This window comes from Halichoerus grypus, chromosome 7, assembly GCF_964656455.1.
Source record: "Halichoerus grypus chromosome 7, mHalGry1.hap1.1, whole genome shotgun sequence".
Lineage (NCBI taxonomy): Eukaryota > Metazoa > Chordata > Mammalia > Carnivora > Phocidae > Halichoerus > Halichoerus grypus.
In genome coordinates, this window is record NC_135718.1 from 118,277,279 (window position 1) to 118,421,457 (window position 144,179).

Here is a 144,179-nt window from a genome sequence, read left to right on the forward strand (position 1 = left end):
GCACCCTTCAGCAACTCAGCTAGCACGTCATGTCCTCAGAGGCCTTAGCTGACTACCATATCTGAAGTAGAACTCTTTCGAGCAACTACTCATTACTAAGCAGGCAAAAATACAAGTCATGGAATATGTTCTACAGGTTCAATGAAGTCCTTGCCCTCACCCTGCTAGTCACGGACGAGCAGCATCTGCAATATCTGCAAGTTTTTTGAAATATGGGATCTTAGGTATAAGGGAGGAAAACTTTTCCTTCCTCCTTTATAGGTTCTTTGGCTGGTTAATAATTAAATTGACGTAAGACAGAGTAACAGGAGAAAGGCAAATTTAATTTCATAGGAGAGCTCACAAAAATATGAGACTCAAAGGAAGTGACCAAAGCAGAACTTGTATACCTTTCAGACAAAGAAACAAGAAAATTGTGAGGAACTGACAAGACAAGTCTGGGCTTGGGCTAGTAAACTGGTGAAGAAGAAACGAGTGTTTATACTAAGCCTCTCAGTGCTGAATTCCCTATCTCTGGTGATAAGGATGTCTCTTCACCTCCTGATTCCGGAGGGTACCTTTCACAGGGGAGATTTATTTCCTGCTTGCAGGAGGACAAAGGAGGCTCAGAGTGCCCTTCTTGCATTGCTGCTTCTTAAGTAACTTTGATTCAAAATAACCCAAATAATTAATATTGCAGAGTGGCATATTTGGGGGGGCCTGCCTTGGACCCCATCACAGGTTTCACCCCAGCTCTACTGAAATGGAACCTGTCTTTTAACAAGATCCTCAGTTGACTTACGTATAAAGTTTGAAAAGCACTGCAGTTTAAGGCACAACCACAAACACCTTTCTTGGAGTCACTCCATTTTCCAGCACATGGCTCTCAACTTTGGCTGCACTTCAGAAACATCTAGTGAGCTTTTCAAAAATTCATTTCCCTAGACCCCGATTCCAGCAATTCTCATTTAAATGATCTGGGTCGGACCAGACATATGGGAACTTTTTAAAAGCGCCCCTGGTAATACCGATGTGCAGCCAGGAGTGAGAACCACTGCTCTGGTTGGGACTGAGTGAGCCTTCCAGTTCAATTCAGGTGACTGGATCCTCTTTAAGGGGCTGAATTCCAGACCAGGAGACACCCTGGGCCTCAGGCATTATTCTGAAAAGTATAGGCCAGGGGTCAGCAAACCATTTTCTGTAAAAGGCTAAAGGTATTTTAGTTTTTACGTCCATGTGATCTCTGGTGCAAATAGTCAATTCTGTCACCGAAGAATGAACACAGACACAGGAAAACGAATGAGCATAACTGTGTCCCGATAAAACTTTATGGACACTGAAATCTGAATTTCATATAATTTTCACATATTGTGAAATATTATTATCCTTTTGATGTTTTTCCAGCCATTTAAAAATATATCTAACTCATGCAAGAATTATATATCTAGCTAATCAAATATCTGAGCTTTACTCATTCCACCAATGAAAAGTTTTCTCTATTTTTTTTTTTTTTAAAGATTTTTATTTATTTATTTATTTGACAAAGAGAGACACAGCGAGAGAGGGAACACAAGCAGGGGGAGTGGGAGAGGGAGAAGCAGGCTTCCCGCGGAGCAGGGAGCCCGATCCGGGGCTCGATCCCAGGACCCTGGGATCATGACCTGAGCTGAAGGCAGATGCTTAACGACTGAACCACCCAGGTGCCCCTTCTCTCTATTTTTAAAAATTTTGGATACTTCAATGACAGTTCCAGACTCCTTAACTTCTATTAACAATAAATCCTTCCAGTTGGGCCCAAGATCAGAAAGTTAGAAGAAGCAGATAAAAATGGATTTACATACAGATTTCTTCCATTAGGGAGCTACTGATTGCAGAAGGTGCCTGTTAAAATGGACTTTAGGGGCGCCTGGGTGGCTCAGTCGTTAAGCGTCTGCCTTTGGCTCAGGTCACGATCCCAGGGTCCTGGGATCAAGCCCCGCATCGGGCTCCCTGCTCTGCGGGAAGCCTGCTTCTCCCTCTCCCACTCCCCCTGCTTGTGTTCCCTCTCGCTGTGTCTCTCTCTGTCAAATAAATAAATAAAATCTTAAAAAAAATAAAATAAAATAAAATGGACTTCAAATTTGTTTGGTGAAAGTATTGCACTGACGAACTTTGTTGTGGTGGTGTGGACAGCAACGTGAGACACGCCCTGGGTGGAGTTTTGTGGACTGACTATTACAGCAGTCAGAGTTCTTAGTTTCAAGAAACAGAAACCAACTTGGAATAATTTAAGCAGACAAGGAATTTATTAAATATATTGGGTAGCTCACACAAGCTCCGAGAAGGCCAGTGGACCAGGTTTGTAGGTCACAGAGCTAGAAACAAGGCCCAAATCGGGCCACAAAGTGCAGGAAGACTCACTGCCTTCGGACGCTCCATACTCCAGTACACTCAAGGCCAGCAGCGCCTCCCAGCTGGGTGCAGGTGCCACCTCCCGCCCCAGCATGCTGTCCACACAGCCGGTTTCTTTATCTTTACATCCCTGGCTTCAGATTCCAAGACTGGGTTGGGTGCAGTATTGGTGGAACTTAGGTCATGTAACTGTGATAGTTGGTAAGAAAATTTGGGAAAGCAAGTATTTGGCATCTTCAGCTTCTAGAGTGGAAGACGGGCTGTGCCTCGTAAGCTAAGGGATTCTACAAATACAGGAAAAGTGGAGAAAAAGAATGAAATTGTTCAATGCAGTGTAGCCTTTGCGTTATCCCCAAATCAACATGTATCCTTCTTGCTCTAAGAATGTCTTTTTGAGATGCTTTCACGAGACAAATCAGCATCTGCCACGGACTGCCAGTGCTTCCTCCCTGAACAGTAACGGGACACGTGCTGCCCGAACGCTCTACAGGCTCTATAAGGAGTCCCATTGTTCCTTCTCTCCCTTCCTCCTTTCCCTCACTTCCCCAAGCGTTTCTTTCTTTTTTTTTTTTTTAAGATTTTATTTATTTATTTGACAGAGAGACACGGCGAGAGAGGGAACACAAGCAGGGGGAGTGGGAGAGGGAGAAGCAGGCTTCCCGCGGAGCAGGGAGCCCGATGCGGGGCTCGATCCCAGGACCCCGGGACCATGACCTGAGCCGAAGGCAGACGCTTAACGACTGAGCCACCCAGGCGCCCCTCCCCAAGGGTTTCTTGGTGACAACTACTTTAGGGTATCGATCTTCTCACCAATCAGGATTCTTAAAGATATAAACAACAGAAACGAAATCTAGCTAATTTAAGGAAATGAACTTACTGAAGGATATTGGATAAAATCTCCAGGAGGGCTGAAAAACCAAATTGATGCCACTGAACTAGAAGCATAAAGACCACGGCCACAGCCACTGGGCCCAGACCCTGCAGTGCACACTGCCAACCTCGCCAAGCTGGACTCTAAACTCACTGCTCTACTGCCCACCTCACCAGAATGGAGTCGGTCAGTCCTGGCCTCTTCAAACCCCTCAGGTAATTCAGCCTCACGGGTGGGTCACGGTGTCAGCGCCTCGTTGCAAAGGCTGGAAAGTGACTACCTGGCATCTTCAACTTCTACAAGGTGAGAGATCCACTAAAGAACGCAATTTACATGTGTCATGGCCAAAAAAAAAAAAGATAGATGTCCATCCATATGAACCTCAAGACCCCTTCTCTCTCCTACTGCTTCCCTTAGTTACTGCCTATCTACTTAAATTCAGAGTTCTTGATTTGAAATACCCGAAGGATGGCTTTTGAAGGATGTTAAACTAATGCAAAGATCAAATTGGGATATTTGGAAAAAAGTGCTGGAATGGAAGTCAGGGGATTATAATTCTAAACATATCACACATAAACTGTGAGCATTTACACAATTTATTAAATTACTTGGGCTTCAGAAGCAATCCACAGAAAGGTCCCGTACAGAGGACATTAGACTTTTAATACTTTCTGCTTTTATATGCTATGCATGGTTCTCTATGTTTATTATATTAAACTATTAACTTGGGAAATGTTATTTGCACCAGTTTTAACATGCAAGGTATAAATAATACTCAGGTTGTTAACGAATTACAGAGATGTTCACCAAAGAGGTCATCTTTTTTAGAGATGTGCTTGCTTTGGAATTAGCCAAAAATAAGGAGGGTAAGGAGGGCGTACTAGGATGTTTTTGCTTGAAGCCTCATGTTTAAGCTTGTAACACTGATAATCCCTGCATTAACTAATTTCTTTCCACTCTATCTTTTGGACTGACTTTGTAATTATTAGCACAGACTCTGTCATAGTTTTAAAAGGGCCGTGAAAAAAATAAATAAAAAGGACAGTGAGATTTGCTTATGATTGAAAAGCTAAACTCTAAAAAGTACAAAACAGTTTCTGGAAACCCTTTGTAAGTTACCCAGATCCTGTAAATGAAATGTCAATTCAAATATGTTACTGTGAAGTATTCAATCAAAAGCATGAAAGGGGCAAGAAAGGGCAAATGAAAAAATTAAACTCTGAAGTATGAGTGTAGCTCAAGCATGCAAAAACAAGACTCTTCTTTATGTTCAGCTTAGAAGAAGGATCTGGGAGAGGGGAAGGAAACATGCAACAGCAAGAGGATGGTGGAGGATTATTAAAAGTAGTGGGCAGGAGATAGAAAAGCAGCAGCAAGGTGATCAAATGAACCCTTGGTTGCATAATAATGGAAGAAAAGAGTTGATATTAATTTTTCTTTTTTAATTTAAAGAATGATACATATTCATCTGATTCTTACCTTTTCTTACCAGAATAAAAAAAGACAAATGCTGGAATAAGAAATGTTTCCTTTAGTAAAGAAGGTCACCATATGCTGTCAGAGGGGAGGGGGGAAGAAAAGCCCTTCTAGCCTTTCACTTGGGGGAGGGTATTCCTACAGAACATTAAAGATTTGCTTTTCTGGACCATGAGAGTTTATTCCTATTTTTCAGAATGTTTAACATTAGGAAATCTTTGAATAACATTTAATACATTCATAGGCTGGAGATGAAAAATATGCACCTCAAAACAAAACAAAACAAAACAAAAGCCGAACCAGTTAAAAGGTACAGAGTATTAAATCTCCATTTCAAAGAGCAGATTGAAAGAGAACATATCTAACTTGTCAGCTGCAGTCAGTTGGACTTACTACCTCCATTCGCTTATTTTAAAAGATATGTAAGAGCATATGATATTGCAAACCTTGTTTCAGACCACAGAGAAGATGCAAAAAGAAAATAAAATTGGTTTGTTCTCAAATGGTCTGTAATTTCTAAAGACAAAAACATATACAAGGTAACCCTAGTAAAAAGGAATGTGTGTTAAATGTCATCTGACTGGTTTTGTAGAACCTCATTCCTCCTTTATTATAGTACTTCTCACATTGTTTTGAAATTATTTGTCCACTTTATTACATTTTGAACTGAAGGCAAGGACCATGTCTTATTCCTCTCTGTAGCCTATGGACCTAGATTAGTGGGAAACCTATTGGAGGGGCTCCATAACTGTTTGTGTGATAAATGAAACGAATAAATTGATGAGTAAATGAAGAAAGCTACACAATTCAGAGGCAGGGATTGTATGTGGCTGGAGTGATGGAGCCAGGGGAAGTCATTTAAGTTGGATCTTAAAGGATTTAAAGGTGAGAGTTTGACAGGGAGTGTGGGCAGAAAGGGTAGGAAATAGGCGGAAGAAATAGAGTTGAAAGAGAGCCAGAAGTCTGATTTTAATAGAATCTCCCACTACATGTAGGTAGGAATGTCATCTCTCGTGATGCTGATGGGTGGTCAAGTGCCTCATGAAGTACCCTCTTCTGTTTCTTAGCTAATCTAGTTTGGTTTGGACAGTCTGCCCTAGAACTAGTTTTGATTCCTCTATAAATAAATTAATTTCAAAATACTAAAGATTATATAAAATCACTTAGCTTTTCAGGAAATTAATTTTTTTCTATGATAGGTACTTTTCCCAGTATTTGCTGCTTGTATAATTTAGTAAAATTAAATATGCAGGCTTTGGTATGGGTCACAACGTTTAGTAAACTACATATGAGATTTTTAAAAATTGGGATAAAATAGACATAACATAAAATACCACTTTAATAACGACCAGGTGTGTAGGTTAGTGGCATTACATACATTCACATTATCGTGCTACTGTACCCACCATCCATCCACAGAACTCTTTGCAGCCAAGATTTTCAAAACTTAAAAATAGAAAATATCACTGTATGCAAAAATAGTCAGATACATTTTAATAAAGCTATGTACATTTTAAATGTGACAATATTCAGACTGGAACTTAAACTCGGTTTATTACCTAAACTTTGGGGCTTGGCACTTAATGGTGATTGCACAAACCACTGGCCTCATAAGTCAAAATCTATGATCAATATAAAAACCTATACATTTTTCTCTTAAAAAGAAGTAATTCAAAGTACTAACAATTCAATTTTACAAACCCAGAAAAGAGATCTCTGACAGTGTAAGAAACGAGATGATCTCCTTCCACTAGATAAATCCTGTGGTGGTGAAGGATCAAACGTTAGCTGTCCCAATACCGCTCATGTCTTACCTGGGGGAGCCTCCCTTGCCAGAAGAAATGGTTTCAGGTCATATGGTGGGTTCTAATTAATGGTGTAAGGTAAGAAGCAGTGGTGTTTCCCAATCTCTTGCTAGGACTCCATTAATTATAAAGAAGCACAAGGTAGAATCAGAATCCAGGGTTTCAGGACCCAAGCCCGGTTTTAGGAGAAATATTTCTCTAAAATCATAATCTTCTATATCCTTATATAATGGCCTCACACTTCAGTTCAGACTCCTACTCAGAACATTTCTTTCTCTCAAATGCTGTCCCCTATGTCATTTGGTTTTGAAGCTACTTCTGGAGCAGATGCTGAAGCTTAGGAAACAGCCTCAATGCATTCTGTGTTGTCACTTCTATAACTTCTTCTACTGAGATCCCCTTCACCTGGGCAATATATTCTGCTGAAATGGAAATGTTTTGGGGTTCATTTCGTACCTGAAACAGAACAAAGCAGAAAGTGAATCAGATATGACAGTCAAGGGAAGCAATCTTGGAGACCATAGATAAAACAGAACAAAGTGAGTTGGTAAAAACCAATGAGCTCTTTTTTTTTTTTTTAAGATTTTATTTATTTATTTGAGAGAGAGAGAAAGCATGAGAGGGGAGAGGGTCGGAGGGAGAAGCAGACTCCCTGCCAAGCAGGGAGCCCAATGTGGGACTCGATCCCGGGACTCCGGGATCATGACCTGAGCCGAAGGCAGTTGCTTAACCACTGAGCCACCCAGGTGCCCTTTTTTTTTTTTTTTTTTTTTTTTAATGGGCAGGTTAGGGGAGGCAAGGTGGCAAGGCTGGGGAGAAGGCCCTGAACTTAAGCTTAAGAGCTACAGCCACAAGGCTGGCCTGTATAACGTTGACTGTAAGTCAGTGTTGCTCTTTAAAAGAGCCCTGGCACCTAGCAGATGAAGCAGTCTGTAGGTGGTGAACACTTGGTGACCTGCCTGACCTGATGGATTAACTGTGCTTGGTTTGTTGCATAAGTGAGCGCTTGTAAAGGTCACTGCTCTGCGGCTTGGCCTCTTCACCTCACAGGTTATATTACAGTTGGATTCAAGAATTGCTACTGTGTGTTTGGAAGACTAAATAGATTATACACTGGTATTTCACTGATTCTAAGACACATTTCCTCCTATGTAACATCTCTGAAATTGACAGATGTTTTACTTACATTCAATGGCATGTCACAGCACGACTGGCAGTGTTTTTTTCTTTTTTAATGGTTACAAAACAGTGGTGTATCTATAATCAGTAGTATTTAGATTTTGTGAATTTCATTATTATTATTTTTTCCTACTCAGGATGATAATGATGTTCAGAGGAATAAGAGAACTGTTAAAGTTAAAAAAAAAAATGACCTTGATAATTAGCCTAAAAGAACAATGAAAAATGTGCACCAAGATTTTTGTACAAGGATGTTCATCATATTGTTTATGATACTGTGTTGGAAACAACATAAATGACAATATCAAGTTACATATATTATGGTCTGTTCACACACTGGAATATTATGCAGTTATTAAACATGATGAGGAAAAGTATATTTATTGACATATATATTTACTGCATAAAAGCAAGTCAAGAAATGTGTTCAAGCTAATCCTATTTTTATGAAAAATATATATGTACATATATGGATATTAAAAAGGCTGGAAGGACATAAAAACTTACATCTATTTAGTGCTTATTGTTGGCAAGGTTTTGTTGTCAGCTTTTCATGGAATTTCTCACTTATTCCTCAAAGTAACTCTGTGAGATAGGTACTATTGTTATCAGTTTTATTTGTGTACCGTTTTTTTGTTTTGATTTTTTTAAAGATTTAATTTATTTATTTGACAGAGAGAGACACAGCGAGAGAGGGAACACAAGCAGGGGGCGTGGGAGAGGGAGAAGCAGGCTTCCCGCGGAGCAGGGAGCCCGATGCGGGGCTCGATCCCAGGATCCAGGGATCATGACCTGAGCCGAAGGCAGACGCTTAATGATTGGGCCACCCAGGCGCCCCTTGTGTCCTGTTTTCATAGATAAGAAGGAATCCTACACAGCTAGTATATAGGCTGGCTGAGGTTTGAGCCTGAGCAATCTGGCATCAGTTTATGCTCTTAGCCACTGTACTCTAGTGGTAACCTCTCAGGGGTAGATGGTTCTATTTTCTTGTTTATGATTTTCTGTGTTTTCTAATTTTCTAAACAAAACACATTTTACTTAACAAAAAGCATATTCAAGCTACAAAATTCATTGATTCAATAAATACTTCTGAGTACCTGTTATGTGCAAGGCGCCATGCCAGAAACTCAGAATTCTTGTCAAATCAACTAGATGTAAATATAAACTGAGTTAGAATAGCATTTGAAATTCATTCCTGTTGGGGCACCTGGGTGGCTCAGTCGGTTAAGTGTCTGCCTTCAGCTCGGGTCATGGTCCCAGGGTCCCGGGATCGAGCCCCGCATCGGGCTCCCTGCTCCGCGGGAAGCCTGCTTCTCCCTCTCCTACTCCCCCTGCTTGTGTTCCCTCTCTCGCTGTGTCTCTCTCTGTCAAATAAATAAATAAAATCTTAAAAAAAAAAAAAGTGTCTGCCTTCGGTTCAGGTCATGATCCTGGAGCCCTGGGATCGAGTCCTGCATCGGGCTCCCTGCTCAGTGGCGAGTCTGCTTCTCCCTCTCTTTCTGCCCCTCCCCCAGCTTGTGCTCTCTCTCTCTCTCTCTCTCTCTCTCTCTCTCTCAAATAAATTAAAAAAAAAAATGAAATTCATTCCTGTTTAGGGAAAAAAAATGCTAGGTACTTTTCCTTCTAGTTTACACTAACCAGGAAAGCAATTCTGTACCATTTTGTCCTATACCCAAACAAATAACTGGAGTTGTGATTTTTCTGTCTTCTATATTCTTTTAAGAGCTGACTTACAAAAATATGTATCTAATTGGACATTAATTAGCAATATTCACATTGCAATCATAAACAATCACAGTGTATTAAAAATCACATCACAACTACTCCCAAACCTCTGAATCTTGAATGCCAGTCTTTTGAACCTGGCAGGCATGGAGACACAGATCTGATGGGCGGTCAAGGACACAAGTTAGCTACACACTGGTAGGTGAATATAATACGCACTAAGGCAAAAAGGGTAGATACTCTGGCTTCCTTTCAGTTATAATTTTAAAAGGTAGCAATATTTAAAGTATGATTCTTTGTGACCTATAATAACAAAATGTAGAGAAAGATCACATCAGTAAATCCATGACTATATCAATATTTGTACTGAAAGAAACAGCCTCATTATAACATGCCAATTAAAAGAAGAAAAAAAAATTTCTTGAGCATCTACTATATACCAGACACTGCTAGACATTTCATATACATTATTTCATTTAATCCACACTGTAATATTTTAATATTATTGTCATTTTGTAAACGAGGAAACAGGTTTTTTTTGTGTGTGTTTTTTTAAAGATTTTATTTATTTATATGAGAGGGAGAGTGAGCAAGAGAGAGAGCACGAGCAGGGGGAGGAGCAGAGGGACAGGGAGACAGGGGAAGCAGGGAGCCTGACGTGGGGATTGATCCCGGTACTCAGGGATCACAACCTGAGCCGAAGGCAGACGCTTAACCAACTGAGCCACCCAGGTGCCCTGAGGAAACAGATTCAAAGAGACTGAATAACTTGCCCAAAGTCACTCAGCTAGTGGGTAGCAGAGATAGGATTTGAATCCAGGTCTTTCTGACTCTAGACACTGAGTTTTTTTACTATACTGGTGCGGCTCTCATTATTATGTAAATTAAGACCTGGCCAATATCCAGTAATATTCGCTGGAGCACAACAGCTATAAAATTAATAAAACCTCTCAACCAAGCATTAAAACAGGATTCCAACGGGGCACCTGGATGGCTCAGTTGGTCAAGCGTCTGACTCTTGGTTTGGCTCAGGTCATGATCTTGTGGTCGTGGAATCAAGCCCTGTGTTGGGCCGTGTTCAGTGTGGAGTCTGCTCAGTGTGGGATTCTCTCTCCCTCTCATTCACTCTCTCTCTTTCAAATAAATAAATAAAATCTTAAAAAAAAAAAAAAAGGATTCCATTGTATTTACACTGTAATGAGAAACACAGCTAAGGTGAAAATAGCTCAAAAGAAAGACAATCTAAATAATGTAGGAATTAGATAATCACCTGTTTTTCTGGTCCTAGTGCAGGTGAATCTGTTTCTAAGCAAATTGAAGTTAAAGGCAACTGTTTCACAAGTTTCTGTTTCTTAGAGAAAAGAGAAAGCTAGTCAGTTTAAAACATGAGACATAAAGATAAAAAAAAACGGAGCATTAAACCCATATACCAATGCATCCTACTTTGCAGGAACCTAAAATTCATGCTTTCATATTCAATTAATTACTAAAACTTTCAACTGTTACTAAATGCTCACCACAATAAATGTAGTTACCATCTGTCACCATACAAGATTATCACAATACTATTGACTATATTCCCTATGGTGTACTTTTCAACACCATAACTTAGTTTGTAACTGAAAGTTTGTACCTCTTAACCCCCTTCACTTATTTTGCCCATTTCCCCACCCCCTTCCCTTCTGGCAACCACCAGTTTGTTCTCTTATGAGTCTGTTTGGTTTTCTTTGTTCATTTGTTTTGTTTTTTAGATTCCACATAAAAGTAAAATCATATGGTATTTGTCTTTTTCTGTCTGATTTATTTCACTTAGCATAATACCCTCTTGATCCATCCATTTTGTTGAAATGGCAAGATTTCATTCTTTTTTATGGCTGAATACTGAAGCACTGTTTATAACAGTGAAACACTAGAAATGACCTAATCTTAAGGTAATGATTAAATAAATTATGGTACATCCAAACTGTGAAGTATTATGCAATCACTTTAAAGATGAGGTAGATCCATATTTATAGACACAAGCAGATACCCACAAATTTTCCTAAGTATTTGGAAATTGAGCAACACACTTTGAAATAATCGATATGGTCAAAGAGGAAGTCACAAGGTAAATTACAAAATATTCCAAACTGAAAGAAAGTGAAAATACAGCATCTATCAAAATCTGGGATTGCAACTACAAGATCCAGTTAGTGCTAATGAAACTATCGCAGTAAAGGTTTACATGAGAAAATAAGAAAGATTACAAATAAATAATCTAAAGTTCTACCTTAAACTATAAAATGAAACTATAAAAAGGATAATATGCAGGCCCACCTTGTTTTATTGTGTTTCACAGATAGTGAGGTGTTTTTTTTGTTTGTTTTTTTACAGATTGAAAGTTTGTGGCAACCCTGCAAGTCTATATAGGTGCCATTTTTTCCAAAACCATTTTCTCATTTCATGTCATTCACATTTTGGTAATTCTTGCAATATTTCAACCGTTTTCATTGTTATTATATTTGTTATGCTGATCTGTGATCAGTGCTCTTTGATGTTGCTATTGTAATTGTTCTGCAGCACCATGAACGGCGCCCATACAAGATGGTAAGTTTAATTGATAAAAGTTGCTTGTGTTCTGACTGTTCCACCCACCAGCCATTCCCTTGTCTCTCTCCCTCTCCTTAGGCCTATTTCCTGAGACACACAATACTGAAATTAGGCCAACTAATAACACTACACTGGCCTCTAAGTGTTCAAGGGAAAGGAAGAGTCACACATTTCTCATTTTAAATCAAAAGCTAGAAATGATTAAGCCTGGTGAGAAAAGCCAGGATAGGCGGAAAGTGAGACGTCTTGGGCCAGTTCACTGAGTTGTGAATGCAAAGAAGTTCTTGGGGGAAATTAAAAGTGCTGCTCCAGGGAACACACAAATGATAAAGCAAAACAGCCTTATTACTGATATGGGGAAAGTCTGAGTGGTCTGGATAGAAGATCAAACCAGCCACAACCTTCCCTTAAGCCGAAGCCCCATTCAGAGCAAGGCCCTTCAGTCCTCTGCAGGCTGAGAGAGGTGAGGAAGCTGCAGAAGAGCCTGATGCCAGCAGAGGCTGGTTCATGAGGTTTACAGAAAGAAGCCGCTTCCATAACATCAAAGTGCAAAGTAAAGCAGCAAGTGCTAATGTAGAAGCTGTGAGTTACCCAGAAATCTAGCTAAGAGAATTTATGAAGGTGGCCATGCTAAAGGACAGATTTTCAGTGCAGACAGAACAGGCTTACACTGGAAGAAGATGCCATCTAGGACTTTTGTAGCTAGAGAGAAAAGTCTATGCCTGCCTTCAAAACTTCAAAGGACAGGCTAACTCTCATTAGGTGCTAATGCAGTTGGTTGACTTTAAGTTGAAGTCAATGTTTACTTACCATTCTAAAAATCCTAGGGCCCTTAGAAATAGTGCTAAATTTATTCTGCTTGTGCTTTATAAATGGAACAACAAAGCTTGGATGCAGGCACATCTGCTTACAACATGATTTAATAAAAATTAAGTCCACTGTTGAGACAAAAAAGATTCCTTCCAAAATATTACTGCTCATTGACAATGCACCTGGTCACCCAAGGGCTCTGCTGGAGATGTACAAGGAGAGTAATGTTTTCATGCCTGCTAACACAACAACCATTCTGCAGTCTGTGGACCAAGTAATAACTCTGACTTCCAAGTGTTACTATTTAAGAAATACATTTCATGAGGTTATAGTTAGTATCACATAGTGATTCCTCGGATGGATCTGGGCAAAGTAAACTGAAAACCTTCTGGGAAGGATTCACCATTCTACATGTCATTAAAAACATTTGTAAGTCATAGAAAGAGGTCCAAATATCAACATTAACAGAAGTTTGGGAGAAATTGATTCCAACCCTCATAAATGACTTTGAGGGGTTCAAGACTTCAGTGGAGAAAGTAACTACAGATGTGGTGGAAATAGTAAGAGAACTGGAATCAGAAGTGGAGCCTGAAGATGTGAATGAATTGTTGCAATTTCACAATAAAACTTGAATGAATGAGGAGTTGTTTCTTATGCGTGAGCAGAGAAAGTAGTTTCTTGGGATGGAATCTACTCCTGGTGAAGATGCTGTGAAGATTGCTGAAATAACAATAGATTTAGAATATTACATATATTTAGTTGATAAAGCAGTGGCAGGGTTTAAGAGGATTGACTCCAATTTTGAAAGAAGTTCTACTGTGGGCAAAACGCTATTAAATAGCATCATGTGCTATAGAAAAATCATTCTTGAAGGGAAGAGTCAATGGATGCAGCAAACTTCACTGTTGTCTTATTTTAAGAAATTGCCACAGCCACCCCAACCTTTAGCAACCATCACCCTGATCTGTCAGGAGCCACCAACATTGAGGCAAGACCCTCCACCAGCAAGGAGATTATGACCCCCTGAAAGCTCAGATGATGGTTAGCATTTTTTAACAATAAAATACTTCTATTTATTTTTAAAATTTTACTTATTTATTTGAGAGAGAGGAAGCGCACACCAGCTGGGAGGGGTAGAGCGGTAGAATCTGAAGCAGACTCTGCACTGAACGAGGAGCTGGACATAGGGCTGGATCCCATGACTGCGAGACCATGACCTGAGTTAAAACCAAGAGCTGGACACTTAACTGACCGAGCCATCCAGGTGCCCCACAATAAAACGCTTTTATATTAAGGTATGTACATTGTTTTTTTGGACACAGTGCTATTGCACACTTAATAGACTACAGTATAGTGTACACATAACTTTTATATGCACTGGGAAACCAAAAAATTCACTTGACTTGCTTTACTGTGATATTTGCTTTATTGCAGTAGTCTGGAACCGAACCTGCAACATCACTGAGGTATGCCTGGCTCATGACCAAGTAGAATTTATCCAAGGAATACAAGGTTGGTTCAACATTAGAAAATCAATCAATACAATTTACAGGCCAAGAAAAGAAGACCAGTATGATCATCTCAGTAGAGGCAGAACAAACATTTGACAAACAGAAAATGGAAATAAGGTTGATAGAAATAAAGTTTCTTTAAAAAGAAAAAAACATTTGACAAAATCCAACATGTCTTTTTTCTTTAAGATTTATTTATTTATTTGAGAGCGAGAGAGAGAGAGAGAAAGAGAGAGAGAAAGTGAGTGTGAGCGGGGAGGGGCAGAGGAAGGAGGAGGGAGGGAATCTCAAGCAGACTCCCCGCCAAGTGTGGAGCCTGATGCAGGGCTCAATCCCACAACCTGGAGATCACGACCTGAGCTCAAACCAAGAGTTGGACACTTAACTGACTGAGCCACCCAGGTGCCCCAGATTATTTGTCTTTCTACTTGGTGAGTTGTAATGGTATTTTATGTACTCTGAATACTAGATCCTTACCAGATATAGTTTGCAAACACCTTTCCTCCTTCTGTGGGTTATCTTTTCACTTTCTCAATAGTGTTTTTTGAAGCATAAAAGTTCAAAAACTGTTTTATTGTGGAAGTTTTAAATTTTGACGATGTCCAATTTATCTATTTTTTTCTTTGGTTGCTTGTGCTTTTGGTGTCATATGTAAGAAACCACTGCTTATTCCAAAGTTACAAAGATTTTGATTTGTTTTCTTCTAATAGTTTTATAAATTTAGGTCTTGGGTTTAGCTCTTTGATTCATTTTTGAGCTACTTTTCATATACATGTGAGGTAGGGACGACGATTACTTTTTGTAATGTAACTAGAATAGTATTACAAGTGTGTAATAAAAGCTCATGACTTAAAGGGTATTTTACAAAGCATAAAATGAGGCTTAGTTAAGGAACTTACCTGTCCACTTCTTATGATAGAAGGAGGAATTGAGAAGAAGTACCCAGCTCTTACTCCTTCCATCGCTACAGATGGCCGGCCATCAAATGCATGCAAGAGCACTTTGTCAGCACCTGTTAAAAATTAAAGATAATTTAGAGTTTCCTTTCATTTCCTTAACAAGAAGTTTTCCCACTAATCAAAGTGGGCAACACAGATTATAAATTTTAAGTAAACTTTGGTCACTATAATATAAAGATGAGGTTCTATGACTTTTTTTTTTCTTAAGTTTTATTTATTTAAGTAATCTCTACACCCCATATGGAGCTTGAACTCAAAACCTGAGATCAAGAATTGCATGCTCTTCCAACCAGGTGCTCCTATATGATTTCTAAAGGGTAAATGTACAGTGTTCAAACAGTAAAATAAAAAATAGAGAACATTCTTAATCTTCAGAATAAAATCGAAATACAATTTTTTTTTTTTTTTTTAAAGATTTTATTTATTTATTCATGAGAGACAGAGAGAGAGAGAGAGGCAGAGGGAGAAGCAGGCTCCCAAGGAGCAGGGAGCCCGATGCGGGACTCGATCCCAGGACACTGGGATCATGACCTGAGCCGAAGGCAGACGCTTAACCATCTGAGCCACCCAGGCGCCCCGAAATACAATTTTTTAAGGGCCCCCAGGTGGCTCAGTCAGTTAAGCATCCAGCTCTTGATTTCAGCTCAGGTCTTGATCTCAGGGTTGTGAGTTCAAGCCCCACGTTGGGCTCCACATGGGACGTGGAGCCTACATTAGAAAAAATATAAATTTTTAAATAAATATTTAAACTTCTTATACCATCAAACTTTTTCTAGAAGTTTGTAAACTGTCAAATTATTATTCCTGCTAGATTTTTAAGCAGTGAAATTATCCTTAACAAGAATGCTAGTGAAAGAAGAAACAGGGAGCTCAATGACTCAGAGACTCAATAGTTAGGACTGGCTTCACCAAATCACTTCCAGTTCTTAAAGGATGGCTGCTCAGCCTGCATAAAAATCATGCTCAGTATGAGTAATTCCAGTGATTCTCATCACTGAGAAATACAATGCTTTCTAGTTGCAGGCAATTACATTTACTTTACTATTTGATAGTTTTTTTCAAACAGTAGACATGATCATTAGTGGGTTACAATCATAAATGAATTATGGACTCAATTTAGTGGGTCTCGACTGACCAGCATATGCTTATGTGTATATGTGTGACTGCATATATGTATATGTACATATTTATGTATGCCTATCTGCACATACATATAGATGTACTGCTCCTTAAACTTTGGCCAGTTTTCTGTATATGTATATACTGAGTCTCAAAATAAAGTCTAAGTACCAAAAAAAGTACTCAAGTGTATTTCTTACTGCGGATGGTACTTTAAAGTCTGAAAAGTAATGCTATAAGATATATTTTTACTTTAGGAGCAACAGGTGAAGATAACAGTGCATTTCAGGTACGATGGCCACGACCTATATAATACCATTTTCTGAGGCAGCAGCCAGAAAACATGCAAGACAGGAACCCATCTTTGCTTTTTTTTTCCTCTCTCATTAATCAGCTACTTAAGCTGATTAAAAAATTAGAGCTGTTAATTTTTAAATTAAGGAATATAAATTACTTGATCCAATTTTTCATTTGCTCTATGCTGGCCTTCTAAATGTCATAATCACTCTTGAAAGTAGGCTGACTTGCAAAATCACCTTAGTTCATTTCCACCTCCACTCTTGCCCCACTCCCTTCCCTTTAAGAAATCAAATTAAAACACGGCTTATTCTATGCGCATGTGGACTGGAACTGTCAAACGTAAATATTAGGCACACTTCTCTCAGGAACCTAAATACCTTGCTCATTCAAGAGGCTGATGGTGGGTCTTCCAGCAGAGCGTGAGTGAACATTTCTGTTTAACAACAAAAAATTCCTTTTAGGTACTTAATCTGAAAGTATTATTTTTGTTCTATTAAAGTAATTCAGAGAAAAAGAAATACAGAGCTCCACTCAGGAGAATCATTATTTAATTTTCTCTATAGCTATTAATATAGAAAGATGATTAATTAACCTACAAAGGCAAATTTAATCTTTTGGCTAACTGGACCTGTCGGATTAGGACTTGTCGTTGCTCTTCTTTCTGCTCATCAGTGCCAGCAAATCTGGGGGAGAAATCTAGTCCCACCTGTAACAGAAAGATAAAACAGATTTACATGTTTACGGTTTAATGAATTCAAAAGACATACTGTGGAGCAGTGCTGTCCAAGAGAAATATGATGGGAGCCATACACGCAAGCCACATATATAACTTTACATTTTCTAGTAGCCACATTAAAAACACTAACAAGAGGGGTGCCTGGGTGGCTCAGTTGTTAAGCATCTGCCTTCCACTCGGGTCATGATCCCAGGGAGGCCTGCTTCTCCCTCCCCCACTCCCCCTGCCTGTGTTCCCTCTCTCGCTGTGTCTCTCTCTGTCAAATAAAGAAATAAAATCTTTAAAAAAACACAAAACACTAACAAGAATCAGGTGAAATTAATTTTAATGATACACTTTATTTAATCTGTATGTCCAAAACATCATTATTATTATATAGTAATATTATTATTTCAATACAAAATCAATATAAAAAAATCATTGCATTATTTTACATTCTTTTTTTGGGTACTAAGACTTTGAAATCCTGTGTGTTTTATATTTATAGCATATCTCAATTTGGACGAATCACATTTCAAGTGCTGTATGTGGTTACTACATTGGACAGTGAAGATTATAAATGACGGTTTCCCTTGATACTCTTTTGGCATACATTGCTGAAGTCTATATTCTAAATTTAAGTGTTACTCTTATCTTTTATCTTTGATTAGAAGTGGAGTTTATTACCAAGTGATAAAAATGCTTCACGACTGTAAATTATTTAATAAAAAATGTTCTTTAATTACAAACTCAAGCCTATTTTTAAATTTTTTAAAAAAATATTTTATTTATTTATTAAGTAAGTTCTATGTCCAATGTGGGGCTGGAACTTAGGACCCTGAGATCAAGAGTCACATGCTCCACCAACTGAGCCAGCCAGGCACCCCAACAAACTCTAGTCTATTTAAAGTATGTTTGTATATACTGTGTTAACTAACTATAGAGATGACGACCCTATTTAAGAAAAGGAAAAAAAAAGAACAAAGTACACAGAAATGCTAATAAAGTAGTTTTCTTTCATTAACATAAATCTATAGTGGGGCTTTCTACTGTCTTACCTCAGGCTCTTTTGCTTATTGAGGAAGTAGTGACAAATTATTATCCAGCTAAATGAAGTGAATATAATTATCTAAGTCAGTTATAGTCACCAATAGTGAACTAAAGATTATATTCATATATCATATGAAAGTCTGGATTAGCAGTCATTTGATCAGCTATTTGGTGTTACCTCTCCAATTGCCAACAACTGATCTTTATAATTCTCCATAATGGGCAAAGCTACATCCAAATCCTAGGAGAAAAAAAAGTAAATTTGTTTAAATAGAAGTGTAAGGGAACTGACACTTTAGAAAACACCTTTTATATACCAGGCACTACACTATACTGGGTCCTTTACATACATTCCATACCTTTAACCAGTTGAAGAAGTAGTGACAGTCATCCTTCTATAATGGTGAGTACTACTATTTGGAAATTTGAGTAGAAACATCCCACACCCAGTCAGGTTACAAGAACATGACTTTCAATGAAAAGTCTCACTTAAACACTTCCTAATATTTAGGAGGAATTTCCTGACATTTAGGACTGATTTGGATTTCCTCCTGGAATAGGTGACCAAGAGCCTTCTTTGGCAGTCACCTTTGTAACTGAGTTTTTGGGGAGTGCACTGTGCTATGTCCTCCTCTTAGGATGTTAATGGTTTTTGAGTTTTTTAATAGCAACAATCCCATACATCCTCTGCACTGTTTTCACTGATTTCTTTTGTCTTTATAATCCTGCTTAGCCTATTTTTGTCCTAAAGGTTCAACAGCATAAACACTAATTATCACACATATGCTTGTTTGTCAATTATTGAAGTAACTAAGTACTGTTAGTTTCCATGGTATTACTATTTCCATTTAAAGAGAATTTACTCTGTGAGGGTTCCCTTGTAAGACAAGGGAAAGACAAATATATGGAAAATTTGCTCCTAGATATCTTTTAAACTACTTTGAGGGTGTTAGTCTCAGGATATGTAAATTGCAAAGAACTTCTACTGAGGATAATTAGAACAAAGGAGAATTAAGAAAAGAGAGGTGGAACAGATGGTAGAGGAGCAGGAGATTTTACAATTATGCCTCTGGAGACAGATAACATGAGGGACAGAGTAGATCATGGCCTCAGAAATATATTCTAGTAGACTCGATAAAGAGGAATTAATAGTGTTGTGAGGAGCTAAGAGTACAAAACCCTACAGATCAGAGACGGTGTCTGACAATAGTTGAGGAGGTTAAACATCGTCAGCCAAAGCTTTTTCCATATCAAACATCCAAACTGCTCTGTCTCTGAAGTTCAGAGGGGCTGGAGAAGGTAGAGATTACCCAGGAAATGGTTGACACTTGGAAAGTCTTAGAAAGGAAGTGTACATTTGGATGAAGACCAGATAGAGGGAAAAATGAGCTTCTTGGAATATCTATTATCCGTGAAAAAAGCAAAACAAATTTACAATGAGACTGTTTCAACTTCTCATGAAATAATCTGGAAGTTTCTGGCAAGTCAAGCATAGTAAGTAGAAATTAATATAATTCATATTACTAATTTTATATGTGTGTATTCGTGTGTGTGGTCCCTATCGTTTTATTTCAATAGATGTAAACAGTTTTATAAAGACATTCCACAGGTCTATTTCTGACTTCATTTCTATTCCCACCTCTTGAATGATGTCTCAAGTTCTTTAATAGCCAATGGTTCTATTATGGGGTTTTTAAAGATCCTATACCTCTACACCTATGACCGGGACTACTACCATTGTATAATTATTCATGGTTTACAAATGAGGAAATTGAGACTTAGCAAAGTGAAGTGCCACAGATCAAAGAAGCCAGTAGGCCAGGTCTCTGTGACTTCAAAGCCTGTGCTGTTCCCATTATGCTGCTGAAAGACGAGAGAAGAAAGAAAGGAGGAGGAGAAAGGGGGACGGAGGGCAAAAGGGAAGGAGAGCAGATTGATTCTGAATGATTTTAAATAATTACAATAGTTTTTTTATTAAACAAAATGTTTAGTCTTCACAATCTTGAAAACAGGGTCAGGTGTGTAACACAAATGTGTGCAGCAGGCCAAGCACGGAGGGGAGCCAACTGCAGAGCACATGCCCTGCCTGCAGGGGGCAGTAGATCACACACAGTGAATTGTGGTTCCCTGAAATATCTCTGGGTCCCAAGCCCTGCCCGGTAGTAATATTTATTGAACGAATAAGTTCAGGAATATGCTGAAAGATTTGTGTGAGCTAGGCAATTTTAATTTTATTTACTAGAGCGAGGAAGGGCAAAGGGAGAGACAGAATCCCGAGCAGGCACCACACGTAGGGTGGAGCCCAACGTGGGGTTTGATCTCATGATCCTGGGATAGAAACCTGAAGTGAAATCAAGAGTCCCAGTGTTCAACTGACTGAGCCCCGAGGCGCCCCAGGAACTTTAATTTTATGAACCAAGTGAATTTACTAAACACTTACTACATACCAAGTATCAGGGGTTTATATTAGGGGTTTATAATCTAATCGTTATGAGAAAACTAAACTAGGGTACGGACTACAAGCACACTAAGAATAAAAGAGGAATAACTGCTTATCTTTGGTGTTTTCCAGAGGGCTATCCTGAGATTTTATGAGTTCATATCTGCTTTGAGAATCTGGAATTACCTATCTAATGTTGCTATTCTCATTAGTTTTGTAAGTTAAACAGTTCTATCAGTTCTACATTTATGCCAAAATATGTCAAATCCAGCCACTTCCCTCTCGCCTCTGCTGCTGGCACTCTGGTCCAGTCTGCCATCCTCTCTCCCAGGGACTACTGCAGTGGTCTTCTCACTCTTCTTGTCTTCCTTTTTTTGCACTCTTCAAAATTTGTTCTTCACACCATACCCAAGGGGATCTCTTCAAAACATAAATCCCATCTTGTCCCTCCTCACTTCGAATCCCCCCACTGATGCAAACTGAACTCCAGCAAGGCCCCGGACGCGGTGCTCCCTGCCCAGTCCCTCTGACCCCGCCACCGTTACTTCCCCTTCCCTCGGCCACAGCAGCTCTCTTTCTGTTTCTTGACCACGTCAAGCTCGTTCCCACCTTAGGACCTTTGTGCTGGGTTGTTTCATTTGCCTACAACACTCTGAGCCCTCTCTCTGCAGGGCCAACTCCTTGGCAGCATTCAGGTTGCAGTTCTCATATCACCATCTCAGAGAGGCCTTCCTTGACTACAATCCAAAAATCAGCATCCATAATCCCTATCACATAATCTTGTTTGATTGTCTTAAAGCACTGAGTGCTACCTAGGTTTTCCTGTCCATGTATCTAATTGTTGATTGTCTGTCTGCCCCCGACTAGAATCTAGCTTCCATGAGAGGGATTTCACGCTACAGTGCTTACAGCAGTGCTTGGAATGCAGTAGGTGCTCAGTAAACACTTGCTGACTGACTAACTAAATGAATGCCTAGTCATATAAATCTCTATATAAATGAAATAAATGCTGCCCTGCTATGATCCCCAACATTTTGGGAACCGTATCTCTCTGGCAATTTAACTAATTTTATCATCCCAGGAGAACAACTCAGGAGAACTACAGGACAAGTATTTATTTTTTCCTGAAGTGAATTAAAAACAATTGTGTTTCAAAATAAATAGAACTATCTGGGGTATCCTAATGTAGGAATACAGATTCACTACTATAAAAAATGAAAGACCTTGTATCTTAATTTATTCATAGGTAACAAAAAGTCTTTACTTCTTCAAAATGGGGGGTGCTATCACTCACATTTATGTAATAAAGCACTTAAGAAACTGGATCTCCCTGATGCCAAGTCAGGAGATGAGTCTGAAATATGAGACATATTGGCTATTGTCAGTCAATGAGATCTTGTGGGTAGGATTTGTTTTAGAGCCGGTCGGTATAAAAGCAGTACAGTTTTATAGGTCAAGAGCATTCCATTAGAGACAGTTTAACGTTCAAGATGATACTGTGTTCCCTTACGGTACTATATCTATGAATTTGTATCTTTCTTTTTCTGGATATTTTATCACTTTTTGGCCAAACAATATGACAACATGGTAAAAAATGTGAAAACTACCAGATCATCACAGCTAATGTCATTTCTGTGTTTTTCCCTCTAGTCTTTTCCTTATAGAATATATTTTCACATGAACGTCACAACTAGGGAATAACCATTTGGCATCCTGCTTTTCTCCCTATATTATATTGTAAACATTTTTCCTCATTGCTACATAAAATAAACCTTATCGTTCTCATCTTCCATGTATGCATTCCATACATACATACGTATATTTAACACTCTACAAGTTAATTTTTCCTTGATTTCTGAGCCTCTAGGTTGTTTCTGTTTTTTTTCTCTACTACAAATAATGCTGCAACAAACACCTTTGTGAAAGGTAGCATTTCCTTCTTCTGGATTATTGCCTTAGAATATAAATCAGAAAGAGGAGCATTACTGAATCAAAGGTATCATTTTTTATGGTTCTTGTTTTATATGACTTTTACCTTTAATGTGACACTTCTTTGATCTCCTGGTGAAACTCCTTGAACAGGGTGAACACCCAAGCATGGCAGGACAAACCCCTTATACCTAAAAATGTAAAACAAATTAAGAAAGTAGGAATATTAAACTAGTAGACAATGTTACACTAAAGAACAAGTATGAAAGAATTTTTTAGGGCTATGTTGATGGATTTTCTTCTTCTCATTCTCTTTAAAATTGGATGACCTTTGATAGTACAAATATGACATAACTGCATCCTTATTAGCAACTCTTTAAATTCTTATTTTTTTTTTAAGATTTTATTTATCTGTTTGAGGGAGAGAGCACAAGCAGGGGGGAGGGGCAGAGGGAGAGAGGGAGAAGTAGACTCTCCATCTAGCAGGGAGCCCAACACGGGGCTCGATCCCAGGACCCTGAAATCATGACCTGAGCTGAAGGCAGACACTCAACCCACTGAGCCATCCAAGCGCCCCAGCAACTCTTTAAATTCTTAATGAAAAGTAGCACCTTTCTGAAAGCTGCATAATCTTTTCAAATTCTCCTGAATGTTCAGCAACTACCACAAGAGCCATAACATTGGCCTGAAACAAAAATGAATAGAATAGTTAGAATCTCAAACAATATACATCTAACATAGCTGAAGAGAAATTTATAATCTTCTGTACTTTTAGTTATTCTTGCTCACTCATACTCCATCAATATAATCATGATGGCAATCACTGAGTACTTACTATGTTTCAGGCACTATGTTCAGTGAATATAAATATTACCTCATTTAATCTACACAGCCCTGTGAGGTAGGCATTGCTGTAATCCATCATATTGATCAGGAGTTCTGGATGGAGTCAAATAACTTGCTCAAGATCATTATGCCTGTGTAACTCCAGAGCCCATGCTCCTAATTAACCTGCCATATTGAATGATGGCTGTGTATGTAAAAATGTATTGGCAACCGTTTCTGACTATCACTTTAAGGGAAAGCTACAAAGAGGTAGTTACAATGAATTTCATAAAAACTTCCAAAAATTAGTATTTTTTTTCCTGAAACAAATCAAAATGTCTCAGAAAACTTTTATAATTTCTTCAAGATCTCCGGAATAATGTTAATTTTAGAACTGGGAGACGGACCAATCTGTTCCATATAACTGGTAAGCATGGTAGCTGTGGGAACATGTTTTGGATTCAGACTATCTTGTCTGTATCACTTTACTAGCAGTGTATCTTTGGATAAATTAATCTCTAGGTCTGAGTTTCCTCCTCTATCAAATGGGTAATGTTTGGCCCTAAAATAGCAGCTTCTTCATAAGGATGTTGTGAAACATTAAATGAGATAACGTACAGAAAGGACTAAGCTCCATGCCTGGCATATAGTAAACAGTAAATTAATGCTACTTATTAACAAAGCAACATAGGCATAGTAAATCTAAATTTCAAGCTGTTCTAGATTGAAATTAATAGGAAAACAAAGGGCAATTATAGATATTGACTTACTTTCTTGGCTTTCTCCAACACATCATCCAGATCCTAAAATAAGCATAAGTCATCACAATTATTTTAGATGAATAACTAACTGCTCTTTGGCTGTGTATATCAATGTAGTTGAGACAACAATGGCAAGGAACAGTGTGATAGAATGTGAAGAGCTACACTCCCCCACCTTCTGTTTACTCTTCCTTTCTCTCAGTAAAATCTGGCTTCTGTTCCTACTCCACTAAAACAGAAACTGTTATTGTCAAATATAAAGGACACTTCTCTGTCCTCCTCTTACTCTACCCCTCAGCAGCATTAAGAACTCCTCACTTGTCCATTTCTTCCTTCCTGAAATATTTCCCACTCTTGGCTTCTGCAATACCGCTCTCCTGCAAACACCACCCTCCACTAGCTGCTACTTTCAGTCTCCTTAGCTGGCTCTCTCCTCTATTGGATTTCAGCATAGGGATGCTTCTCTCTCTGTACACACCTCAGGTGATGGCATCCATAGGTTTTGATATCATCATTATGCTAACGAGTCCCCAGTTTTGAGCTCCAGCCTAGAATTCTCTCCTGAGCCCAAGACTGACATTTAAAATCGACTATATGACATTTCCACTTGGATGGATATTAGGCTTCAACATGTGCCAAACATAGCTCTCCTCTACAAACCTATTCCTTCTATCTGCCCTCCCCAACCTCAGTCTTCCCTCCTCTCAGTAAACAGCACCACCATCCTCCCTACAGCATCCTCACGTCCTCTCTTTCTCTCCCTCTCCATACCCAATTCCTCAGCATGTACCATAGATTCTGGCTCTAAAACACACACTGAATCCACCTGCTTTTCTCAAACTCCCCTGCAATCATCATCATCTGCTGTCTACATACAGTAAAAGCCTTCAAACTGGTTTTCTAACTTCCACACTTGCTCTCCATCAGCTAAATGGTTTTTAAAATGGAAATCAGATCTTGTCACTCTCCCTTAAAAAACAAAAACCAAAAAACCCAAACACCTTTACTGGATCTACCTTGTCCTTACTGACCTACCTCACCTATCCCCTGCAACCCTCTAGTCTTATTCCAGTGGCTCTCTCTAGCTCATCACCCTCCACCTAGCCTTTCTGTAGCTTGAACGCGTCAAATTCTATCCTGTCTGGAGCCTGCGACCTGCTTGCTTTCTACACCACCGTACACCCACCTCCTTGCTTGGCTGGCTCTTTGCCTTTCCAGTTCCAACTGAAGTGTCACCTCTTGAGAGGTTTTCCCCCTTAAGAGACTCTGCTCTTCCTTCTCATTTATCAGCCTCTGGTTTCCAATGTAGCTGCTAAAACACTTTGTAACTCGGATTTTGTGTGTGTTCTGTTCTTTCTGTTTGCTTCTCTCCCCCATTAGAACAGGAGCACACGGCGCGCGGGAAAGTGCCGAAAGCACACTTCTCCTGGGCAAAGTGGATGCTCGGCCAGGCCAGGAGCTGCGAGGCCGAGGCCGGTGGGGTAAACAGCCGGGCCAAGGGAAGGTAGGGGGGAAGCCCTCTCGTAAGCGGGAAGGGCAAATAAAAGCCACGTAGAGATAGAGAGCTTAACGCTATTCAGGGTCAGAAAGAAAAATCAGAATGACTGAAGTTAAATAGAGAGCCAGGGGCAAGTCACTCAGGGCCACGAACAGGAGCCTGGGAGGATCTGAGGCTTGGTCCTAAGGGAGGAGAGCAAAAATAACCTGAAAGGAAAGGACGGGAGGGCCTCCCCGCTCCCACGGGCCGGGCCTCGCCCATACATACGCTGTCAAAGTCCGGGGCCGAGAGGTGGCAGTGACAGTCCACCAACCCTACGCCCACCGCCCCCATCGCCACAGCCGCCGCTGCCCTCCACTCTCCCGCCGAGCCTCAGCCGGAACGCTGCCGCTGCACGGGTTCAGTTTCCGGCCGGACGCGTGCCTCTTCTCCCGGTGAGAGCCCGCCCTTCCGCTCCCAGCGTTCCCGCCCGCAGTTCAAACTGGAAAAATGGCGGCGGCTCCTGTGTTGGTGGTCCCTTCCCCTCCGCGGGACGTGGAGAGAGTGGCCGGGGCGGACGACGGGGCCTCGGTCGCCGGCACCTCCCGAGAGGACTTCCGGGTGCGCTGCACCTCGAAGCGGGCGGTGACGGAAATGCTAGAACTGTGCGGCCGCTTTGTGGAAAAGCTCGGGGACGCGCTGCCAGAGGAGATTCGGGAGCCTGCGATGCGAGATGTGCAGTGGGTACGGGCCCGGTAGCTATCTCTTATCACCCCCTTACCCTATACCCCTCTCAAGGCTCAGAAAGAGCCTACGACAGGCTTCCCAAAGTTAACGGTGCTGCCCGCTCCGGTAGAAGAAGCCCGAGAAACGCGAGGGGTCGAAATAGATGCCAGTGTCAGCTGGGTATTAATCGCTTAGACCAGCGCCTTCCAGTAGAAAAATACAAGGCGAGCTATGTACGTAACTTGAAATTAAAGGAAGAAAAAATAGGTGAAATTAATTTTAATGTTATGTTTTATTTAGCCCGCTCTATCCACGATACTGTTTTAACTTGTAATAGTAAAAAGGAAACGAACGAGATCTTTTCTATTCTTTTGTTCCTACTAAGCTTTTCAGATCTGGTGGCGTAAATTTGGAGCTCATCTCCTTTAAGGCTGTAGCCACATTTTAAGGCCTCAGTAACCACAGAGTGGCCAGTGGCTCCCCTATTGGACAGTGCAGACTGACTCTAGGAGGAATTCTCCAGGAAGGGGTAATCCTGGAAGTCAGCCAGTCACCACACTGGCCTTTGGTCTTTTCCTTTTGCCTGTTTTAGAACTTCATGTAAAGTCGTGAAAACATTTTCCCTCCAACTCTAAAGTAGATAAGGAAGCTGTCTTGATTAATAACTTCGCTGGCCCTCATAACATTTCCCCTTCCTTTCTCACATATTTTGCAAAGCCCTGAAGAAGCTAGTTTTTTGAGGAAAGACACAGCATTGAGGGATTGGTACCTGCCTTAAGGAAGCATACAATCTATCTCTAGAAAATAAGTTTAAAAGTTCATAATGCAGCACACTTGTGAGTTCGAATGACCACAGTGCAAACAATAAAAATAAACGTCAAATGGAAGAATAAAGAAACAGCACCTGGGTAGCGAGTCTGTGTTCCAGTTTTGTATACAGTAACGCTGTTACTACCTTCTTGCAAGGAAGGGAAGAATAGAGACATACCTCAGGACATTTTTAGTAGTTTTTGGGAGAAGACTGTTTTGTTGCATAATGATCTTAGAATTTGCCCCTTTCTAAGAAGTGCTAACATATTTAGAACATTTACTTTACAGAAAAAGAGGAGCTTGGCTTAACCTATTAAACCTTATTTAATGGATGATAAAGTGAATTAGAAGATAAAAGTTTGAAGACTTAAACTACCAACGAATTCACTTATGTTTTATATTAAAAGCAGATAAAAGGCAGAGGCTTTAATTATGTTGACGTATCTCTTTATCTAAAACCATGTAATATTGTAATGGGTATTCTAAAAAAAATCGCATTGATATGATTGTGCAATGAATATTACAGTTTGTATTCTGAGATAATCCTTGAATGCCCATATATAAAGTAAAGATTTTACTTTATAAAATCTTTAAAATGTAGAGTGTGTACGTTAACTCATAATTATCAGTCATTTGATTTATGCTTATTTTTACTTCTACAAAGTGTGTAAAATACATTCTCATTGTAAAAAGCAGCATAAAGCAAAAGTCTGAATTCCTCTCCCCCATCCCTCTTCCTTCCTGGAAATAACTTACTATTTTGGAGGGCCCATGGAGGGTGTAATCCTTCTATACATTTTTTTATGGCTTTACATCTCTCTGTTGTTTTAGATTTTTGTTTGTTTTTTTACATTAATAGTGTTAGGATGATGTATTTAGCAATTTAGCTTTATTTTTCCTCCACCAAATCTGTCTTCGACTATTATTTGTCAATGTTAGGTAGAGATATACTTTATTCTTTTTTAGTATTGCATGATATGGATATAGTATATTTAACCATTTTCCGAATTTGAATTTAGATTTTATTTTCCCCTCAGTATTTTATAATTTCAAATAGTGCTTTAACAAACATTACTAGTACATCCTTTTTATGTTTTTATGAGAACAGTTTTTTAGAATACATTGCTAGAAGTGAAATTGTTAGGTAATAGGGAATGTGCATTTAAAATTTTAATGGCACTACCAAATTCCTTTAGTCCCTTATTTTTTAATGTAGTATAAACATTTTTAACCTTACAAAAAACAGACTAGTACAGTGGACACCTGTATATCCATCACCAAAAATTTTTTTTTTAAGACTTTATTTATTTATTTGACAGACACAGCGAGAGAGGGAACACAAGCAGGGGGAGTGGGAGAGGGAGAAGCAGGCTTCCCACCAAGCAGGGAGCCCGATGCGGGACTTGATCCCAGGACCCTGGGATCATGACCTGAGCCTAAGGCAGACGCTTAACGACTGAGCCACCCAGGCGCCCCTGTCCATCACCAAATTTAACAGTTATCAAAAATTTGTTACACTTCCTATTTTATTTATTTATTTTTTAGGTAGGTTCCATGCCTAAGGTGGAGCTTGAACTCATAACCCTGAGATTAAGAGTCATGTGCTCTACTGACTAAGCCAGGTGTCCCTTTACACTTCCTATTTTATTTTATTTTATTTTATTTTTTTAATTTATTTTTATTTTTTAAAGATTTTATTCATTTATTTAATTGACACAGAGAGAGAGACAGCGAGAGAGGGAACACAAGCAGGGTGAGGGGCAGAGGGAGAAGCAGGCTTCCCGCCAAGCAGGGAGCCCGATGCGGGGCTCGATCCCAGGACCCTGGGATCATGACCTGAGCTGAAGGCAGTCGCTTAACCGACTGAGCCACCTAGGCGCCCCTACACTTCCTATTTTAAAGCAAACTTCAGATCTCATGTCATTTGATTTCTATGTACTTCAGTGTACATCTCTAAAAAAATATAGTCCTTTATGAAGTAGAAATTAATTTTACTTTGTTTTAAGCATTTTTTTCCTTGTTAACACTGATGCTTGTTCAGCAGCATATGTAGTACTTGTACCCTTGAGACTCAGCTGAGCTCAACTTTGTTAGCTTGTATTTTTTCTTCATTTAAGGAGTATGTAAATTTTTGCATCAAATTTTCTCAGATGTAGTGTAATGGTTATTATCAGAGCTAAAATGTAGGTAGAATCAATGATTGAAATGGAGTCTTCATTGAAAAGAATATAGTAATAAGCTAGTCTATTTTTCTTGATATCCCATATTACAAATCTGAAATTCTTATTTTGCCAAAATGTTTTAGTTCAATATTTAAAGTTATTTTTAGTGACTTGAGTATTGTGAATTTATTTCAGACTTTTGAATCAGCTGTGCAAGAGAATGTCAGCATTAATGGGCAAGCATGGCAGGAAGCTTCAGATAATTTTATGGGTATGTGATTTAACTTTCCTTCTGTCATTAATTTCTGAGTTATTTTTGTAGCTAATTTTATCTCGAATGCTAATTTTTAATCCCCATTTTCAGTCTCTCTTTTTTTTTTTAAGATTTATTTATTTATTTATTTGAGAGAGAGATAGCAGAGTGAGAGATAGCACCAGCGGAGTGGGGGGCGCAGAGGGAGAAGCAGGCTCCCCATTGAGCAGGGAGCCCCATGCAGGGCTCAATCCCAGGACTGAGCCACCCAGGCACCCCTCAGTGTCCCTCTTTTAAAAATTTTCCTTCACTGGGGGGAAAAGGGAAACATCTAGAAGACTACTGAGGCAAACTACACAGTAGGTACCTTGATTTTTTTATATATGCTATCTGGCATTCTCAACAAGATTTTCACCTCATTAGTCTTTGAAAGTACCCTTGTCAGTAGTTTACTGGAAAATACTGTACAACTATCTCCAGATGAAGAAACAGGCCCAGAGAATTTCTGTGAGTAATACCTTATAAATCAAGTTGTATTTTTACAAATGACCCTTATTGTAGATAGCGAAGTACCCTTAGAAGTATGAAGTTAAATTGTAAGAGTACCAACCATGTAAAGGATGAGGTAAATATATGGAGAAACCTCTTTAGAGACAGAATACTTCCTTTTTTTTTAAGATTTAATTAATTTATTTGACAGAGAGAGTAAGCGTGAGAGAGCACAAGCAGGGGGAGCTGCAGAGGGAGAGGGAGAAGCAGACTCCCTGCTGAGCAGGGAGCCTGATGAGGGGCTCGATCCCATGACCCCAGGATCATGACCTGAGCTGAAGGCAGATGCTTAACCAACTGAGCCACCAAGGCGCCCCAGAATACTTTCTTCAAAGCAGACTTGATTGTACCCTAACTAATGGTGTTGACATATCTAAAAAAAATCAAAGTTTTAATGGAAAGAAAATGGTCAGTGGTCAGTGTAAGAAGGAAAAAATTTAGTAGAAAAGGAAAGATTTGTGTGAGAAAAGAGTCAGAATTCTCCAGCAAAGTCTAGGAGAAGGGCTACCCTGACAAGAGGGTCAGAGTGTCTTGTCTTTCCCCATGGTGATATTACAGAGTCTGACCAGCATAACTTGGTATCACTGCTTGATATTACTTGCTATCCAGTTATACCCTTGAGCTGATTCCAAGCTCATTCTATCCACCCTCTGTGGTTATAATTTTTCTTCTCAACATTAAGATAATACTTTGCCCAGAAAACTTCACTGTCTAATCCTTGGGATTATTATAGTTATCTCTTCAAAGTCACCAAAATTTACTTTCTGGTTTATATATTGAGATGGTAAAAGCAATAACATTAGATTTCCCAAATTTTATCAGAATGATTGCCAATTAGTAGGGGAGAGGGAGTGTATCACAATCACCTAAAGTATTTTTAAACTATACAGGCTTTCCTGTGTATTTGACTCTTGTTCTCTGAAGTCACTTTGGAGTTGCTTTATTGTTTGCTCCAGGCTGCCTTTAGCAATATGATTCATCAATTTATAGATTAAGATATATATTTTCTGATAGGTTGGCAGCCTGGGTAGAGTGTGGTTATTCTTTGTCCCTTTTCCTTCCTATAATCATGAGGGGAAATAGTTGAGAATACTACAATTTTACCTTCTTTCATGGGCACTTGATAATGCCAAGCACCATACCAAATTCTAGGATGTAGATGAAAACACATGGTCTTACTATTTAGGAACTCATTGTTAATGGAAGGAAATGGACAAGGAATTACTATACTGTTTAGGAAGGGGGATAAGACCCAACAGAGTAGATTGTTGTTAAATTAAATGCATTTAATGAATGACAGCATGCTAGATAAAAAGGAGGAAGGATATTTGAAGCAGAGAGAACAGCATGTACAAAGGCACAATGGAGTGATATGTTTGGAAAATGTCAAAAATGAATTGGGAAAACTAAAATGGCAGGTGTGGCCAGAGAGATAAGTTGGGGCCAGATCACAAAGAACCTTGAGGGTTTGCTAAGGAATTTGTACTTTATCCTGTAGGCAATGGGGAACCAGTGGAGATTTTTAAAATAGAATTTACATGAAAAGCTTTGTGTTTTAGAACACTAACTGCTGGCTGTGTAGGGGTGGATTAGAGAGGGGTGAAATTCAAGGCAGGCTGATCTTAGGGAAGTTATTGAAATAGTACAGTAAAAGATGGTGAAGACTTGCCCTAAGATGGTAGGAAAGGAGAGAAAAAGGTTCAGCAGATAGGATTAAAAGCATTTGTATCTGATCTAATACATAGAAGCAATAAGTAAGCTTCGCAAGGGCAGAGGTTTTTTGTCTGTTTTGTTCACTGGGATCATTGTAAAAATGAGTGAACAAGTAAAAGGAAAAAAAGTGAATGAATATACAAGCGAAAACAACTTTCTCCCTTCCTCTGTAACTACCCTGAAAGGACTTGACTTCAGGCTTGACCAGGTACATTTAAGAATTAAGGTGTAAGTTCCTTGAGAGCAGGGGCTATATTTGTTTTTCAACACTTAGCTTGGCATATAGTAGGGACACAGTAAATACTTGTTAAATTGGTGACAAAATCTTCCCTGCTCAAATTGTTTATACATTTCAGTTTTGTAGCTTTATCATCAGGTGGCGCTGAAAAACCATTTTCCTGCTCCATAGAAGATTTAGCTGGGAGACTTTTTTTTTTTTAACTGTGAAATAGTACATTATTTCAGGCTAATGATTGAACTTTTTATATGGATAAATTAAAATTTAGGAAGGGCTGCTCATCTAAATGAGTGTTCAAAGTAAGCAGTGACTGTTTTTCTCATAATACTCTCAAAAGAATTTAGTTGGACTTAATATTTGTTACATGAATGAGAGATACCTGATGTACTTCATTCATCTTTACCCAATATGTATGTGTGTGTGTGTGTGTGTGTGTGTGTGTGTATATATATATATATATGCTGATATATATATATATATATATATATATATATATATATATATATATATGCTGATATATGTCGGCAATGTTTGAAAGTTTCCAAAAATAAATATCACTGTTTCGGACTTCTTAATGAAGCTTCTACTTAATAAAATAGATATATTTCTAGCATAGACTATGACGTAGCAGAACACGTGTGATGAGACCAGCTTAGCCAATGACCTAGCTCTTTAGTATTTTTTTTTAAAAGATTTATTTATTTGAGAGAGAGTGAGGGTTCGTGTGTGCACGTGAGCAATGATGGGGCAGAGGGAGAAGGTGAGAATCCTCAATTAGATTCCCCCCCCCCCGAGCACGGAGCCACTCTGGGCTGGATCCCAAGACCCTGAGATCATGACCTGAGCCGAAATTGAGAGTCAGACCCTTAATCAACTAAGCCACCCAGGCACCCCATTCTTTAGTGTTTTTAACTACTTATTTTTAAAGATGATTTTCAAAATAAGGTTGATGTACCACCTGCATTCATTTCATCTTCGGTGCTTAATTTTGGGGCCCCATTCCAGAAGCTTCTGTTGAATAAAAATTTCTGCACTTCTGACAAGTTCCCCATGTAATTTTTCCACTGGAGTTTGAGATTCACTGTTTTAAAACAGGAAAGCAACAGATAAATAGTTTTAGTTAAATCAAATAAATTATAAAGTCACTGTGTCTCTTACTTTTTCCTACTATTCCAGTTGTGTCTACTTCAGATTTAGCTATTCCATTCTGCTACTGTCACAGCTTTGGTGCAGCACATAATGAAGTCAAAACATGTTGGAAACTCTGACATTAAATGCCCTTTACAGTCTAGTTCTTTTATATTTTATCATCCTTTCCTTACACTTTATCCTGCAGCCACTTAGAACTTTTAGTTTTAGAACAAAGTTTCCGAAAACCTCTATGATCTTGCAAATACAGTTTCCTCTGCCTAAAATGCTTCTCCTTGTTATTTTTTGTCCCACCTTTTTTTAATCCAATGGATTTACATTTATATTTCAAGGCTTATTAGCTCAAATGTTGCTTTCTGTTCAAAGTCTTAAATTCCCTAGGCAGAGTTAGGGTTCCGTTGTTCTCTGTCCGAATAGCATTTTGTTCATACCTCAATTGCATTTATCAGTTGTTTCGCAGTTATGTTTCTTCCAGGAAACTGTGGACTCTTAGAGAGCAGGGATCATGTTATATTCATCTTTGTATTTTTCTAATTTCGGCCTGGCTTCCCATAGGTGCTCAGTAATTGATTTTTCAATGAGTAAATAAATGAATTAATCACCAAAGTGGGGGCATCCATTAACTTGCCATATTTGTTTTTCTTAATTATTTTGTATTTTCTAAATTTAGCTTGTTATATTTTTATATAGAATATAAGCAATGTGTTTTAAGAAATTTTTTGATATTGTTTTTCTCTTGAAATAGATTCTGATATCAAAGTACTTGAAGATCAGTTTGATGAAATCATAGTAGATATAGCCACAAAACGTAAGCAGTATCCCAGAAAGATCCTGGAATGTGTCATCAAAACCATAAAAGCAAAACAAGAAATTCTGGTAAGATGATTTATCTTTGAGATAATAAATTTTGTGTTATGTCTATTTTACTACAATTAAAAAAATTAAAGTATGAGATGATATCTATGTGGACACAGATGACATTTTGTTTTCTTTGTCTTTTCTTCCTCAATTACTACTGTTGATCTCTTGTAAGATTTTTTCCTGTTCTAAGTTATACTAGATTTTGAACACAGCTGATTTTTTTTTTTTTAAGATTTTTATTTATTTATTTGACAGAGAGACACAGTGAGAGAGGGAACACAAGCAGGGGGAGTGAGAGAGGGAGAAGCAGGCTTCCCGCGGAGCAGGGAGCCCGATGCAGGGCTCGATCCCAGGACCCTGGGACCATGACCTGAGCCAAAGGCAGACGCTTAACGACTGAGCCACCCAGGTGCCCCAAACACAGCTGATTTTAAAATAGAATTTGAGGGGGCGCCTGGGTGGCTCAGTTGGTTAAGCAACTGCCTTCGGCTCAGGTCATGATCCTGGAGTCCCTGGATCGAGTCCCGCATCGGGCTCCCTGCTCGGCAGGGAGCCTGCTTCTCCCTCTGACCCTCCCCCCTCTCATGTGCTCACTCGCTCTCATTCTCTCTCTCTCAAATAAATAAAATCTTTAAAAAAAAAAAAGTAGAATTTGAGGAAGGAAGACTAACTTTACAATTCTGAGACCAGGAAGGAAAAATAAATTTATCTTTTTTTTTTTAAAGATTTTAATTATTTGAGGGGGTGCAGAGGGAGAGAATCTTCAAGTAGACTCCCTGTTAAGCGTGGAACCTGACTTGGGGCTCCATCTCACAACCTCTGAGATAACGATCTGAGACAAAACCAAGAGTCGGTTGCTTAACTGAGCCACCCACGAGCCTCAGTAAATTTATCTTTTAGGCCTTTTCTTTCTGTGTGTCATTTGTGTTTGGCACATTATTTGTATATGTGTATATATTTTGGAAGACCCCTTTAGCTTAAAATTGATGATGACAGCTGAATACCTGTTCATGACACCAAAATTTGCTTTATGAATTGTGTATAATTTGTTTTGCTCCAGAAGTCATGATGGGGTAGGAGTAGGTTTGCTGGGAATGGCACTGCCTCTGGAGCTGGAAACACATGTTGCTTTAAATTATGTTATACTGTTTGTCATTAATTTTTCAAATTAGCATACTTTCACATTTAAATCTTCCAGTTGCTTTTTGTCAGGAATTTTTTTTTTTTTTTTTTTTTTTTAAGACTTTTATTTATTTATTTGTCAGAGAGAGAGCGGGCACAAGCAGGGGGAGCAGCAGAGGGAGAGGGAGAAGCAGACTTCCTGCTGAGCAGGGAGCCCGATGTGGGACTCGATCCCAGGACCCTGGGATCATGACCTGAGCCGAAGGCAGACGCTTAACGACTGAGCCACCCAGGCGTCCCAGGAATTTTTTTTTTAAAGATTTTATTTATTTGACAGAGACAAAGTGAGAGAAGGAGCACAAGCAGGGGGAGAGGGAGAGGAAGAAGCAGGCTCCCCGCCGAGGAGGGAGCCCGATGTGGGGCTCAATCCCAGGACCCTGGGATCATGACCTGAGCCGAAGGCAGACGCCTAATGACTGAGTCACCCAGGCGCCCCTGTCAGGAATTGTTTTAGACAGTAAAGACATTGTTCTATGAGAAAAAAATATAAGCAGAATTTTTCATTTTTTTTTTCTTCCAAAGCATTCTCAAAAAAATACCCTACTCTATCTCCCCCCTCCCAACCTTCCTTTTTAAAGTTTCTCCAGGAAAAACATTCAAAATGTATTTATTTTCTCTCTCCCTATTACTACCCCCTTCTTTCCTGGAAAGAGTCTAATTGGTAATCAGTATTGCATAAAAGAAAGAAAGTTGGCAGGCCTAGGTGGGTACTGCTGTGGAAGTTTAAAAATGGATGCAATATGGATGGATGGGGTGAGGATACTAAAGGCAGCTCTTTTAGAAAACATTTTTGGCTCCTGCTGGCTTTGGGCAGGAGTAAGGAGGAACATTTTACTCTTTTTGCTGAATTGTAGGTCTTACTCCATGTCAACCTTGCACAGGGGCCATGCTAACCTTCTCTGTATCATTTCAATTTTAGTGTATGTGCTCGCCGAAGTGAGCCCGTGGATCCTGTGCTATAGTTCTGCTCTCATAGTCCCAGCCTATCACAGGATGTATAGGCTTCAGTGTGCTGACATGGTAGCGGCCACTTTTTAAAACAGCTTCTGTGCAAATATGAGTTCTGAGTTCCAAACATTGTCTTAAAATGAACTTTTGAGGGGCGCCTGGGTGGCTCAGTCGTTAAGCGTCTGCCTTCGGCTCAGGTCATGATCCCAGAGTCCGGGGATCGAGCCCCGCATTGGGCTCCCTGCTCTGCAGGAAGCCTGCTTCTCCCTCTCCCACTCCCCCTGTTTGTGTTCCCTCTCTTGCTTTCTCCCTCTCTGCCAAATAAATAAATAAAATCTTTAAAAAAAAAAAAAAAGAAAATGAACTTTTGAAAAAACAGTCTATTCATAATTTGGAGACTACCTTGTACTTTAAACACAAAATTCAATCTCTGTGGCTTTAATTTGCTTGTTTGCTTTTTTTCAACTTTTTTTATGGTGCTATTTCTTAGTGTATGCGGTAGGTGGCAGTGCTATAAAAGGTATAATTCAGACTGAGTTTGATCTTTTGGCCTCCTTTCCTACAGATTTCAGGATCTTTTTTCTTTCTTTCTTTCAATTTTTCCTTTTTTCTTTTTTTCTTTCTTTTTTTAAAGATTTTATTTATTTGAGAGAGAGAGCGCACTAGTGATGGGTGGTGGTGAGGGGCAGAGGAAGAGGGAGAAGCAGACTCCCCGCTGAGCAGGGAGCTCAACGCTCAACAAGGGGCTCCATCTGAGGACCCTGAGATCACGACCTGAGGCGACCTGAGCCATAGACAGACGCTTAACTGACTGAGCTACCCCTGCGCCCCGCCCTTTTATTTTCTTTAAAAGAATGCTTCTACCAGCTAATAGTATATTTGCTTACATTAATTGAAGGAAATGTTTATATGAAGGATTAAGTGATTAAATCTGTTTGAATTTATATTGTGTTTAGAAGCAGTACTACCCTGTTGTACATCCATTGGACCTAAAATATGACCCTGATCCAGGTGAGTCAGTGCTCATTTGTGGTAAAAGTGAAGTATCAGCTTATAATTTTTATGAGTTCCTGATACTCTTTTAAAGGTGTCAGTGTGAAGGGTATCTTCCCTTCGATGCTCTAACTCACTACCAGTCATCTGTGTTTAGCTCTTCTCTAGGATTATAAAAACTTGCTCTAAATGTACTGACTCAGCAATCTCCAGGAGTAGGTCCTAGGAATCTGGACTTTTATAAAGCTCTCCCCTGATCTAGACTATTATATCTTCTCAATCTCTAACTTCTATTATAGTATCTTCCCATTTCTAACTGCTACTATACTGTCCATTCTTTGTATTACAGCCAAAGTTATACTGTTAAAGCATTCATGGTGTCACTCCCCAGTGTGATAACCGTCATTGGTTTTCTCATTGTTTACAAAATAAAATCCAATAAAAATATAATGTTGAACTTAAGAGATATGCATACTTGATATACCTTTGAACTCAGTTCTGTTTCCATTTAGATGCATCCTTTAAAACTCAGAGAAATAAAATTGATAAAAACTTAAGTAAACCCAGCAACAGAATTTGCATTGCTAAAAATGTGGATCATACATATTTTTAAATGGTTCTGTTCTCACATTTAAAAATTTGTAACAGTTTTCCTAAGAGACCTTTTGGTGTTTTCCTTTGGCACTCAAAAGTACCATTTCTTTCTTTCTTTCTTTCTTTTTTAAGATTGTATTTATTTATTAGAGAGAACGTGCGCGTGCACATGAGCCAGGGAGGAGCAGAGGGAGAGGGACAAGCAGACTCTGTGCTGAGCATGGAGCCTGATGCAGGGCTCAATCCCATGACCCCGAGATCATGACCTGAGCTGAAATCAAGAGTCAGATGCTCAACTGACTGAGCCACCCAGACGCACACCCCCTTTTTTTAAGTACCATTTCTGAACTATTAGAAAAACCGTTAAAACCTTGATTTATTTGTATGGGCTTCTTATACTTACGGTTTTGAGTACTTTATCTTTGTCAAATTGTGCACTACTTTCTAACATGTCTCCTGCCCCTCATAAATCTCCCAGTGCCAATGGGGATAAACCAAGAGGGGGATGTACAAGTATATAGATACTCAGAAATTTGTTAAAATCACAGCATTCACTCTGTTTGACAAATAAAAATTGACCTAGGCTCACTAAACAGGGAAAGTTGCCAAAATGCAGTAGTTGACATATACTTGTTTTGATTTTGAACAATATAAAGATAATAATTGAAACTTGTGGTATCATAATTACCCAAGTATTACTTTTCTTCTTTTTTTTTTTTTTTAATTCTACACCCAACATGGGGCTCGAACTCATGATCTGGAGATCAAGAGTCACATGCTCTACAATTGAGCCAGCGAGGCATCCCCCCAAGTATTACTTTTTAGATATAATTATCCTCTAAAGAAACTTGTAACCTTTTTATCTTAGGAGGGAAAACAAATTTACTTAAATGATCTTTAAAAGGTCTACATGATTTTTTTTCCCGTACCATTCCAGTTATGTAGTAATAGTGGAAAAATCCTCTATATCATATTATTCTTACTTCAAAAGTAAGCAAAAGAATAATTAAGAATCTATACTTTGGATAAATTTTGAGATTTTGTTGTTATACACTTTCATAATGTTTATGAACTTAGAATAGCATCAATTCTGTAAGCACAGCAAAGTTAACTTACAATTTTGTTAGCTGTGTATTTTGGGGCAAGTCCCTTGATTTCTTCAAACTTCAGTTGTTGTTTTTTTTTTTTTTTAAAGATTTATTCATTTGAGACACAGAGATAGAGAGAGAGAGAGAGCATGAGCAGGGAGAGAGGCAGAGGGAGAGGGAGAAGCAGGCTCCCTGCTGAGCCAGGAGCCCGATGTGGGGCTCGATCCCAGAACCCTGGGATCATGACCTGAGCCGAAGGCAGACGCTTAACCATCTGAGCCACCCAGGCGCCCCAGAACCTCAGTTTTTTTATGGTAAATTCTAGATTTGGAGCCTGATGCTTTAGGTATGAATGCCAGCTCTGTCAGTAAATATTACATTGTTCTTCCTACTTACCAAGGTTGGATTATGAATCACAAGAGATGAGGGGTTCAATAATCTATAACTAAAATACATAAGTACTAGTTTATAAAGAGATACTATGTAATAATAACCTTATTATAGGGACGCCTGGGTGGCTCAGTTGGTTAAGCATCTGCCTTTGGCTCAGTTCATGATCTCAAGATCCTGGGATTGAGCCCTGTGTCTGGCTCCCTGCTCAGCGGGGAGCCTTGTTCTCCCTCTCCCTCTGCCCCTTCCCCCCACTCATGCTTCCCCCCACGCTCTTTCAAATAAATAAAATAAAATAAAAAAACCTTACGATAAATCCTATCTCATTTACGCCATACCTTATACATAACTTATAATACATCTAACTGGTAAAATCATACAAAATTAATTAAAATGGCTTAGGAAAATAGAAAGCATAAATTTGTATAGAACCTAAAAATGAATAAGCTGCATGGGAAAATTTTTGTGGGAACTCCTTGAAAGTTTTTTCTTCTTGCTATTAGAATATTAAGTAATTTATTTATTTGAAAGCTGACATTTTTAAAGAAGGTTTTCTGGTTTTTAAAAAGCAATACTTAGCCAATGTGTATAACATTGATTTGGCAGTTATGTTAGGAACTTTGAGGGATACAGAGATAAAGTAGACAGATTCTCCCTTTAAAGAGCTTATGTTTGAGTGTAAAAGATGAACATAAAACAGAATTCGTTCATGCCCTTAACTGGTTCTTTTCCGAGTTTTCCCTGAGTAAATGGCACCTTAATCTACATTATTGCTTTAGTTAGAAGTCAGCCTTGATTCTTTCCTCCCCTGAACTCCTCATATCCAGTCCATCAATAAACTACAAATTATTCCTTTGAAATATAATCTCACCATTCATCTATTTCTCTCCATCCTGCTATTATCACTTCTAATCTAGATCACCCGTCACTTGTTTTCTAGAAGGTCTTTCTGTTTCACTCTTGTTTTTTCCCATTCCTTGGTGTGTATATATATATATATATATATATATATATATATATATATATATTGGACAGTTGATTTTTTTAAAAGTTCTTTGAAATATTTCAAACATATAGAAAATACGGAGTATAACATAATAAACATTTTTGTTGCTACCACCCATATTTAAGGGGTATTCACATTTTTGCCAGATTTGTTTCAGACCTTTTTAGGAACTAAAAGCTATGGATGCACCTGAAAGCTCTGTACTCCTTCACCATCCTATTTTATTCTCTCTTACTTCAGAAGTAATCACTATCTTCAAGCTGAGTGGATCCCTTATTGTCCATGTTATTTATGCTTTTACTCTATAGATATGTAACCATAAATAATATATGGCATTTGTTTTTAGATTTTTCTATAAATTGTATCATACTGATCATATTCTGCAACTTTTTCCCCCTTGACATTGTATATACAGAAAGCTTTCTATTCGTTGAGCTAATACACAGTATTCCGAATACACCACTGCTTATCCATTCCTCTATTGAGAGAGACTTAGATTATTATTATTTTTTTTGCTGTTATAAATAGTATTACAAGAACATTTATATAACTGTTTCCTTGTATAGTGTAAATATGCCACAGATTTTCTGGAGTAGATTTCTGGAAGCAGAATTTCTAGGTCATAAGGTTTGTTTCTATTCAGCTATTACATTTGAACTGTTACTATTCAGCCTAACCCTACAGTTTCTTCTAACCGTACAGTTTCTTCTGTGAGTTGCCTATTTATATTCTTTGCCTATTTTTCTGTTGGTTTGTTTGAACTTACTTCTAAGAGTTGTACATACAGGCATATATCCATACACACGTACACACACACATTTTGGATATTAATCCTTTGGCTATAAGCACTGTAAATAATTGATCTCAATTTTTGGCTTGTCTTTTAATAATGATCTTATATATAAATTTTAATATAGTTGGATTTACTAGTTTTTTTCCTTTATAATTTGTTCTTTCAGTGTCTTTAAGAAATCCTCTACCCAAGTGACATAAAGATCCTTTGATATTTATAGATTAATTTAGAAAGAAGTGCCATGTTTAACAGTGTACATCCTCCTATTTGTGAATATATTATATCTCATTTTGTTTTTTTTCAAAATGTCCTTCAATAGTGTTTTATAAACACATGTAATAAAGATGATTGTAAGAGCGGTGCCTGCTTGTTTCTTTGAGAACAGTGTTGTTTAAGGGAATGGATATGGTAGGCATTCTGTAATGATGTAGAGAAGTATTTAAAAATGTGTAATAAAGATAGTTATAAGAAAAAAAATAGCGTTTTATAAATTTCTCTATAGGTTTTGCACATCTTTTATTTGTTCCTAGATACCTTTTTGTAGCTATTGTAAATGGTAGCATTTTGCGATTACATAGTATAATTGTTTAAGAACACCATTGATTTTTATTTGCTGAATTCTTTTTAGTTCTAATGGTTTATCTAGTTTCAGTTAGATTTTTAAAAATGTAGATGATCATATCATTTGCAAGTAATGATGGGTTTTATCTTTTTTCTAACTTTATACATCTTTTTTTGTCTTATTACATTGATTAGAATCTTCAGTATAATGGTGACTAGTAGCAATGATAGTGGTCATAATATTTTAAAATGAGTAAGTGTCTAATTTTATCGAATACTTCTTTTGCACAAACTGAGATTATATATTTGTTAACCAACTTTATTGTGGAATAATTTACATATAATAAACTACATTCATTTTATGCATACAGTTTGAGTTTTGACAAATGTAGACAACTATGTAACCATCACCACAATTCAGATATGGAGCATTTTCTATAATTCATAAAGTTCCCTTGTGCCCTTAGATCATATGCTTTTTATCTCTAACTCCATTAATACGGTGAATAAACATTGACAGATTTTTCTGATGGTTATCTTTGCCTTCATAGAGAAACCCCACTTAATATATTTTTTTTCATGCACTGTGGAATTAAATTTACCTATACTTTATGCTTATACTTTGTTTAGTATATTTGCTTCTAGTATATTTCCTTCTGTAGTTACACACAAAAAACATACATGTGGTGTTTTAAAACATGCTGACCTTTTCTAATTTTGGCATCAAGGTTATACTGCCCTCATAAAACAGTTTGTAAATACAGAGGTTATTTGTTCATTGAAGAGTTGATAAGATTCATCTATAAAACTGACCCTAGTGGGTGGTTGGGGTGATATCTGACTTAGCCTTTAGCTAGCTATTCTAAAAACTAGTATACTTAATGCTTATTTATTTCTTCATTTTTTTTTTCTTTCTTGAATCAATTTTGGTAATATTTGTTTGGAAATTAGTCTGTTTCATCCATGTGCTCAGTATGTTGATATGAAATTATTTATAGTAATTGCTTATGTTTGAAAAATCTCTACTCCACATATTATTTTCTTTCTTAACATTGTTTGTTTAAGCTTTCTCTTTTTTGGTAGTATCTTGCTTTAGGTTTCTGTTTTTATAGTCTTTTCAAAAAGTCAGCTTTTAGTTTTTCTGAGTTTCTCTCTGAGTCTTTTTTTTTTTTTTTTTTTTTTTCCAGTTTTCTGGTTCCTTGAATTCTTATCTTTAGTTATGGTCTTCCTGCTTTCTTGAGTTTTCTCTGTAATTTATAGCTTCTTTAGTTGAATACATTGAGAGTTATTTTTTTTTAAAGATTTTATTTATTTATTTGACAGAGTGGGAGAGGGAATACAATTGGAGGGGGAGTGGGAGAGGAGAAGCAGGCTTCCCGCTGAACAGGGAGCCTGATGCGGGACTTGATCCCAGGACCCTGGGATCATGACCTGAGCTGAAGGCAGATGCCTAACGACTGAGCCACCCAGGCGCCCCTTGAGTTATTTTTTAATAAATGCATTGAAGGCTGCTACGTCCTGCTTTAGCCATATTTCCAAGTCTTGACATATAGAAGTTTCATAGCTCAGATCTGAGTAGTTTTTAGTTTGCAAATTTAGGAGTTTTCTTTTACCATTTTCCCTCTTTTTTTTGGCCTTCTATCATGTTGGTAGAATTTTCTTTATTTTTTTTTTCTGGTTTGGAAGCTATATGCTATGTTTCTTTTTTTTTTGAAATTATTATTTTTTTAAGATTTTATTTCAGAGAGAGAACAAGAGAGAGAGCACAAGCAGGGGGAGTGGCAGGCAGAGGGAGAGGGAGAAGCAGGCTTCCCGCGGAGCAGGGAGCCTGATGTGGGGCTCGATCCCAGGATCCTGGGATCATGATCTGAGCCGAAGGCAGACGCTTAACCGACTGAGCCACGCAGGCGCCCCTATGTTTCTTTTCTTTTAGTGTTACCTATCAAACTTTAGCTTAGCTAGAATGTGGCTTAGCTAGAATTCTAAAATTATCTGAAAGTCTGGAGTTGTTCAGTATTTCGAGTCCCCTCCTGAGCAAGACAAGGACCTTATTACACTTTACCCACTGAATAAGCACACCCCTTCCCTGGTTTTTTTTTTTCCTTTGTGTCTAGAATGTTAGTTTTTCTTTTGTTAAAAAAATACAGTTTACTCATTACTACTTTTTTGTACTCAATGATTACATTTATCAACAAAATTTTCCAAATTCTGTGATTACTGTTTCTTGAATCTCATGCCTTCCTTCTAGGTTCACTATTCTTGCTGATGTGCTTCTTTAGGTACTTTGAGTAAAAGTCTGTGGGTGGTAGTTTCTCTTAGTTTTTATTTCATCTTGCTCTTAAATTTTGTTTTATTTACCTTCATTTACCATAGGGAATATATTACATCATTATCTCCAGTACTCTTTTTTTAGATGACTTTATTGAGATATAATTCATACACCATACCAATTTACACATTCATTTAATTTTTAAAAGGATTTTATTTTATTTTATTTTTTATTTCTTTATTTTTTAAGATTTTATTTATTTATTTAACAGAGAGAGACATAGCGAGGGAGGGAACACAAGCAGGGGGAGTAGGAGAGGGAGAAGCAGGCTTCCCCGTGGAGCAGGGAGCCCGATGTGGGGCTCGATCCCAGGGTCCTGGGATCACGACCTGAGCCGAAGGCAGACGCTTAACAACTGAGCCACCCAGGCACCCCTAAAAGGATTTTATTTTTAAGCAAACTCTACACTCAACATGAGGCTCAAACTTACAACCCAGAAATCAAGAGTTGCATCCTTTAGTGACCAAGCCAGCCAGGCGCCCCCTCAGTTTACACATTTAAATTGTACAACTTGATGGCTTTCAGTATATTCACAGAGTTATACAACCATCACCAAAATAAATTTTTAAACATTTTCATCACTTCAGAAAGAAATCTCATACCCCTTAGCCATTCTCCCCCAGTCTCTTCTCTCTCTGTCCCCTGGCCCTAGGCAACCACTAATCTGCTTATTGTCTACAGATTTGACTGTTCTGGACATTTCATATAAATGGAATCATGCAATATGTAGTCCTTTAAGAATGAAACAAGACGAAACCAGAGAGGGAGACAAAGCATAAGACAAACCTCTTAATCTTAGGAAACAAACTGAGGGTTGCTGGAGGGGAGGGGTAACTGGGTGATGGACATTGGGGAGGGTATGTGCTGTAATGAGCACTGGGTATTACATAAGACTGATGAATCATAGACCTGTACCCCTGAAACAAATAATACATTATATGTTAATTAACTGAATTTAAATTTTAAAAAAAAGAATGAGTGGCTTTTTTTTTTTTAAGATTTTATTTATTTGACAGAGAGAGACACAGTGAGAGAGGGAACACAAGCAGGGGGAGTAGGAGAGGGAGAAGCAGGCTTTCCGCTGAGCAGGGAGCCCGATGCAGGGCTCGATTCCAGGACCCTGGGATCATGACCTGAGCCGAAGGCAGACGCTTAACGACTGAGCCACCCAGGCGCCCCGGAATGGCTTCTTTCAATTAGCGTAGTGTTTTTGAGGTCCATCCATGTTGTAGCATGTATCACTACTTCATTTCTTTTCATTGCCAAATAATATTCCCTTTTATATATATATACTTTTTATTTATCCATTCATCAGTGTAGAGATTTTTTTTTAAAGTAAGCTCTGAGCCTGGGGTGGGGCTTGAACTCACGACCCTGAGATTAAGAGTTGCATGCTCTACTGACTGAGCCAGCCAGGCACCCCCAGTGTAGACATTTCTGAGTTGTTTCCACTTTTGACTATTATGAATAATGCTACTCTGAACATTTGTGTACAAGTTTTGTGTGGACATATGTTTTCAATTCTCTTGAGTATATGTAACTAGGAATGGGATTACTGGATTATATGGTAACTCTAGCTTTTTTTTTTTTAAGATTGTTTGGCACTTGTGGCTCCCTTAAATTTCCATGTGAATTTTAGAATCAGTTTGTCAATTTCTGCAAAGAAGCTAGAGCTGGGATTTTGATAGGGATTGTGTTAAAATTGTAAATTAATCTGGGAGTAATGCTAACTTAGTATTAAGTTTTCCAATCCATGAACAACAGACGTCTTTACATTTATTTAGATCTTCTTTGATTTCTTCCAATGAGGTTTTCTAGTTTTTAGCACTTCTTTTTTACATCATTCCCAAGTGTTTTATTGTTTTGATGCTAATGTAATTGGAATTTTAAAAAATTTTATTTTCACTTTGTTCATTGCTATTGGTATAGGAATGGAATTGATTTTTATATATTGATCTTGCTGAACTCATTTATTAATTCTAATAGTTTTTTAGTGGACTCTTTAGAATTTTCTATATAAAAGATTGTATCATATCATCTGCAAATAGGATAGTTTTACTTCTCCCTTTCCAATCTGCATGCCTGACATTCATTGTTGATAAGTCTCCTGAGAGTCTATACTGCCATTCTTTTATAGATAGTCTGTTTTTTCTCTGATTTCATCTCTGACCTTGGTCTCTTATCATTCTCACCTTTTCCTTATTGTGCTGCAACCACACTAGCATTCTTGCAGTTTCCCCAAGGACATACCAAACACACAGTGGCCCTGTGGCTTTTGCACTTGCTGTTCCTTGGTTCCTATCTGAAACCACCTGCCTGACTCACTTCACTCAGCTCTCTGTTCAAAGTTACCTCATCAGAGAGGTCTTTCCTGACAACCTATGTCACATTCCCTTCTGACCCCCTTGCTCATACTCTGTCCCCTTAATCTGCTTTTGTTTTTTTCACCACTTAAATGACATATAATTTCTGCTTATTTTATCATCTGCATCCCTCCCCCCACTGTATTATAAACTCCCTGTGAACAAGGACTTTGTTTTGTACTTCTGTGTCGCCTGCTAACTCTCTAAGATCATTATCTGACATTGTACACTCAAGAAGTATCTATGAAAGAAATACATAATTTTATATAAATTGATAATATATATTTAAAAAAATACAGTATTCTATTTTTTACTTTTTGTTTTGACTTCCTCTCTCCCTTCCATTCACTACACCTTCAGATATCCAATCTTAACCTGGTACAAATCCATTTATCCATCTTTCTCCACTCATATAATCATACAGGAATATATATGCACTGAACATTTGTGGGATAATTTATTTTACAGAAAATTGAGTCATGTATTCAAACTATGTGCCATTTACTCTTTTAACCTACGTATATGGTAGAAATCCTCCAGTTCAACTGCCATAGATCTGTGTTTGTATTTTAAATTATGTTATATTTTTACACTTTTGTGCTCATAGTAAATGCAAGTTTAACATGAAATTTTAAATAACCAATGGTGTATATATAGTAGTAAATGAAAATCCTCCCAAGTCTGCCTGATTCCACACACCTTCAAATAGACAAGTACTTTGACAGTTTGATATGTCTGATTTTAGATCTTTATCAGTGTATTTGTAAGTGAGCAGACAGGCACAGGGGGTTTTAAGTTGTTTATTTTTTTATTTTTTTAAAGATTTAATTTATTTATTTGACAGAGAGAGACACAGCGAGAGAGGGAACACAAGCAGGGGGAGCGGGAGAGGGAGAAGCAGGCTTCCTGCTGAGCAGGGAGCCCGATGCGGGGCTCGATCCCAGGACCCTGGGATCATGACCTGAGCTGAAGGCAGACGCTTAACGACTGAGCCACTCAGGCACCCTAAGTTGTTTATTTTCTTATATCAGTATTACATAATACATTCTTGACTTTTTCACTCAACAGTTTAACAGTAGTTCAACTCTGCCTTTTATTGGTAATTTCTTTGTGCTTTGTACACACACAATTTTATTTAAATAGATTTATATACATTTCAGGGAGTGGGATTTTTATTTGTTTTGCTTGCATCCTCTTTCCTCCCATCTTCCACTCACATCTCCAAGTATACTTTCAATCAGAGGACTCCCATCTTCTAGAAAACCTTTAACCTAATCTTTCAACTTTGCTTCTTTATCAATTCTTCTATTTTTGTATTCTTGTTTTTATTTAATAATTTTTTTCTTTTGTACTGTCTATTATGATTTCCTTTAGCTATGAGAGGATCCTAAACTTTTAAAATTTAGATTGCTCTATTTTTAATGCCATCTGCAGTAAGTTTCTCACCTTGACATTAGTTATATTGGCTGTCATTCATGGTTGTGATTTCTTCATGTATTGTGGAATTTTGATTTGCAAACTCTTCTTCACTAAGGTAATTTATGTGCCTATTTTCTTGTCACTGCTTTCCCCCCTTCCTGTCTAGTAGTTTTGTGGTTGCCTTTCATCTGGCCCCTGAACAGTCTCAGCAAAGAGCCAATCTTGAGTTGGCAGCTTGGGGCCCCTGTTCCACTGTAATAGAGGAGATAGTGGATCTAGTCACTAAGTCAGCAGGCAGCTTGGTCCAAGCCCAGGCTTTGAGGCATTATCTGGCTCCCATCATTTCTAACGTACGCCTCAGCTCCTGGCCATGGTTAATGGCGGGTCTTTTTCAGCCTCCTTTTCAGGGTAGGAAAACTCTATCTCAGCCATTGGTTTCATACAGTGAAGCTGACTCTTCCCATTTCCTGCTCCTCTGGAGCACTTTGGGTGGGCCCCTTTTATGTTATAGGAAGCAAAGTCCTGGGTACCGACTGGCTACTTACCATCTGCTTACTGGTGAATCTGCAACTTTGGCCTGACTTACAGCATTTTCTCTTTTACTTTTTTATGGTTCATAGAAATGTTTATTTTGTATATGCTTTGGGATATCTTTTTAATTTTCTATATTTATGCGATGATGTTTTGGACAAAGGTGGGGAGTTTTGTGAATTTTCAAGACCAAGTTGACCAGAAGTCTACGATACTCTTAAAAACAAATCAGTTTTCATTCCTCTGCTTAAAATCCTAAAATCTTCCAATTAAAAATAATAATAATAACATTTCAAACTTCTTAACATTCCCTTCCATGATCTGGCCCCCACTTAACCTCTCCAAATTCATTTCAGGCACTTTCCTTTTTGCCGTAGCCCTATGGTCCACCTTTCAGTTCTTTGAAAGTGCCTCACTTTCACACATGCTTTTCCCTGGTGCTTCTAACGTTGGCATCTTCTCAATTTTTCTTTCTCATTTAAATGCTGCCTCCTCAGAGAGATCTTCCCTAACTACCGTAATGACAATAGCCTCTCCCCAGTACTCTGTCATAATACTTGTTTATTTCCTTAATAGCACTTGTTAAAATATATTTGTGTATTTCCTTGTTTATGGTCTCACAAAACTGAAAGCTCCATGAGCTTTTTTATTTTGCATTTGCATTATATGTGACCAGTATATAGCACCATGCTGAATAAATATTGAGTGACTATTATTCATCCATGCACTCATCATATTTATCAAGTGTCTACTATATGCCGGAACTGTTCTCACTGTAGAGGATATAATGGTGAGCAACACAAACAAGGTCCCTGTTCTATGGAAATTATGTTCTAGTTGGGAAAAGAAAAGTATAAACAGATATAAAAGTAAACAGTCAGTGGTAGGGTGATGTGTTTAGGTGATGGAAGACACTTTCTGGGGAAGTAACAAGAAGGAATTTATCTTATGACAAGAGGAAGAGCTTTTCAGTTAGGGAAGAGCTAGAACAAGGTTCCTAAGTCAAGAGTGAGCTTCAATATTTATGGAGTAAAAGACCACTGAGGCTCCAGTGGAGGGAATAGTGGGAAAGAACATTACAGGATAATGTTAGAGACTTGGCCCAGGCCAGCAAACACAGGCTAGGAGTTTGAAAATATATGGTACCTTAAAAGAGATACAACTCTTCAGTACAGAAGATGCTGGAGAGGTGCAGGTGGGCGTGGATATAGAGGATTATATATATCTGTGACCTAGTAGGTGTGTTCAACACCTCTGTTTAAGTTGTAGCAAAGGGTTACCTTCCAGAAGTCATAAATCACTGCTTAGATTTTTGTTTCATTTTCACCAAGGGTGCTACTTTTCAATTCATGGTTCTTATTCATGCCTTTAGTTATCCCTTTAGCAACCTGTATAAGCCAGACATCCTATGTAATGCATGCTTGCTTGCTCATTTATGCACATGAAATACACTGGGAATAGAAAGGAAGCCCTCAGTTAGTGATTTTTTGCTGAATGTCTACATTCGTGCAGGCTTTTAGAAGTTCATGTTTCCCAGTTTAGTCAGTGCAGTGACCTGAAAGCAAAACTAGGTTGATTACCCAATCTTTCATATCCACTTTTTCATTTCCCTATGTTTTAGAAAGCAAGTGCCTAGGGAAGGCAATGTCCTCAAGGGTGCCTACTTCCACATTTTTAAGAGCAAACTTTTTTTTTTAATATCCTTGCAGCAATCCTCTGATTAGTTGTCTAGCAGTAAGATGAGTTTTCATTTGTCAGTTATAACCTTTTGTGATCCTATTAGTAAAACTAATAATTGCTTCTATATTGTCTTCTTTTTTAAAAAAGTTCTTTGAAGTTAATTGAAGAGACTCCCTTTTCCCCCCTGTCCTTCACTAAACATGTACAGATGACAAGGAGCTATTTTAAGTTTCTCTACAGTAGACTTGATACTTCCAGTTCTTTTGCTGACCGTACAAGCAGAAGACTTAGAGACAGTTCCTCTTCTTTCCTAATAATGCCAACTTGCTTAAGCCACTGCCAGAATATTTACAGGTAGTTACCCACTTAAAAATGGTTGTTTCAAAAATTCTTATTCAATCTGAGCTTTGGAATTTGAAATGCATTTCCCCTCTGAAAAAATTTGCAAGTGGTATTATAAATGGGTAAGTTTCTAGGCTACCCTTTAAAGACCTATTTTTTCCTATAAATGTAGCTGAAATACTACCCATTTATGTTGAAAAATATTAGGAAAATCACCTTTCAGATGCACATTAGTTCCACTACAGATGCTTAAATAGGATTTGGAGGGAACAGTTTGGATCCCTAAACACCTTTGCAGTGAGAGGATAGTGGAGTCACAAAGATGTCCCCATGAAGGCTATGGAGAGAAAGCCATTGAGAACGCCTCTGAAGGAAGCCCATCTGCAATCTCCTACCTGGCAGGGACTAGCCATCTGCATGTGATACATTCTTCAGTCAGATGTTTGTATATCAGGACTACCTATATGCTCTTACCAGTTATAAGAAGTAGAAAATTCATTTAAAATAATCTTGAGTGAGGGACTGAAAGTTTATATATTTTGAAAATTTCTAAGCAGATATTAATGTTGGAAAATGCTTTTTTGATGCATTTATAGGCAATATATTCACATATTTAGTGATCATTTTTAATTGTGTGTTTGTTTTCCCCCCTCTTTAGTGCTTTTTAAAATCTTTGTGTGCTTGGTTTTATTCCTAAAATTATTGATGTTCCTTAGTTTTCAATGAAAGGAATTTAATTCACTTAACTTAAAAAAAAAAAAAAAGGATACTATAATGTTAATAGTTAAAACAGAGTTAACTCTAGAATTGTTCTATTTTCACAGTTTTTTTACCAGACATAATTTCTTTTTATTTCAAGAGATTTTTATTATGTTGGAGCTAACTTTTGACCATTTGTTAATTTATATTCTTATGAGTATACTATAATTCTGGACAAAGGGGTATTTTAGAAAGTTACATATAGAATATAAAACAGTGTATGCTTTGAATTCTAGGAAATGTGGGTTCTAATTCTATTCTAGATCAGTTCTCAGTTCTCACAGCTTTTGTTTTCTTATCTATTAAAGGAGGCTGATGAAACCTGCTTGCTTCACAGGGTTGTTAATGGTTATTACACAAGATTGATTGGCAATGGATGCCACCCCATACTACCATAGGAGTGGGCTGTCGGGATTAAGTAGAGACAGATGTCATGCCATTGTGTTTCTCATCTCTGTACTCCTGTTTTCTTTTCATAGTCAAGTTTCTCAAAGAAACTGCATTCACCAGCGTCACTTTTAATCTCTCATTTTTGTCAAAAAATCGGTAGTATTTAGTATTTATATTGTTATGACTATATAAATGTTCTTCATTATGAGTCAGGTAATCATTACTATGAGTATATTTTTCTTGAACAGCTTCTCATCCTTTGGAATGATAATTGCTTTATTTTTCTGTTTGTTTAGTTTGCCGTTGTGTCTATCACTAATTCTTTCCCAAACTCTTCAATAGAACTGTAAAATTACTCTCAATATGGTAAACACTTAAGGTTATCCATCAAATCCATTTTAAAACCTTTTCCTTTTTCTTGGAGATATTCCCCTGGGAGCCTTTTGTCTTCCTGTTCTAATCTGGACTGGTTGCTGTCTAGGCCTCTGCAAAGCTTTTGTCCCATCTGTTCTTTTCCTCATCATCCTAGGAATTTCCTGTACTTCTGTTTTGAATCATGTTTCCTGGTTCCTGTGTTTTCTTCTTTCTTGATTTATTCCCTTGTTTTGGTATAGCACATCCTCTACCACCAACCTCCTATTCCCACTCACCCCAGCCATCCAGCGCAGATCCTCTTCTATGGAGACTTTCTTATAACACCTGTGAAGCTTCTCCTCTTCTTTCAGTTCCCCTGTTGGATTGACCTCACCCTTCTTTGTGCCTCCACAGCACACTCTTGTCATAGCCTTGTTTCGTCGTACATATTGAGCACCTGCTCTACATGTCAGGCACTGTGTTCGACACTAGGGAGTCCAAGGTTAAGAGAATGAGGTTCTTGTTCCCAAGAAGTGCTAACAGATAAGAACACCATGGTTCTCACTGGAGACAGTACTGCCCCCTAGTGGCACTTTTGAAAAAGTGAGGGAAATTTTTGGTTACCACAGGAATGGAGAGGGTACAGCTGACATTTTGTAGTCAGGAGCCAGGAATACTAAACGTCTTATATGTCCAACACAACTTTAGAATATTCCACCAGAAATTCATGTGTAAAAATCTGTTTATAATTATCCAAACCTGGGACCTAACTCCATTTTACACATAAACTACTCTTCGCACTTTTACATAGTCATTGCTTGTGCAACAGATAACAGCTATTGTTGTCCATAAATATGGGTTTATAGACAGTTTTTTTTTCCCAAATAGCATGTGTTTATACAAAAATTAAGAATCCCGTGGATGATAGATTATTTTGTAAATCATGCAGTAATAATGAAGAATATAAATTAGCATACCCTATAAATGAAAGTAAGATAACTTTCTAGAGTAGATGTTAAAAAAGATTCTGTTCATTATTGTGTGGATGTGTGTATAAATTGAGGTATAACATACAGTGCATAGCTTGATGAATTCATATACAAGCATACTCATAAACACATGTAACTGCCACCTTGATCTAGATATGCTGAGTGTCTGCATGGTTGGGAAACATAGGACAAACTTCTTGGTAAACAGTATGTTATATTTTCAAATAATGTGCCCATTATGTTTTCATGTATACAATAAGTACAACTGAAAGTATCCAAAAAGTCTAGAAACAAGGAAAATAGTGTATTTATTATGTATTAACAATTGGATCTATTGCCTTAAATTTATAAATATTTTACCTGAAAAGGTAATTTTGAGTTTAAAGAAAAAGATATTGAGTATATTATCTGAAAATGTAACTAACACATATTTATCCTGCTTCCTGACTTTAGGGACAGTCTGTACTGTGTAATATTTCCAGTACCCAAAGCAGTTTCCTTACCTTCATTTCTGGTTAGTACTCCCTGGCCATCAGAGGTAACCACATTCTGACTTACATCATCATATTTCTTCAAGTATTCCTTCTCTGTCAACATGTGCAGGAAAGGGAAATAAAACTTTTAAAAAGAAACAAACTAAACAAAGGAATCTTTGCAACCAGTGCTACATTTTATCAGTCTATGAAATGTTTTAGGTTCAGTTACAACTTTCATACTCCTTTTTTTCAAAGGACAGTGAATTACTTAGCATTTCAAACAGCATTTTTAACTGAAAATGATTTTGGTACAGTATGTGGTTATTACAAAAGCAAAAAAGCTGATGGAAAATACGTTATAGAAGATTTGAGAGTCCTTTTAAATAGGATTAGAACTAAATGTTACTAAGTTAATGGAAACAAAATGTAGGAATCTCATTTTTTTTAATTAATAGAAATGATTTTTTCCTTCATTATTCTTTTTTTAGAGCGCATGTACGTGGGGGTGCAAGCAGGGGCGGGGGGCAGAGGGAGAGGGAGAGAGAGAAAATCTTAAGCGGGCTCCACGCTGGATTGGGGCTCAATCTCACAACCCTGAGATCATGACCTGAGCTGAAATCAAGAGTCACCTGCTTAACTGAGCCACCCAGGCGCCCAAGAAATGATTTTAAAATACTTCCTATTATTGCCACACTAAATTCTAAAAATTATATTTCTGTATAGTGATAAATTATGTGACTATTAAAATTTTAATATTAAAAAATCTGTTTAAAATTCTGATTATATTTTTAGATGCCTTATGTTTATTCTTATTCAGAATCTATCCCCAGAGATCTATCCACAATCCAGAATTGATCCACAGAGATCAACCACATATCTTTATAGTTTCTCATATTCTTGTTTTGGCCCAGTCTATCCTGTGTTCCTCATCGCCTTTTGATAGTATGATCACTGAAGTCTTTTTAAGTAAATGTATATACTAAATGTAGTCTGAATTATGGTGCAATTACAGAGTAGGATTTAATCTTACACCTTCCCATGTTACAAGGTAGGGAATGATTTTGACATGACATTTTTAATAAGGCCATTTCATTTGTAGAAATATTGCACCTTCTAATTTTCACCATTTCAACAGCCTATACTTTGTCTCAGTAGGTTATCCATACTCCATTATTTCCTCCTTATCATATTCAAATAGTATAGTCTGTTATTTCTCATAAAACACTAATTTTTCTATTTCTGTATATCTGATCTTTTGTTTTCTATGTAGAATGACTTCTGATATAAATTTTCTTAAATCCAAACTTAGTATAATAGGTACAGTTATTTGAGTACTTCATTATGTCTTCTGATATGGTTGGATATGAACATATTAAACGTATTAAGTAATATTTTATTATGATAAATGTCTATTTTTCCTTTGTATTTTTATTTATATGTACAAAAATATCATCTATGAATTTTTTTGGAATAGTAAGGGGAACTTTACGAAATATGTTCTAAAGGGGGAAGTTGGGTCTGATGGGGTTGAGAAACTGTTCTAAACAAATCAGTGCAGTGAAGTCTACCAGGTATTCTACTAGAACTGTCAGGACACAGTGGCAGTCTGTAGCCCAGGAATGCTCAGTTCAGGCAGAGGGTAGAATTCGTGGCAGGGATCATGGAAACGTGAGGCTGCACAGGAAAAGTTTGGTTTGTTTCTGTGTGTTTCTGTGTGTCTCTCTCTTCTAACCTGAAAGTTCCTTGAGGGCAGAGACCATTTTTCCTTACTCTTAGTCCCTAGTGCTGGGCCTAGTCCACGGAAAGTACATAGTAAATGTTGGAAGAATGGGCAACTCCCACACAGGTGTGTAAGTTTGAGGGAGAGAGCTGAAGGGTGGGCTTGGCCAGAAGCCAGACTGCTGCAAGGGTACCAAGACATGGATCATGTATTTGCATACTCAGAAGGAAATTTAATAATTGCCTAAGTACTTTGGGGAAATCTCCCTAAATCTTAAAAGAATTGAAATTAGCATATTAATCTAAGGCAAGGGTCCTTAGAATAAAGGGGGATTATGAATTTGGATAGAAAAAAATTACATTATTTTTACTAGCCTCAGACTGAAGTTTAACATTTCCTTCAATGTTGAATGTAGGTCCCAGTGATAGTATTAGCAGTACCTGTAATGTTTTTTGCTACTAAAAGCCATAGGTATTTTCAATTTCAATTGTTGCAGGTACCTCACAATATTGTTTATGCTCATTATTTTCATATTGTATTATTAGACCTGCCGCTTGATCTTGTTATTTAAACCATTAATAAAGAAGCACATGTATTACCTATCATAACTTTGTAATAATTGTATTTTTAAATTTTATTTTAAAACATTCTGAAATTCTAGAGTAAGCAAAAACAGTGTTATAATGATAGAAATCAGATGAGTGGTTGCTTCTTGTAGAGAAGGTTGATTGGGAAAGGGATACAAAAGAACTTTGTAGGGTGATGGAAGTGTCCTATGCATGGTATGCATGTATCACAGGTGACTGAATGTTAAAATTGAGATCTGCATTTCTCTGTATGTAAATTATACCTCAATTAAAAAACGAATACATTTAAAACTATTCTTAGAAGGTGTCTGTAGGCTTCATCAAATTGCCAAAGAAGTCTCTGGTAGGAAAGATGGTTAAGAGGCCTTTTTCTGAGGTCATCCTGTTGCCTTTGCCTTTCTCTTTCTTTGAGTACCCTGTTTCTCCCAGTTACTTTTGCTATTCATTTCCCCTTTTTTCTAAATGTGTTCTCACTTTTTTGACCTAAGGAAAGTCAGAAAAGAAAAATAGCTATGAAAGAAATTTTTTGCTTGGTTGTTTGCCCCTTTCTTGAAGCCAGTAAGGCTGTAGCTCTCCTAACATGGTTATGTATTTGCTTAGACTTGACGTAATTTCTAGTGACAACTACTCTTCTAAAAACTAGCTTGTAGGTGATTTCAAAATGGAATGATTTTTCTTATCCAGCTTTGCTTGGAGTTTTAGTAGGATTTTTATCCCTTTGTATCATTTAATATGCAGTTCTGTTGTAAAGTAGCCATGAACATTTATAACAAAGATTGGAGGAAATAAAATGTATTAGGAATCAGAAAAGCATCAAAGAAGGAAGGAAAGAAGAATTAATATTACAGTCTAATCCAGATTTTTCCCCCCAGAAATCCCATCTAGGTATCCTCAATGCAGTGTGATATTATATATTCCAAATTCAAATATGTTTTACTTATATAAAACTCAAAATAATACACATATCAAATATTAGCCTATATCTATTTTAAAATGTGGTGACAGGGCTTGAAGATTTAAAAAAAATTTTTAAGATTTTATTTATTTATTTGAGAGAGGTCAGGGGAGAGCATAGAAGGAGAAGTGGACTCCCTGCTGAGCAGAGAGCCCGATGTGGGGCTCGATCCCAGGACCCTGGAATCATGAGCTTAACCGACTGAGCCACCCAGATTTTCCTTTTTTTTTTTTAAAGATTATTTATTTATTTATTTGAGAGAGAGAGAGAGAGACAGCGAAAGCAGGGGGAGTGGGAGAGGGAGAAGCAGGCTTCCCGCTGAGCAGGGAGCCTGATGCAGGGCTCGATCCCAGGACCCTGGGATCGTGACCCGAGCCGAAGGCAGACGCTTAACGACTGAGCGACCCACGCGCCCCAGGCTTGAAGATGTTAAACACAGTGTAGATATGTATAGAACAAACATTGGACTCTTAGTGGCACCCAGTGCTATGACTACTCCTAGTATAACTCTTGTTGCCTATCATCTTATAACTGTTAGTTTTTCTCTACTGTTCTAACATTTCCACGGTCTTTTTATTTATCTAAATAAATTTAATAGGACACTTATTTTAATAGGTTACAAAGTATTCTAAGAAAGATTGAGCTAAGGTGGATAGTACTAACAGATTTTTGTCCAAATAGTATCTGTGTCTTTTATGACTTGGTATTAGATAAAAAACCTAAAATACTATTTGGCGGTTTCTTTGCAGCCTCTCGTGTGGAAAATTTGAAATGCAGAGGAGAAACAATAGCTAAGGAGATCAGTGAAGCCATGAAGGTAAAAGCTACATGCTAAAAAGTTATAAAATGAACAATATGTAGCTAGGTATTTGCTTTCAACATCCATATGTATTTTAGTCTATTGTAACAGGAATTCTCAGTATCTTTTAAGTAGATCTTTAATGAATTTATTAAAGTGACAGTAACATTGAGAATAACTAACATTTAGTAGGCACCAGTATGTGCCAGTATTATATCTGGCTTCTTTGAAGATTGATTATATTTTTGAATTCTGAGAGTTAGCAGTCTATCAAACAATTTTGGATAATAATACCACTTAACATTTAGTGAGCATTTATGGGTCAGGCACCATCTAACTGCTTTACATATATTATCTTATTTAATCCTTGCAATAATCCTATGAGGTAGATACTGCTAATTTCCCTATTTTATATTTGAGAAACTGAGGCACAGAGAGAGGCTATAGATTGCCCAAATAAATAAATGAGTCAGGACTTAAACCCTGGATATTTGGCTCTAGAGCCTATATATATATTCTTTTTTTTTTTTTTTTAAAGATTTTTATTTATTTGACAGAGAGAGACACAGCGAGAGAGGGAACACAAGCAGGGGGAGTGGGAGAGGGAGAAGCAGGCTTTCCGCGGAGCAGGGAGCCCGATGAGGGGCTCGATCCCAGGACCCTGGGATCATGACCTGAGCTGAAGGCAGACGCTTAACGACTGAGCCACCCAGGCGCCCCAAGAGCCTATATATATTCTTAACTGCTATATTATGCTGCATATCCAACTTGGATATCTTAATATTATTATAATAAAATTGTTTATATTCTTGACATTTATTTTATGCATACAGGGAAACATTTGGATTCCTAGTGTATGAAAATTACTTTAAAACTCCTCTAAATCTCCCATGTTCTGATAATTTTCTGGTTTGTATTGATTCCATGATTTTCTGGTACTCATAGCATTTTATCAGTAGTTGGCAAACTGGTGGGCAGGCAAAAACCCAGCCTTGCCACTTGTCTTTGTAAATAAAACTTCATTGGAACACAGCTATTTCCATTCATTTATTTATTGTCCGTGGCTTCTTTACATTACAATGGCAGAGTTGAGTAATTGTGACAGAGATGTAAGGCCCTTTACAGGAGAAATGTACTGATTCCTGTTCTTGATGATCAAGATTTCTAAAATACTTACTATCCTAAAATATGGAATTTCAGACATTAAATCCTTGGCTCTGAAATTCTGTTACTTCCTGCTGCCAAAGTTTTATTTTACTACCAGGCATTGTAGGAATAGAATGTATCTTTTAGTTTTAGTTTTTGGTTAAAATCCTCAACTAATATTGGTATTTTAAGTAAAGCCAATATCCATGACCCAAATAATTAGGTCTTAGAAAAAGCCTTGACCTGAAGAATTAGAATCGAGAGTGTTGTATCTGTCTCTGTGTGTTTGTGTTCCAACCTGAAATTAATGTTAAGTATTACTGTTGTTTGTTTAAGTCCTTGCCTGCATTAATTGAACAAGGAGATGGATTTTCCCAAGTCTTAAAGATGCAGCCTATTATCCAGCTCCAGAGAGTCCACCAAGAAGTCTTTTCTGGTTGTTGTAGGAAACCAGATGTTAAACCTGAGAGCTTTATAACACAAATAGAAACCACACCAACAGAGACTTCAACCAGGAAAGCCACTGACCTGGTCTTGAAAAGAAGGCGAACTAAAGACTGCCCCCAGAGAAAATGGTATCCGCTACGGCCAAAGAGAATTAATCTTGACACATAAGCTCTTGTTTGTCGTGAGAGTTGAAATTTGGCACTGTCAACATTTAGATTACAGCCTAATGCCTAGACAGGAAGAGACAAATAACTCTTCAACTAGTGATTCCTTTATACAGATATAGTAGCTCTGTGCTGGGATGTAATGTAATAATTGTATTTCCTTCTCATTTTGTCTTTAGTAGATGAAAAGCATATTTTTTGAATATTGGCACAAAGCCCATCAGTGGGCATTAAGAGTGCAAGCTTAAATGTCCTTAAATGTAATCAGCTCTTGGCTGCCTTACAGCTTTTGTGGAATATCACGAGTAACACATTCTATTGGATTTCTAGTATACATCTTTTAAAAAGAGCAGTATCACAGTTGTCTCTATTTAAGTGCTAAAAGTAATCATCAGTTCTGTTTAGGAGCTAGGAGCAGATAAAGTTTTTTTTTTCCCCCTCAGTGTAGTTTGATTTATCACATTGATATGCAGATAAGAAGACTGGCTTTGACTTTGTTACTCTAAGTTCAGCTAATTTGGATTTGTGGTATTATTTTTAGGATTTTTTTGTTTTTGTTTTGTAAGACAGATGACTTAATTATGTAAGACTTTTTCTTAGAAATAAAAATTGGCATGTAGCCAATGTTTCTTGTCCACACTTATTTTCTACAGGCTTTTCAACTTAAACATTTGATTTGGGACTAAGGGTTTCTTTTCAAGATTTCTCATTATATCTTTGTACATGATTGCAGTTCAAAAATATGTATTGGATTAAAAATTAACAAATTGTCATTGTGGAACAAATATAGATGCAATCATACTGAATTATTCTACGTTTAAGGATGTTTATTTATCAAGGATGTTATTGGTAGAAGGCTGAGGAAGCTATATCGCCTATAGCTCTAACATTTCACTATAGTTTCTTATAGCTCTTACTGTGTCTCTTCCTCACATTAATACAATGTAGGCAGGGCCATCCAACTTTTATCCTTTTCTCCTTTGATGACTGTATAACTTCATTCATTTGCAGAGGAATTTACTAATCATGACGTTGGGAAATCTGTACTTCTTATTTATTATGTCTTACCAATCAAATATCTAAATGTGACAGAAAGTGTGTCTCAGCGAAGAAAATTTACAAAGCCACTTTATTGCACTCTGTATTTTAATTTACAATTTTAGATCTGTATATCTGTAATAACAGTGTGTTTTTAATTAAAATACTGTACAAAGACTGAAATCTTGATACTGTGTATTTTTTTAGTTGTAGACATCTTGAACTTAGCTTTAGTTGAATGGTAGGTAAGCATCCTGCCTTTCAGAACATAATAAATTTCCCCTTAAAATTGTTTTGAAGCTATAGAATATTGTTATTCTAATACAGTGCTATGTTTTTTATAGTATAAAAATTCTGTATGAGTTGTTTCATTTCAATAGCCTGTAAACAAAACAATTATTGTTTTTTTTTAAAGATTTTATTTATTTATTTGACAGAGAGAGACAGCGAGAGAGGGAACACAAGCAGGGGGAGTGGGAGAGGGAGAAGCAGGCTTCCCGCCGAGCAGAGAGCCCGATGGGCTCGATCCCAGGACCCTGGGATCATGACCCGAGCCGAAGGCAGACGCTTAACGACTGAGCCACCCAGGCGCCCCAAGCAGCTGGTTTCTGAAAGAAGTGAAGGAAAATCTGTTTTCTAAACTTCAGCCATTGGAAACTATTAGTCTGATTGAGTTGTTATAACAAAATATTAGACTGGATGGCTTCAAAAACAAATTTAATTTCTTATATTTCTGGAGGCTTAAAGTCCATGACCAAGATGCTAACAAATTCAGTTTCTGGTGAGGTTTCTCTTCCTTTGTATATGCGTGGGGGTGGGGGTACTTCTTATAAGGACATTAATTCTGTTGGATCATGGTCCCACCCATATGACCTCATTTACCCTTAATTATTCCCTCAGAGGCCCCCCATCTCCGAATAGAGCCCACACTGGGGGTTAGGGCTTCAACCAGGGATCTTGAGGGGACACAAACATTCAGTCCATAACGGTAGACAACAGAAATCTTATCCTAGACCTTCTTCTCTGGGTCATTATGGCTTGGGCTGCATGAAGAACAAAGTCAATAAAGTCAGACTTTTTGTTTGCTTCAAAATATAGCTGTCTCTAAGACTGAATTTGTTTGACTTCTGTTGAAGGCCATGGTTTTTCCTTCTCTCCCTTCACAGTCATCCATTCAACAAATACATGTTAGGCACCTACTCAGTTCAAAAGTCAGAGGGGTTCAGAGCATAGTCTCAGAGCCAGATCATCTATTAGTTATTATTAGTTAATATTATTAAATAGTATTGGAGTATTAGAGTTACTTAACCCCTCTGTGCTGCTGTCTCCTCTAATGTAACATGGGGGTGATGATAATACCTATATCATAGGTTATTATATGAAGTAAATGTGTTCACAATATAAAGTCCTTAGGTTAGTACTTGGCACATAATTTACATAGTGAGCATTCTATAAGCACTATTACTACTTGGTTTGATGAAAGAAATGAAAACACTCATAGGATTAAACATTGTCTTCAAGAAGCCCATATTCTAATGAGAAGAATGAGCATGTAAACAATGACCATGCAAAGCAGCTAATGCTCTATAGATGTATATGTGGCAAACTTTGGGAAGAAGTCATGAAAGTCTTTGTGGAGGAGGTGACATTTCAGCGGTTTTGAGTATTTTAGGCAAATAATCAGGAAGATTCCTGGCAGTGTGAAGAGAATTTCCCAAGGCAGGTGGTTGGGAGAGAGCATGGGGTACTGAGGACCATCAGGTAAGGCTATATGAATAGGTCTTGTCTAAAAAGACTTGCTGTAGGTGAACTTGAAGAGAGGCAGGGTCAGCTCTTAAGAACTTTGTACTTTTTAGAATTGGCAATGAGGAGCCATTAACTTCAACAAAGGAGGGGAAAGGAAGGGGAAATTTGTTGAATCCATTTTTCTCCTTGTGTAGCATTTACCCCAAAATAGCAAGAATGAGAGAAACACACACTCATCTGATGATGAAACCAGGAGGTATGTCGCCCAGACCATAGCTTACGAAGAAGGAATGTGTATGGAGGAAACAGTAATGAATTAGCAGATCAGAAGAAGATCAAATCTAAGTGTCTGCAGAGAGAGACATTGGTAAGAGAAATTTGCCAATTTGCCCCCAGATTCTCTGGAGAACTGAAGAATGGAGGACACTGTAGAAGGCTGAGATGAGATGGAGGAGCCTGAAAATGAGATTGTGTCCACCACCCTTCCAACTCATTGTCAGTAATTGCCTTTGCCAGAGGAGCTTGTTTTCTGGAAAAAATTGAAATAAAGAGTCCCTGGAGAGCTGAAACCAAGAGTCAGATGCTCGATTGACTGAGCCACCCAGGTGCCCCTTGAGGGAAGGCTTTAAATGCAGAGACCAAAGACTATGAGTCCCACAAAGGAAAGAATCTTTGTTCTGATGTATCCCAAACACCTAGAAAAGTGCCTGGCATATAGTTTCTCAGTGCATATTGGTTAACCAAATGAATGAAAACAAGCACACAAAAACCAAAGAGAAAACAGGACCTCAAAAAACCTAGAGAGAAATACAAAACAAAGTTTCAGAATAATTACTATCCTCCCAGAGATAACAGACAATATTCCATTCATTAAAAAAAAAAAAGAAAGAAACAAGAAAGAGTTCTTGAAAATTATAGGTGTAAAAGTTGAAAGAAATTCAGTAGGAAGGCTGGAAGATAATATGAAATTTTCCCAAAAGTAAAACAAGAAGATTAAGAGATGGCAATTTAGAAAAGATAAGAATAAAGAAATAAATTCAGAGGGTCCAATATCTAATTGATATCCTTTCCAGAAAGTGCAGAAAAGAACCAAGGAGTCAAAATTATCAAATATAATGCAGTTATCATGTGACCCAGGAATTCCAACTCCAAAGTCTAAACCTAAAAGAATTGAAGACATGTCTACACAATACTTTGTACATGAATGTTTGTGGCAGCTACTCAAATGTCTATCAGTTGATAAATAGAAAGATAAAATATGGTATATCCAATTGATGGAATATTATTTGGCATTAAGTATAGTACATAATACAATGTGGATGAAACTTGAAAGCATGCTAAGTGACAGAAATCACTCACAAAAAACTTTTGTATGATTCCATTTATATGAAATCTCCAGAATTGGCAAATCTATAGAAACAGAAAATAGATTAGCAGTTGCCCAGGGATGCCCAGGGTAGGAGGAATGGGGAGTGACTGCTAATGGGTATAGGGTTTCCCTTGGGGGTGATGAACATGCTCTAAAATTGATAGTGGTGATGGTTGATTGGTGAATATACTAAAACCCATTGAATTGTACACTTTAAATGGGTGAATTATATGGGATGTGAAGTATATCTCAATTTAACAAGAATAAAGAAATATAATACAAGAAACATTCCGAGATACCAAGACTCCAGATGGATTCCAAAACTCCAGAAGGAAAAAGCCCACTGAATATTCAGCACAAGAAATGAAGACAAGAAACAAAAAACCAAAATCACCCCCACCAAGGCATATCACTGTATTAGATAAAGGGAAGTTCCTAAAAGCTTCCACTAGGGGAGAAAGATCATAAAGGAAGAGGAATTGGCATGGCATTAAACTACTAAACAGTAATTTTTTTTTTAAGATTTTATTTATTTACTTGAGAGAGTGAGAGAACATGAGCAGGAGAAGAGCAGAGGGAGAAGCAGTCTCCCCATCTGAGCAGGGAGCCTGACTCGGGGCTTAATCCCAGAACTCTGGGATCATAACCTGAGCTGAAGGCAGATGCTTAACCAACTAAGCCACCATGTGCCCCTAAACAGTCATTTTTAATTTAGAAGTCTCTGGAGCAATACAACCTAGAAATGTCCAGTATAAATGATTTGCAACCTAGAAATCTATACCCAGCCAAACTATCAGTCAAGTGAGAGGTTAACCTAAAGCCATTCCCAGACATGCAAAATCTAAATAAATACATACTTTAAAATATATACATTTTATCCCAAAACATGCTGTTTGGGACACTACTAGTGGATGTAAACAAAAAAGCAGCCGTGGGATCTAGCAAAGAGAAGCTACAAGATGGAGAGCAGCAAACTCAAGTCCACAGGACACTAGTCAGCAAATCTGGAGGAGAGTCCAATCAGACCAGGCTGGAATAGGAATATGTAGAACTCAAAAAGAGGTATTTTCAGGAGGAGGAAATATAACTGGCAAAATGAGTGATAGTTTTAACTACCTGGAAAACTGTACAAAGGAGATACTTTGTGGTATTCAGATGTTCAGAGAAACAAACCCAATAAGAGATCAGGCAATTATTCACTACAGTAAAGCAGAAAACTGTACAAGAAAAGAAATGTAGTCATAGTTACAAGTCAGCTTCACAGTGACCAGTGTTTATATAGATACAACAATGAACACCCTAAATCTGAATTCAATAAAAAATTGAAACTGTTATATTGGGAGGGTAAAAGGATTGGGAAGTAATCAGTACACGAAGGGCACCCAGCAGTCAGGGCGGGTAGTGGTCAAAGTGCTGGCGCTGGGTTCAGGGTTCCCCCTTAACTGCTGGGCTCTGGGGAAGTCCAGGGTGTCCCAGGACAGGAACTGGAGCAGCCAAGGTGACAGGGATTGGGCACGCAGGGAGCTGCTGGACCAGCCAGTACAGAAGTTCATTTTGTAATACTGAAACAACTCATGTGGTCGTAACTGTGTGACCACCTGAGTATCAGCCATGAAATGGGAATGTTGGGGAGTGAAATCTTCACCACAAGTAAAAGTCAGTGCATAATCCCTGAAATAGCTGAACCAAAAGACACCACAATGTGGATATTATTCAAATAAATACCAGAAAAAGCAAACAAACAGCTAAGAGAGTGGAAAGTGGATGAACCTAGGTGGGTGAAGCGGGCCAAGGAACTGATATTTTTCTGTTATAAGCCTTATAGATTTGATTCTTTATGTGCGTGTAATACTTGCATAAAAATAAATTTGACTTTTAAGTGATTTAAAAACTCACACAATATGCAAGTGAATTGAGTAATCTTTGATTCTATCTTTCATTATTCATGTCATTGAGAATTAAGAAACAAATTATCCCCCAGAGGCTTTTGCAGGGTTTCAGTTCCATTCTCTCAGTATATTTCAGATAAGACTTGTAGACTTTGTTTTTAGCTGAGAGTTTAGTTTTGGTTTCTTTAGAGGGTTTTTTTTTTTTTTTTTTTTTTACCTATTGCTTTGCAAATAGGGTTCTATTATGAAGCCCCTATATACAAAGATGATGAAAAAGTATCTTTCTAGAGAACCACTGAAGAGGTTGTAGTGATTTTATGAAAGGATTTGGGGGAAACTAATGTTATATTCATTTGAAACTTCAGGGCTATAAAGTCCTCCCATAATCATTGCTTATACCCTGTGGGCTATTCACTAATAATATTTGAATGAATGAATGATTTCATATTGCAAATTTCTGACTTGTCAGTTCCCTCTAGATCACAATCTCAGACATTAATGACTTGGCATTCACATTCATTATTAACTGAGTTTAGAAGATGGGCTTAGTACTGCAGGAGGTGGGGGGTGGGGCCATGGAAGAGGGTGGGATCTAAAGGACTGAGGGCAAATCCCGGCGAAACTTGCCTGAATTAAAACCCTAGAGTCTCTTGGCTGCTGAAGCTGAAGCCTACCCGCTAAGCCCCGAGGATATCAGAGCAGAGGATAGCATTCACACTCTCAAATTGACTCCATGGTGCCAACAGATACATTTTCCCTCTGGCCCTCATTTCCTTGGGTTGCATTCCTTTGACTTCTGTGTGGCCTGGTGTAGCCAGATAAGAAAACCTGGCCCCTCCGAGTCCCCTGCTCCGGCTGATCCCTGTGCCTGTGAAGGATCAGGCAGTCTGTATTTTCACCTTGACTAGCCTCATTCAGAGAATGGCTCCTGCTCAGAGATTTTAAGGCCTTCCTTGCTGCCCGTACGTGCGGCTCTGCAGCCCGCTTCTGCCATTGGTGGTACTGGAACTCTCCGTCCATCTCTGTCCCGGGTGTTACCTTGATGGGAATCCCCTCCGTGCCCTTCTTCACCAGGCCGTAAGTATACAAAAGAGCATTTCATTTTTTTTTTTGTTCGTTCAAACTCCCCTGAGGTTGTTTCCCCAGGAAGCAGCCAGAGGTCACCCTCCCCCTCAGAGTCCTTGCTGCCTGCATCACCCCAACCGCCTCTCGGTCCTCCCTCCCTGCTCCCTGGCTGCACTGATGGTTTCCTAGCTTTTTCCTTTGTTCCTGCATTTGAGCCTCCTTTTCTTTTGAGTCATTTTACAGCTGAGTATCTCCACCAGAAGAGTAGGCAGAAAAAGGAGAAGAGGGATGCTCTGACCTGCATATCTTGCTTCGTTTCCCTCCCTGATTAAAAAATATATATATATGGGAAAAATGTCAGAATAAGTGTGGGTATGAACTTCCGCTGATCTGTCATATTCTACATACATCACATCTGCCCACCTCTGATCCTGTGAGGGTGTAGAAATTAGGGGATGACAGTGGGAGCATAATAATATTTGGGCAACTTTGTAGGACCCCTCTGCTCCAGGTCCTGAAAACCCCAGCCTCAGAGCCTTGTGGTCTTTCCCACTCACATGCCATACAATATTTTAAAATCATTTTTCATACATGCCTTCTTTTATTCCACAAATACTCAATGAATCCAAATAGTGTGCTAAGGTGTGTATGGCTACGCGGATGTGAGCCGAGGCACAGGTCCTGCCCACAAGCACTCTACCCTCGGTCACTGGAGAATCCAATAGGGTGGTAAAGGGGAAGTGGAGGGAAAGACTTGGGAGCAGCGGGGGGTGGGGGACACACACCTTACTGTTGCTGAGGTTCCAGGTTCCCAGAAGGAAGATGAGACTGAAACCCAGAGGATTCTGAGACTTCTGAGGAATTAGCTGCTTACAAGAAGTTGGTTTGTCTAGTTTCAGCAACTATGATGGAGTACTAAGGAATTCCTGGCAAATTTTGATTTTTTTTTTTTTTACTGGCAAATTTTGATACTGCAATTTCTCTTTGTTAGAAGCCCAACCCAAGAATTTTTCTTTTAAAGGAAATTATCAGATTTGGCAAATGATTACTTCTCTAGAAATACTTCTTACTAAAATGAATAATTTCTTTTGTCCTTTACACTCAAAGGGAAGCACAGTTCAAGACCATAAGCCAACATTGCATTGTCTCTGTCTGGGTGATGGACTCCATGACCTCTATCTCCTGACCCCAGCACTCTCTGGCTGCTCTCCCTGGAACACTGCACTTCATTTGCTGGGGGTTCTGCCCGGACCCCCTTCACCCCATCCCCCAGCTGTTATGTGAGTCACAGAGAAAGGAAACAGAGGAGGGATACTCCGAGACGTGGGAACAAAGGCACCACGGTCAGGTTTACCCCCTATGTTGTCTGTGAAGTGGTACACTCTCTGGGGGGCTCGTCAGGTGGTATATGTAACGTGCAGAGAAACCTGTGGTTTCCTTCACTATATAATACATGGGATCAGTGCCTTAGAATGCTCAGAAACCATGTTTTTCCATAACAAACTCCTTTTCTCTTTCATATCTCCCCAGAAATCTGATTTGAAAAAAATTGTTTAAACAAACCCACAATGTCCGATTTGTTCCAGCAACATGAGGTCACAATATATTCGGCTCTTGGGAGATGAAGATCCAGATTGCCCAAAGAAAAGGAAGAGATTCAGTGAAACCACAACTGTAACCATGCCGCAAAACCGGGTGAAAGGCCATTAATAAATAGCGTGAATTGTAGCCCTGTGAAAAGGAGCATATTTTTTAAATAAGCATGTGAAGAGTCCACTATATGCCCAGAATTATACAAAAATATTTTCCTGTGAATGTTTAAATGTAGTCTTATAAACTGATTTGCTGAAGCTACTAGTAATAAAATACTAGTAGTTACCATGGGCAGAGTGCTTCCTATGTGTCAGGAACATGCTAAGAGGTTCACATGCATCATCTCATTAAATCTCAGAACAATCCATGAGGTAGAGGCGATCATCTCCATTCTCATGATGCAGAGACAGAAGTCAGAGAGAGTGCACACCCAGCCACTGTCCCAAGGGTCTGCAGACTACCACAGTGGGGCGAGGCTGGGTGACTACAAGCCCTGCCTGTGTCTCTCCCCATGGTCCACAGCAAAGGCCCCTTGCCCTGGGTCTCAGATACCCGTGCCATTACACGACAGCCACCTTGCTGGACCCCTCCTCCCCCTCTTCCTTCTCCTCCCCCTCCTCTTCTTCCTCTCCTCCTCCCCTCCTCCTTCTTCTTCCTTTTCCTCGTCCTCTTCTTCCTTCTTCTTTTCTTTTTCTCCTTCTCCCCTCCTTCTCCTTCTCCTCCACCTCCTTCTCCTCCTCCTTCATGACTTATGATAACATGTGTTAACAGCAAACATTTCTCAATTTTTCAGGAGTTAATGAATAGCTAACATTGCCAGATAATATCAACATTTAAGAAATTGCCCAAAGTGATTTAAAGCAGTTGATTATCTTCCAGAGATTCAATATAGTCGTCCCCCCCCCCCCCCAATCCATGGTTTTGCTTTCTTCCATTTCAATTATCCACAGACAACTGGATGAAGCAGGTGATCCTCCTTCTGGTGTATTGTCAGAAGGTCAACAGTTGACTAATGCTACATCACAATACCTGCCTTATTCACTTCACTTCATCTTATCACACAGGCATTTTATTATTCCATATCATCACAAGAAGAAAGCTAAGTACAGTAATATGTTGAGAGAGACCACATTCACATAACTTTTTAAACAGTATATTGTTATAATTGTTCTATTTTATTATTAGTTATTTGTTATTACTACTAATAATATTACTGTGCCTAATTTTTAAGCTAAACTTTATCACAGGTATGTATGTATAGAAAAAACAGTGTATATAGGATTCGGTACTATCCATGGTTTCAGGCATCCACTGCGGGCCTTGGAACGTATCCCCTGAGGAAAAGGGGGAACCACTGTATGTCCTTTTGCTGTCAATTTCTTATGGAAATATAAATCATCGATAGAGAACCATTCCTTCATTGTGGGAAGCTAACCATCATGTCTGTTCAGAATTACACTTATAAGGAATTCCAAACTGGCAAACTAAGAATTAATAAGGTTTTAAAGCAAATTCCAGACAGTTGAGTCATCAAGTCTTTTTGGGAATTATGTGCCACACATTTAATTCATTGCCCTATCTCTTTGGTGGCATGTTTGTGATATTTACTAAATTATAAAAGAAACAATTTTAGTTGATGGCTGCTCGAAATTGTATCTGTCTTCCAAATTTATGCACTGTCTGTTACAAGAATGATGTTTTGAAAACACTGACCTGACTTATTTTTGTTTTTCTAAGTTTACCCTTGTTCCCTCCTGGCCTTCCATGTCTAAGGCAGAGCACTGAGGCTTACTGCCCTTCAGTAATGAGGAGGGGGCCATGGGCCCTGCTTGCAAGAAGGGGCTGTGGGACACCTGGGCATCAAGGCAAGTCCTTGAAAGCCCTATTTTGTTTATAGAGAAAAGGATTTTCTAAATCCCATTAACCTCTGTGTCACACATTAGGAGTCCGATCTGGTAGACTAGTTTTTTTTGTTTTTTTTTTAAAGATTTTATTTATTTATTTGAGAGAGAGAGAGTGAGAGAGAGCATGAGAGGGGAGAGGGTCAGAGGGAGAAGCAGACGCCCACTGAGCGGGGAGCCCGATGCGGGACTCGATCCTGGGACTCCAGGATCATGACCTGAGCTGAAGGCAGTCGCTTAACCAACTGAGCCACCCAGGCGCCCTAATCTGGTAGACTAGTTATAAGCACAGTCTAGGAGAGGAAGGAGACCTTTGTCCCTCTGGCCCCTGTGAAGTGTGGGAAGATGAAAAGGATGAAGCCGGTAGACTCAGAGCCCCACTTCTCCCCTCTGGGGAGTGGTCTCAGACTAGAGGAGAATGAAGGGACTCTGACAGGACACAGCCTGGAAGCACATTGTCCCTGTGCCCCTCATCTAATCACGATCAGACAGGAGGGTAAAATCAATGCTGTGATGGTGCTCCCTAATTTAGCCCCTGAACCTGCCTTAGCTCTGTTGTTTCACGGAAGGCATTTGGAGATCCCTACATGCCACGCGGAAGATTGTGGGAGGAGCCAGTGGAGGTGGCTGGCAGCCTATCAGAGGGATGCTGGGAAGAGTGAATCATCCTACATTGGTCTGGACATTAAAGGAGAGTCACAGCCATCCTCGTGGGTAATGCAGTGTCAGTGGGAACTGAGGTGAGCTACATAGTCAGGGAGGGCCACAAGCCTGAACCAGATCCTATAAACCACAATGTCAGATGTGCCCAGAGACCAGGTGGACAGGGGCATCACCATGGAAACCAGAGGGGCCAAAGAAGGTACAAGGATCTGTCCAGAAGACTCTAGAAACCCTTCTTCCCCCCTACATCCACATGCAATCTTAATGAGGAACAAGGAAATCTAAAAGATACTAAATCATCCAGGAGAGCCAGAGTTACTTCCTATAAACTGTTTCAATAATTGGATTGAACTAGATTTTCAGAGTTGGACTAATGCTAGTGCTTTTTCTTTTCTCCTACCACTCAATAGAATAGTAGTTTATAGGGGAGATCTAATCCCTTTATTTTCTTTCAGATGGCTAATTACCTGTCCTGACACCATTTATTTAATAGTACCTCTTTTTTGATAGTAACCACTGATTTGAGATGCCACATTTTCCATTTAATAAAATCTAAAATCTATTTGGGGTCTGTTTCTATTCTGTTCTATTCAAACGCCCATACCAAATTGCTTTAATTTTTTATAGTTTTATGATATATTTATTTTCTCTTAAGACTATTTCTCCTCCATCCATTTGTTATCATTATTTTTCCAGAAAGTTCCTGGCTACTTTTGCTTATTTCCCCACATGAACTTTAGCATCAGATGCCCCCCCCCCCAAAAAAAATCCTGTTGGTAATTTTTGAGATTGCACTAATTTTATAGCTTATTTTTAAGGAAGATGGACATGTCAACTCTTATCCAAGAGTTTGGTATGGGCTAGTTTGTTTGTTTTTTAAGGCCTGTTGCTACCATGATTCTACTTGATTGTTAAACTTGGAAGCATTTAATCTATCAACATATCTTGAAGCCAATTTGGAAGACCATATATTCCCCTCCCCATTTTCAGGAATGATCAGTGTTTTTGTTTTTTATTTTGTTTTGCTTTGGTTATCAATTGCTCTATAACAAATCATCCCAAAAAAGTGGCTTAAAACAATAACCAAGTGGTTATTTGCTCATAGGTCTGCCATCTGAGCTGGGCTCAGCAGTGTGGTTCTTCTGCTGGTCTCGGTGGTGGTCACTCATGTGGCTGCACTCAGTTGGCAGGTTGGCTGAAGGCTGAGTTCAGCAGGGACTCAGGATGGCTGAGCTTCTCTCTCTTTCCTTGTAGTCTCAGGGCCTCTGCCTTTCCAAGTGACCTCTCCACATGATCTTGCCAGTAGAGTAGCTGGACTTCTCACATGGTAGCTCAGGGCTTCCCGAACCACAAAAACAGAAACTGGCAGGTCTTCTTGGGCTTAAGCCTGGAACTGGCACATTACTTCTACTCTCTATTATTTATTTATTTATTTTTATTTTTTACTTTTTTAAAGATTGTATTCATTTATTTGACAGAGAGAGACACAGCAAGAGAGGGAACACAAGCAGGGGGAGAGGGAGAAGCAGGCTTCCCGCGGAGCAGGGAGCCTGATGCGGGGCTCGATCCCAGGACCCTGGGATCATGACCTGAGCCGAAGGCAGACACTTAATGACTGAGCCACCCAGGTGCCCCTACTCTCTATTATTTAAAGCAGATCATAGATCCACTAAGATTGAAGAAGGGGTGGGTGTGGGGGCTACACAAAGGAATGAATACTGAGAGGCATGGTTCAATATGGGCCACCACATTTGTGGGCCACCATAGTAGTCTTAAAAACTTCCAGTAGGCACTATTTCTCCAGTATCTAAAACAATGCTGGCTGACAGTAGATTCTCAGCACACATCTGTTGAATGGCCACTATTGAAGCATCTGGCTAATAACGCTGCATAGATAAGCAGCACCACTAGAAATGTAGAAGTTCAGTTTCTGAAGGCAATGTCTGAGCAACTATCTGCAAAGTCATACCTATAGCAATGCTTGTTTACTGCTCTTATGTGTTGGGGTCATTTACACATCCGTTAGATACCATCCAACTTCTTGGAAGTCATCACCTATTATTATGCCTCAGGAAGGCATCCTTCCTGAGAATCTATTCAAAATACACATTCAACTAATAAATAAGTTGCAGCATTTATGTTCCGTGGAAACAAAGGGGAAGTTCTTTGAGGAGAGTGGTTAGTGGGGAGGGAGGCCAGGAGGTTTCATTGCTCTAATGAGTCAGGGAAGACTTCCTGGAAGAGGTGGTTTCAGAAACCCTTTGAATGATGGGAGAAGATAGAGATGATATTGGTGATATTCTGGGCAAGTAGTATGATCTAAAAAAAAAATATCCAAAACACAAGAGTAAGATCGGTGAAGGGGTTGGTGAATAACTGCAAAGAAAGGGGGGCCAATTTGGGAAGGTGTCTGACAGAATTGTCTAGGCACTTTCTGCAAAAGCTTTCCAGTGCCTGGAATGCTTTTGCAAAGGCGGACATTTATTGAGTCAGACTCTAGAAGAAGATCACTTTGGCATTGTCACTCCACTGCTTGCACTCCCACTCCCTTGGTCTTCCCATTCACTTCTGAAAGGGTTCAAATAGAGGCACAGGATGAACATGGCTATATCTCACAGGTACCAAAGTGCAGCAATGGACAGCCTCAATAACACCACGTTTAAAAGCGGCTTTCTTGAAAAGAAACAATGAAACCAGAAGGAGGCACCCAGGTGAGCCCCAACTACCCAGAGATCTGTTCCATGTTGAGTAAAGTTGCCCCTGGGAAGTCTGAGCTCCTTGAAGAAAATAATCTGCAAGGCATGTCCCCTGCCAAGGAGCACCATGCAAGGGGCAATGTGGGGTTCCTCAGATCATTCTTTTTGACCATCCATTTCACAATGAATGTGGGGAGAAGTGGCTGGGAAATGGGCAGGAGGCATGCATTGTCTTCCCAGCTTGATCCAACACTGCTGAGTAATCAGCAAACTCCTGGAACTGCCTTTACCATTTGTGGCTCTTATTAGGAACCACACTCTTGAGTCAGATAGCCAGGAAGGCTTACTAAATATTTGCCACATGTAGAATCCTCAGCTCAGGCACCATAAAAAGATGCGTGAAGTCACAAGTGAAAGTAAGCCCCCCAAATCATCTATCCAGTCTCCCTGCTCTCAGGAAAGAGAATGTGAAATAGCCAAGTCACTTAGTTGTTAGGAAAAATATGCCTTGCTCTCAGCCCTTAGAAGGTCCTGGGGATACTTCAAAGTGATAAAATAATTGGAAAATGAGACTCAAATGTCAAGGAGAAAGATGATTGATTCACCCTGGAGAAAAGCAGGTTGAAGGTGCAATAGTTTAATTCTGTGGAAGATTCTGAGGTGGAAGAGACAGGTCAACACTTCTCTGCCTCTGCTAGAGAGAGAACAAGAAGAAATGGGTCTGCAGAACAGCATGTGGAACTGAAAATAAACACGAAGCACTGCCAACCATCAGTGTTATTATGTCCTGGAACAGCAAGGGTAGGTATAGACTCTTCATTCAAAAAAAAAAATCTATCAGTAACAGTCTTGTCTAAACACCAACCAAAAAAGAACTAAACAACCTTTCCAAAGTCCTATGTTATCAATAGTAGTCGCTGAGTAAAGGGATTATGGTTGGTAACAATAATTAATTATTTCTTAATACCTAATAGTTTATTAATTATCAATAATAACTATTACCATTGTTATTTTCTAATTCTCTGTAATAAATGGGTTTCATTTTTATGGTAAGGTAAGAATTCCCCCCAAAATTTCTTCTGGTCTTCTGTGACTTAAAAAAATTATAGTTTGATTTTTAATAAAGACTGGAATTACCTGGTGTATGAAAATGTGAGATATGAAATTTCACAGCTACTTTTATGTAGATAAGTTGTATGAATATTTCCTAGAATTTCTTACTTTAAAAATAACAGAGGGTATTATCTAGACTTGCTTTTTTTAAGTCCTGTTATATTACACAGTCTACCAGTCTACTGAAACTATCATCTGGCTTAAAGAAACAAAAGTTCAAAACTCAGTGAAGTGTTGTCCATAAGACAAACTCAGATTTTTAAAAATATATTTTTCAGTTGTTTTGCTAGTACATGTCCCACATTCAACTGACATGTATATAGAAATCATTTCAGAGCATGAGTTTATCAGTATTCTAAATTATTTATTCTTCTAATCTGTTCTGCTCAACAAATTGGGGGTTTGCCTAATATACTACTTTTGGTAAATTTGGTCATTTGAGATAGAATTTTAATGATGCTTACCATGTGAGCTAGAATATTAATAAAGGAGAGGCACTTTGCCTGCAAGCCAAGAAACAGATGTACAGTAACAACAGCACAGTCCTGGTCTGAATCACTGAATGAAGCCACGCAATGGTTTACCAGATGTGTGCATTATGATACCGAGATATGCACCATTATAGGATAGATGTTATAGGACAATGGAAAGGGCAATCACTTCCAGCTGGAATGATCAAGAAAGTCTCTATAGAGACTTTTGAGTCACATTTAGAGGTAGGATTTTGATTGACCAAGAACATTCTAGGCAGAGGGAGTGGCGTGGGCAAAAGTGTGGAGGCAGGGGCCGACTTACTAGAGAACAGCAGGGCATCGACATAGCTGGATTAGTTAAATCAGAAGTACATCACATGGCTTTACATGCCAGGCTAAGGTTTAGGTCTGTATTTTTTACACTTGATCTTAGCCAAAAGGCCAAGAAGTGATAGGACTCTATTTTTTAGAAAATGGGGAGTCATTGAAGGTTCTTGACCTAAGTATGTGTCTAATTGTTGTGGCACTGTGCCAGATGGAGATTATCCAAAGACATATTCCTGACTTCTCTATTCAGATGCATCACCAGGGTCACTACATATGTAAGAATAAAAACAAGAACAAAAAACAGAAATAAGAGGAAAAAAAGTTTGAATAATTGGTAAGGAAAGTCTCGGGGTGCCTGGGATCGAACCTCGCATCAAGCTCCCTGCTCAGTGCGGAATCCACTTCTCCCTCTCCCTCTGCTCCTTACCCTGGCTTGTGCTCTCTCTCTCAAATAAACAAATAAAATCTTAAAAAAAAGTCTCAACTACATGTTTTAAAAAGTGCAATTAGGAAGGAAGGAAAGTATTTAATTTGATCCTCGATTTTAATAGAACTCAGAGAAATGCAAGTCAAGACCACGAAATAACGTTTTCCACCTACTAGACAGGCAAAAATTAAGACATCTGACAATGATTAACAGAACAATTAGACAAAAATCAGCAAAGACATAGAGGAACTCAACAACACCATCAGCCAACATGATCAAATAGATATTTGTGGAACACCCCCCCCAAAACAGCAGAAGCACATTCATTTCTAGTGCTCATGAAACCTAAAGCAAGATGGGCCATGAAACCAACCTCAACAAATTAAGAAAGAATTAGAATCATACAGAATGTATTTTCTGACCACATGGAATCAAACTAGAAATCAATAACAGAGAGAGAACAAAAAGTCCTCAAATAGGTGGACTAAACACTCTTCTAAACAACCCATGGGTCAAATAGGAAATTTCAAGGGAAGTTAAAACAGATACCCAAACCAAATGAAAATGAAAATAGAACATATCAAAATTTGCATGACACAGCTAATGCAGTGCTCAGAGGGAAATCTATAGCACAAAATCTCTCAAGGTTTCACCTTAAGAACCCAGAAAAAAAGAAGAGAAAAATAAAAGCAAGCAGAAAGAAGGAAATAATAAAAATCAATGAAATTAAAAACAGAAAACAATAGAGAAAACCATTGAAACAAAGAGCTGATTTTTTGAAGCTCAACAAGATTGACAAACCTCTAGCAAGACTGACAAAGAAAAAAAGAGAGAAGACACAGAGACTAATATCAGGAATGAAACAGGGAATATCACTAAAGAACCTTCAGACATCAAAAGAATAATAAGGGAATACCATGAGCAATTACACACACATAGACTTGACAACTGAGATGAAACGGGACCAATTCCTAGAAAAATATGAACTCACCCAATATGAAACAGACAATTTTAATAGCCTTTTAACTACTAAAGGAATTAACTGTAATTTTAAAGCGCCCCACAAAGAAATCTCCAGATCCCAATGGTTTCACTGGGGAATTCTAAACATTTAAAGCAGAATTAGCACAACTTTTATACAATCTCTTCCAGAAAATAGAAGAGGGGACATTTCCCATTTCATTTTGTGAAACTGGTATTATCCTGATACCAAAATCAGACAAAGTCAGTACTTCATGAATATAGAAAAAAAAAAACTTAACAAAATATTAGCAAACAGATTTTATCAATATATAAAAAGAATTATATACACCATGACCAAATAGAGTTGATTCCAGAGATACAAGTCAGTTTCAATATTTGACAATCAATCAGTATAATCCACTTCACAGACTAAAAGAGAAAAATCACACATATCAATTGATGTGGAAAAACTATTTGACAAAATTCAATAATGATTCATGATAAAAACTCCCAGAAAAATAGGAATAAAAGGGAACTTCCTCAATTTGATAAAGAACATCTACAAAAAAACCTACAGCTAACATTATACTTAATGGTGAGAGACTGAATGCATTCCCCTATAAGATCTGGAACAAGGTAATAAAGTTCGCTCTTATTCAACACAGTGCTGAATATTCTAGTCAGTGCAGTAGGCAAGAAAATAAAATAAAAAGTATACAGATCAAAAAGGAAGAAATGAAACTGTCCATATTTTCAGATGACATGATTGTTCACATAGAAAATCCCAAGGAATCTACAAAAAATTCCTAAAACTAATAGGTGAGTTCAACAAGTTCACAGGACACAGGATAAACCTACAAAAATCAAATGAACACATAGACACCAAAATTTAAAATACAATACTATTTATAATAACTAAAAAAAAGGAGAAATATTTAGGTGTTAATCTAACAAAACACATATAGGACTTGTATGCTAAAAGCTACAAAATGCTGATGAAAGAAATAAAAACTCTAAATAAATGGAGAGACATATTGTGCTTATGGATTGGAAGACTCAATCTAGTAAAGATGCCAAGTCTCTCCAAATTTATATATAGGCTTAATGCAATTCCTATAAAAATCCCGGATTTTGTAGATATACACAAGATTATTCTAAAATTTATATGGAAAGACAAACTAGAATAGCTGAAACAATCTTGAAAAAGAGGAAGAAACTGGCAGGAATCAGTCTATCAAATTTTAAGACATTTTATAGGTATAGTAATCAAGACTATGTGGTATTGGCAGAGAGACACATATATAAATAGAACAGAATAAAGAACCCAGAAATACAAATATGCTCATTTGATTTTTGTCAGTAATGCAAAACTGAGCACAAATATGCTCAGTTGATTTTTGACAGTGATGCAAAAGCAATTCAGTGGAGGAAAGACAGTATTTTCAATAAATGGAGTAGTTGGATATCCATAGCCCAAAAAAAACACAAAAAAAATGCCCTAACTAAGACTCATACCTTACAGAGACATTAACAGGGATCACATACTTAAATATAAAATGCAATGCAAAAACTGAAACATTTAGAAAAAGAATAAGAGAGAATCTTTAGGATCTAGGGCTAGTCAAAGAGTTCTTAGACTTTATATTAAAAACATGATCAATAAAAAGAAAAATTGGTAAGTTGGACTTCATCAAAATTTAAAATTTTATTCTACAAAAGACCCTGTTCAAAGGATGAAAAGACAAATTACAAAGTGGGAGAAAATATTTTCAAACCATACATCTGACAAGAGACTAGTAGCAAGAATATATAAAGACCTTGGGGCGCCTGGGTGGCTCAGTCATTAAGCATCTGCCTTCGGCTCAGGTCCTGGGAGCCCCACCTCGGGCTCCCTGCTCAGCGGGAAGCCTGCTTCTCCCTCTCCCACTCCCCCTGCTTGTGTTCCCTCTCTCGCTGTGTCTCTCTCTGTCAAATAAATAAAATCTTAAAAAAAAAAAAAGAATATATAAAGACCACAACTTAACAGCAAAACAAGAACAACAACCCAATTATAATATGGACAAAAGACATAAAGAGACATTTTACTGAAGCGCATAGACAGATGGCGAACATATGAAAAGATATTCAACATCATTCACCATTAGGGAAATGCGTATTTAAGCCACAATGAACTATTATTACTCATCTATCAAAATGGCTAAAATAAAAAATAGTAACAACATGAAATGCTGGAGAGCATGCTGAAAATGATATTCATACATTGTTGGTGGGAATTTAAAATGATTCAGCCTCTCTGGAAAGCACTTTGACAGTTTCCTGAAAAACTAAACATTCAATTACTCTATGACCCAGCAATTGCATGCCTTGGCATTTTCCCAGAGAAATGAAGGCTTACGTTCACACAAATTCTTTTTTTTTTTTTTAAAGATTTTATTTATTTATTTGAGAGAGAGAGAATGAGAGAGAGTGAGTACATGAGACGGGGGAGGGTCAGAGAGAGAAGCAGACTCCCTGCTGAGCAGGGAGCCCGATGCGGGACTCGATCCAGGGACTCCAGGATCATGACCTGAGCTGAAGGCAGTCGCTTAACCAACTGAGCCACCCAGGCGCCCACGTTCACACAAATTCTTATACGCAAATGCTTATAACAGCTTTATTCATAATAGCTAAGAACTGGAAACCACTCAGATGCCCTTCAGTGGGTGAATGGTTAAATGAACTGTGGTACATCCATACCATAGAATACTACTCACCAATAGCAACAACAAAAATGAACTACTGATACAGGCAACAGCCTGAATGAATCTCCAGAAAATCATGCTGAATGAAGAAAAGTCAATCTCAAAAGATTATATATTGTATGACTACATTTATACAACACTCTTGAAATGACAAAATTATAGAAATGCAGAACAGATCGGTGGTTGCCAGGGATTAAGGGTGGGGTGGACCAAGTGTGAGATAGCAGTGGTTGTGGCCATGGCAGGTATTGCCAACACTCATGATCTTTGTGGTGATGGAAATGTTCTATATCTTGACTGTATCAATGCTAGTCTCTGTTGTGATACTGTACCACAGTTTTGTAAGATTTTACCACAGGGGGAAACTGGGTAAAGGGCACATGGGATCTCACTGCAAGCAAATCTAAAATATCTCCAAATAAAAAATTTAAGTAAAAAACAAAACAAAACAACAAAATGGTAAACACAAAATTTAGGATAGTGAAGGGGGAAAGGGATGGAATAGGGAGGAACATAAAAGAGAATGAGAGAGATTGTCAGTGTACTGATTCTTGGATTAGGTGGTGGATTTTTTTTTTTAAGATTTTATTTATTTATTTGAGAGAGAGAGAGCGCATGCATGAGTGTGGGGTGGGGGAGGAGCACAGGGAGAGGGACAAGCAGACTCCCCACTGAGCGTGGAGCCCCACGCGCGGCTCAATCCCAGGACTCTGAGATCATGACCTGAGCCCAAGTCAGACGCTTAACTAACCGAGCCACCTAGGCACCCCAGGTGGTGGATTTAGAGATGCTTGTTATGTTATTAATAAATTTTAAAAAGTAATAAACAATTAAAAGAAATCCATTGATGAACCAATGATGACAGAGTAGAAGGGACCAAGAATAAAGGTTAATCCAATTTTGTGTACCTGACGTCTAGAAGGGAACTAGCCCAGCTTCTTTTGAGAAGCAGACTTTGGGCTGCTTTCTTACAGAAACCTAAGGCTCTTCAGCTGTAAACAAGCCAAGAGCATGGGTGATTGTTAAGAGAGAAAAAAGATTTCATCTTGAATGTCTCGGGGACTATCAAAGCTATTGTTCTCCATCTAGTGAAATCTACTGCATTGTCAGTGGAAGTCATTCATAGCTTATTCATTCAGCAGATGTATGACTAGTGCTCTGAACCTAGCTCTGTGTTAGACAAAATAAGAAAGAGCTGCCCCCAAGGAAATTACAAATTAGTTGTAGATAGTGGTAGGTTGTATAGGAAGTGAGTTAAATTATTTTAAAAAGTGAGTCACAAATGTCTTACTCATTGTTTTAAAGAGAATAATGAGCAACCTCTTCAGATACTAAACTATTATAATTCTCATGGTATGCTCTAACTTAGGGCTGCCCTAGATACTAGCATTGTATAACTAGTGAAAACTTTTACTAGATGTCTTTCCATAGGAAACAAAATTGGAGGGGAAAAAAAAAAGCAATCATTTAATTTTTTGTGAAATATGCTACCATGGTGCTTATGGTGGTCATTAAGCACACTCACATCTGCTTTGATGGTATGTGGTGGACCTTCTCTGGGGGCAACTCTTCTAATCCAAATGCTACTTGTCCCAATGTGGGTTTTCATTATATATTAATCAATTAAACCTTTAGTGAGTACATGTTCTAGTTGAGTTTGAATACCAACTCTACCACTTTTCTGGGCAAGTTCCTTAAGCTCTCTGCTTCAGTGCTTTCATTTCTAGTGCTGGCTATTCCTACATCCAAGCACTGGGCTGGGGAGTCAGGATAGAGTGATGAATAAGACATTGCCTTTGCCCTCCTGGGTTTTCTAATCTAGTAGGGGAAGAAAGATGTATAAATGAGGAATGGGGCATTAATACATATAAAAGCTGGAAAGACACACACCCAACTAATGACTGGCATTGGCGGTGGTGAACATTCAATTTACCCATAATGGTTGAGTCTCCCCTTTTTTACAATGAGAGTGTATTCATGTATTTGTTATGTAAATTAAAAAATTTGAACTTCATAAAGTAGTGGAGTAAAAAGATATGTTGCTAATTCTGATCATCAAGGAAAGTCTTTATGGAGGGAGAGATGCTTAAGCTACACCATGAAAGGGAGTAGATGTTCATCATGCCAACTGAGTTAGGGGTGGGAAGGGGATATGTTTGGAAAAAAGAAGATGGAAACAGAAAGACAAAAGCCACAGAGAGTGGAGAACACTCGGCATGGTCTGGAGGATCCCCAGCAGTCCTACTACATGAGCATAAAGGATGATATGGCCCAAGAAGCAAGAGAAGGTTGGAGAGGTGGAGGGAGCCACGGAAGCCAAGAAGAGTAGTTCTTCATCCTGGTGACAAAGGACACCTGGTAACAAGGAAAGGTTTTAAATATAAGAGTCATGTGGCAAACTTGCATTTTTAGATGGGCGGGAGGCTCAGGAGAGCAGGAGAAGGAAGGTCTATTATAGGGCTGTTCTATGGTCCAGGCAAAAGAGGATGTGGGGGGAGGAGGGAATGAAAGGAGGGAGGAATTACAGAGAAGTTTGGAGATAGAAGCAGAGATGGATTTACTCTGAAGCCAGTGAAGTGCGAGCCCATCACTTAGATCTTTCCAAGGCCCGAGAAGGGATCATAGCACTATGTTCACTCGGTTATATATTTTCATAAAATTAGCAAAGGAAAGATATTTTAACTGCAGTTAATTAAAACTGTGGTTTCTTTTCACTCCAACTTTCTCTCTGGCATATTTTCTTTCCTGTCAGGTGGCACTGGGATGACCATGTACATTGTTGAGAGACAGCGAAGGGGATTTGGGTTGGTATACATTTAGTTTGGGAGACTGGTGTAGGAATGGCTTCCAGGATACTCTTAACACCCACCATGCCAACTCACCTGCCATGTGAAGGTGCAGGGCAGAGGTTATTGTGATATGAATGTATCCCATGGTGTTGGCACCAAAAGTAAGCAGGCAGTGGAGGTTTGAAATATACTCAGTCAAAACTAGTTGTTGGCCAAGCCTTCCAATTATTAGCTATATAACAATGGAAGATTCGGTGCTCATGGATGCCTAGTCAAAAAGGAAGTCCTTGGGGCTCCTGGGCGGCTCAGTCAGTTAAGTGTCTGCCTTCAGCTGGGGTCATGATCTCAGGATCCTGGGATTGAGCCCCACCTCGGGCTCCCTACTCAATGGGGAGTCTGCTTCTCCCTCTCCTTCTGCCCCTTTTCATGCTCCCTCTCTCTCACTCTCTCTCTTTCTCAAGTAAATAAATAAAATCTTGAAAAAAAAAAGGGAGTCCTCACTGTTCAGGTCATACCTGATGATGCAGCTGACACAATTACATATACATAAACTTTTTTTTAGAGGGGGGAGAGACAGAGGAAGAGAGAGAGAGAATCTTAAGCAGTGGAGCCCGACATGGGCTCGATCTCACAACCCTGAGATCATAACCTGAGCTGAAATCAAGAGTCAGTCCTTTTTCAGTGCCAATTCTATACATAGGAGTAAGAGGGTAGTAGCCTAACACAGTGTGATTAAATCACATTCTCCAAATATCTTCCCACTGGTAGAGTTAGGGAGCCTACAATTCCACTATTTGATATTTGTCCTTTGTGTGAATGCATCATCAATACTTTTTCCTTTTGAAATGCAAATACCTTCAGTAGAGATACTATGAACACCCAGGTTTGACTTGCTGTCTTTGTCTTTCCTCTCTGAGAAGTGAGGGAGAGAAAAGCCTGAGGGGTGGGAAGTTTGGCTGGAAGAAATGCCGTGATGTGTTTCTGACTGGGCTGCAGAGTCCAGAGCTTCGCCTTGGGCTGCATGCCTCTTGGGGAATCCTAGGCACCAGGGAGACAGTTTCAGGGAGTGGATGTTTCTAGAAGGGGCCATGGAAGGGAAGTTGCTAAAAACAACCCTTGACAGGTTCTTTGGGGCAGGTCCTCATCTTATATTTATCTGTTCCTGTTTTTCTTTTTCTTCTTTACCAGGAGTCCAACAAGTGACCCGAGAAACAAGTTCAATCCTTCTGACCCTGAACAGTAGCTCACCTAAAAATGTTCCCTAATTAGCTAGTAGGATTTTCATACACTGCTGGAAGGACTATTAATTGTAAGGCCATTTTGCAATATAGGTCGAATACCTTGAAAGTAGGTATATTCCTTTTGATTAGCAATTCCATTCCTAGGAATTAAACCCAAGGCCATAATCAGAGAGGTGTGAAACTATGTGAGTACAATGATTGCTATGGACTGCATTGTGTCCCTCCCCAAATGCATATGTTGAAGCCTTAGTCCCAAATGTGACTATAGCTGGAGATTAGGTCTTTAAGAGGGTAGTTAAGGTTAAATGAGGTCATAAGGGTGGGGCACCCATCTAATAAGACCATGGCCTTCTAAGAAGAGGAGGAGAGAGACATCTCTCTTTCTCTCTCCCCACTATGGGAGGATACAGTGAGAAAGCAGCCATCTACAAGCCAGGAAGAGAGTCACCAGAAACTCAACTGATCAGCACCTGTTCTTGGACTTTCCAGCCTCTAGAACTGTGAGACATACATTTCTGTTGTTTCAATCACCCAGTCTGTGGTATTTTGTTATGGCAACCCGGGCTGACTAAGACAATGATATTTGTAACAACGTTGTTCACATATAAGGAAAAACTGAAAACAACAGAGTGAAGTAATAGATATGTAGATTAACTGTGGTAAAGTTCTATAGTGGGAGGTTATGCCTGTTTAAAATGATGATGTAGATGCATATTTATTGTCATGGAGAGAGGTTTATGATGTTCTCAAGGGAAAAAGCAAGTTGGAGTATGGTTTTATGCATGTAAACACATATATGTGTATATCCTTACATTAAAAAATGTGGGAAGGTAATATATGTGTATTTGTCAGTGCTCTCCAGAGAAACAGAACCAATAGGATATATATAGAGAGATATATAAGAGGGGATTTATTATAGGAATTGGTTCCGATGGCTATGGAGTCTGAGAAGTCCCATAATCTGCCATCTTCAAGCTGGAGAACCAGGAAAGCTGGTTGTATAATTAAGTCAGAGTCCAAAGGCCTAAGAACCAGGGGTTGGGGGTAGTGTGGGGAGCTGCTGGTGTAAGTAGTCCCAGAGTCGGAAGGACCAAAATTGAAGAGCTCAGGAGCTCTGAAGTCCAATGGCAGGAGAAGATGGATGGATGTCCCAGCTCAAAAAGAGAGAGGGAATTCACCCTTTTGTTCCATTTGGGTCCTCAATGGATTGGACAATCTCCATATTGGTGAAGCAGGATCTTCTTCACTCAGTCTACTGAATCAAATGCTAATCTCTTCCAGAAACACCCGGAAATAATGTTTTACCAGTTATCTGGGTGTCCCTTTGCCCAGTAAAGTTGACACATAAAATTGACTATCACAATATGCTAAAATATTAACAGAGTCATCTCTGTATGGGTGGGTGCATGGATAATGGGTAGTCTTTCTCTTTTGTATGCTTTCCAGTCAACTCTAGATTTTATTATCATGTATGACCAAGAATCATAAAAATATCAAAGGTTATAAAGTCAGCTAGCTGACTCTTAGCCAGCTACCTGCTTACCTTTACTACAATGTCATCGGCTATCACACAACAGGGCTGACATCAGGAAAGGAATTTTCTCATTCTAAAAAAATGTACAATAAATTACAAATTAAAAAAAACTGACAAATACCAAAAACAGCAGAAAAATACCTTATTTTTAATTACCTCCCTGACATACCTCTATAATACTTTTTTTCTTACAACTGTAAGCTGCATACTCTTTGTTCTCTTCTTCATAAGACAAGGCTTCTGTAATGTAGTGTTTCTTTTTTTTTTTTTTTTTTTAAAGATTTTTATTTAACAGAGATAGAGAGAGAGCACAAGTAGGCAGAGCGGCAGACAGAGGGAGAGGGAGAAGCAGTCTCCCTGCCAAGCAGGGAGCCCGATGTGCGGCTCGATCCCAGGACCCTGGGATCATGACCTGAGCCGAAGGCAGATGCTTAATGACTGAGCCACCCAGGCGCCCCTGTAATGTAGTGTTTCTATAATTGGAGTAGAAAGATAATCCAGTCTTTCCATGTGGCTGAAAATTTGACTTAAAAATATTCAGATAACTTCCTTCACAACACATTATTAGTAATGTCATTTTTTAGAATTGTCACATTTGGAAAAACCTCTTAAGTTTTTTAATGTGTGAGTTGTAATATTTCAGGGCATTTCCTTTTGTTTTCCACGAATTCATCCTAAATGTTCTTAGAACTGGTGACACCCATCAAGCAATCATTACTGACGTCCTCACTGTAGTGGCACATTATCCTCATCAATGTCGGTGTTTCAACACGAGAGCAGCAAAAATGGTAAATGTTTTTCCATTGTGTATATGGTCCACTCTACTTCATTATTGCATCATCAGACCATACACGAGCCTGTTCATTGCTTCCATCTGACACTTATCTTTTCTTCTGATGTCTTTGCTTATAGTATAATCTGAAATTTGTTTTTACAGATTGCTTTTTCATGTCAGAAAATTTTCCATTGATTTTAATTGCTTATCTTCAACCCTTTTTTACATCTCACTAATTTTATATATTTTTTCTCTCAGTTCTTTAATACATAAATAAGTTTAGAAATGGTAAAGGATGGTGCCATTCGTATATGAACAAATCAGGAGTCTGTATTTTCTAACTTTTATTGAAAATATTCCAGAACACATTTCCAAACAACAATTAAAATGTTATAATCAAGCTTTATAAAATATGCCACCTAGCAAAGTAAACACTCCTTATATATACTTATATATTTATATTTATTATATATATATATATATTTATATATATTTATATAAGTTGTATTGTTGATTTCATTCCTGGCAGGAGAGGATGCTGTTTTGACTAGACAAACACAAGAACTCAATCCCCTGCTTACAATTTTGCATGTGTGATGATCTGGAGAATTTTCATAGATTTGCTTCTGGGGCCATACATTTCAAACGTTTCTCCACCATCCACATTGGTTTGATGCTGTGTGAAAATGTTCATTTCTCAGTACAAAGAACCTTCTCAGGTGAGTTAGCATGGTGGGCAGTAGGGATATTCCTGGCAGCCATACAGCTTGCAATAATATGACTCTAGACAGAAGTGACTGCAAACCACATACATATATCCCAATACAGAAGTACAGCTCTGATGAGCCTTCCTTGGCAAAGTCCCCCAGATGCCCATAGCCAGTTCAACACCACCAGACGTGAAGGGAGGTTGGGGTGAAAAGAGACAGTGGTCTTAACCATTTGTAGTTAAAATATCCCACTTTTGCAAATTTATTACAGCCTATCACCATATGAACACATTGCTAGGCCCCCTCTGGGTCTTGAAAGGGGCCTGCCCAAGTGAAGAACTGTAAGCCTATGCACACTGACTTCCTGGCACATGTGTCTTGGCCCCCATTGCTCTCAGTATCTTCCAAGCCCTCATCCCCACTCTCCTGGATTATTGCCATCACCTCTTGTTTCTTCCTTACCCCTGTTGGGCTGTTTTAAACACCTAGCCCAAAGGGATCCTATACAAGGTTAGATCATGTCACACTCTGTTCAAAAGTCCAATATTTTCTCATCTCGCTTCGAGTAAAAGCCTGCCCCGTTGCCTTTCTGACCTCACCTCTTGGTATGCCCTTCCTTACTACACTCCAGTGTCCTAAAGTTTCTGGAATGGTCAGGCATGCTTCCTAGGGGCTCTGGCACTTGCTGTTCATGCAGCCTGGATCACCCCTACCCAGATATGCACATGGCCCCCTCTCTCACCTCCTTCAGGAGAACCTTGCTTGGTCTGCCTTCACTATTCCCTATTTTTCATCCCTCCTTTATATTTCTCCATAGATCATACCACCATCTAAATACTACATTTCCCCCCGCTAAATACTACATTTTGTTTATTGTTTATCTCCCTCCTCTAGAACGTGAGCTCCCTGAGGTGTGGATCTTGGCTTTATCCATTGCCTGACACAATGACTGATTTCTGGTAAGCACAGGGGTCTCTGCCTTAAACTTTCCTTTCTCGGGCGCCTGGGTGGCTCAGTTGGTTAAGCAACTGCCTTCGGCTCAGGTCATGCTCCTGGAGTCCCGGGATCGAGTCCCGCATCGGGATCCCTGCTCGGCAGGGAGTCTGCTTCTCCCTCTGACCCTCCTCCCTCTCATGCTCTCTGTCTCTCATTCTCTCTCTCTCAAATAAATAAATAAAAATAAATAAAAATAAAAATTAAAATTAAAAAAAAACAAAAACAAAAAAACTTTCCTTTCTCTAGCCCCACCAGAAGCCCACAGGATCACCTTCTGAGAAAGAGCAGGGAAAATATAGTTACTGGAAAGCCAGTTTCCCTAAAAGAGAGTGAGTAGTGACAGGGTTTCCTAGCATGTGAGCAACTTGTTTTTATAAAGAACTATTACCTTATGAAGTGAATCCCCAGAGGATTTGATCACTGAGCTATAAATCTCCTGCACCACCACCCCCTGTCCCTATAGATGTAATCCAGGGTCATTGTGGTAGTAATAGGAAATTGCCAAACCTTGTAATTTCTCTCCCCCAGTTCAAAGGAAAAACTACGGATAAAAAGGAAAGGCAGAAGAAGAAAAGGAGACATTTGAAATGTCTGTTCTTGTTTCTCTTTCCTTCATTTTCATTGTTTTTTCTCCTTCTGACCTAGAATAAAATGAACCAGAAAATATTACAGAAAAGCAAGAAAATAGGCTGTCAGTAGAGTATCCCACTTGGTCAAAGAGGTGTTGGCATTCTGGTGTGACAAATGAGCTTAGTATCAGGGAAAGCAATAGTTAGTGCTTGTAAATATAAAATGTTTTAAGATGTAAACATAATAAAATGTTCTCCAAAAAGTTAAAAAAAAAAAGGAAAAGGAAAATTACTTATAATCCCACCACCACAGCAGAAAAGCTACCACTTTGTTCTATTCTCTTCCAATTTTTTCTTATATGCATATACTTTGTCATTGTGGTAAAAAAAAAAACACAGCATAAAATTTACCATATTAACCATTTTTTAAGCATATAGTATAGTAGTGTTACACATTTTTTGTACGTGTTATACTTGCACTTTTTGTAACCCGATTTTTTTTCTCACTTTATCTTATATCCAATAAATCTTCCATGTGGCAAATCTGTCTGCATGCTTGTAATTTTAAAGATGCATACTGTTCTACTTCATGACTAAAACATATTTTAGTCAGCCATTCCCCTATAATTGGACATTTATGTTGCTTATAATTTTTTACTCTTAAAAATATGAGCTTTCAGTGCATATAGTATTTTTCTCTTTAGTATTTACAGTGATCTTCCTATGATGATTTTCTAGAACTTTTCTAAGGAAAATGAAGTCAAAAGCGATGATTATTTCATGGTTCTTAAAAATGACAATAAATTTGCTTTCCAATAAGTTTGTACCAATTTACAACAATGCCAATGAAATATGAAAGCAGCAATTTCACCACACTCTCACCAACATTTGATACTTTTTATTTTGCTAACTTAATATTTTTAAATGTTTCTCATGCTAATATATATTTTTTCCTGTATCTATTTTCCTTGATAATTTCCTCTGTTGGGAAATAACAGTTCATGTCCCTTGTGCAGTTTACTTTTGAGAGGCTGTCTCAATATTGTTCTTATTCCTTTTCATGGGCTATATATATAGCAGAGATTTTAACCCTTTATCATAGCTTATTGTGAATATTTTTTCCCCATCTCTTTGTAATTTCTGGGCATGCTCTCATCTAAAGCACATTAACATTCTTTTTTTTTTTTTTAAAGATTTTATTTATTTATTTGACAGAGAGAAACACAGTGAGAGAGGGAACACAAGCAGGGGGAGTGGGAGAGGGAGAAGCAGGCTTCCCGCTGAGCAGAGAGCCCAATGAGGGGCTTGATCCCAGGACCCTGGGATCATGACCTGAGCCAAAGGCAGATGCTTAACAACTGAGCCACCCAGGCACCCCAGGACTTGAACATTCTTGTACAGTTCAGATCTTTCCAATATGATATCTCCTGTCACATGTCTTAGAAAATTCTATGATGCCTTAATCCCAGGGCTTTAATAAAGAATTTAATTCTGTTTTATTTCCCTGATTTTATTCTCTGTATCTAATTATTTAATCCGTTCATTTTGATGTGTAATAGGTAGGTCAATTGACCTGTTCCTTAAATGCTTGCTAGTTAACCAAGACTCCTCCTTTATATTTTAAGAGACCTGTGAATGAAGTAAGAGAGTAGGCCTATGGCTATATGAAGAGTTCTCGTGTGCTGGGACTTGGATCCAGGCTCTGTGGGGAGCGAAGGAGAAGGTACAGCCCCAGAGGACTTAGGGGGTGGTGTGGCTCCGTGGGAACAGCAGAGTGGCGATACCCAGAATGCACGATGGGACTGCACCTAAATGTCCGCTGTGCTTTCACCTTACCCTTTCCCTTCCTAACCAGCACTGGAGAATGAAAGCACTTCTGAAAATTCAAGACCACTTGACCCAGAGATTTTCCTATCTTGCTAGAGTCCTTATGTTTCCAGGAATTGAGGGCTCTCAGTCGACCTACTGCAATGAATTTACTGCGCACGTGTGTGTGTGTGTGTGTGTGTGTAGCGCTGTACTAGGAACACCGTGTACCTGTGTGGTTTGCAAAAGTAATAGCTCCGGGGCAACCATGAGTGAGGTAGCATGATGACAAGGATAAACGAGAGATGACAAGATAAATCTAGGCGGATAACCTAATGTAGAGATGGCTCGGCTGTGTAGCCCTGATGGTCTAGGGGTATGGCACTGTCCCTAGAAAGAGGTGCTCCCACCCGCAGTCCTCCCTGCTGCCTGGCACCTCAGCCCCTCTGTTTGGTCGGTCGAAGCCCCTGATCCCACAGACAAGATCGTCCACTTATTTTCCTGCCCCCACGCCAGGCAATCAAGTTCACTCAAGCTGCGTCTCAAAGCTGTTGCCAGGGTCTTAAATCCTGGCGGAGAGCCACGTGCCCTGGACTGAGAGCCCGAAGTGCCCGCCCCCCATCCCCTGCCGCTGCCCACGAGCCTCAAGACTTAAGCGACCACAGTCGGAAGGCAAGTCTGACCTCCTGGTGCTGGTTCCCACCCGCCCATCTAGGTTCGCGGTTATCTTTCCTTCGGGGCTTGCAGTAAGTATGCGACCACAAACCCGAAACCGCTCGTTTTTTCTTTGCTGGGACCAAGTACGATACTGCTTGACTTTGTATCTTTTCACTGGCAGGCAGGTGGAGGGGAACGCTCCAATACCTCTACCCCGTCCCCAGTTTGGCATTAAGGCACGCAGAGCATCCACTTTAATCTTGAAAAAGAAAAAGCATCTGAGGTTCAGATCCTGTCAACAGTGACGTCCACCGTGGCAGATTCGCTCTCAGGACAACCTCCTCCTCCCCACCCCACACGGAGGGAATTCACCCTCGGGGCCGCCCCGCCTCGCTCTCTCCCACCGCCCTGCGGCGCCCGTGGGAAGAAGGACACATGTCCCCCGCAGAGAGGCCCTGGGGTGCCGCAGCTCTCAGGGTGCGCAGCGGGACCCGGCAAAGCTGGCCCTCCGGCCCCTGGCCTGCGCCTGGCGGGCAGGGGAGCCGCGGGTCGAGGAAGGAGTGAAGAGTGGCGCCTGGGTGACCGATCGCCCCGAAGAAAGTCCCGAGAAAGTGTGATCCCTGCGCTAGGGAGAGGCGAGGCGGGTGCGCAGGGAGATGCCGAAATGGGACCGGGAGACAACACCCCCTCGCCCCGCCCAAGCCACCCATTTGTGTCTCTCAGCCTGAGTTCCCCGAGAGCCGCCGAAGGACCCCAAAGGCTGCGCTGCGTCTCCTTGAACCCCTAACCGCCCCAGCGTCACCTCTCTTGGGGGGGCTTCGCGTTCCCTCCCGGGTTTCGGAGCCACCACGTGACTTCCACGAAGCGCAGGGGCCCAGCGGAAAGCCGCGGCAGGGGTGGGATTTGGGACCCCGAGGTGCGGCGAGAGGGCGGGGAGAGGAGGAAACGGGGCGGGAGTGAGAGAAGGAGGGGCGGGCAGACTCGGGGACGCGCAGGCCGGCGGGCCGCGGCCAGGGGTGGGGAAACCCGGGCAGTGCCGCGGCCGCACGCGCCGGGAGAGCGGGAAGCCCGAGGGGGCGGGGCGGAGGGCGGCGGCCGGCAGGTGCGGGGGCGCGAGGATGCGGGTGACCGGAGAGTGCCGGTAAGGCAGTGCCCCGCGTGCAGGGCGCGGCGGGCCGCGCGGCCGCTCCTCCGCGAGGCTGCGCGGCGGGGCGGGCCGGGCCGGAGGAGCGCCCGGCATGTCGCAAGTGCTCCCGGCGGCCGGCAGCGTCCTGCAGAGGAGCGTCGTGGCGCCCGGGAACCAACCGCAGCCGCAGGTAGTGGCCTAGAGGCTCAGGGAGGCCCGCGGGCATGCGGGTATGGGAACGCCGAGGGGCACGAGGAGGTGGGTCTGGGGCTCCGGGGTGGTGAACTCTGAGTGCTGGGGTGAAGGGAGCTGCGGGAGCCAGAGACCGGCAGGAGTGGGGGCGCGGGGTGGGTCCGGGGACCCCGCGGGCGCCTCTGCCCGGTGGTCCCCAGCTCACGCACAGTGCCCGCCGCGTCCGGAACGGTGACCCGGCTTCTGCGCCCCGGGAAGCGGAGAGACCGGAGGGCGCAGACGCCCAGGCACCGTCCACGCTTCCCCGCACGTGGGATCCGCGCTGTCCCGGTGTCGCCATCCTGGCGCTGGCGCCCGCTGCCACCCCATCGGCGGCACGCGTGACCCTTCCCGGGCGCCAGCGTGCGCAGAGGGGAAATTAGGCCCGAAGGAGCAGCTCGTATCCAGGCACTCCCAACGTCTACCGTCCGAATGGGGAACTCGGGACCCATCAGCCTAAGGGTGCGGGGTGGGGGCCCACAGTGGGAGGACTCCAACCCCGCTGCTGGTGGAAACCCCTCGGCCCGCATTCAGCCCTCCATGCTGTGCTCGGCAACATTTACAACTGCGTACTCAGGAAACTGAGATAAAGTTGCCCGCGGGGATGGCCATCAGAGAACTTCCCACTCTGCTGTTCTGTACAGTCTTCATCGTTATGCAGCCCCCCTTCCCAATTCGATGCCTGGCACGTAGTGTCATCAGGTGACGCTAGAGAGTCACACATTTCTGAGTTTGGACCTCGGTTTTACCACACAGGCTGAGTGGCCTTGGGCATTTTGCTTAACTACTGTGAGCCTCAATTTCCCCACCTGTAAAATGAATAATAACCTCTCGAGATTTTTATGAGGACTAATTAAGATATAGTTAATAACTTATGACTATCTTAACACTTTGCTTCCCTCTTTCTGTTTTGATTAAATGTTACTGCTGGGTTATCAGGTGTGATAGGTGATAAATCCAGTTTACAGGGTCTGCTCCCAGAGAGCAGGATGCAGGTTTTTTCCTTGGGCTCTATGACTTTTTGATTGTGAACAAAAAGGCATGATTTGGTGACAAGCACTATGGGAGACTCAAAAAATAGCAACCTCCACAGAGGTTACTAAGGGTATACCATGTGCTGGGAGCTTTAGGATAAAATCTCATTTTATCGGGGCACCTGGGTGGCGCAGTCGTTTGGCGTCTGCCTTCCGCTCAGGTCATGATCCCAGGGTCCTGGGATCGAGCCCCGCATCGGGCTCCCTGCTCTGCGGGAAGCCTGCTTCTCCCTCTCCCACTCCCCCTGCTTGTGTTCCCTCTCTCGCTGTGTCTCTCTCTGTCAAATAAATAAAATCTTTAAAAAAAAAAAAAATCTCATTTTATCATATGCTAGTCCCAAGCATTAGGCTGTTAGAATGATTTCTGCAGTGATTACGGATCAGTTGTTCAGGGCATGCATCTCCAGTGCCTAAAACAGTGCCTGGCACATGGCAGGTACTCAGTTAATACTTATTGAAAGAATGAATGACTCACACTTAACGATAAATGAGAAAATTGAACATTCAGAGAATTTAAGCCATTTCCCCTAGGCTATATTGACAGTAAGAGACAAAACCAGTGGCTATGTATTTCTAAAGCTAAAGTTCTGTCCTGTACACCACATTTTGCCCCTGTGGTGTTCTGTTTATGTTAACCAAGGCTTCTTTGCCTCTAAAAAACTACATTTTAACACCTTGTGCCTGTTCCCTTAAGCATTTCTTCCAGACCACATCAATTTGTTATATTATTTATATATATGTTATTCATCTGTCTCCTTCTATAGGCTTATATTCTTCCACATACTGAAAATTCTTTACCCACTGGAACTTGGGGAGAAGATAAGTGTCTCCCATATTTGGAATACAAGACCAGATAAAATTACTGAAATTACCCATTATTTTATATTATCAATATTTGTTTTCCATTAATGTTAATAATTGAGTAGCTTTCCTGTGTTTGTATCCTACTAACCTCTTGGCTTTTAAACTGTTTAAAAGTAGTATACCCCCTCCCCGCCCCTTTGGTACCTTCTCACAGGGTTCCGGAAAGCAAATACTCTCTACTTCTCCATGTTTTTTTCTATAATGGAAGTGTTTTTACCTTGGTAGGTACATTTTTTTTTTAGCCTGCCTGTTTCAGGATAACTCTTGAAGGATTCAACTAGGTTTGGTTAAATCTCATATAGAGCTGAGAGCTTTCAAGACACATCATCAGTTTGCTTTCTGATTCACTCCGACCTGTGAAACAAAATGTCCATCAAGCATTGTTCAAACGAGGTGGTGTTTAAGATCATCTGGTGTGTTGGTAGAGTTGTGTGGTTGCAATTAGTTACCAGTGTAAAATCTGCATTCAGTATCAAAAGTACCTGTTTGTGTGTGGTGGTGTAAGGCCTGCACACAGCCGGTTCCAGAGAGCACATGCCTTCTGCCTTCCCTGTTCGCAGATGGACTTTCACAGTGCACCTCTTCCAGGCACACACCCTGTGGGGTAGAGGTTTATGAACGTTTGTTTGGAGTCCAACAGACCTGAGTTCCACTTCCCATTTACCCACTTACTAGCTGTGATACCTGGAGCAAGTTCCTTACCCCCTCTGAGTTTCTTATCCTCATCTTTTAAATGGCAGTGACACCACACATTTCTCAGGGGGTCATGGGGATGAACAGCTAAACTCAGCCACGGCACATGGCTGAACAAGGGGCTACTGCTGTCCCACCCATGTAGCAACAAGCACTGCCGGGACTACAAATAAAATGGTGAAGCGATGCTGGGGAAAGAGACAGGACAGAGGAGGGTGAAGCAAGGCGCCCCGACAGCACACCTAACCAGACATTTCCCCCCAGAGCCCAGAGGATGATGACCGGAAGGTCCGAAGGAGAGAAAAAAACCGAGTTGCTGCTCAGAGAAGTCGGAAGAAGCAGACCCAGAAGGCTGACAAACTCCACGAGGTGAGCCTGTGGTTGGGACAGAGCCCCATTAGGGCCACGGAGAGGAGCCAGCCTCCACCCTCACACTGTGGTGGTGGCCCTAAGGTCATGTCCCGGTCACCACCAGTTTGGACACATACGTCTGATTTCACTGCGTCCTTCCAGCCCAGTATTCTGATTCTTCACTGACACCTTTCTCCCTCATCCGCTGGTTGTTCCTCACTCTCAAGTTCCTTTCAATATAAATCAAAACAAAATGAAACAAAACCTCCTCTTGATCCCATTTTCCTTTTCAAGCTACTGTCCCATTTATTTTCTTTCCTTCCTCCCTTCCCTGCTCCTTCCAGAGAGACCCTCTGTCTCCATGAGCTCAGTGCCATTTATTGCCCAGTCCTCCGTGCTAGCGTTTCTGCCACCCCTCCCCACCCAGCACGCACGCGCACGCACGCACACCACCCTACGCAGGCGCCCACGTGCGCGCGCGCGCACACACACAGCTTCCTACCGAAGCTGCTCCCACGGAGAGCCCTAGTGCCTTGGCACTGCCTGATCCAGGGGCTTCTTTCTAGACTCATCAACCGTGACCTTCCTGGAACATTTGACACCGTTGACCCTACCCCCTCTCTGAGACCTTCTTTCAAGGTCTTTAGCTTCTAAGAGACCGCATTTCCCACTTGACGCTCCTAACCACCTTTCTTCTCAGTTTCTTTGCTACCTTCTCTTCCTCTGTCAGTTCTCTTAAGTGTTGATGTTGACCACGCTTTCAGACCCTGCCCTTTTTCCTTCCCACCCTGGAAGATATGATCTGTTAATCTGTTCTCTCAGCATTAGCTCCCCACGTTGATTGCTCCAGGCAGGACCTCAGATCCAGACCCCCGAACCTGTATCTCCAGTGTCTGCTTAGATGTGTCCAGATGGGTCTGCTGCAGGCTGCTTGGATGCAACGTGACCGTGATATGTGTGTTTACCCTGAGACTCTCTCTTCTCACTGTCTTAAAGTTGAGTTAATGGACTTAACCACCTTTCTCATCACCCACATCAGGAACCTGGGGTTTATCCTGAACTCTTCCATTTTCCTCTACCCTTGTGCATAATCCCGCGTAATCTCACAGCCAGGACATGAGAATTGCCCTATCAGGCACTGGCCTCAAAGGCATCCAAGCATCTGTCCAAAGAATTGGTGACGGTTCTGAACTCTCACCTTTAGACAGGGTTGGTGTGAATAATTGAGGATTTTAATTTAGCCCTTCCCTGCCTGCTCTCTTGTCACAGCTTATCTTAGCAAGGTGAGTCTGGGGGCATTGACAGCATAGCAGATACCGAGGTGTTATGAGGGGGGAAAACGATCTCTGAAAACCTTTTCACAGTGAACTGAGAAGAGATTTAGGATGCATATACTCCAGGGAGAGGTGACCCACTGATAGAAATTCACAGTGGGCATAAATTACAAATATCAGACTCTTTCCTGGAAATAGGAAGGCCGGCCCCTAAAAAGAGATAGGATCCTCAGGTAAGAATCAGAGAAGGTCCTTCCCAGCCTGAATTGGTCCTGTAAACTTTCCAAAGAAGAGGTGGGATGTCCTTTGCCTCCTTTCTTCCTTCCCCCTTGCTCCTGAAGCAGTCCTGGTTCTAGCCTCATGTTACCAGATAACCCCAGAAGGCACTTGCGGCTCAATTAGCGCATGGCCCTGCGTTCAGACCCCGTGTGCCAGCTGGGCAACCAGGGCTCTTCCCCTCAAGAAGCTTCTCGTCCAAGCCAGGTGCATTAATATAAGAAAACACTAGGGGACACTCAGTTGTAAGTCCCAAGTGATTATGTCCGTGGTGGTGGCTAAATGACATCGACAAGACCTTCCATGGAGCAAGGGTGAGTAGATTCATTCCACAAATATTTGTTAGCACCACCATGGGCAAGTCCTTGCTGCTGGGTCACAGAGAGGAGTAAGATCTCATTCCTACTTTTGGAAGCATAAGAGTTTTCAAGGAAAGTGTATTCTTTTCCTATGGACTCTGTAATAAATTATGACAAATTTGGTGGCTTAAAACAACACAGATTTATTATCTTACAATTTTGGAAGTCAGGTGTCTGGAATGGGTCTCATGGGGCTAAAATTAACAAGAGGGCTGCATTCTTTCCGGAGGCCCCGGAGAAGAATCCATTTCCTTGCCTTTTCTGGCTTCTAGAGGCTTCTGTGTTCCCTGGCTTATGGTCCCCTTCCATCTTCAAAGCCAGCACTGGCTCGTTAAGTCTTTCTCATGCTGCGTTACTCTGACACTGTTGTGTTGTTACATCTCCTCTGACTCTTGACTTCTTCTTTCCTTAAGGACCCTTGTGATTACATTGGGTCCACCTGCATAATCCAGGATAATCTTCCCAACGTTCAGATTCTTAATCACATCTGCAAGGTCTTTTTTGCCCCATAAGGTAACATAGTCACAGATTCCAGAGGTTGGATGTAGACATCTTTGGGACATGTTTGGGAGGCCTTTATTCTGCCCACCTCAGAAGGTAACATAAATACTACAGTGTCAAAGAAGATGGGTTTCTTTCAGTATCTGTCATTGTTGGATTTGATACCCAAATGAGCCAGATGCCTGGGAAAGTTAGGGGTGGTACCACATTTACTCCTGCCCAATCCCTCTTAGAACCATGGTGGGGGGCCCTTCTGTAGGGTTCCTGGCTTCTTCTGCTGTCCATACACTGTGTCACATGACCAATTATGCCAGGTGCTCTTTTGGGAAATGGGACTAATTGATCTGAAACCCAGTCCCTCCATGGGAGAATACTCCCTTCTCTGACTCTGTGGAGCCAGAAGACTAGATCAGGTTTACCCACCACTGGCACATCACCTCATCAAGGCCAGTCTTGTTGAGAAACACAGTGTTCAGGAGGCCAGGACAGTGGCTCCATCCATATGCAGACCCCAAAGCTGTAGCCCACACCTTTACTGTCCCTAGCTACATACTAGTGTTATTGGTCACAAGGGGAGGTGGGGAAGCAGGTGGCTGGCTCAGGAAAATGGAAACACATCCCAATCCTAAGGTAGAAGGAATGTCATCTCTGGGCTGAAGGGTAGCACACGAATAATAGCTCTGCTGTTAATTCTTCACCTCCTTCCAGGGAGGGCATCCCAGTTATGGGGATCTATGTTCTGCGGGGCCAACATAGGAAAAAAAAAGGTAAATATAGTAAAAAAAATGAGTATTTTTTTTTTAACTTTGAAAAAAAATCTGCATATTGAGGGTGGGGTATCTGGTTTAAAAATGTGGTGAAGAATTGTTTTACTGTGCTCCAAGGAGTGAGTTGAGGGCAGAGCCCCTAGCACACTGCTCAGGGTCATGGCAGAAAAGCCCGTCAGGCCCCCTTGGGCTCCAGGCCACGTCAAGGATGGGGCAAGCGAGGACCAGACACAGTTCTCAGAAAACTGCTCCAACCTGGGATCAGGCCTGCTCTCTCAGAGACTCTAAAGGGTGCAGAAAGCTGCCACCTCATAGCCAGGGCCGCCGCCACTCCCTGGAGCTTAGCGCATGAGAAGGGCTATACTCAGTCCTTTCTCTATCCCATCCTGTGGCGTAGCATTGCTGCATATCTCAAAAGAATTCAAGATCTTTATTTGCCTATCTTGCATACCACGAAGGGGACTATTTAGAGCTTGTTTAGAGTTCCCACCTTTCTCTCCTGCCCACCTCATTCACTCACCTTGAGCCTCCCTTACCTCCAGCACCCTGAGAAACCTCCGCCAGTGTTAGCTCCTAGAAGCCTCTGGGCCACCTCCAGCTGCTCCCAGTTCTCCATGGGGGGGCGGGGACAGTCCGTCAGGGCGGGGCCTCCGTGGAGGGCAGGGCCCGGAGAGCCTGAGAGAGGCTGGGGTCACTCTTCAATCTGAGTTTTCCCCTCAGAGAGGTGGTTGCTGGAAGCCCGGGTGTGGTGCCGAGAAGCTGTTCCTCACGTGTGTCTTTGTACCTCAGCGCTCACTGTGGCTTTTCAAATCGTCCTGTCGAGGCGCTTACACCTCTCATGGGGATTTCAGCCCCTATTCATCTCTGAACATTAGGCACACGCCTGAGTCCACATCCACAAATAGGGACGCGCGTGAACAGTCCAGCTCCCTACAGCAGGCTGAAAGGTGTCTCAGAAGTGGGTCAGACTGGTTCGAGCCAGGCAGCCCAAGGTGTAAGACTGAGAAAGAACATTGAGTCAGAAAAGGAAGGCAGTGATGCCATCCTCAGGAACCCCAAATGTCAGCAACTGACAGATTTCTTGGGCAATTCGGTTGTGGTCTGCGTTGTCATGGCTTCTTCAGATGTTGCATGTTCTAAGAGAATGCTTCATGTCATCCCCCCTTAGTTCAGAAACTGATGATGACACCAATTTGTACAGCCCGTCCTGATGACACAATTTTTCTGCTGGGAAGGAGATCAGAGTAGTGCTTGGGAATAGGCTTTATTGTAAAATCCTGAGCGCTTACAGCCCTTTACTGCTGGTAAGCACTTCGGGGAAATTTGGGGCCAGGCCCTGCCAAGTGAAAGCAGAATTACTTCCTTGCTCAAGGGTTGCAGTTGACCTTGAAATCAGGTTCCAAGCCTGCACGACCTTGGAAAAGTCACTGCGCCTCTCAGAGTTTCACTTTCTTCGCTTGTGAAATGGGGTCTGTGTGTGGCTGTGCCCTCCTGATGGCCTTTTCCACCCCCTCATTTCCTTTCTTCCTTCGCTATCATCTCTGGTCCTGGGGACCCACATTAGCTCATTTGCCGGTTTTTCATCCTTGGACCCTGGATACCCCCAGACAGGCCCTCATTCCACAGTCAGCCTCTCTTAGATGCCCAGACTAGGGTTTCTTAACTTTGGCACTGTTGACATTTGGGGCCAGATAATTCCTTGTTTGGGGGGCACTGTGCTCTGTAGGATGTTTTTCACGTATGTCAAGTCCAGGTACCTTCTTCTCGGTGTGAAGGGGGTCTTATTCTTTTTTTTTTTTTTTTTTTTTTAAGATTTTATTTATTTATTTGACAGAGAGAGACGGCGAGAGAGGGAACACAAGCAGGGGGAGTGGGAAAGAGAGAAGCAGGCTTCCCGCCGAGCAGGGAACCCGATGCGGGGCTCGATCCCAGGACCCTGAGATCACGACCTGAGCCGAAGGCAGTCGCTTAACCAACTGAGCCACCCAGGCGCCCCAAGGGGGTCTTATTCTTTCCCCTTTCATCCCCGCGTCCTCTCACCTCCTCTCCACCTGTCCCAGCTACTCCTTTTATTTTTGTTGAGCTGGCCTCACCGGAAGATCTTGACTTCTTCTCTCCTTTTTATTCCCTCAGCTCCATGAAAGTCCCTTAGCAGGTTTATGAGTAAAAGTCAAATCCCAGAAGAGAAGGTCCCCACAGAGAAGGCAGACGAGGGGCCTGCTGGACTGGGGTTCGGGGGAAGCAGTGGTACCTCAGGAAGACGTTAGGCAGTGTGGCCCCTCATGGCTTTCAGAGATAAAGCTCAGAAGCTCACGGCATCCTGCCACAAAATTCGATAAATATAGAAGGGCAAACAAGCTAATATAGAAATAGAATATTCTGCCACAGCAAGAGACTTTCCTGTTTTTTGGAATCTAGTTAAAATGTTAGCTCATTGAAACCTATTGGTTGAGAGGACGCGGGGATGGACCATTGGAACATATATTCTCCATTTTACTGGGAGGTGAAGAGCATTTCTAGTTGCGGGGTGGAGTGCGCGCGTGTGCGTGCGTGTGTGTGTGTGTGTGTGTGCGTGCGTGCGTGTGTGTGTGTGTGTACACGCGCTCCACAGAGCTGCAGCCTGTCATCCCGCTGCTGCAGGCAGCCTTCCCACGATGACTGTCCCTGTCTTCCCATTCACACGCTCCCCTGGCCCACAGAGGGCTTGTTGCTGCGATGTAGGTGGAATTCGGGCTCCAGGACCAGAGCCTGTCAGAGGCCAGAGGACAGCGTGAGGAGTTGGGGTTGGCAGGAGGGCTGAAGGCGGAATGGAGCCCATGCGCTAGTGAAGTCAGCCTGACCTGGGACAGCCTGCGGGGTGGGGGGGCGGGGGGGGAAGGGTGCAGCTTGCTGCCTTGGAGAGTATTCCAGACCACCCTGAGGGCCTGCCTGGGGAGGGCTCAGATGGCCTCTGTGTGCAGCCCCTCTGGTGCCTAGAGGTGGGGAGGGAAGGAAGCGGGTGAGAGAAGGAGGCAGAGGAGTCACTGGGCAGTGGCCCATCAGGCACGGCTACAGGAGAGGGTAGAAGAGGCTCCTAGGTGCTATACATTTCTGATCTTTGGGGAGCGATCTTATTTAGTATAAGTAAGATTGAATAGGATACAAGATTGAATAGAACACATAATGAGGGATGTGGTTCCATTAGGTGCTGTGATCAGGGAAGCCTTCCTGGAGGTGGTGGGCTTGAGCTGGGCTCACACAGAAAAGGAGGAAGGTAGTCTAGTGGAAGAGAATAGCATTAGCAAAGGGGCAGAGTTGAGAATTTGCATGTGCTTTAGAGGCCTGCAAAAAGATCAGACTTTTTTAGTGATATTTTTAAAAATTTACTAGTCAGAGAAAAGATGTGTTGGATAATAATAAGGTTGGGTTGCCACCTCAGGAAATGCATGGTAAACAAAATTGCAGCAAGATTTAAATAAGATTGTCAGCTTTGAGATGGTCTCTATTGGCATGCCTTAGGGCTCTGCCATTGGCCAAGTGTTGTAGAACTTGTCAATGACTTGGAGGAAGAAAAGGAAGACCTACTTATCAAGTTAATGGACAGCTTACAGCTGTGTAGTATCATGATCCATGAACTGACACATTAAGATTCAGGAAGATTTTGCTAGGCTGGAAGATGCCCAAGTGAACAGAGTGAAAGTCAGGAGAAGTGGATGTAGAGCCCACACTTAATCTTCAGAACATCAGTCATCATCCAAATATAGACAGAGAAGCAGCAGAGGTGAACAAAACTTGCACTTCTCTGCAAGCTCAGGGAGACTCCCCAGGGTGAGGTGGCTGCAGGTGTGGGTCCAGCCCCAGGGCAGGCCACCTCCATACATCTCCCTTTGCATGGTCAGGCCGTCCCCAGAATCATGCACTGCCCTTTGGGAATGACACTTTTTCAGAGAGATCCCGGCAGATGAGAGTGTGTGTTGGGATGACCTCCAGGAGGGCAGAAGGACCAGAAGTCTTAAAACCCAAGGAACTCAGGATGCCTGAGACAGTTGAGCTCAGAGAATACCTAAGGGGAAGTGGTATGGGGCTGTCTCCTAATATTTCAAGAACTGCGATGTTGAAAAAGTATTGAATTTACTCTGTGTGGTTCCATAAGGTGGAACCAAGCCCAATAGGTGGGTTTGAAGGAGCAAGAGATTTTGTATCAGTGCAAAGAGGAGTTTTCTGATAGAGCAGCTCAGAAATGGCGGGGACTGTCCTTTGAAGAAGAGAGTGCCCAGCACACGTTGGATGTCTGTTTTCTGCAATGTGTGGGTTGGGCTGAGCCCCTCCAGGTGTAAGCCTCTGAAAACTTGGATATAGTGGGAACTTCACAGATGAGTGTTGGGACGAAGCCAAGGCAAGGGATACTTTCATTCATTTACTCATGCTGTCAGCAAACACGTATTATGTTCCAGGCGCTGTTCCAGGTGCTGGGGCCACAGCAGTGACCCCAACAGAGATCTTCAGAGAGCCGCTCAGCAGTTGGGGGAGGGGAGGTGGGCTGCACAGGGGCATGAGGGAACTTTTAGGAGTGACGGGAACGTTCTCTTGATCCACGTTGGTTGACATTTGCCAAAACTCACTGAATGAGACCCATAGAACTGGTGTATTTTACTTGATGTAAATCGTATCTCAGTCAGGTTGATTCAAAAAGCACAGCCCTGCCCTTGTGGACCTTTCATCCTGGTGGGAGGAGAGCAACACGAAGCAAGCAAAGTGGTGGAAGGGGGCGCGGTTAGGGAGGAAGCCCCCCACCCCCCCTGGGGGAGGGAATGTGGTTGCAGCAACCAGTTCACGCATTCTGCATCTCTGTCCAGGAGTACGAGTGCCTGGAGCAAGAGAACACTGTGCTGCGGAGAGAGATCGGGAAGCTGACGGAGGAGCTCAAGCATCTGAGCGAGGCACTGAAGGAGCACGAGAAGATGTGCCCGCTGCTGTGCCCCATGAACTTTGTGCCAGTGCCACGGCCGGACCCTGTGGCCGGCTGCCTGCCCCGATGAAGCCCGGGGATCGTCCTCCTCTGCCGACGGAGGAGCCTTGGTCTTTTTCACATCTGGGCCGAGGGTGGGGAGGAGGGTTCCCTCCACATCTGTGTCCAGGGGGACCGGGGGCCAGGTCACCTCCTCGGAGCTCCTGGCCATGTCCTCAGCGGATGGCTCTGCAGGACACTCCTGCGGGCGCCTCTCAGAGCCCTGAGCGGATCTGGGCAGGGAGGCCACCCTCAGGAGTCACTTCAATCCACTTTGGCAGCTAGTAGGTTCCCTGTTGTGTAGGATTATTACCTCTAGAATTTGAATAATAAAGATGGTTATGATCTCTCCTTTTGCCAAGTTCTTGGAATTTGGAAATACAATATGTTTCCTAGTCCTGGAGAGGTCGTCACCTTCTGTCTTCTCAGGCTGTTTTGTGGCTCCTGGGTCTTGCTTTCTCCTCCTGGTCATCATCCCCGAGGCCGTAACTGTGCTCGATGCAAGAGGCACCTTTGTGGGCCTGCAGAGCAAAGGCCAGTGGGACTTCTTGCCACCCCAGCTGGGTCACCAAGGGATAGTCATGCTGGGCATGACTCGTGCTTGTCTTCTGTTTTGGGTAGCCCTCCGTCTCAGTCAACACCCCCGCCCATGCTGGACTCTCATGGGAACTGTTCTATTCCAGGCTGGTTTTCCTGTCTGCTCTGTACACTCCTGGGCCACCTCCCCATTCCATAAGTAGGCATAGGATCAGAGGACAATTTCACTTTATGTTAGTATGAGTCACAATAGAATGGGGAAATCTGTCCCCTAGTTTAAAAAAACAAATATTTTGGCAGATGAGGAGAGCAATTTCCTTTCAAAAGTCCCGTCTAACAATTATTTCAGGAAAAGCAGAACCAAGACAAGTCAAAGGTGGCCCCAGTGAGAAAAGCAAAATGGCAGAGGACTCCCCATCCTCTTCCAATTCTCTTTTTCCCTGGACCAAGGGAGTTGTGGAAGGTGGAGCCATGCCATCGTAAAGGGCACAAGAAATGGGAACAGAAGGAAGATGCTTTGTTGTAAATGTGATGTTGAAAAAGAAGAAAGTAAGAAAAGAAAGAGGACCCAGCCCCTCCCAGGGGTGACCAACTTGCTGACTTCATACAAGTATTCATATTGGCTACTCCTCGCGAGCCTCCCTTTTCTTGGGGAAGTGTCCCCCGCACCCACCCCCCAGGCTTTTTGGAGGTCTGCGGGTCTCTTGTAACTCACACGGGCTGAAAGCTGCAAGGTTTCCCTGGTCAGAGGCATTGGAAGTCTGCCATTAGAGACCCAGGCTGCTGTAGAACCAGGCCGAAGCTTCCTGAATACAGCTGTTTCAGGGGAAAGGTGGCATTTCTTAATAAGAGAGACTTGATAAATCATCCAGCCTGATCATTCACTTTGCAGACAAGGGGCTCTGATGTGGTGGGGGAGAGGCCTTGCCCAAGGTCCCCCGTGAGCAAGGAGCAGAACCAGGTTGGAACCCCAGAGGGTCTGACATGACTCCTGACCCACCGAAGAGCTGATAGCTTCAGGCTGAAGCCATGTCGCAGGAGGTGACTTAGGACAGGACCTGGGGTCTATACGTGGCATGACCTTCTGTCAGAACCTCACAAGGCTGGCCAGGACCGCCACAGTCCAGGTGACCAGCCCATCCACGAGGGGCAGACTCAGAGCCAGGGTCCCAGGGGCTGATGTGGCTGTGAGTACGAACACATTGTGTGCCTTGTACCTGCAGGTGTTTTGAAGCTGCCGTCTTTCAACTCCAGCACCTTCTGTCCCTGTAGGGAGCACCTTCTGTTCTGGCTGGGTCTCAGCCTGATCCTGCAGTACTTCCGTCTGTCCTGGCTTGCACAGTCCTCGGCGGTACTGCCCGCTGATCTGCGGTGACCCCTTCTGGCACTCCCCTGTTCCACTGTTAACCCCAGGCTGTCTGTGCCTGCTGGCCTCCCTGGCCTGAGTCCCCTGGCTCCACATGATAATTCAAAGACTATCTCCTTCCATTTAGTTGCTCTGTGCCCCTAAGGCCTTGGGGTCCCCTGGTTCCTCTACTCTGGCCAGGAGACTCGGGACAAGGGGCCCAGGGACGATGGTGGGGAGCAGATCTATCTCAGAAGTGATAGTATACCATTTCCGCCCACAGTTTGTGGCCAGCCCTCAGTCACACGGCCTCGCTGAGCTATCAGGGACATTGGGGATTGAAATTCAGCCATGTGCTCAGTGGGGGACAAATCGGATTTGGGGACTATCTGTCAGTCTCTGCCAGAAGAAGATCCAGCTTTTGCTCCCACCCCCTCACTGAAACTGCCCACTTGCAGGTCCCCAGTAAGCTCTGGCTGCCAAATCTAATGGCCATATCTCAGGTCTTCTTTTCATCCCTCAAATTAAGACGCTAGCTTCTGCATTTCTTTCTGTCTCTCTACCTGCCGCTTCACAGTATAAAGGAACTCCTCCTCTTGGGGCCTCCATCTCCATCTATCCCTAAACTGATAATTCCCACATCCGTACCCAGAATGAGGGGAGCTATATTCAGCTGCCCTTCACATGCCTCCGAGGATGTCCCACAAACGTATCCCACTCAACACGTTCACAACTGTACTCATGATCTCATCGTCTTCCCTTCAAAGATGCTTCTCGTTCTGTTTTCACCTATTGAATAAAGGTCTCTGTCCCCCACCTGGCATCATAGTTTCATAGTTGGAAGCACTGTGTCCCCAGCATAATTCACCAAGCCCTTCAGTTGTGCCTCCTAAATAGCCCCAGATCCAGTCACTTTGCTCTGATGGGCTAATTGCTTTATCTGCTAACAAGGCTTTGATTCCAACTAGCTGCTAAACATGGGGGCCTTCCCCCCTGAGCTGTGTGTTCACTGAGGTGGGGCTGCCTCCACTTCTGATGTCAGAGCAGTAAATGTGGAGTCAAGGAACCCAAACTAGGGAAGCCCAGGGAAATGAGTCATGGCGCTGGGGTCCAAGTCCCCTCCAGGATAACTGGCAATTGTGAGAAGAGTTCTGAAAACCAAATGTTCACTGAGCTTGGCTGCTAAGAATGTCCTTATCAACTTCCCAGTACCATCAGGGGCATCTCAGCTCCCCAGTTCCTATGCCAAAGAAGCAAAAATTCTGTATAAACTTGAGGAACTATTGTATTATTCCAGGAGGGACAAGGGAAGTCAATAAGTTGCTGGGGTTTAGACTTACTTGGTTGTATTCACACTGCTGTTGTGTGCACGGTCCGGCACCCCACATCTGAACTGAGTCTCCGAGTGACTGTGTTGGGCTGGGGCAGGGGGAAGGGACGCAGGCTGAGAAAGGCCCCTTCAGCATAGAAAGTGTCAGAGGGAGGAAACCCTTCCTTCCCACCCACGCGGCCACACCACTTCCTGTCCACAATCCCTCCCTATGTTGCAGCAGCCCAGCCTTGAAGACTGGGGTTTCCATCACTGAATCAGGCCCCAGTTTGGGCCCCAAACCTTGCTTGAGAATGATGACACTAACAGACAGGAAAGCAAGAGACCCCAAAGCCCCTCTCTTCTTTCCCATCAACGCTAGAGTTTCCATAGTCCCGGGTGTACTTACCAGGGCTGCGGGGTTCTGTCCTAGCAGGAGCTAGAAGACAAGGGGTGGTGCTGAATCTCACGGACATGTCTTCCCTCCCACGATATCCAGGAAGTCCTGGCAAGGTCATCGGTGCCACAGCAAGAAGGCTTGTAAACGAAAGCCCGTGAGCAGAAAGAAAGGAGAATGGAGAGGAGAAAGGGGAGAGGAAGGAAGGGAAGGAGAAAAAGAGGGAGAGGGAAAGAAGGAAGGAGGATGGGGAGAGGGGGATGGGGATCCTGAACTCCGAACATAAAGCCTCCCTGCTCCTGGGCAAGTAATGCTGAATCCCCAGGGGGATGTGCCGCTGGAAGCCCCCTAATAATGACATGTAACTCGAGGAGGGGAGAGTGGAGCTGGCCAAGGCCAGAGTGTCTGCAGACCACTCCATGCTTGGAGTCAAGGGAACTTTCCTGCATTGCCCATTTGGAAACGGACCTCCTTGATGAGATTAACCCCCACTTATCTATTTGGGACCAAAGGAGATCAATGAGTTCGCTTCTCCCACCATGGGCATTATCACCTAACGTTAGCATGACCCACACTGAAAGTCTGTACTTAGCAGGTGCCGATGCTCTTGGTGTGGCATGCTTGAAGAACTCGTGTCCTAAATCTGGAGCCATGTTCAGGGCAGACTCTGGCCCTGGAGGCAGCTCACCTGCTCTTTTGGGTGTTCTAGCATGACCTTTTCGGGTCCAATATTCTTGAGAAGATCAGAAATGTCATCGAAGATCAGGCCAAAGGCCACTAGCCCAAAATTCCGACCACGATGCTGAGGAAAGTGCGAGGGACAGTCCAGTGTTTGCATTCTAAGACACCATCCTGAAAGGCCAGAGATGGAACTGGAACTTCCCTGATTTCCCTAAAAAACCTGCTATGTATCTATCCATCCATTATCAAGACCCTTCTTGAACCGGTTTAAGTTCTCAGTGGCCTTGTGCGGGGCATCAGCCTCTGTTCTGTCCTGAGACCACCTTCTGCTCTGTCTCAATCTCTGGTCCCTCATTCGTGGACAGAGCCAGGGTCCTTGCCCAGGGCCTGGAAAGTGGCACTGTTCCCGAGGATCCTGGCATTCATGGAGTTCCTTGCAATCTTTCCTCTAGACCAGCAGCAAGACAAAAAAGTACCTTCCCAAATGTCACAAACCCACAGAAGGCTCAATTTGCCAGGCAGTACTTTCTGAAATTGAGAAAGTAAGAGAGTTGGAGAAACACCAGTGGGGGCCAGCATCCTGAGGTAAAAGAATGGAAAGAACCAGTGAATGTACCTTGCAGTAGTTCTCGAACTATTGCAGTGAATTTGCTAATTATTAATATTATTAAACTTTATTAGTAATTAATTACTCCAATAATCGATTGATTGTACCCAACCAATACATTTATTTATAGAAGTAAATAATAAAATACTTATTTAAAAATAAAACTGTTAATGATTAGTCGTTACTAATTTATGAATTAGCTATTGTTTAAACGATCAGTAGTTAAGCGTCCATTGTGTGTATGTATGTGGGGGGGGAGACCAGGACCCGCAAAGGACAGACACCCCCCAACACATGCACATACCTTAGAGAATCACCTTTTCATATAACTTCTGAAATCTCACCTCCAGACTTTTTTCAGTTTGAGGAGGGGAGAGATAATGATGTTCTCCCTCTGGTCTGAACCGGGAACATTCCTACTTAGATTGTAAACAACTATAGGACAGGGATTGTGTTATTTATCCACACATCCCTGGTTGTTTAACATGGTGCCTAGCACATGGTAAGCACTAAAAATATCCATCTGAGTGATTGATGAAATGAAGGGCTACTCCTTCCCTAGTCCTCATGCCATGTAAGTCCTCACCCCCATTCCACACCCCCATCATTTAATATTACTTCATTTGTGATATGAATTTCTCAGTGTTATTTCCCCATTTAAGGGCATGGAGCTAACCTACTTCCTTTGTTCCTATAATTCTTCATCTGGGTCAGTTTGCCTGTTTTAAATTAGGGATTCCTGTAAGTCAGCAGTGAAGTTGTTTCATAAGGATCTTGTAACAATAATGTCGAAAGCACAATAGGTTGATGACGATGAAGGTGGAGGTGTGGGGCAGAAAACACACAGGAAACAAACCTCTTGGTTGTTTTCTTCAATTTTATTTAAATGTTGTAAATAGTTACTCTATTTTTATTTGTTCTACAACACTATTATTTAAGTCTTTAATATTTGCTTAGGGGTACTAGACTTGACAGGTGTACACAGAGGAGGTGGATGCATGAATCACCAGTGGCTCTGGCCTGGAGGGGAAAAAGAAAGAAATTGAACAGATCAGTCGTGGGGAAAACTATGTATTGTCTAAGAAGACATTCCTCAGGTTATCTAATTACAGACTTTCAATGTCTTTGAGCCATTTTACAACTCTGTAAATTATAGCTAGCTGGTATCAATGCAAAATGATTCTCATCTCTAGACATGCAAATTATGTCCTGTCCCTAGAAGTCAATATACTTTTCTCCCTCCCTCCTCCTTGAGAAACCAGTTTGCTTCCACTGGCACGTTCACTTCAATATTTTGAATCTATAAATATGGTGGCTCTGTGGATTCTCTTTTGAACTGGTTACATAACTGCTCAGCTTCCCCGTTGATTAATGACCTTTCATCTTTATGATCTTATTTAATCTTTAATAAGTAAAAATTTTAACACCTGTTCATTTCCTATCTGAACAAGGGCCATGACTTCGCCTTTTTTTGCACTTTATTTTTAAACAGGGCCAAACGACCCTAGTGTTGCTGGGCGAAGTTCTCCCCATGTGGACAGAGTCCGAGAAAGCAGGGCAGCGTATTGATTGCCATTGAGTGTTGTCTCCAAGGGGCAGAGTCTCTGGGACCATTTCTCCTGTTTTGCTGTCCTGGTCTCTATTAACCTGAATCCTCTGATTGGCTGTTCCTCCTCCTTATTGTTTACTCAAACTCCTGAGCATCCTTTTCGTCACCACTAAATGTGATTTTCTCCAGCAATCTTCTGTGATCCGACAAAGTTGATCAAGAGCTCTTACTAAGGTGCTTTCCTAGATTCTGGATGTGAGTCACAGCACACATCCCATCTGATTGTTACTGCTTGTTCTGTTACCTAACTTCAATGAGAAAACGTCTTGGTCCTAAAGAGAATCTTCGTGGAAACATTTTCCTGTCTTCTCTTGCGGTGGACACATCCCCTTGTTTTCTTTACTGTGTATTTTCACATGCGTGGGCACCTTACTAACACTTGTGGCACCTTTGCTTTTTTATATTGCTCTCTTTGTCTTTCTTTCTTTCCCCTCCTCTGTCCTCTTTGATAAATCACAGAGCCCACAAAACGCCCACACAACTGAACGTGTATTTGCAAATAAATGCTGGGAAGGCAGCAGGACCCCAGGACATTGCAGCTCAGGCTGTTCTCCAGTAGCCTGGGACATTTCATGGCGTAACAGAGGAGCAGGCGTCTCCCCGAAGCCACTCTTGGAGTGAACCTGAAGCCAGGGTGCACAGAACTTCCCACCTCCAAAAGAAAACGATGAGTCATCTGGTCCCCCGCAGGAAGCTAGGAAAGTAAAAGCATTAAAGGCACACTGGGCCCCAGATCAGGCTGAGCAAATCTGTGCACTTACCCAGACCGCTTCTTTAGGTGAATAAGGAGGAAGATGATGATGCATTTCACAAATACGCAGACCCTCTTTTCAAGCCTGGCTTCAGAAAGGCTCTGCAGCGCACTTCCATTTCACCCCCGAGCGGGGGTGGGGGGGGTGGGGGGCCGAACAAATGTGGTTGGTGGTCACTGAACGTTCTTGGCCTTCCAGCATATTGGGTGAGAAAATATGGAATCCTGTGTCTTTAAGAACTGAAACTGGGTAGAAACAGGATTTGATACCCTGTAGGAGACAGGAGACTTCCCTTTTGCTGTTCAAGTTTCATCTTCAGTTATCAGGAACTGGGGGGGGGGGGGTTGCGGCATAGGACCTGGAGCTCGGCGGCGCAGGTCTGTAAGCTGCTGCTTTTTGGAGATGAATACACTCTTCTTTCTTTTTGAATGTACCTCATCACAGTGAAAAATACGTTTAAGAAAGTCCCTGGTTGACTCTGCACGTCGCAGGGCTTCGCTGGAAGAGGGGAGCATGCTGTGTAGTTCCAGAGGACAGCCAGTCCCAGGATTCTCTGCCCCCCCCCTCCCGGCGCTGCCCTTGGTCAGGCTCAGGGCCCGGTGGGCTTGCGGTGCAGCCCGGGCAGTGGGGACCCCAGCGCCCAGCCCGGTCGGTCTGCCGGCCGAGGGAGCAAGCTGTCTGACAGCATCGACGAGGAACCCTATGTTGGAAGGCCTTGAAAGTCACGTGGTCCAACCCACTCTTTTCACAGCTAGGGCAGTCAAGGCCAGGATGCCAGTAGGGTGCCCCTGAGGACAGTCGGTGTGTGTGGGAGGGTCAGGCCTGTCAGGAATCCAAGTATCTTGACTTCCTGTGGTGTGGTTTTTCTGTTCTTCCACAGACTTACCAAGCCGCCGCTTCAGACAGCCTGTGTGTGTGTGTGTGGGGGGGGGGGTTGTGCTGGTGCATCTCGTTTACCCCCTCAGCCTATACACCTGATCCATTCTCCACCCTTCTCTGCCTTCTCTGTGTCTGCAGGCCGATCCCTGCATCCTTCGGCCCGGGCTCTCCCGATGGCGCTCACCCCCCGGGAGTGTGAAGGCAGGGAGAGGTTGGCTGGGCTCTTTCCTGCCTGTGCCTCCTACCGTGGAGCCTTCGTTCTGGCAGGGGCTGCTTCCTCTGTGACTATAGCTTCTCCTGCAGGGGCAGCTCATTTCCCCGGGGCCTCAGTAGTACCATTCTCTCCCTCTGCCCTGTCAGGCCCCGATGTGGTAACAGCTCCTGACTGTTGAAATCCCTTGGACGCCTCCACATCCCTTGTTGGTTCCCCCCTTTCCTGCCCACATCTCTGTAAACCGTCCCTGTAGTAAAGTCTCTTCGGAAGAGTCATCAGAGTGGAATCCTGGAACCTGACGGATATGCTGGTGAAATTTGTTCCAGCATATTCTAAACCAAGGGGTTAACGAAGTCCTTGCTAAATAACACGACCACCGCCACAGCAAAACCACGAGAAAGTTGCTTTGTACTTGCTCAGAGTCTAAGACTCAGCGTCTATCCAACTAACTAATGCCCAGAGAGCACCTTTCTGGCCAGCAGGGCCTGCTCCAGGGAGGCAAAGCTAAAGGGCTGGCGGGAGTCGGCCCATCTCTGGCCCTGCCTGCTGCAGTGGACTTCCTGGGCTCTCTGTGGGACATGCAGAAACAATTCTCTCAACCTCTCTCACCTCCAGTCCTGTATGTAAACCTAGTCTGCTCTTTGTTTCTCAAGGCCTGGAGAATGAAGTCGTCATCCACCCAGCTTCCTCAGCTAGAAACTGCAGAGTTCCCTGGACGCCTTCTTCCGCCAAGTCCAGTGGTCCCCAAATCCATCCCTGTCTTCCCTCTGTTCTCACTGAGTCCCTATAAATGCCACTTTGTCTGAACTAGTCGTTTTCAACCAGGATTAACTGGGGAGCTTTTGCAAAATGCAGGTGCTTTAACTCTCCTTCCCTCTGTTTCCTAAAGAGATAGAAAAATTTTCGACCAAGGTAGGATGTATCTTGCTACGACCCAAACCCCATATTCACTGAGTTTCATTGGTTTTGAGCTTCATTCTCTCTTACTTGCAATACTTTCTTCCCTGGCCTCCTGCCGCTCATCTCTTCCACACACCAATGGAATTATCTGCCCCAAAGCTAAATCTGATCAGTTCTTTCTCTTATTTAAAGAGTTTCAGTGGCTACAATCATAAAAACCAAACTGCCTGGGCAAACAAAGCCTTTTGCCATCTGTTTTTAACCTATCCTTCTAGCTTCATTCCTGGAGGTGTAGAGAGAATAAAGCAAAAGATAGGAGCCAAGAGAGGATGGACACAGACAGGCGACAACCTTAAAGATTTAGGGGCTCCGGCTGCTGAAGCCAGGAGAGGAGCCTGGGATCCAGGACTGCCCTCCAAGCTCAGAATCCATGAGGTGTCTCTAAGGATTTCTATGAGACTTTATCTTCTGGACAATTACTTCATTTAACTAAATGGGATGAATTTTAGTTCCTCACGATCAGGAAAACCTAAGTAAATCAATGCCTTTCATGAATGTCTCCACCTGATAAGTACTTAGTCACCTTTCAACTAGTAGTTCAAACAGTGTCTCCCTTGAGGAGCTTCTGAGTTACCTGATAGGAGCAATTCTTCCTTCCTCTCTACTGCCTCTGTTACAGCTTTGGTTTTGTCTTATTCTATTTTAGATTCATTGTTTGTTTTTTTTTCATTTCTTAGAAGCTTTTATTTATTTATTTGAGAGATAGAGAGCACAGGCAGGGGGAGGGGCAGGCAGAGGGAGAGGAGAAGCAGACTCCCCGCTGAGCAGGTAGCACAATGTGGGACTTGATCCCAGGACCCTGGGATCATGACCTGAGCTGAAGGCAGATGCTTAACTGACTGAGCCCCCAGGCACCCTGGATTCATTATATTTATCCTAAAAATTCCATATAAATTTACAACCGCCTCGTCAATGTCTGAAAACCACAGCTGTGTTCAAATAGGATTGCACTGCATCTACGGATCTATTTAGGGAAGATTTAACATCCTGATAATCTTGAGTATTCCAATCCGTGAAGGTGATATATTTATTCATTTGTTTAAGCATTCTTTAATTTCTCTCGGCTTATATATAATGCTTTTTTATACATTCCGTGTTTTATAATATTCGACAGAGAGGTCTTGCACACCTTTCATTAAATTTCCCCCTAAGTATTGTATGCTTTCTGATGTTTTTGTAAATGGGATTTATACGACTATAATTTCCCAGTTGTTTGTTGCTGGTGTACTGGTTTTTGTATATTGATCTTGTATTCTTTAACTTTGCTAAATTCACTTATTAATTCTAGTTGGATTGTTTGCTTTTTTTTTTTTAAGATTCTTTGGGATTTTCTATGTAGACGATCATGTTGCCTGTAAATAGAGAAAGTTTTGCTTTTTGCTTTCCAAATTTTGTGCCTTTTAATTCTTGTTTTATACATTGGCTAAGGACTCCAGCACAATATTTACTAGGTGTATTAAAAGCAGTCATCTTTTCATTGTTTCCTATGTTAGGGGAAAGCATTCAGTCTTTCACCATTAAGTATGTTGTTAGCTGTAGGGTTTTTTGTTTTTTGTCTTTTCAGAATTACCCTTTATCAAGTTGAGAAGTTCACTTCTATTTTTAGTTTGCTGAGAGTTTTTAGTCATAAGGGAATACTGATTTTTTTCAAATGTTTTTTTCTGCCTCTATTGAGATGATGGTTTGATTTTTAAAAATCTTTTATTCTGTTAATATGGTCAATTACATTGATTTATTTTTGAATGTCAAATCAAACTTTCATTCCTGGGATACACTCCATTTGGTCATGGTACATTACTCTTTTTGTATATTGCTGGATTCAATTTGCCAACATTTTGTTAAGAATTTTTGCAACTATGTTCATGAGAAATAGTGTTCTGTGGTGTTTTTCTTGAACTGTTTTTGTCAGATTTTGGCATAAAGGTTTATTTTTAAAATTAAAATTAGGGCGCCTGGGTGGCTCAGTCGTTAAGCGTCTGCCCTCGGCTCACGTCATGATCCCAGGGTCCTGGGATCAAGCCCCGCATCGGGCTCCCTGCTCCGCGGGAAGCCAGCTTTTCCCTCTCCCACTCCCCCTGCTTGTGTTCCCTCTCTCGCTGTGTCTCCCTCTGTCAAATAAATAAATAAAATCTTTAAAAAAATTAAAATTAAAAATTTAATCTAACATATGCATAATTTTTTAAAAAGTCAACTTGTGCTAGAAGGCTTATGGCACAATTAGAGTTAGTTTCAACTAAAAATTTAGCAGAAGAGCCCAAAATATTTGTGCCTAAACAAGATAGGTATTTTTTCCATGTCAAAGCTGCCTGAGGGGAAGGGAGTCAAGCTGGTATGGCAGGGCCATTGTGGCATCAAAGACCCAGGCTTCTTTTCTTTTTCTGCTTATCCTTAAGGTCACTTCATATTCCAAGATGGCTGCTGGAGCTCCATTCATCAGGTCCATATTCCAGGCCAACAGCAAAAGAAAGGAGAAGAAGAGAAAATGGGTATCTGTCTCTCACTTTTACAGAGACTTTCCAGAAGACCCTTTTAATTATGTTTCTTTGACCATAATTTTATCATATGGTCACATCTATTTTCAAGAAGCGTTAGGAGGCATAATCTTTTAGCTGGGTACATTGCTGAGGGTTTGGTTATTAAGGAAGAAGGGGAGGATGGATAAAAGCAATATGCTGAGCAAAAGAAAAGCCAGGATACAAGGAGTTCATACTATAGGATTCCATTTATATGAAACTCTAGAAAAGCCAAGTCTAATTTATTTATTTTTTTTATTTTTATGTTTTAAAGATTTTATTTATTTTTATTTGAGAGAGAGAGAATGAGAGAGAGCGAGTACATGAGAGGGGGGAGGGTCAGAGGGAGAAGCAGACTCCCTGCCGAGCAGGGAGCCCGATGCGGGACTCGATCCAGGGACTCCAGGATCATGACCTGAGCCGAAGGCAGTCGCTTAACCAACTGAGCCACCCAGGCACCCAAGCCAAGTCTAATTTATAGTGACAGAAAACACATCATTGACTGTGGGACTGATCCCAGGATTGAATGACATGGGGTACAAGGGACCTTTTTGGGATGATGGAAATGTTCTGTAACTCGATTGTAGTGATGGTTATATGGGTATATAAATTTGTCAAAATTAATCCAAATGTGCACTTATAAATTATATGTATTATATTGTATAGAAATTATACCTCCACTTTGTTGTTGATTTTTGTAAGTATGGAAAATTCCAGCACTATAATAAAACTGCTCTTAAATTTTGCTCATCTCCTTATCTTCATATGATTGAAATCAGAATGCACACAATGACTTTGAATCTTGCCCAGTTACCAAGTTAGAGAAGACATTCCAAAGGAATTGGTAGGCTGTATGTAAAATTTACCCCAGCGGTAGCTTAACGCTGGTGATATGACCCTTGAAACGTCTCAGCTATGCCAAGATATTAAAGGGGAGAGAGAGAGGAGATTGTGAAGGGCTTGGTGAGGGCTGCCTCGATCCCCTACAGTCAGGAAAGAGAAATTCAACAGGGAGCTCATAGCCCTCAGTATGCGTCCTGCGGTCTGAGGGGCTCAGGAAGCTTGGGTCTGCCTTCTGCCTGGGAGATGCTGAGGGGGGGAGGAATGCTGCTTTAGTAGGGGAGTGAAGGGTGTGGCAGTTGCCTGTGCTCATCTTATGGGCTCAGGGTTTGTCCCAAGAAGATTACACACGTTTGCCTGTGTAATGTTTGCAGCAGTTGGTGTGGGTGGTCTTAAGTCAGTGCCGGCCCTGATCTGCCCTTGTCTTTCTCTGCGCTGTCAGCTGGAGGCTCAGAAGCCCAGGCTTATCTCCCTGCTCATGGAACACAGCCCGTCTCTCTCATAATCTTAGTGCAAGTTAGGAGCAGACACTCCAAGAGTGATGAATTGGGCCTTGGCCCAGCTCTCTCTCAGCCTGGCTTTGCCTTTGACCCTTTCTTAGCTCCTAGCCTATCCCCCGCCTCCCTGTGGGCTGGGCTGAAGTAGAGACCTCCTGGATCACTGTGCTGATCCTGAAGGGGCTTTTCTCTTCCATTCCGACCACCTGCACCAAAGACAGATGCTTCCCGTCACAGGGTGCAGACCCCTTCCCCCTGCCGCCCACTGCCCCTGGGAAAATCTGCTTTCTGGGCTTCCTCCCCTCATTGCTCCTCCCCACCTACAGACCAGCTGCCAAGGTCATGGTGCAGATCCTGCCCCAGGAGACCGGAGGGCCGCAGAGCCTGCGTCTCTCACGAGCTCCCAGGTGGTGCCGATGCTGCTGGTCTGCGGACAAAACTGAGTGGCAAGGGCTTCACACATTCCAAAGCCCCGGTGATTTTTACAGAGTCATTCTTTAGGGTCATCTCGTTCATTCAGAATAATTGAGGTAGGGAGCAGAGTCTGAGTTTTTAGAAGATAAATTATTTAAATATTGTAAAGCACAATGGCTTTTGCCTCTTACAAACATGTATTTTCACTGAGTGGGGCGACAGACGGTTAAAGAAGAAGGTCCCATGGATCTGCTCCAACGAAGAGGGAAACATTGCGAGTCACAGGTCTGTTTTCCTGCTGAACTACGGGCCCCGATACGGCTTGGAAATTGCCTGATCGATTCTCTCTCATAGACAAAGACACCACAACCGATTATCTTACCCATTTTTTTCTTGGCACCAAGGACTATCTTTAGTTTTTTCCCCCGAGTCCTCACTGAGTGTGAGCCATATATGCTTTGAATACACAAACAAATGATAGAATTTCTTTGCTTTGAAATTCATCTGCTCATAGATGGCGGAAAAGGAAACTTTGGTGCTCCATTTTCACAATCTGTGCCCCATCCAGATGAATGCCACTTTCCTAAGACCGAGGCCAGGCCGAGCCCGCGTTGTCCCCCTTGTGCCCCTGCGTGCCCAGGGATAACTCAGAGGTAGGGGAGTGTGTTTTCCTGAAGCAGGCTGAGCGGGCATTTTCGCTGCCTGGCAGTGACAGCTGGTCACAGCCCATTTGTTATCACCTCTCCCTGCCTATGCCAGGTGCAGGGCGGGTGGTGCGGGAGGATTGGCAGGGCAGGGGAGAGGCTACTCTCAGAGGCTGCTGAGTGAATCGCTGCATGGTTTCTCCCTGAGTCATCAGGCCAGGGGTGAGCTTGGAGGAGTGAGGCTGGCCTGCCAGTATTTGAGTTCTCTCTGGGTGTGAGCAGACACAGACGCAGATGGCCTTGGCAGCCACCTCACCAGCTGCCACCTCATTTGCATGAGGATTTACGTGGCTGGGTCTTGGACACTCACCTGTAGGTACGTTTTGGGGGCGTTTGAGTAGGTACATGCTTCATGCGTGTCTAGGCAAGCGAGGAATTTCGGGGAGGGATAAAGGATCAGAAAACTAGATTTTAGGCTGGGTCCTTAATTCTGCATTTCTCCCAGAGAAGCCAGCTGCAAGCATAACCATGAAGTTGGAGCATCTAACTAGAGTTCACCTTACAAAGAGCTTCCTGTGGGGCCCTTGGCGTTGGAGAGGGGGGTACATAAAGAGAACTGGTAAATAGAGCCCTAGCTTTTGAGGAACTCACAGTGTGAAGCAAAGAAAGATCCTGAGAACACTCACGGAGAAACCTGTGCACAAATGGGTTTGGGGGGCACGGGGGTGGTAGCCACGTAGGGAACAGAGGTACTATGGCCCCCAGTTGAAGGCACGGGGTTGGGGGGATCTAGCTGTGCCCTCTGGGGAGTCAGCCAACCTGCCTGAGGGCTCAACGTCCCCTGGACAGTGAGACTCATAATACCTGCCCGCTCAGCTGTTTGAAGATTAAATGAGATCACGAGCGTGAAGGGTCGAGAACAGCACCTTGCTCTACCCGGCATTGGTCACAGTAACTGTGAGTGTTGGTAAAATACAACTGTGGATCAGCCATGACGCCGCCTCACACGCTCAGCTTGCCTACCGCTTTGTCCCCTGTGAGGAAGGCCTCTTCCGAGCTCCTGCCGGCCCTCAGACCTCGGGTTTTCTTTGGGATCTACATTCTCAATTAGCGCGGGCCAGAGCACAAGGTACCACTTGCAGCTGCCAAACGGGACGGCCCAGAAGGAGGCTGAGAGGCCCACCTGAGGGTAAAACTCGGGACCTGAGCCTCAGGAACATCCCCAGCCAGCAGGCCGGAACACGGCGGACCCAGAGGCCGCACGGGGTAATAGCACAGAGCCAAACTGGATTCAAATCTTGTGCTATCACCAGTCGTATGACCAGGGCGAGTTATCTGACCTCTCTGTACCTCTGTTTCTTGATCTGCCAAATGGGGGAAATAGCAGAACTCATCGAGTAGGATTGTTGTGAGAATCAAGGGAGCTAATGGGTATGAGGTGCTGGGAACAGGGCCTGGCACAGAGCGCACGCGGTGCAAATGGTAGCTATTCTCATTTAGTAGAGGTCCTTGGCTGTGAAACCCTGAGTTTTGTCACTTTCTGATAATTTTTGAGGGGGTGACTGGTGTGCCTAGGGTAGGACGGGGAGGGGTTCATGACCAGAGGACTAAGGACATCCAGGTGGGCGGGCAGAGCCCTGCGACAAGTCTGTGGGTCACCGGGGAAGGGGAGGATAAGGATGGTGGCCAAGAGAGAGGAGGGTAAGCCTGTCCAAGGTCAAACATTTCCTCTGACTCATTTTCTAGGAGCATCCACGGGGAGCTCAGGGCACTGCCCAGGATAATATCTCCCTGTTTTGCAGATCGAGAAAGGCTGTGTCTGCACGACCCTTCGGGGCACCACGTCCGCCAGCAGCAGCCCATCCTTCCTCACCCCTCAGCCAGCCCCTTACTGGGGCACTGGTGCCTGAACCTTCCCGTGGTGATATCTGACTTTTCCTACCATGATTTCCCTTCTTTCCATTTCCTTTTTTACTTAAAAAAAATCTTGCTGTGGGGCACCTGGGTGGCTCAGTCAGTTAGGCGTCTGACTCTTGATGTTGGCTCTGGTCATGATCTCAGGGTCGTGAGATCGATCCCTGAGTGGGGCTCCGTGCTGGGTGTGGAATCTGCTTAAGATTCTCTCTCTCCTTCCCCCTCTCTTCCCCCACCCCCAAAATCTTACTGTGTCATATCTATTTTTGTAAGTCACCTTAGGCTGTTCTTGGAATAGGCAGAGAATAAATAAACTAGTTCCTGGAGTTCTAATTTACCTTTATTCAAGTTTTTACAGTATATATCTCTATCTATCCATCTATCTATCTACCATCTATCTATCATCTATCTATCTATCTATTATCTATCTATTATCTATCATCTATCATCTATCATCTATCTACCTACCTACCTACCTATCTACCTATCTATCTAATATTTGGGTTAAAGCATGAAGAAAGACCCCAGGCCCCCAGTTCTGGGTATCTTTACCAAGCTCTACCTCTGAGAAGTCCTGTTTGTAAACCACCAGTCTGCTCCATGGAAACCTGCAAACTCAATATGTCACTATGATGCAAAAATAAGGAAGTGAGTTGGTTTCTTATGGCCTTTAGGACAATTTGCTAATTACTGGGGGACACTAACTGCTAAAGAATGAATATGAGTTAATATCTAACAGGAAAGAACTATGAACAAAAACAGAAGTCCTGTTTATCCTTCTATTATGTAAGATAATCATTTGTGAGTTTAAGTAACAATTAGGCCTTCAGTACCACTGATGGAGTTTAATAATTAAATAATGAGTCCTGGATGTGAAACGTATAAGAAAAACGTTCAAAAGTAGTTTTGGAACTGAATTTTAACTGATGATCAACACAACCTCTCAGCTGCCTCAGTTTCCCTGTACAAGTGAAGCCCCCGTTCTCCCAAATGCTTCCACTTTCCCATTTCTCTCCTTTCATGTTTAAGCCTCTTTCCTCAGAACTGAGCTCCTTCATGAAGCCCCTAGCGACCCACCCCGTGCAAACCTGGTAGCACTTGTCGAACTTAGGCTGCTGTGTCTTCGGATGCGCGCCTGGCTCCCCCAGTGAGGGGATAATGTGGTGTCTGAGTCACTTTGTACCCAGTGATCAGCCCACACTTGGGTAGTTCCACCACCAGCTGCTACTGTTGAGTTCTAATTCTGCTTGGTACCTAACTCAGCGGCTGCTTCTAAAATAATTACAACTTACATGGCTATGTTGGAATAAAGACACTTTTTAAAGATTATGTATTATTTATTTGAGAGAGAGAATGCATGATTGGGGGGGGAAGGGCAGAGGGAGAAAGAGAAGCAGGCTCCCCACTGAGCAATGAGCCTGACGCGGGACTCGATCCCAGGACCCTGAGGTCATGACCTGAGCCAAAGGCAGTGGCTTGTCCGACTGAGCCACCCAGGCACCCAAGACAAATATATTAATATGATGTATTAAAACATTATCTTCAGACCTAAAAATTCATTTTTTTCTTCTGAGTTTAAAAGAAATTAGAACATTTTTCTAAGTCCCCCAAAGGATCATCATGGGCCCTTGGTACTGTGCAGGTAGATCAGGTTACCACTTCCTGGTTCTATGGACTTGGGTGATTCACTTAACTCTTCTGGGTTTAGTTTTGTTATTTGTAGATTGGGGATGATAATAATAGGACCCAATCTGCAAGATTAAATGTTAGCTATTACTTATTTTGTATTGCGCAGTCAAAAATAGAGAAACAAAAGGATAATATCTAAATTTCTTCTTATGCTCTGATCCAACCTCAAATCTAGTTTTTCATTTTACTCTTGGCAAAAACGGACTTCCTATTTCGAAGGAAAAGCACTACAAAAACAAACGAAACCAAACCAAAAGCTCTTTCTGAAACATCCAAGAACTCTTGCCAAACACCAGCTTGATGAGTTCACAGTAATGAATCAGAGACACACGGTTTAGATTTCCCTCTCAAAGTCCCAAGAGGAAAACAGGAAGGCGAGGCCTTCAGAGAGCAGCTGGGCCGAGCCAGCCCCACTCTGCCAGCTGAGCGAGAGATCAGGACAGCGGAGAGCCCCTCAGACACCCCCTTCGCCACCAGGCTCGGCTCACATCTCTCCTGTGTCCTCCCCCAGGGAGTAGGTGCCAGCAAGCGGTCCTGTCCAGAAACCAGATTTCTATTACAGGGGTGCCCTAAACCTAGTATTTGGTTATTGCTTAATCCTTGATCCCTGATCCATTCCTTCCGAGCTGCAGGTAAGATTTCTAAGAGAGATTTGGGGGTGGAGGTGGTAGATCTGCTCTCTGTGGGTGGTTTTCTAGGAACCTCAGCTAGCTTCCTGAGACATGTCATGCACTGGAACCTTCCCAGTGGCCGGCAGGGGAACTCTGGAATGACTCAAGTGAGGACCTGAACCAGGAAAGGATGGGTTATGGCCTAAAACCACCCCCTTCTCTCATTTTGTCAAACTCTATCCGTTTTAATTACGGCTTCAACAGCACCACCCTCCACCACCACCACCCCAACTGGAAAGTCTTCCCAGATCAACCAGAAGCCCTTTCCACTCCCAGGTTACCAACCCCACTCCCCACCCCTCCAACACTCTCATTTGCATCTGCGGTTAGCTTTTTGTTGACATGGAGCGATCTTCGAATAGCTTCAGCAGGGCCCCCTGATGGAATCTAATGGGTCCAGTGGCAGCTTCTTGAAAGATCTGGGCTGAAGTCTCAGAGCCAGTTTGTGAGGCAGTCAGTCAACACACTGTGGAGTGCCTGGGCACTGCTAGCGAAGCCTTTCTTGTCAGGGACTGGTTTGTGCAAGACAGACCCAGCTCTCAGAAATGCAGAAGTCAGGAAAGACAGAAATAGAAACCCCAAAGAACTCCAGGCACAAACGTCTACAACTGACCTGTTCACATGGGTGACCGTGCATGGCAAGGTGAGAGTCGCACACCACCTTCATCTGCCCAAGGCTCTGGAGCCACGGTCCTCCCCCGGCCCTTGCAGGCCTTCCCACGGAACACAGGGTCTCTCCAGTACTGAGTGGAAATAAAACATGCGGTTGTGCTGCGCCCTACCCACTCGAGACATTCCCCCCAGCCCTGGGGGCAGAAGGGGCTGCCTGGCCTAGAGGAAAACAGAAGGCTATAGTTTCTGTCACTCAAAACTGGGCATCACTTGCCCCACAGCAGAGAAGAGGGGGGACACTCCGCAATTGCAATGGCAGGTCTCTGTGAGCACCCACCAGCCGGAGAAGACAAGATGGAGGAAGAATGGCAGCCGGAGGTTGTGGTCTGTGGGGACCACGATGACCCACTTTAGTTACCGTGTCTCACGGCAGGAGGAGCTGGGTCTTCTAAGCATAGAGATACATAAGACAGCCTCCCCACTCCCCCCGGCCATAAGATATCCCAAATGAAGTCAGTCCAAAACACAAGGCTGCCTGGACTGAATGCCAAGTGACTGGTGCGCATGACTAATAAGCACACGCCAGTAAGTCTCAGTGGAAAGGAAATCATCATGGTAACATTTATTGAGCACTTACTACATGTCAAAGTGCTATTCTCCATGGTTTATATGGATTTAATTTTTCCGACAATCCACTGGTGTTATTCCCACTTTTTTTTTTTTTTAAGATTTTATTTATTTATTTGAGAGAGAGATAGAGATAGCGAGAGAGGGAACACAGCAGGGGGAGTGGGAGAGGGAGAAGCAGGCTCCCCGCGGAGCAGGGAGCCCGATGTGGGGCTCGATCCCAGGACCCTGGGATCATGACCTGAGCCGAAGGCAGACCCTTAATGACTGAGCCACCCAGGCATCCCTATTATTCCCATTTCATCGGTGAGAAAAGTGAGCCTCGGGCGATTAAAGAACTCGCTAGGCGGTACACATTTTTTAATGGCAGACCAGGATTCAAGCTCAGAATTCTGCCTCATCGAGTGTGCATGTGCACAAACACACCTGTGCCTGTTTTTCTTAAGTGATGGGAAAAGACTGGGAAAGAAGGAACAGCAGGCACGGGACTCTGACTCCACTAGCTAAGCTAGCTCCATTAGCTAAGTTTTAAAGTTGGAGCGTACCTTAGGTGAAGAGATCATTTCACTGCAATTTAAAAACGTTCTTAATATTGAAGTATAGCTGACATCCGATGTTATATTAGTTTCAGGCGTACAGCCCAGCGACTCGACAAGCTCGTACATTACTCAGGGCTCACCGTGGTGAGTGTAGTCCCCATCTGTCACCATACAACGCTATTCCCACATTACTGACTTGCGAAAAGATCATTTTTGAGGCTGAGTTTTGCAATATTTAAAATCCTCAAATTGGGAGCGGGCTGAAATGACGCGTAACGTGGGAGGGCAGTGGGCTGGGCCCGGCCGGCCGGCGGGGAGGCGCTCGGGGACAGAGGAAGAGAGCGAGAAGCCGCGGGACTCCGGGGGTGCGGCCTGGGAGGCCCTGCGGAGTCCCTGTCCCGCGGGGTCCCGCCTACCCGATGCGGCCGGGAGCAGGAGGTAGCGGGGAGTCTCCTCCACAACCACTTTCCGCGACCTGGGGGTCCCCCTCGCGGGGCTGGCCTGACCCGGTGGGTCCTGGTCCTCGGTCGTAGTAGATGGTGTCAGGCGGGCCCCCGAGTCCCCTGAACCACAGCGCCATCTTGTGGCCGCGGGCAGCGCGCTCCTGGGCTCCCCTGGCTCCGGTGCCTGGCGCTCGGCCCACCTGCGCTGGGGGGCTCCAGCGGGCTTTCTCCTGGTGCAAGGAGCCCACAGGGGAAGGGGGCCTGGGCGCCAAGGCTAGGACCAGATTTGCCTTATGAGAAGGCAGCATAACGGGAGGAATGCTCCTTAGAGCCGGGCAGGCCAAACCCCTACCCGCTTGATTGTGAGCTTTTGTCCCTGAGCCTCTCTAGACCTCCACTTTCTCATCCTTTAAAGGGCGTAACAAGGCTGGGTGGAGATTAAATTACAAATCCTCTAGACTAGCAGCGTGAGTTCAATACGTCCTTAATGTGTTATCATCAACAGGTCTGCAACAGGTCTCCGTGCTGCTGAAACTCCTGATTGGCAGAAGGCAGGTGCTCTGGGCACACCGCAAACCAGCAGCGACGCCCTTGGAATGCCAGTTCAGTAGTAGGACGGCCCTAGCACTAAATATTTGCCTGTTTTCATTAAAGAACACTGTCCAGTTGGCCTGGCACACCATGTAAAAATATCCGGCTATCCTATTCATCAGCCCAGGAGAATGTTCCAGCTTCACCAGTGACTCCTGCCTCTCACACCCGCCCGTAGGACACCCTCTGGGAACAAAACTGTTCCGCTTCTGGGAGGCATTGTAGTAGTGAGCGCAAAGGGCAACAGCGTGGAACCTGGGGCAAGGCACCAACTTCACCGGAGCTCGTTTCTCATCTGTAAATCAGAGATATTAATTCCCACCTCCTAAGGCATTTTTGGAATTAAATGAGATATTAATGTAAAACATTTAGGACAGTGGATTTAGCATGCACTAGCATCAGCAGAGAACTTACCGAAATACTAGTCATTGGGCCCCACCCGGAGTTTCCGAATCAGTACATCTGGGGTGAGCCCAAAGAATTTGCATTTCTAATTTGCATCTTAGGAGTTGTTGGTACAATCTGTCCAGGGAACAAACTTTGAGAAGGACTAATCTAGCACATACTAGACCGTCAATTAACGTTCATTGTCATTCCCCAATCACTCAAGTACAAATTAAAAAAGAGAATGAGAAAATATGAGGGAATATTAACCCAAATCCAACTAAGTAAAAGCTGCACACTCAACATCTGGCTAGAAATAAGAACAGTTCCATTTAACAAACATTAATTGAATGTTTTGTCTCTGTTTCTTTCGTCTGCTTTGCTGGGCGGTGTTTCACTCGCGTTCGATGCCCATCAGAGTCTTCTGGAGTGTCTGATGATCACAGGGCAGGGCTGTCCCAGAGGTCCAGTGACTTGCGCAAGGGCACAGAGCTCTGGAAGGCAAGGCACAGACTCAGCTGGAGTTGGCTGACCGTGGTTGGGGCCCTTTCAAGCTGCCGCTCAGACACCCGAGCATGCTTGTAGGGGCTGCGTTGGCCCACGTGCTCACCCTGCTTTGGGACCAAGGGTTCCACGGTCTCCCCTTGCCAGGTTCTTTGGCTCTGCCTTTCTTCTCACCCATGGGACACTGGGTCCTTCCAGAGCGTGGGTGTGGCCTGACCTCTGGCTGTGTGCTGTGGGCCCCCAGGCCCCAGCAAGAGGAAGAGGCCCTCAAGGTTTGGGGGTAGAAACAGGAGGCCCACCCTTGGGATCCAGACCCTACCCAGGCCCTGTAGGTCTCCGAAGGAGTCGCCCCTCCCCCATCCTGGCATCTGAGAGGCCACAGAGACCCAGTTTCAGTGACACGTCGGTGAGCCACCTCAAGACCTAAAGGAGCTGCTGTCCTCCCCCACTCAGCCTGGGTGGGGAGAGGAGTGGAGCGCTAACTGCCTGGACTCTGGGACATCATGGCTCCCCGCTCCAGGGAGTTGAGTTTTTCGGGTTGCTAGAAGGAACATGACCTTTAGAACAGAAGACCTGATTTGAACCAACCCCAGCTCTCTGCTACCAAAAGAGCTTCAAGAAGTCTCCTAAGTTCTTTGCCCACGTTTATTTCCTCATCTGCCTCCCAGAACTGCCGTGTGGCCTGAATGACAGCTGTGTGGCCAATTTTTCCCCCTGCCATCCACCCACCACTTACAGCGAGCCTGTCCCTGAGGGTACACAGGTGGTGAGCCCAAGTCCCCGCCTTCTGGGAGCTTCCAGCCCACTCCCTTGCCCAAACAGGACAATGGCAGGAGGTTTGAGCCTGGACCCGGCTGGGGGCGCTGGGGACCGGAGGCAAGGCCACTGGTCCCAGGGATGGGCACCCGGCGTGTGACCTCTGCAGCAGGCAGACTAAAGCCCACTCCCCGGAAGCTGGGCTTGAGTCAGAGCTAATGGTTTTCAGAGCTTTGCCTTGGAAGTGTGGAGAGCCCCGTGACTCTCCGCTGCACCAGCCAGAGAGACTGGAGGCTCCTCCATCCAGCAGTTTCTGCCCTTGGCACCTTTGATTTCATGTTTGTTCACTCATTCATTTATCCCACAAACACTTGTCAAGAACTCCAGGTGTGCTGGGCTCTGGGAACTCAGACCTGGGTGAGGAAGACAGACTCGAAGCAGGAAGGACCGAGGTGGGGTACCTGCCATTCATGCCCACCTCTTCTCGCCAGGCCATGAATGAGGGTGAAGGTAGGCAAGTAGGAACTTTCCTCCAGGTTCCCAAGGTTCACCCCTTTTCTCATGGGGTCACAGGGAAGGCCCGACGAAGGAGAAGTTTCTGAGGCGAACTGGTCCACTCTTGGCTCCTGCAGAGATGTGGATGTGGAAGGAGAGGGCACTGAAGGCAGTCCCCGGGAGACAGAGCCATGGGATTGGCTTTGAGGGAAAAGGGATCAATTTAGTTTCAGTTCAAGTGTTTTCTTGAGTTTCTTTTCTTTTAGGAGATGAAAAGGGAGTCAAGAAGCCCAGGGTGGGGTTGTTAGTGGATAAAAGCGAGAATTGAGAGGGCGAATGCTTCTGTGGCTTCAGTGCCCTCAAGCCTTCTTTCCCTGTTTCTCTGTCTCCAACATCCCTTCTTCTCTGGCCATCCTCTTGGCTCTCTTGTCTCCTCAATGCCTCCCCATCCCAGACTGTCGCTGAAGCTCCCCAGGGAATAATTGAAAACTATACTGACCCCCAAAGCTGATCCCCACTCCTGCTGCATCTGCTGTCCAGATTCACAACTAGAAAAGAACTCCTGGTTAGAAAAAAAAAAATAGAAATTGGGGAATTGAGTTGGAAAGTGGAAGGAGCAAGGGGCCTCCTTTGAGTTCAGGTAAGGGCGACTCTGTGCTGTGGTTAGTAAGCTGTTGGTGGGACATTGACCCCAACTCCAGACCCCACTTTAATCCTGCTGAAAGGGGAAGTTGCTCCTAGAGGTCTGATTAAAGGCTCACTGACAGATGGTGATAGTTAAGTGACATGTCTAAGGGTATTCAATAAAGATTAGTTCTCCTGTCCATTTCCTCCTCCAAATTTCCTTGGAGGCCCCAGATAGTCCTAAGACCCCTCTTGTCATCCCTGTGGCCATCAACCAGCTTCTGACCTCTTGTCCAAGTGCAAGAACCTAGAGGTAGTTAGGAGCTTTGGAGCAAGAAAACTGGGTTCTTATTAGCTGTGGGAACTTGGCAAGTACTTAACTTCTCTAAGCCTTAGTTTCCTCATCTGTAAAATGGGGCTAATAATAGCATCAACCCATTGGGAGGCTGTGAGGACTAAATGGGATAATGCATGCAAAGGGCTTAACATGGTGCCTGGTAGAGACTATGTTCTCAATAATAATTGCAATAATATCTCCACTTAGATGACCTACCAGCAGCACCTTATACTCACTAGTTCTTCCCCACAAGCCAGCTCCCTGGCCTCACTTTTTAGTTTCCTTTCACGGAGTCAGCATTCCCCCATCATGTCCTTGGGGACCTGGCCACTTGGATTCTACTTTGTTCCTTTCTCATGATTTTTCTCCCAACCCCCCATGCCCACGCTCAGCCTTTCACTGTGCCTTCCCTAGAGTCCCTGACATCAGTCCCCTCATTCAGTCCCTCCCCCGCAGAGCCACCAGATTTAGTGTTTGGATTATGCCACTCTTTGCCTCAAGAACCTCTAGTGACTCTTAGTGGCCACTACTAATGTAACTGTTCACTCCTCACCCTGATGGCTTAGGTCCTCTACTGTGGCCTGACATACCTGCCACCCTCCTTCCTGACCTCTTCTTCCCCTGGCTTTTTTCCCCTTGGAAGGATGCAACTGTCCTCACTGCCCTCTTGGTCCCCTGTGTGTGCCCTGTCAGCGGGATAGACTTGCAGAGACTATCCTGTACAATGAAAGGAATCTTCTTTTTTTTTTTTTTTAAAGATTTTATTTATTAGTCAGAGAGAGAGAGCGTGTGAGCAAACACAAGCAGGGGGAGCAGCAGGCTCCCTGCTGAGCAAGGAGCCCGATGTGGGACTCGATCCCAGGACCCTGGGATCATGACCTGGGCCGAAGGCAGCCGCTTAACTGACTGAGCCACCCAGGTGTCCCACGAAAGGAATCTTCTGATGTTACCCTCGACCCACCAATATATCTGGTATATACCACTTGTATCAGTCAAGGTCTCCCAAGGAATGGATTTAATAGAATATATATATATATATATATATATATATATATATATATATATATATATATATATAATACACACACACACACACACACACACACACACACATGTTCCAGCCCAAAAACCATCTGTGGTAGAACCAGGAAGAGCTGATATTGCATATGAAGTCTGAAGGCAGTTGGCTGGAGAATTCTCTCTTGCTCAGGAGAAGTTGGTTTTTTTATTCTATTTAGGACTTCAACTGATTGGATGAGGCCACCCACATTATGAAGGGCAATCTGCTCTACTCAGTGTCCACCAATTTAAATGTCCATCTCATCCAAAAACATCTAGAACAATGTTTGACCAAATATCTGGGCACCGGGCAGTCCAGTCAAGTTGACACATGGAACTAACCATCACACTGCTCCCATCCCTCCTGATGTCTACCCTCCTGAAAGGATCATAAGAATTCATCCACCCTGAGAAGTGCTGTGGGGCATTTTGTGGAATATTTACACTGTATCTCTAATGGTGGAATTTTAGCACTGATTTCCCAGGCAAAGGAAGCATGATTTGGGGTGGCAGCTGGGGGAGAGGGGTCTTTCTGAAGCCTCTGAAGAAATCACAGCACGCGGGCATCTCTGCCAGCTAGCTGCTTTCCATGACCGCTATCCCCACTAGGTCTGCTTCACTCTTCTGCAGCTTTGCAGAGTACAGAAGTTAATTTTTAGCCTTTCCTCAAGCTATCTTTGGTCTAAGCACAGGGGCAAGAAAAATTGTGAAGTAGAGCAAAATACAGGGCATGAAACCAACCAAAACCACAAAAAGCATTCATCCATGAGAGGAAGAGGACCCTGGTGCCAGGCCAGTAGGGAAACAGGAGATCCCAGAAGCTCAAGAGGCTGGAAAGTGGAGCCCAGGGTGAAGGTGCATATGTGTGCGTATGTGTGTGTGGGGGGGGGTGGGGGTGGGTGTTTGCCTGTGTGTGTTGTGTGCATGAGCCCTGACAGAACGAGCTGGAAATACATCTCGCCCTTCCTCAGGCTCTGGTGTCTCAGGTGTCTCGGGACACAGACCTGTCCAAGCCCAGTCCACTCTGACCTTCTTTCCTGCCCCTTTGCCCACACCTTTCAGACACCAGGATTCAGGCTCTGTCCCTGTGGTTGCCCACCAGTGCCCCTGTGGTGGGTGCTCAGGCCTCAGGGTGTTGGGGAATCTGCCATGAGGTAGGACTAAGGAGCTCCGGGTTCTTCTGGTTCTGCCTACTCATCTGCTTCAGCTGCTTCTATTACAAAGTGGTTCAAAGCTAGCTGATCTCCCAGATGTCATCTAGCTCCAATAACGTGTGATTAATGATTTGGGAAAGCAGTGAAATTTAGTGAATCAGCATATATGAATGTTTCAGCTGCAAATAACACAACACTTGGAATAAAGAACTAAATGATGGGTTGATTCATTATAGCAAACCCATAGACCAGAGGGAGGTGGTTCTGGGATTGGTGTGGTGTCTCTAGGAGGTCATGAAGGACTCCGGCTCTTCTATCTTCTCTCTCTGCCTTCTTCACAGCTGCCGCTGTGTCCCCTCATCATGGCAAGATGGCTGCAGGGACTCCAAACTTTTCTTCCCCTGTAGCAGCTTCTCCAGCAGGAAGAATGAGGGAGGGGCACAATCGGTAAGGAAAATCTTTCCCAGAAGCTTTTATCTAGCAGCTTCCTCTTGGGTCTCTTTGGCCAGAACTGGCTCACAGGTCACTGGACAAGAGGATGGGACTGACCAATCATGATCCATCCACTTGGACCAGCTGGATGTACAACGAATGAAACCTTGGGGTTCTATTAGCAACAAAGGGGTGGAGCAGCTATTGGGTGGGTTACCGGTAGTGCCTGCCACAACCGAGGGAGTGATTTCAGGAACAAGAAACAGAAACAGTGTCTTGTTGTCGTAACCCGAAGGGGAATTTATTGGAAAGAGGTATGGGGTGAGTCTGCAGGAAAGAAGCAGGAAGCACAATAGATGCTTTTAGCCAGAATGGCCTGGTATGGACCCCTCATCACTGTGAAAGAATTCTAGTGCCTCTGTGCTTTGTGATACTTGTTCAACGTTGAAGTCTTGGCACATATATTGTATTGAGTCAGGCTGATGACCTGGACACCTGAGTATAGAGAGAAGGAGTACCTGGACTTTTTAGTCTCCAAAATAGTCACCTACCAAGACCTTACACGCTGGGAGATTCTCCCCCAATAGGAAAGAAATGTTGGTTGGTGTCCAGCCAACACAAAACCAGACAGTCCAGCTAATATCTAAGAATTGGAAAAGCCTCTATTAAGGCTGCAGCTTGAGAAGTATGGTACTTGGGAAGGCAGTAGTTGGGCTTATTGATGTCCACCAGGATTAATTACCAGGAAGCAAAGTAATGCCTATATGCCTCCTATCATTTTGCAAGTCTTATTGACTGTTGGGTAAGTTTAGTTTAATTACAACACTAACACTTGTTTGTGTCAGCCAAGTTTGTAGCGGGTTAGCTATTCACACCTTCAAGGAATTAGAAGAATATGGTTAAAAACAAACGACAAACACTGGAAGGAGCATTATCTGTGAGGAAGCTGAACTGGGGAGAAGAGTCATACCTGCAGCTGCTTCTCCCTTGGATCTTTTTTGGTGGACCACCCAGGGAGGATACCGATGGGAGCAGAGGCTCCATAGGGGAACCAGTTACATCTGGTTGAATTGGTTAGGCAGAGAGCAGCAGGTGGTCTGGGATTTTGCAAGTTCATTATACTGAGGCACAACTTCTGGTCATCCACATGACCTCCAATTAAAATGAGTCAAACACAAGCTCATGCAGCATCAGTCCCACCATCCCTAAACACAGGGACCCAGGTCTGGGATGGAGGGAAGGATGGGGCAAGAGAGCTCCTAGCCAGTGAGTGATGTGCATGTGCATACCCGCACATGGGTGTCACTGTTAAAGTCACAGGAGACAACCTGGGCCCCAGTGTACCCCAGGATGCCCTTGAGGGGCTCCTCCAATGCCTACTTCACCTCCCTCTTGATGTCATTGTATTTGGCAGCTTTCTCCAGGTGGCAGGCCAGATCCATGACTGACACATTGGAGGTGGGAACACGGAGGCCATGCCAGTGAGCTTCCCATTCAGCTCAGGGACGACCTTGCCCGCAGCTTTGGTGGCGCCAGTAGAAGCAGGGATGATGTTCTGGGCAGCCCCTTGGCCATCATGCCACAGCTTCCCAGAGGGGCCATCCACAGCCTTCTGGGTGGCAGTGATGGCACGGACTGTGTCATGAGTCCCTCCACGATGCTGAAGTTGTCATGAATGACCTTGGCCAGAGGGGCCCAGCAGTTGGTGGTGCGGGAGGTATTGCTGACAATCTAGAGGGAGTTGTCATATTTCTCATGGTTCATGCGCATCACAAACGTGGGGGCATCAGCAAAAGGGGCAGAGATGATGACCCTCTTGGCCCCACCCTTCAAGTAAGCCCCAGCCTTCTCCATGGTGGTGAAGACCCCAATGGACTCCAGAACATACTCAGCATCAGTGTCACCCCATTTGATGTTGGTGGGATTTTGTTCCAGGAAGATGGAGATGGGCTTTCCATTGATGACAAGTTTCCCGTTCTCAACCTTGCCTGTGCTGTCGAATTTGCTGTGGGTGGAATCATACTAGAACATGTAGACCATGTTGTGGAGGTCAATGAGGGGGTCCTTGATGGTGACAATATCTACTTTGCCAGAGTTAAAACCTGCCCTGGTGACCAGGTGCCCAATATGGCCAAATCTGTGTACTCTGATCTTCTCCATTGTGTCTCGGGGACATGGCTGGCCCTGCACCAGAAGATGGGGCTGTCTGTCGAATGGGGAGGAACAGAGAGCCCAGTTTTAATCATCTTTAAAACAACTTCTTCCCTCAGATTATCAGATCCATTAAATAGCGTCTGAAGGGACTGTCACAAAGTCTCCTACTAGGAGCCCTGGGAGAGGTGCTCAGATCACCCGGCCTGAGGCGGCTCTGGACCTTGGGCACAGCCAAGGAGGAGTGAGAGAAGGGGAGCCCCCCTCCTGCCATCTAGAGTCCCCTGTGACACAGTCTCCTTCGGCTGAGGCTCCCCCACTGCCCGTATACCTCACACTGAGTCCATTTGTCTGTGAGCACAGGCTTGCAAGCAATGAGCACTAAATCAAGGCAGTTTTCCTAAGTCAGGAAAATGATGAGCACATTCTGAACCTTGACAGGCTTTTCTTTCTTCGTCTCTGGAGAATTTAAAAATAGATCTGGAGATGAATTTTGCAGCTGAATTCCACAGGCATGATATCCCCTTTCCACAGTAGAGATGCAAGGAAAACAGCTGACTGGAAAGGCCTTTTCTTGATGTCATTAATTGTCCTCCAGGCCCAACGTCAGGATCTCAACTACTAAGTGACAGGCGGCATTGTTTGGGCAGGGCCAGCCCTGGGCAACAGCACAGAAGTCCCCTTCTCTCTCCCCCCTTCATTCCCTCAGCGTCCCCTCTCAACTTACCCTCTGGTCTTTCCCACTGCGAGCCACAGGGGAGCGTATCTCCGGTTTGGCTCAACTTCACCCACACCCGGGCTGTGTGAAAACACAGACTGTTGAGCCCTGCCCCTGGAGAGGGATTCAGAAGCCTGGGGTCAAGACCGGGAATCTGTATTTTTAACAATCCTTTGGTGATTCTGAGGAGCAACTCAGTTTAAGAAACACTGGTGTAGTGCAACCTGCAAGGACTTTGGAATCAGACAAGCTGAGTTCAAATCTAACTTCTGCCGCTGTGGCCAGGGACCATTACTAAGCTTCTCCGAGTCTCAATTTGCCCATCCATAAAACACGAAACTTGAGTAAAATAATGTACTTTAAATTAAAATTCTTTCAGATTGAACATTTCTATTCTTCTTCTTCCCAAATATAAAGTCAGACTCTCCCCAAACAACTCATTAAGCCGGGGGCGAATCAAGGATAAGAATCACAGTGCTAAAAAGAATAGGACCGGGGTGCCTGGGTGGCTCAGTCGGTTAAGCATCTGACTCTTGATTTCGGCTCAGGTCATGATCTCGGGGTCATGAGATTGAGCCCTGCGTCAGGCTCCACGCTCAGCTTGGAGCCTGCTTGTCCCTCTCCCTCCTCCAGCTTGCTCTCACTCTCTCTCTCTCAAATAAATAAATACAATCTTTAAAAAAAAAATGAAAAGAACAGGACCATAGCTGCCTGCCACCCTACCCTCCGTCTCCACCCTATCCCACCTGGGAGAGCAGAAGGCAGAGGCCATGACTTCAAGGCTCTCAAGCAGCTAGTGGAGGTCTGCTGCTGGGGTCCTATGTGAAGTAGGGCAGAGGGGGGTGGGGATGCTGGGTGGAGGAAGTCCCTGGCTGGCTGGGCAGGCAGCAGGATTCGGAGGTCTGTTCGTGCTTGTTGGTGGGGCACAGGTTCAGGGACTCCAGGTGTCCCCGGAGTGTTGGTCCACGTGAGTGTTGGTGCCAGGAACGACTGGCCATAGGAGGGTGCCTGCTCTTCCCGGGCTCACTGTTGCGGGCACCGTGCCCACATTATAGCAGGTACTCATGATTTTTAAGATCCTGGAACATAATGGGCACATGATAAGGACTCAATAAATATCAGTTCCCACCAAGTCCTGCATTACGATAAGATATAACTGACTAATAGGACAATTATGAGTTACTCTTCTAGAAAGATCATCATTTTAAGGGGGAGAGACAGAATGTTAAGACCAAGAACAAATTCCGTAATGTAGAGAATGTAGAGATGGAAATGTTCGGGGGAGGGGGCAGGAGAGGTCTTCTAGCCCCTATAAATTATACTTGCGGGATTTCCTATCTCAAAAGAAAATTTAAAAACCTTTTACTCCTTCCTTCTCCCTTCTTGTCAATAATCCTTTGCCTCCCTCTCTTTTAAGAATCACTTTGTGCTGGGCACCTGGGTGGCTCAGTCGATTGAGTGTCTGCCTTCGGTTCAGGTCATGGTCCCAGGGTCCTGGGATCGAGTCCCGCATCGGGCTCCCTGCTCCGCGGGGAGCCTGCTTCTCCTTCTCCCTCTACCCCTCCCCCTGCCTGTGTGCACGCATTCTCTCTCTCTCTCTCCCAAGTAAATAAATAAAATCTTTTTAAAAAAGGAATCAGATTGTGCTGATTCTATCATGCCCAAACTACTGGTCAATCTTAACTCATATTTAGTGGAAATATTTTGGAAAAATCTTTTCTTTTCTTGAAATCTTTAAGAAGAGGGCAGCTACTCCCTTTTGAAGTTATTCAGAACATCTCAGTTTAGGATCAGAAGAATGGGCTGTTACTTCTGGAGCCACATTCCTCTCCCCTGTCCTTTCTCAGAGTGGTCCTTTTCTCCCTCTGCCTGGAAATGAGATGCCTGAGTCTTCGTGCCTGGGTTGATCGAGACAAGAGCTATCCTCTGAGGTCCTCTTTATATGAACATCCAGACTTCCTAACCCCCCCTCCCCTGGCCAGGTTCCAGAATATTCTGTTCCCTTGACCAGCCACACCCAATGAGGAACAAGTAGAAGAAGGTCAATGTAGGACATGCAAGGGGAGAAGAGAATAGTGGAGTGTTGTCATGGGAAGTGGGATTTAAATAAAATGCCCATTTCCAAAGATGCCATAATGGCCTGGGTACTCTGCTCTCCAAGATGTACACTCTAGGGTGGTTTTGGCAGGGCATGGAGCTGAGCCAGAGTTCAGCGCCAAGAGAGGAGAAAGAGGGAAGGCTTGGTGGCCAGATGCTTTCTCTTCCTCTGACTTTTGCTGGGTCACTTAGAAACGACACAGAAACCCAGACTGTGTTCCTTCCTCTGAATGACTTCCAACTATGTCCCTCCCCAGCCCCCAACTGGGGGCCACTCTATTTTTAAATTTCTCTTGGGAAGTAGATTCCAAAATTTCTGTAAGTCTTCCCGTCAGGAGAGCCTCTGATTTCCAGTAAATTCAGGGTCGCATAGTTTTCTATATTCATTTGCATTCAGTTTGTATAAAATTAGCATGCTTTGGAGTCCCGGACTCTGAGTCAAAGCAACCCAGAGAATTAATGCAAATGGGCTCCAGCTTTTGTGTCCACCAATGTGGCAGAGCGAGGCAGCCTCAGCCTCAGAGAGTGCAGAGTGGCAGCCTGACTTCTAGGCAAGAGGTCTTGTCATCCCCTTGATCTGCAGATCCTCACGCTGGGCCCACTGAGATCTCTGTTGGGGGGTCTCTGTTTTCTGGACCCTGAAGCTTCATCCTTAATGTGGTGGAACCTAGGAGAGGGAATTCGAGTCATGACGCGGGCGTGGGGGGTGAGGCAGGACAGGAGCTGCGTGAGGAGGGACCTTCAGATCTAAGTAAAGTTGGGGGTGGAGATGGAAGGAAGGAGAATGGAGATCATTACTGGAGACTAAGAGAGCCTACAGGAGGGGAGCCCTCGGGTAGGAAAAGGAGAGAGGGGGAGAGGTAAGAGGGAGCAAGACTGGGAGGGTAAGCACTGCGTGGCTAGTTAGAATGGAGCGTGGACATTTGTTATCTAGGAGGTGAATGGTCAAAGTTAGCGAGTGCCTGGCCGGACAGATTCCCTGGGGGCCATTCCTTTCCTCTCTGTTAGGCGGGGCTTTCTTGTTGGCCCAGAATTTCATCGCTTGGGTCTGCCCAGGGATGGTCTGAGGTGTCACAGACTGAAAGTGCCAATGACAGATTTTACAGTGGTTCCAGGTAAGACAGAGGTCAGCAGGTTGGAACCAGAAGGAACAAACCACTCTGCCCACATATGCAGCTCATTCCTCCAGTGTGACCAAGACACCCTGGGCCTGAATGAAAGGCGCTGTCCATAGCAGAGGAGTGGAGGGAAAGGGAGTGACCCCCAGGGGCACCTGACATGGCACCCAGTGTTCCAAGCCATGGAGTTTATTATTATTTTTTAATTTTTTAAAAAGATTTTATTTATTTATTTGAGAGAGAGAATGAGAGAGAGAGAGCACATGAGAGGGGGGAGGGTCAGAGGGAGAAGCAGACTCCCTGTTCGGCAGGGAGCCCGATGCGGGACTCGATCCTGGGACTCCAGGACCATGACCTGAGCCGAAGGCAGTCGCTTAACCAACCGAGCCAGCCAGGGGCCCAGCCATGGAGTTTACTGACTGACTGCTGGCTGTGGGCTGGCCGCTCACCACGGGGCAGGGTCGGATACCTTCTAAGGCCACGCACTCCACAGAGTCAGCCCATGAGGGGGTCAGGAGGATGGAGACCTCTTGGGATTTAATCCTGGCTCCACCCCTGCCGGCCTTGGGTCAGTTATTTGAACTTGTCTGTGCCTCGGTTCCTTCATCCGTGAAATGGGAATAATTATGCCGACTTTGTCGAGCTGTGGAAAAAGAGCTAAACCCAATAGCCCCTGTGGAGTTTTTAGAACGTGGCTGCCGAGAGGGGAAGCGCTCAGTAGATACTACCGTTCTCATGCGTGGCAGCCCCAAGTAAGATGCACGGAAAAGCCTGCGGAGCTTGGAGGGAAGCATGGGGCGGGCTCCCAGTTTCTTGGCTCTGTGCCCGGTGTGGGGGCTCCTCGTGCACTTCCGGCCCCAGCGGATGCAGCCCCGGCAGCAGGCCGGGCGGATGAGGGCCGGGCGCGGGCTCTGGCCAACCACAGGCTGGGAAATGATACTGGTGATGATGTGGGTTCCTTTTTTCCCCTCTCTCCCCAGGAGGGGAGTATGAAGGAAAAGAAATTGCTCCTTTATTAGTTTGGCAAGAAGGCGCACATGAGCTGGAGGGAGGCACCCCGGCAAGAAGAAAGGCCCGGACCCCTGCCTGACTGGTTTGTACCACTCCCAGTGAAGGGTCTGCTGGTCTGGCCTCTGTGGGTAAGGGAGGGCTGAGCATCATTAGTGGTGTCTCTCTATGTCCAGGGCCCCCTGTCAGTCGGCTCACAGGGCTGCTGGATGGCGGGGAGGGAGGGCCATAGGGAAGGATGGAATGCCCTGGACGCACTGTGCCCAGACGCAGGGGTGACTGGTGGGCCCTTCCTTGTCAACAGAGCCCTCCACAGATGCCATTTCTCCCTGCCTCACACACACAGCCAGCCTCCGGGACTCTCCCTCTGGCAAACCCATGTCATAGTCTCAGCTTATCCTCCATTTGCACAGCTGTTACCAGTGGCCGAAAGCGCTGAGCTGGCGGGTTACAAAAAGTGCTGAGAGGCTTCATGCCCTTACCACTGAGATCCCAGAGCAGTGCGCCAACCCCCAGGGTTTTCTCCAGCCCTTGCTCCTCCCTAGAGATCCAGCCCCTGATGCTATGGACTGTCTGGTGGCCCAGCCTGGGATCCGCTCTCGGGGCCTCGCCTCCTCCCAAGTGGAGTTAGCAGACGAAACAGTCTCTCTTGCCCTAGGTCATGTCAGATTTAGCCTTAGCCTGACTTCCGTCATCATCAGCTTAAATTAAATTCACCATCCCTGGATGCCCAGAAGAGTCCTCAGACTGGTTGCTAGTTGCTCGTTGCTAGTCAAGTTTAGAGGATTCTCGGATTTCAGCATCAGAAAGGAGCGACTGTGTCTGGGTACAGTCAGTTGGTTGGAGGGGGACTGGTTGCCCTAATCCTGACTTGCTCCATCCACAAGACCCCCGTCCATCTCTGAAGGCTGGGTTCCGGGCCAGGGCTGGGGCAGGCCTCTCTGGGGACAGAGGCCCGCCACCATTGGTTTCGCTCCTTGACCAAGAGGCCAAAATGACATCATAATGTTAAGGCAGTGAATGTGAAACAGAAAACAAGTGGCTTCAGTTCCAGGAAGTCAGAAATGGAAGGAAAAGTTGTAAATATTCTTTGAGACCCACTGTGGACTAGGTTTTGTGCTGTGCTAGCCAGAACTCTGCTGCTGACTTGAAGTAGGACCTTGGGAAAGTCCCTCTCCTCTCTAAGCCTCAACTTCCTCATATGTAAGTGCATCTGGGATTAGTCAAGACCCTTCCGGGCCTGACAGGCTGTGTGGTTCTAGGTGTCCCAGGACTCTATCCCCCAGGGGGTCAAAGAACTTGAAGACATGTGCGAAGGGATGGGGAGAAGGGGACTAAGAAATGTCCAGTGGGGGTTCTTGTGAGTTTAGTTGACTGAAAGGGGGAGGACAGGAGGGAATAAGAAAATAAAGTAAAAAGAGGGAAGAACATAAGAGAGGGAGTTAAGGAGAGGGAAAGGAGGAAACCTGGAGGTGACCACAATGACCTCAGGGCTCCTCAGGTACATCCTGGCCAGGTTGACCTTATTAGAATGGGGGGTGGGGGGGTGGCAAACTGTATTTTCCAAAGAAGGCCTCAATACCATTGCTGCCTTTTGCAATGTGGTCTTGTCATTTCTCTATGAAGAAGCAGTTCAATTTCTCTCCCTTTAAACATGGGCTGCCCTTATGACTCGCTTGTAACCAGTAGAATGTGGTAGCAGTTATGCTGGGTGCCTTCTGAGTTTCCACTTGGTTATCTTGAGATATTTGCTTTGAGGGAAGCCAATCTGATTACCTGTGACCATCATGCAGAAGGCCACATGTAAGCATTTCTGTGGAGAATCCCACCTTATGGCCATTTCCCTCAAGGCACCAGACGTGTGAATGAAGATCTCTTTGACTCTCCAGGCCAGACTACTGATCTGCCTCACTTGATACCATGAAGAGCAGAAGAATCTGCTCCCCATTGAGCCCTGCCCAAATTCCTGATGTAGGAGAATCTACGAGATATCATTTTTTAAATTAATTAATTAATTAATTAATTTGAGAGAGAGAGAGCACAAGTAGGTAGAGCGGCAGGCAGAGGAAGAGGGAGAAGCAGGCTTTCTGCTGAGCAGGGAGCACGATGCAGGGCTCGATCCCAGGACCCTGGGATCATGACCTGAGCCGAAGGCAGCCGCTTAACCAACTGAGCCACTCAGGCACCTGTCTACAAAATATCATTTTTTAGGTCACAAAGTTTTGGGGTAGCTTATTATAAAGCAAAAGGATGGTAGGAGAGGCTTACAAAAATATAAGCTTCCTTAAAATGAGAAACCCTTAAACATGTACGCACAGGACTTTTAAGATCTCAGAGATGTGTGAGATTTCAAAACAAGTTTGGAAGCCAGCTTCTAACTTTGCCTATTCAGGACGTTATAACGAAATTACCATTTTCTATAGGTCACCATATTATGTTTTAAAAAAAGTATATTTTTGTGACAAAGGGAGAAAAGGCACTTCATCCCACCAGATCTGTTAGAAGGAGAGAGATGAGCAACATCAAACGTTGGCAAGGATGTGGAACCAGAAGAGCTCTCGCACGTTCCTGGTGGGAGTGTGTAATGGCAGTCACTGTGGAATTATCATCTAAAACTGAACATATGCGTGTATTCAATTCCATTTCTAAGTATACGCCTGACAGAAATGTATGTAACGCCTGACAGAAATGTATGTATATTTTTACCAAAAGATCTGCATCTAGGTGTTCATAGCAGCGCTCTTCTTATTAGCCAAAAACTGGAAATAACCCAAACACCCACCAATGGCTGAATGAATAAATAAATTGTAGTATATGTATGCAATGAAATACTATATAGCAGTGAGAATGAGTGAATTATTGCCAGAAAAATTGTGGACAAATCTCATGAATATGATGTTGAGGGAAAGAAACCGGAGTCAAAGAATACATACAATGTGATTCCATTTACCTAAAGTTGAAAAACAAGCAAAAGGAGTCTATGGTGTCAGAAGTTAGGATAATGGTTACCCTGGGCGGTAGAGAAGCTGAGGGGAGCTTCTCGGGATGTATGTTATACTTCAAACTAAAATGTTAAAAACAGGAGGAAGGACATGCTCTCAAAGCAAAGGATAGGTCTTTAAAAAACTAATTTAACTTTATACAAAGTTTTATGAAAAACTTTCCAATTTCTCCTTCCTTAAACTAGTGTAAATTGCGTTATGGCAAGGTGCTGGACATATGACTATGTCCGTGGGAGAAGGAAACAGGGGTGACGTGGTCAGCAGCAACTGAAACGGGGGGAACAGGCCAGCCCTCCAAGGAAGGTGCTTCTCTGCGGCTCTTTGCTGACAAGTATATTGTGTGCACGCATGTGCATATCTAGACAGATCTTTCCCAAAGTTTTGCAGGTCATGACACATGTAGAAAATGGCAACATTGGAATGGCATCCTGGGATATCGGATGGGGCTCCTGGCAGCCAAAGCTGACTGGCTGGGTCCTCCAGGTGTCCCCAGGATGAGCGGTACATTACCTCAGCACACTTGTGGGAAAACACCCACTTACAGAGTGGGGGAAGACATGAACCTCCATAACACATTTTAAGTTCTCCTGTTCTTCTGCTCCAGGAAAATCCAGCTCTATATACCCTTCACCTCTAGATTACAGGTCCCATTTGCAGTAATGAAGATCATGGGGTCCAGGGGTTTACTTGGCATTCCTGGTCTCTCCTCTATGCCGTGGTCTCGTCTCCCCTTCCAGCCTCATTTCCCAACACACCCTCACCCCCTCCCCACTACCCTCCTCCACCTTATCCCCGAGACACATGATATCTTGGGCACACTGTACTTGTCTGTCATCTAGAAACATCTCCCAAGACCCCCAAACTCCCAAGTCCTCCTCTTTCTCCATCATCTCTTTGCTCAGACCTTCCCTTCTCTATGAGGCCTCTTTTTATACACCGCCCAAGGCCACCACCATACTTTGACTTATGTTACTGGTGTGCATGTGTACATGAACTATCTTGTCCATAGTAGGTGCTCAACAGTTGTTTCTCCAATGACTTCTAGGCTGCAGAGAGACCCTGACACTAACTCCACCCTACCCCTATTCTGGATGGTCACTCATTATCCCCTTGAGTTGGATCCCCCAACTTCCTAGGGTACCAGTCTTGTGGCCACTCCACATTCTGCCACTCCCTGCCAGAGGCTTGGAGCCAAGCAGCCTGGACGAGAGACATTACTCAGACCCCTTCCCCCCAGCTCACACCTCCGGCATTGGCATTAGGCTAATTGTGGTGTGACAAAGGGAAGTGGTGACTGCCCCTCAGCCTCAGTCCTGGCTCCCATCATTCAAGCGATAGCCTGCAGTGCCAGGATGTGGCCACAAGGGGCTCTACCGAGCGACTCTTATGTGCAGTGGAGGAGGGTTCTGTTGGAATACCTCCTGCCCAGATGCACAAGGAACGGCTCAGGGAGTCTCTCCTCTCCTCTCCAGTTCCCTTTGGCTGCCTTATCCTGATGTTTTACCCCTTAGCCACCTAGAAGGTGTTTTATATCTTAAGACATTCCTCCTGGCTTTCCCATTAGCCTCTCTCTTGCCATCCCCTTTACTGACCAACAGTCACCATGGAGGGAGGACACTTCCCCTTTGTCCCTTCCGCCTCTTTAGATGAGTGTCGAACCCAGTCCCTGAGCTCCCTGTCTTTCAGGATGTGGGATGGAAAATTGTCCTGTTCCATCTTTTCAACATCTCCTGACTCTGCCCCCTTCTCTTTCCTCACTGCCACCCAGGATCAGATTTCCCCATCTCTGGCCAGGATTAATGCAATCCTGGCTTCCTGGAGGATCCCCTGTCTCAGACAGCCCCCTGCCCATCAGCTGTCCCCCCAGGAGCCAGAGAAAACTTACTCCCATCAGGTGCTGGCTCTCAATGGCTCCCCGTGTACGCCAGCCAACAATACTGAAATACCTATAATTGCTCAACACATCGTGATATTTCAAGTCTTTGTACTTTGCACACATTCTTTTCTGTGACCTGCACCTCCTCCACCCTTTATCCTTGCTCCCCATACTTCCTCCACCTGGCAGAGTCCTATTCATTCTTAAAACTGCCAATTCCTCTGTGAACACTTCCCTGACCCAAGACTCCTTCCCATGCCCCGGAACCTCCTCTGAATGGATCCTGTGCCCTGAACATGCGTCTCTCCTTGTATCTGTCACTCAGAGTTGTGATAATTACTCAAGCCCGTCCTGTTTTTCCCATTGATTCCGTAGCTCCCGGCAGGACACGGCGCTAGCACTCAGTAGGAGATACATGAAAGGTGTTGCCTCATTCACCTCCGTCTTGAGCAAGTCCTTTAAATGCTCTGAACTCGCATTTGCTGATCTGCCAAACGGAGACCTGGGAGAATCAGAAGGGGGCACATACATTAAAGAACTTAAACTGACTGAGTGCTATTAAACAGCTAAATGCTATGCAGATGTCTTTATTCCAGACTAGTGTTTACCTGCACTTGCCTGTGTGGAAATCAGAGGATCAAAGGAATGTGATGTGATCTTTTTGTAACTTCCCTGCCTCGAGTCCAGGGAAACGCTGGTTAAGAGTAAACTATTAATTCTGTCTCCCTGCAGCTCCGAGTCTTCTCTGAAGCTCTGGGTTAATGATTCTGAGATTGTTTTCCTCACAGGGCCAATCCGTATCTAATCTTTGGCATGTTCTATTCTTTAAGAATAACTTGACTCACTCCAATAATTCTCCATCCTGGGGTTGTGAACCTTGTTTTGCCTGAGGAAACGGTGGATGTGTGTGGGTCTCTGGCTCCTTCCTTCCTCACCAGAGCCCCACCCCATGGCCGTTCCCTTCACCAACAGAAGCGACTCCTCTCCTCCCCCACTCTTCAGTGCATGGATGCTGTGACCTAACAAACAATCTCCCTCAGGCGAAGTTTAAGGATTTGTTTTCCGAACTCCAGAAGGAGAGACTTGGTAAGGAGAAACCCTTTTAAATTGTTTCTCCATACCAAAGTTTAATTAGTGGCTGTGGGAGGAATGGATTGTAGGGAGATTCCAGACTGGTCCCTGGAATCCCAGGCAGGAGGTCTGTTGACGGCTGCAGTGCAGGTCACACAGAGGCTGGGGATAGAAGCCTGGGAGCCGGACGTACCTCAAGGGTGGTCTGGACACTCTGGAGATAAGACCAGCTGAGGGCTGTGAGCTCACTGAAATTCAAAAACCAGCTCACAGTGGCTCACTATCAGGAGACCCCCAGCTCCCAAACCTCCTTCCCCTTAATCCAGTACATTTGGTGCAGAGTTTTGGAACATAGTGGTGGGAATCCTTTGCATAAAGGAGTGGGTCACTGTTCTGCAAAGGTTCCACTGTGCGATAGGAACAAGTTAACTTTTCTGAGCCTCAGTGTTCCTATCTGTAAAATAATGATTACATTTATTGTAGGTAGGTAAATTATTACAAGAACCCAGAACCCAATTTAAAGAGACCAGACCTGGGACGCCTGGGTGGCTCAGTTGGTTAAGCGACTGCCTTTGGCTCAGGTCATGATCTCAGGGTCCTGGGATCGAGCCCCGCATTGGGCTCTCCGCTCAGCGGGGAGCCTGCTTCTCCCTCTCCCGCTCCTCCTGCTTGTGTTCCCTCTCTCGCTGTCTCTCTCTCTCTGTTAAATAAATAAAATCTTAAAAAAAAAAAAGGGACCAGACCTTTAAGACGTAACACTTTTGTGCGTACATAAGAGTGAAAACATAAGGGAAAGGCATTGGTATGTCTGAAGCAATTCTAGGACCATTCTGATTGCAGAGATCGTGATGTGAAAAATACACCTGTGTGCCCACTGCCTTGCTTCACAGAACATTTCCAACAGCGCTGAAAGCCCTGTGTTCACCTTGTGATCCTGTCTTACCTTTCCACCCTGGAGAAAACCACTGTCCTGAATTTTTGTGTGTACTGTTCTCTTGTTTTTGTCACACATGTACTTTTGATCTTGTTTTTGAACTGTTCTATAAGTGGAATAAGTTACAGTCATAGAATAGATTTTTTCCTAGGCCAGGGTATGTAGCTGCTCACTGTTGCATGTATTCATATCCTACTGTGTTATCAATTGTGTTGAGGGTAATTTGGGCTGCTTGCAGTGTTTTGCTGTTTTTT

The 144,179-nt window shown here is 42.7% G+C and overlaps 3 protein-coding genes, 1 long non-coding RNA gene, 1 other non-coding gene and 1 pseudogene across 16 annotated transcripts; 2 read left to right on the top strand and 4 right to left on the bottom strand.

Annotated features, from left to right (window-relative positions):
- Positions 1-2,245: 2,245 nt before the first annotated feature.
- TATDN3 (TatD DNase domain containing 3) lies at positions 2,246-26,354 on the bottom strand. 5 transcript variants are annotated; one of them, XM_078078144.1, is made up of 10 exons: positions 26,200-26,354; positions 24,444-24,476; positions 23,460-23,533; positions 22,955-23,039; positions 18,658-18,720; positions 17,311-17,420; positions 17,092-17,147; positions 15,236-15,348; positions 10,697-10,777; positions 2,246-2,654 (listed from the first exon to the last, which is right to left on the bottom strand). In XM_078078144.1, the coding sequence occupies exons 1-10, from the start codon at positions 26,263-26,265 to the stop codon at positions 2,607-2,609; spliced, it is 729 nt and encodes a 242-aa protein (XP_077934270.1). In that variant the 5' UTR covers positions 26,266-26,354; the 3' UTR covers positions 2,246-2,606. The 5 variants fall into 5 exon arrangements, with proteins under 5 accessions (XP_077934270.1, XP_035965663.1, XP_035965662.1 ...); XM_036109770.2 differs by lacking the exon at positions 2,246-2,654 and adding an exon at positions 6,039-6,978 and having other exon boundaries at positions 10,697-10,771; positions 26,200-26,352; XM_036109769.2 differs by lacking the exon at positions 2,246-2,654 and adding an exon at positions 6,039-6,978 and having other exon boundaries at positions 26,200-26,351.
- A 45-nt stretch (positions 26,355-26,399) lies between these two features.
- On the top strand, positions 26,400-60,598 carry NSL1 (NSL1 component of MIS12 kinetochore complex). Of its 8 annotated transcripts, none has more exons than XM_036109763.2 (6): positions 26,400-26,655; positions 29,805-29,880; positions 34,257-34,387; positions 37,459-37,513; positions 57,571-57,638; positions 59,103-60,598. In XM_036109763.2, exons 1-6 carry the CDS (start codon positions 26,422-26,424, stop codon positions 59,379-59,381), a joined length of 843 nt encoding a protein of 280 aa, XP_035965656.1. In that variant the 5' UTR covers positions 26,400-26,421; the 3' UTR covers positions 59,382-60,598. The 8 variants fall into 8 exon arrangements, with proteins under 8 accessions (XP_035965656.1, XP_035965657.1, XP_035965658.1 ...); XM_036109764.2 differs by having other exon boundaries at positions 59,213-59,367; XM_036109765.2 differs by lacking the exons at positions 57,571-57,638; positions 59,103-60,598 and adding an exon at positions 41,533-42,562.
- Positions 36,399-36,496, bottom strand: LOC118546815 (U6 spliceosomal RNA). Its single transcript, XR_004922778.2, has one exon. It is a non-coding gene; the product is annotated as a U6 spliceosomal RNA (small nuclear RNA).
- A 30,952-nt stretch (positions 60,599-91,550) lies between the features above and the next one.
- On the top strand, positions 91,551-103,272 carry BATF3 (basic leucine zipper ATF-like transcription factor 3). The gene is made up of 3 exons (XM_036109762.2): positions 91,551-91,774; positions 94,671-94,775; positions 102,770-103,272. Exons 1-3 carry the CDS (start codon positions 91,697-91,699, stop codon positions 102,950-102,952), a joined length of 366 nt encoding a protein of 121 aa, XP_035965655.1. The 5' UTR covers positions 91,551-91,696; the 3' UTR covers positions 102,953-103,272.
- A 5,388-nt stretch (positions 103,273-108,660) lies between these two features.
- Positions 108,661-110,402, bottom strand: LOC144382496 (uncharacterized). The gene is made up of 2 exons (XR_013449495.1): positions 110,168-110,402; positions 108,661-108,817 (listed from the first exon to the last, which is right to left on the bottom strand). It is a non-coding gene; the product is annotated as an uncharacterized LOC144382496 (long non-coding RNA).
- Positions 110,403-123,583: 13,181 nt separating this feature from the next.
- On the bottom strand, positions 123,584-132,110 carry LOC118546814 (glyceraldehyde-3-phosphate dehydrogenase pseudogene; annotated as a pseudogene).
- Between the last annotated feature and the right edge of the window lie 12,069 nt (positions 132,111-144,179).

Excerpts from the sequence above, each read along its gene's own strand:
- NSL1 (XM_036109763.2), top strand. The coding sequence starts at position 26,422 with ATGGCGGCGGCTCCTGTGTTGGTGGTCCCTTCCCCTCCGCGGGACGTG. Across the intron at positions 26,656-29,804 it reads CGATGCGAGATGTGCAGTGG|ACTTTTGAATCAGCTGTGCA; the intron begins GTACGGGCCCGG and ends AATTTATTTCAG. Across the intron at positions 57,639-59,102 it reads AGATCAGTGAAGCCATGAAG|TCCTTGCCTGCATTAATTGA; the intron begins GTAAAAGCTACA and ends TGTTTGTTTAAG.
- TATDN3 (XM_036109769.2), bottom strand. The coding sequence starts at position 26,265 with ATGGGGGCGGTGGGCGTAGGGTTGGTGGACTGTCACTGCCACCTCTCG. Across the intron at positions 23,040-23,459 it reads ATTATGCAGCTTTCAGAAAG|GTATAAGGGGTTTGTCCTGC; the intron begins GTGCTACTTTTC and ends TTACATTTTTAG. Across the intron at positions 17,421-18,657 it reads AGTTGTTGGCAATTGGAGAG|GTGGGACTAGATTTCTCCCC; the intron begins GTAACACCAAAT and ends TTTCTGTTACAG.
- BATF3 (XM_036109762.2), top strand. The coding sequence starts at position 91,697 with ATGTCGCAAGTGCTCCCGGCGGCCGGCAGCGTCCTGCAGAGGAGCGTC. Across the intron at positions 91,775-94,670 it reads GGAACCAACCGCAGCCGCAG|AGCCCAGAGGATGATGACCG; the intron begins GTAGTGGCCTAG and ends ATTTCCCCCCAG. Across the intron at positions 94,776-102,769 it reads AGGCTGACAAACTCCACGAG|GAGTACGAGTGCCTGGAGCA; the intron begins GTGAGCCTGTGG and ends ATCTCTGTCCAG.